Genomic DNA, 144,179 nt, shown 5'->3' with positions numbered 1-144,179 from the left:
CCAGTGAACCTAAATACTCAAATTTGTCATTTTTTAAATATTGTAGCAATCTATAAATAGGACTGATAGAAGGAGTAGTGTTCCTTCTGTAGAACCTCTTTCTCTCATGTATTTTGTCTTTGACGCTTTTATAGCTAGTTCGAACCGTCTAGCTTCGACTTTCAGTCCGATGTATTTTCTCTACTTAACCTTCAAGTTACGTGTCCATATATCAAATATAATCGGCAATGTCAAAATGCGGAACGGACATTCGGAAGATCGTGTCTCACTTGTGTCACTCTTCGCTCTTCTAATCACGCCTTTCAGACACTTGAGCGTTCATGACCTTTTGTAGCACTCTTCGATATCCGAAGGAACTCGAAAGAGTTCGTCGGATATAGCACTTCACTTTATTCATCATTAATTTATTTATTTATTTAATCCTAATATTCAGAAAATTTGTACGAATTCTACTTCGACAAGATAGAACGATGTCCGCAAATGAATAACATCATTGTTTACGCCATAGTTGATACGCTGTACAGGAAGTCGGAGAAAACACTGCTACCGAAAGCTGTGGGTCTCACATTAATATTAACTATACAGCAAAACGGGACTGGCGATCCCATCGTTGAAGATAACTTCTATGGTTGAAGCGCGTGATAATTAAAGTCCCACTCGTAGTGTGACCAGACCGATTAGTAACCCGCGACTTTCATAACTCGATAGTTGATGAAGATCGTTCCATGGCAGTTAGCGAAAAGCAAAACGAACAAATCTGAGTTGAATCGACTCGATTCTTTGAGAGTTTCAAGATTTGAATGAACAAGCGAAGAGTAAAGCTATTTTAAACAATGGACATCTTAAAAGTGCTTAGTCATCCTCAATGAGAATTCAGGGCTACGGGAAACTTTAGTTACATCCGTGATGTCGTTGTTGATAAACAGAAAGCGAAGGAAAGATCTGTGCAAATACGTCCGCCTGTAAACCATCAGGTATTCACCGCGACATCCGACGGATTTGTGATACGAACGAATCTACACTTTCGTTCGAGTTCGAATTTCACATTCTTTATTTCGTTCGGTTTGTATGATTCGATCGACTCTTGTTCGGGAACACTTGAAATTTCGAACACTAATCATCAAAGCTGTCAACACTACTTACACGTTCTATATTATTTATATTATTCATTTCTTAGTAAACGAAACCGTCACACTTGTATAAACAAATTAGAACAATTCTAAACCGAACAGAAGTAATACGTACGCAAGTCGATCGAGTAATGTTCGAAAATTTAACAACTTGAACGAATGATATTCGAGTTCATACCCAACTCGAATGGAATGCAGAATTCAAATTGCACATTCGATCGGAATATTTCGAATGGATCGATGTACAGAATAGGGGTGAATATTACCGCAGTAGTTCTTTTAACGCCTTTCCTGTGGATTGGGAACATAGAGGAAATTCTTTTTAATTGGGGAATGCGAGTGACATCCGAAACAATTTACACCACGCGAACATTTTTTGGAAGATTACCGCCGGTATCCCGTCAGGGCCTGAAGTAGTTAAAACACTTAATCCTACAATCATGGTTCGTATTGTGTTTACATCAATCTTGATGAAGTTTATTCACAGAGAACAGACATCCAAGTAGAGATTTCAATGTGTGTAAGAAATTTAACGGTTGTTTGGAAAAGTGATCATTAAGTAGCAATTCGCCTATAGAGACGCTTCCAGCACCACAGGAGTCGCTTATGGATTCTTGCGTTCGAGCTTTCATACAATGATAAATCATGCGTACAAAGTCGTAAGCAACGGTGATTTTTAACGGATTTTCACTTGTATGCTTTACACAGCTGTTTTGAAAAAGATTGTACTAGATTGGATGTCTGTTCTCTGTGATTTGAGGTAGGTTCGGGAACGTTCGGTCCTGTGACTGAATTTTTCCGCAAACAAGTGACAGGTTTCAGGTCGCCATCGTTGCTATGACCAATCGTATCAGTTTTCCCGGAAACCCGTGTTCGTGCATAATCTACCACAACTGATCTAGATCGATTGGGTTGTATGCCGCTTCAAAACCACTTATTGAGCACTAATCGAATCGCGAATATGTGATCCATAGTGGCTCGTTTAAAATCTAAGAATCTATGACAGTGATTTAACCAATGTTACTCCTTCATATTTGAGTCACCTGACAGGTAGCCGCCGTTGCCGGCCGCTTTGTTCTTTCTCACCAATCTCCTCTCCTGTCTCGGATGGATTTTAAGTGTTGTCAATTAAACATGCCCCCAGATTGATCCCCGTGTTGCTCGCCGTATCTAATGTTTCACCATTCACTGGCTCGCGGTAGTCAACAGTCACAATATAGTCCTAACCCATGACTTTCGTAGCTTGATAGTTGGTGAGGATCGTTCCACGATAAATGCAGAAGCACCGTTTAGGTAGTGAGGATTCCGAACGACTGAGCAGTACTCAAGGGTTGAATGAACATGTGAACAGTAAAGAGATTTTAAACAGTATATGTCTATTTAGCCATATTCGTTGCAAATCCTAAGTTGTGAGAAGCTTTAGCTGCAATGTAACTGATTGAAGTTACTTGAATATCAGTTGCTCATCTAAAGAAACACCAAGATTTTTTAAGCACGTCACTTTGGCTATCGGGGACCCTTTCAGAAAGTATTCGAAATTAAATGATTATTTTTTCTTCGTAAGTGTACCGATTGAACGTTTGTCAGAATTCACTTTCATACGGTTCCCTTCACCCAACCCGGCGAAGCTCAGCAACTGTCGTAGCAAATCACAACGTCATCAGCAAACGATAGACGAGAGCCCTCCGGGGTAAAGTTGACGTCGTTGAAGTACAGTAAGAATATTAAAGGCCCGAGATGGCTACCCTGCAAAATTCCGGACGATGCGACAAATTCATTGGAAACGTAATCACCGATTTTCACTGCTAAACGAAGGGAAGATCAGTGTAGTTAGCTTCTGTTTGTAAACCTTTTGACATACCAAATGCCAAATGTCGTAGGACATATATGACAATAGGGTGTTCAAACATGATGCCACGGTGAGTACCGTCAATTCAAAACGTAACGATTTCAGAATAACCTGCAGTTAAGATGTGATGCCCAGGGCCGCCGAGAAAAAATACGGGCCCGAGGAGATTGCACTAATACGGGCCCCTATACATGAGAATAAACCCTCCGTGTATTTCCAACACCGAAACGCGACTCTCGCATGAATTACACCTTCAGGCCTATCCGCAATCTGCAGTGAGGATCGTCAGGCACGATTTTTTCTCTTCGGCTTTGACTGAGCGTGCTGTTTTTGCATGTATTGGAATGACGAGTTCGGAAAAAGTTGTAGATCGGTCGCAACGATATACAAATTTGGTTATTGAATACTAAATTAAAATTACTATGAAGAATAAGAAACACTTTTAAATTTTCGAATTTCCGGGCCCTATGAAAAAGTTCGGGCCCGGGGGAATTCCCATTTTTCCTCCCCCCTCTCGACGAGTCTGGTGAAGATATACTTTACATCGTTTCGGTCTTCTTTCTGCTGGACTAGAAACGTAAAAGAAGCTTTCCATAAGTTGAGAAAAACTTCTTTTGAGAGTGATATCCGAAATACTCGACAAAGGCGAACGATTACACCAGAAGCCTTCATGTCAGCGATCTCCGTACGTCAAACGTTAAACGCAGCGAGTATTATTTGTTGCGGGCTAAAGGATTTGTTTGCAAAGGCACGAGAATTTTTTTTCCAAAAAAAATCTGGCATATTTCTTGCGTACAGGAACCGGTAAGCTTTCCAAATTTCATTATAGAAGGTAACTCGAATTCTTTCCTCTGCTCATTCATATGTTTCCAGAAAACGTTCGGATTGGATTCCGTGGTATATTTTTCAAGTAGTTAACATAGTAACACTTGCCGGTTTTCCTGCATAATTGATTAATCTGCACGTAATGATTACGCAATGGCAGGAATTGTCTCACTACGGCGGTTTGCCATGGCGGATGCCGGGACTAAAGGCTGGATCGTTTTTTGCACAAAAAGCAAGTCAATCGCGTAGCTCATTACGTTAGAGAACGTCTGTACAGCAGGGTTAACATCATCACTGTCGAGAATTTCATCCCAGTAAATTGCGTTAGGAAATCGGTCAATTTGAGGTCGTCTCCAGCCCGATCACAGGTCTGTACCGTGCCTCCTGGCCTACCTGAGTGTTCATGTGGCCGATGACACGTTTCAGACATCGCCGTGAGTCGTAGATCGTTTCTAACTGTACGTAGAATACCCTTTATTTATTGAGTTTAGTCTCGTATGAGCAGTATACGTTGATAATGCTATAATTGAACAAACGATCTATGATCTTCAATACACACATCCAGTCACTGATTCGTTTTTCTCAGATCACGCGCTGACGCATCTTGCAGTTACTGCGGACACTGAGTTAGGTTTAGCATCAAGCGGAAACGACAAAATTGTACCATTCCTTTGAGAGAAGGTAGCCGCTAGATGCACGCTTTTCCACACCTACTGCCCCGTTCAATGAAATTCCTGCAGCGCTACGATATTGAATTTGTGAATTTGAAACTCATTGTGCAGTATTCGATTGCTCCCTGGGAAACCAAGCGATCTGTAGTTCCATGTGTCTAACCGTCACCCCACATAACTGACACTTGCAACAGGTATTTAGATCTGTCTACGGCTGGGTTATCGCGTTCTTGTTCGCGCTCAACCTCTCATTCTGCTACTTTTTAGTCCTAAATTCTTCAATTATCTGAGAGTAGAAAAGGTTTTTGCCTTCCTGAAATCTCAGATTCGCTTTAAAATATATCGAATCAAAAACGAAACGTAAAACCCACAAATTAACCAAAACCCCTGAAGTGGAACATCAAAATTTACTCGAAAAAGACCTACCCAAGCTAGCAGTTTTATTTGCTTCGTTGGATGTATCCATCCAACTTTTGATTCTCAGGAACATGTTTCTGCCACGCTCCCTAAAGTGGGCTAAAATTTGCTCACTGAAAATTTCCGGCGGGTTGACGATCAGTTTCGACATCGATTGCACTAGTTTCAGTAGCACCATTTCGTTGTACATTCGAGAATTCTCCCGTCCTTGTTGGGAACCTACGAATGGAAAGTGTTTAAAATTCCGATTCCGATTGCAACAGAACCGTTCGGTTTACCTCTTTGTTTTTCATAACCAGCCTCATTGAAATACGGTTCATCTACTAAAATTAAACCCTGAATAGAAACAATGACTTGTAGTAGAGTGCTGTTCGGACCCCACATTTCGGATCCCTTGCCGGACCAGGTTCCCAGTAAGGACACACAAACTTTTCCATCTTCGTACAGATTTGGATTCAGTCGGTCCGAACAATAGCTAATATAGTGACACAAAGGCGGTGCTGTTGGATATTCCTGACCCAGTTGAATATCAAACAGAAACAAACCGTCCTCGTAGGGAGTTTTCTTCGGGCCTTCAATCATCACGCTCAGCAAATCGAGCCGATCTTCAAACGTGCGCACCCACACTCCGGGTGGCAAGGCAGTTCTCAGCAGTTTATGTTCCCGTTGGACTGCTTTGTAGAAACTTTGAGCATTGTTGGTTTGGAATACCGTCAAGTGGTACTTGTGACTGCTCGGTGCCGTTTCTAGCACTTGAAAGCTCTCGACAAAGTTGAATTCCATGCTGTTGTTCGGCATCAAGCTAGACGGTTCCTCTGACGGGCAGCTATGGTCTTGTTCCACTGTTGGTGTATTCACGACCGACGGCTGTTGGGACGGAGTGGATGAAGGCGGCCGGGAACAGTAGGGCGGTGGTGTTAGGTGTATTTCTTCGATAATTATTTCTTTGAAAGGATCAACCTGTCCGTAGCGTTGATTGATCTGAGAAAAAAAAGGAGATAAAGTTTATTGGTCGGCTGTAATCGAAGTAAATTTTGGTTCACCTCTTGTAGAGCTTTCACCAGCTGTGCCTTGATTAGTGAACAAAGCTTTGCCGAAACGTTGTTCGCTTGCGAAGGGAAACTAAACACTGAGCTGGTGTTATTCATATCATCACATATGTTCATGTACACGTTGTTGACGTTATCCAGTTCGGCATTAAGCAACGAATCATTGCCACTCTCACTTGCATTATGTTTGCAGCTTGTATTTTCGCCATCGCTTTTGGCAGAGAAATTACCGGAATCTTCTGCAGCTGCACCACCGGATCGAACCGAACTGGAACCACCGGCCATTACAGTTGTGTGATTCTCGTCAATACTGGAAATGTCCGACGAGGTGGACAGATTGTTTCCCGTTGGAAATTTTAACGATGGCGATGTATTCATAGTACTCGGATAGTGTGGGGAAAATGATTTTCTCGAAATAGTACCCCCATTGATACCCCCGTTCGAGGAAATACTATGACTGCTGGTTGATGGCAACTTCTGATCTTCGCTCGGACTTTCTGCCGTGGGAGTAGTCGTCTTCGAACTACCTTGATTGAATAGTCTATTTTTCTGATCTAGCACACGCTCAGCCGTTGTTTGATTGTTGGACTTCCGTACCCTTTCGACCAATCCCATGAAATGGTCTTCGTGGAAAAATGAAGTACTCATTAATCGGTCCAAATACCGGCACTTTTTGTATACCATCAGAAGCTTTTTCATGATTTCCTGATTTTGCAGATGGGGATTTATAATGAACAGCTCTTCCAAACGAGCCATCGCAACACGTGCTCTTTCGAGATTTGCCGCAAGTTTTGGTTTTGAAACGCGTTGCGGCGATAAGCCACCCAATTCGGACGTTTCATCCTCCGTTTCCCACGAATTGTTATCGGAATCGTTTCCCCAGAAATTATTCTCCGAATCATACTGACCAACTTCAAATATATCCTGTGGCCAGCACATGCTAACGTGGTTGTCAACCCACCAAACCTTTACCATACCGTTCGGATAGTTATCGATTACCTAGGAAGTAGTAAATTAGTACCCCATCGAACTGAATTTTCGAACCTTACCTGTCCAGCACTACAGTTGGAATCTTCACCAATGAAATTCGCTACCCTAATCACAATTGTCCCCGGTCGATATTGGAAATCGGGATGATCCTTCAAATCGTACACACTAACTTCCGACTCGCCGTTGTATGTCGGCTGTGGTTCGCTCAAACAGGTATATGTACTAAACCATTTAACTTTCGCTGTTCGGCCATGATGGTCTACATTCTGAATCACACCATAATCACGGAACGAAGGATTATGCGACATATCGGTGTTTCCTGCCAGTACAAAATCGCCGGGGAAAAACTCATGATCGTCAAGATGGTGTATGGGACACAACTCCGTTGACGGAATGTTTGTCTCGATGGTTCCATCCTGCCAGACGACTGTCGCCGAACTGTACACCACCAGTGTTTCCGTTATTACTTCATCTCCAGGCAAGGGCAGCCGATCAGAGCCACCGCTTGTCGACGAGGTTCTTTTTCTTAATTTGCGTATTTTCTTCGCTAGCAAAGGCGATTTTTTGGGGCTACTTTTCGGAGTGGCTGTACTGGAACAAGATGAGGATATGTTGCTGCAAGCTCCGTCGGAGTGGGTTGAATCGCAACCATCAACGTCCTCATCATCTTCGTCTTCCAAATCGGTTTGCCATTCGTCACTCTCGGCTAATTTGCAAGTTGCTGCTGCTGTTGTTGTTGTTGTTGTGGCGCCGCCAGTGTTAGATCGCCTCGGTGAATTGCGTCGTACTTTGTTGGATTTAGCAATCTCTTTCAAAGTTGTTGGACATAGCTTGGCTCGATCCGGGTCTATCTTATCCCGCGATCCGCTCTCACCAGTACTCGTAACGGTTATCTTATGGGTTTCATTATCACAGATCACATTTCCACTCGCTCCGTCGTTCTTGCCGACGAAACTCGCACTACCAACAACTTTCCTATACTTCGAACTCAGTTCCTTTCTCCACTGACTCTTTTTGACAAACATGTCACCTGGCTCTATTTTGAGATAATTTTTGTCGTTTATCTGTAGCATACAGGATTCAAATAAATTCAACTTTTTAAGTCGTTTCAAGTTATCGCCAGTCACATAATCCGGAGGCTGCTGGATGCCACCTTTCTTCAACTCCGCTTCCACATCTTCGCAAGACGCTTTGCACTGCCAATGTACCCAAACGCCTTCGATATCAACCGTTTGGACCGTAAACTTTCGATCAACCATTTTATGTTTTCGGTTGAGTTTCATTTCGGCCGACGTATTGAGCCATTTCGCATTCTCCAAATCACTGATCGGTCCAACCAAAGTTTGACCTGGGTAGAAAAAGGTGCCAGCAAAGTAACCACAGTGAGATCGGGTATCACTGTCTTTCAATGTACAGAAGTCAATGTCTGGACGGATTTCTACCAATGAACCGCATTGAGATCTAGAATTGGATAAATTTTAACTACTAATCAATTTCCAACAACCATTCTTTTCAGTAAGTCTGAAAATCATTATAGAATCCAGGAACAAATTTACCATGATAAACAATTTGAATTCAAGTAAAACAAGTATTCCGGAATGATTCACAGTTTCTGAAAACGACGGTTTGCAGCAGGTTCGCTATGCTTACTTGAGTACCAGCTTTTCATTGACGTTTTTGGTGCTGCCAACCCAGGAATCGAGACAAACTGCATTATCTTTCGGCATGGTCATTAGGGGACGCAGCCGATCTGAAGCCACATTTTGTATTACATACTTAGTTCCGGCAATCTGCAGAGCAAAACATTTCAAGAAAACATAAAAAAAAACAAATAGTATTTACAATTTACCTTCACATCTGCTTTTACAAAAATCTCATGGCAATATCCTCGCTGCGTATCCTTTCCCGGGACCATCTTTCGAACGACATCACCCGGCATAAGCGTCCGATCCGCCAAACCAACCTTAGTTATGTGAAAAATTGAACAAATATAGAAGTCCGTTCAAAACGCGCTTTGAATATTTGGAAACTGATTGCGTATAATAATTAAAGTTACGAATTGTACCACATTAGCCAAATCATGTGACTTGAGTATCAAAATAAAATGAACTCCAATGACTAAAATCAGCAAAGCTGCTTCTAATTGATTTATATAACAAACGAACCAAAATTTATTCAATTCTCCCACCTAAACCCGAAAAGTACCTTAACTTACCTTTCTTTGGTTCACGATCTCCTCGTGACCATCCGGGTGCCAACAGGCTCTGATTTCCCCCTTCTTCAGGGCATCCTCTTCGAATCCTTCTTCTTCGCTAACCTCGAAATTTTCCAGCACCAGACCGAACTTGACTCGGCCACGGCTGTCAATGCAAAAAATTTCGTCCTCGTAAAAGTATTGATTTTCATTACCACCTTCGTCCTGATTCTGTTGATTGAAGGACGATCCTTTTGATATTTTGTGAGACTTGTCGGAACTGTTTGTATCCATTACAAGAGATAAACATGCATTGTTTCTAAAGAATAAAATTGTTGCCTAATTGAATATTTGGTTCGAACAGAGTAACTAAAGGGATCACCGCTTACTACAATCAAAATTTCAATCTACTGTCGAACTTGCCGTAACTTGCTTTCTTGTGATTTCTGCTGACTGATTTCGGAAATTCGTTCCGTTTCATTCTGGAATGACACATTTCATTTTGTAATCTTTCTACACGACACCAGAAAAGTGTCCAATAATTACCAAATTTTAATTTAAATTTCAAATTTTTAATTTTTTCGTGTTTCGCCTTCGGTTCATCAGTGCTTAAAGCAGTTTATATTGAACCGTCATCTCCGCCTAACAGTTAAATTTGAACTGCTAAGCAGACGCAAAGTACACACAGTTTATGTGACACTTTAAGAATATTTCACTAGCTACTGTATCCTATCTTATGTAGCGTATGAAATAGTATCACATAAATTGTGTGAACTTTGCTGCTTAGCGGTTTAAATCGAACTGATAGGCGGAGATGGCGGTTCAAATTGAACTGCTTTAAGCACTGTTGAGCCGAAGGCGAAACGTGAAGAAATCGAAATGAAATACGTACTTGTTGTAAAAACTAAAAACCCAGGGGAGAGTTGCTTAACACAAACTATATTGTGCCTCTAAAAAACACGTGATATACTGTGAGCCTTAACGGCTATCCGCATTAGGCCGATCCGAACCCTCCGGCGTTTACTTTTTCTCTGCTTCGGCTATGGCTGAGCTGCACATGCACACAGCTGCATGTGCAGCTCAGCCATAGCCGAAGCAGAGAAAAAGTAAACGCCGGAGAGCTCGGATCGGTCGGATCGGCCTAATGCGGACAGGGCTTTGGTGTGCCACTCTGTGCCCCATGAAACAGCTACTAGTCAAAACTGAGCCCTTTGTGAGCCGAAACCGACGACACGACCTGCACCAGCGTTGCCATTTTAAAATCTGTGTTTCAACTTGAAAAATCTGTATTGCATATTTTTTATTATAATCTGTGAAAATCTGTGCAAAACATTTTGAAAATCTGTCTTTTTTTAAAAAAAATTCATAAAAATCAGTAGAAATCTGTGCATTTTGATAAAATCTGTGTTCTGTTTTCAGAATCTGTGTGGCAAAATAGGCGAAAAAATCTGTGGTTTTACAGAAATATCTGTGAATATGGTAACTCTGCCTGCCACTCGCTCATGAAAACTGTACCGCAAATTTAACTACCTCTCAGTAACTTGTAATGTCAGAAAAAAATCTCTTAGAAATTGTTGCAAACTGGCAACCATGACTAAACAAGTTTTGTTTATGATGTAGCGTTTACACTATTGCTGGTTGCCAGCATGCTGGTGCCAGTGTACTGCCCTCTAAGGAAAAAAACGTTCAACGGTGATCCTTCGTTGGTCTAATACGTTGGATCATTGGACCACAGTTGACCGTTTTTCCTAAGAGGGCAGTACACAGGCACCAGCATGCTGGCAACCAGCAGAAGTCTAAACGGGGCATGAATAACAGTAACCAGTTTCGTGGTTACCAGCTTCGATCAATAATTTTGATTGAATTTGAATAAATCCATCACTAACCTAAATGAGTTTCTCCAGGGAGTGTTTGTTAACTTGGCATTGATTTCCTAATGTTTAGTACGGGTTCTTTTTTATCATTACGCAGCGCGAACGTTATGGTTATCTTACAGGATGAGAGAATTTAATAAACATCGCGGCACTTTGGCGTAATTAACATTGATCTCTTCGTACTATTTGACAGCTTTATCAGAATCACCAAAGATCTGGACGAATATGACTGCTTTATCGAAAAGTGGAACATGGCAAAACAGGAACTGAAATATTTACATGTTTGTCTTACCTTGACGGTCGGTTATATACATTGAGTGCAAGAAAATTCTACGAGGCACATCATTTATTAATTGTATGTTCAATGGCTTAAAATTATGACAGCTCTGTTCAAGCTATTTTTTTAACAGAAAAATTTTGTTTCGCAATATTCTCGAATATATATGATAATAGTTGGAAAGTTTCTTCAATACATTTCAGTTGAGCTATTTGATTGTCTACCTTTGCTCTGCCTATATTCTACTTGGAATAAATGTGCATCAATTTTCTCAACAAAAGCAAAGCAAATACGCTAATGATTGTATTTTGTTTTTAATCCGGCCAAGGATGCATAAGGATTTTTGAACACCATGTTGTAAGGTAGTTGTCGAAGGTTGGTTTTCGGGTGGAGGAGGAAAATGGAAATTGGAGCATAAGTTTAAGAGGACTGAATTAAAGTTTCCGGTTGTTAGTTTTGTGTAAATATCCGCAACTGAAATACATTTTATTATGATCAATAAAGTAAGACTGAATTGAACAGAAAAACATATCAACTAACCTTCTTCAAACAGTTTGAAGCAACGGATTTTAACTTTCGAAAAAAGGATACTACAAGACTCCCACTGTTTGCTGAATTGAGTTGTTTATTTATTTCAATATGATTCCTTAGCAACAAATTCATAGCAACAAGAACAGTGTTGCTCAAGAGTATTATTTTTATCATTAGAAAAGGGTCGCTCAATTTCTGATAACTAGCGGTGAGTCGTTAACGGACACTTTTTAATGCAATGTTTCTTCGGAGTGCCAGATCGTGTCGTCGCCGCAACTGTGCAAATGTATGAAAACAAAAGTGCCAATATTGATAAATGCACCAACGCATTGTGTTAATGTGTGATTGGCACATTGTTCTAAGTGTCCTCCCCTTTCAAAAACCCCTAAATATTTAATCTTTTCCTTAGGCTGGGAACCATTTCACGCATTTTCTCCGACAGCGGCAATTAAGCCATTTGCACAATAAAGAAGGATTCTTGATGACTAAGAGCTTGCAGAGGATCAGTCAAAAAAGTAATCGAAAAATAAATGCTGTCTGTTCATTAGAGATACCAATTCAAAAATGATATTTATTCTGTTTAACCCCTTTCAAAAGTATTATTTTAGTGCGACTCTCTATTAATGTCATTAAACTTTAAGAACTTTTAGAATGTAAATAAAGGTTGATTTTTTGCTGGTATCTCTTTGGCAAAACTGTTTTCGAGAGATTACGCATGAATCGTGTCTTGTGTCATTGTCAAACTTGTTCAGTTTGATCTATAATTTAATCATGAATCGTCGTTCATGATTAAATCGACGACACGACCTGCCACTCGTTTATCGAAACTGTATCGAAAATTTAACTACACCTCAGTAACTGGTAATGTCAAAACGAAATCGTCTGAAAAATTATTGAAACTGGCAACACATGTTGATGAATTATTGATTTTGAATAATAGTTACCATAACCTTGGTTACAACATGTAGAAGACTTGAGGAATATAAACAAAACAAACAGCCTCGATTGGAATATCCTTATTCCACGGAAAAATGTAAGTTCTCCAGCATCATCACGTGTCAGAGTAGTGGATCGATTGGTTCTATCAGATAGAGGATATCGTTAATGCTGGCTGGGAGTCAAACATACGAAAAATAGCATATAAGGCCAGCCGCATGTAACCAAAATCTTTTGTATTGGGTAAATAAGTTTTAAAAAAGTAGCGAAGTTTGTAGTCATTAAATTCGTCTGTGCGAAACATTTTATCAGTTAAATCATCAAAATTCTGTATTGTAATATAAATGGTAAAGCTGAGTCAAACCGGTATATCAGTACTATTCTACAAGGAGCAAGAAATTCGTTTACAGCCGTTCAACGATATTTAAATATTTGAACTTTATTTTCAATCCATTTCAAAGTCGTACTTGACATGCAGCAGACCCTGTCAGCTTGAAGCGATCTCAATCTTCAGTTCAGCAACGCCATCGCACGGCGTCTCATTCAACATGTCATGTCAATTGTATGGGTGCGCAGCCCTGCTATTTTGGCGCGTACGAATTTGACATTTCTCTCCCCTACTTCTATGTATGAGATTCGATGCGGACTCACCTGAGGGCGACATGCTCGCAAAAAAGGATGTTGCCAATTATTTGTTCGGGAAATGTGAGAGCTGGATATCTTGTTAATATGATGTCTTTGCATGCAGGTACGAATCCACTTATATACAGAATTCATATTTGTTCTTTTTTAATGACTCTCAAGTAAAATTATTTCAATTGTTTGTCAAATCTTTGTATATTCAAATCTAAATTTGTTCCAATTCGTTCAACCTTTGTTGTTAATCAACGTACATATTGTGAAACAATATGCCATCACATTTTGGACATTCGAGTTACTCCTTCACTTCTACTCTCAGTGATTTGAAGGCCTTCGCAAATCGTAAAATTTGATGAACATGAAAATAGATAGTAACTACGGTCTCCCATAAATCGGCTGGAACCTGTTGAAGTAGTCACATGTCAAGAATGTCCGATACAAACCAACAATGACGTCCCATTTTCATTTACTTGATAGATGAATGTATCTTACAAATTTAAAATATGTTCCAGTCCATGATCAACTGTTGAACCTGGTTCTGGTGCAGGATAATTCTGTAATTCGGAGTAAATAAAACTGTTTAATACAATCTAAAAGGTTACTTTCAAACTGCTTACAGTGTTTTAAAACTCTAAACTTTTCTGGAGCACGTTCTGGAGACGATCACTGATTGGAATGTTTCGTACAAAAGTAGTCAAATTGTGTTCCTCGAACCAAGCATATTTTGAAAACATCTTACTTCGTCGTATTTAATAATATCATTTCCGCCTAGCGTTGCAAACATGGGCATCTATTTGTGGTTTAAAACTAGTCGTTGAACGAGGGCCGGCGGTTATACTCATAGGTTGAAAAAATTTTAAAATCAATATCTTTAGACGGTCAGTATCACCAAACATCTTCACCGTTTTATAAAATGTGCAATAATAAAACTCACCTGTCACGTTGAACGTCCCCAGGAGGACCAGCCCTCGACAGATGGTTTGCGGTGCCTTGTACGACTTCCGCAATCAAGCGATCTTGATTATCAATCCATCTTCTCATTTCGTTTCGTTTTTTTTTGGTAGCAATATTTTTTCTCTGCTCACCAAAAGTATTTGTCCTCAAATTTTGCATTTATCTCTAGATTTCTTTAGAATATTTTTTTAAGAATAATTTTATAGAACTGTTTGAAAATTTTCTCGAATGGTTTGTTTATTTATAAATGGTTCCTTAGTAACTAGTTCGTAGCAACTTAAACAGAGTTGCTTCAGAAAATTATTTTTATCATTATCAAGGGGTCACTGTATTTGTGGTAACTGACGGTGAATCGCTCATGAACACTATTTATTCCGATTTTTCTTCAGAGTGCCTGGTCGTGTCGTCGATTAAATGTTATCATTTTTTACGCTAGCAAAGTTGGGTGAAAATCCACTTTTTTTATCGAATGTTTGTGTTCAGCGACGAAGCTCATTTCTAGTTGAATGGATATATCAACAAAGCAAAATTGCCACATTTGGAGTGAAGACCAGCCAGAAGCAGTGCAAGAACTACCAATGCATCCACAAAAAGTCACTGTTTGGTGTGGATTATGAGCTTTGGATTTATTCTTCAGTATTGTGTCGAGATCACAATCATAACAGACACAATCTCACATCGTCCATTATGATAATACAGATGTATCCCAAAAAACGGCTAAAGAGATAACAAAATCTCAAATCAATGTCCAGTGGAAACAGAGGGTGATTAAAACTACCCAACTACCTGTCAGCTTCAGTGCATCTACGCCATCGCACAGCAACACATTGAAAGCGGTCCTTATACGTGACAATATTATTGTCAATCCATAGTATTGTCAATACCATTCATGAACTTGAGTCCGAGTTTTTCGAAAAATTCAAGCATTTGGTGCTTTAATTATTGTAAATGAATATTAAAATATTGAGAGAAGAAGTCATTGCACATATTTAACAGTTTCTCTCTGAAGAGAAAGTATTGTCGAATTGATGAGCATCATCGTGAAAATTCATGACTTTCTCGGAATGCTAGGAGCTAAAAAGCTATGAAGCGTAAATCAAAGGAAGTACGAACAAAATATTATTTCTAATGAGATATCGAAACTAAATAATGTTTCTCAATATTATGTCCTTCATGAGTTGCAAACAATTTCGTGACAGTTTCTAAATCTAAACAAAATTTCAGTAGGTTTCCATTAGATATGTCCAAATCTAAATGTTTTGGTTTATTTCGATTAGATATTTGGAACATTCCATAGTTTGACAGCTGGATAGTTATTTGATAATGACATGTATAGTGTGACGATTGTATCGGCTTCTGCTGTGACAGAATCCTTTGGAGCAGGTGTTAGTACTAGAGTCAAATACAAATTATTTGTATTTGCTAGAGTGTCTATAACATTGTCATTCCAAACGAACAGCTGTCGAAACTCTGGTTATAGGAACTCTAGCTAGAATATTCCTTGTTTATAATTTACTAATGCCAGCTCCCGAGCACCTTGCACTCATTCTGACATAGTTTTAAATAGACATTTTATTCATACTAGTTTTGTTTCTGTGTGTACTGCAAAATTTTATGACATTTTTCCGAACTACCAACCTTTACGGTTTAAACCGATGTTGAACGCTGTTGTCGCGGAACGAAAGTTGAAAGAATCCGATCTGTACGAAAAGTAAGAGCAGTAGATTAAACGTACCGAGATTTCTGCAGCATCAGAAGATTGTGGAAAAAAGCAGAGAGAAACTCAAGTTCATTTGTTTAACAGTTGCGACAAAATTGCGCTTGCCGCGTCGGTGCGTCATAACGTGCTGTCGCAAACAGGACTTCAAACCGGCGCTCTTGAATTTGCAAACTAGGTAGGAAAGCAATTCTTTTTCTCGAACCCTGAACGTCGGATTTTCCGCCAGGTATCGACGGACAAGCGCGAGTGTTCAAAGTGGCGTATGAGTGAGAATTGTCGAGAAGAAAATCGGAATACGCAGTGAGTGTTGAAGTGTGTGTGTGTTTGTTGAATGGAAGGAATACTTTCCCTCTGAAGAGAAAGAAAACTGCCTGTATTTCTGCCAGTGTTGCCAGATGGTTGTTTTTTAGTAAAAGGAGCCAAAGAATTAAAAGGGCCAATGTAGACCAGGAACATGATTCTCGGGAAAAATAACTTCTATGTGATACGCGTTTAATTTTTTCCTGATAACAGCTGACATTCTTGCTTTTCGCTGAGTCAGTCGTAACAGTAATCGAAATAGAAATGTTTTTCTTTTGTTTAGTATAAAAAAATACTTGGTATAAAATTAATACTCGATTGGTTTTCACTCGCCGGAAATTCTTCTTCAAAGTGCATATTGACATTTGCTGGGCGTAATAAAAATCAAAGGTAGCTTGGATTCGATAAAAAAATCGATGCATCGTTATTCAGAATAAAGATTATTCATATCATATTGTATTATGATAATTCAACGCTCTCTGATTCGCAAACCGTTAAACTGGGATGCAACAGTACCAATTGTGTACCTTAAACATTACGTTTTTGTATTTATTTAGTTTAAATAATGATTGCCTTTCCGAATTTGAAATATTTTATACTTTTTTCAATGGCCTTTTTCATTAGGATTTGATTAGTCGACTGATCAAGTACTAAACATTTTGCGAATTGCTGTAACTTTTTGTTAAAATTTAATTGTTCGCTAGTTTTTTTCTTCGTTGTCAAAATTAACCCTCAGATTATTTTTGACAGTTCAATATTTTTTTAGGATCTCACATAGCACAGAGAATAAAATAACAAATCTTCTGCAACTTACCGTTACAATCTTCGCATTAAAAATGAGAGTGAATCATAATTCGTATGAAGTAAATCTGTTTTATTGATTCTTTTAGGTGAGAAAAAAAGTATGTCGGTTTTTCGTACTTCATGACGTTTCGGTTTAATGATCTTCAGTCATCGTCGTCTACAACATGTATAACAAACGACAAACTTCTTGTTTTATTCTTAAGGAAAAGATTTAATAAAACAGCCAATTTTTATTAAATTGCGAGTTTTACATAAAATATAGAAGAAAACAATTGTTATATTTCTCCACAATTTTAGTTACTGTGCAGAACAATTTCAAAAAATCTTCGACCGTCCCACGACAAAAGGGCCTAACTGCAAATGACAGTTTCTCTTTGTTTACATTTTCTTTTACGATTTACCGAACAGATTTTATATTTGACGCTTTACTTCTCGCAAAACTTTCAAGCTAAAACTACAAGCTTTCGATTTATATTGGAAACCTTAGAGAATTTGCAATAATGGCTTCGTAATAATCAAAAGAGAAAGTAAACAAAGAGAGGCTCTCATCTGCAGTTAGGCCATTTTGTCGTGGGACTATCGTATTCATGTCGAAGTCAACTTTAACTATTTTAATGTAAAATTTGTTCAGTCTTTTAAACAATTCAAAATTTTTACAGTTTGATAAAGATATCAATCGTGTTTTAACATGATTATAAGCTAACAATTTTGCTGCTTACTAGATAGTAGCATAAATCAAATAAACATAGATTTCCCAGTGTAATAGTAATGTAGTTGAGCAACCCGTGACAGCAAAAGCACCGTCTGGTGGAGAATGGGTGCGTAAATGCTCCTAAAATGCATGCAAAAAGTTGCCTGCGCATTTAACACAACCACAGTAGCTAATGGAAAAAAGTACACCCGTTTGTCACTAGAGGTGCTGTTAGCGTCACCGTACAGTGAGAAATCTATGTTTATTTGATTTATGATGGTAGTTATTTTTTCTATTGATATTTTTTCCTATCAAGCGAAAAAAACTAGTCGGTTTTAATTGAAAATACTTCTGGGATGTTTTGCTCGATTTGGCCACTTTTCGTGCAGTTGAGCATTCATTGATTTTCACCGCACAAAACATGCACTTTCGGGCAATTCGCGGTCAAATATTTTGCACCCGTTTTCTTTTCCGAGCAACAAGCGTGCAAATCAATACCAACAGGAATAAACATATCTTAAAGAGTGAGATAAATTGATTAGAAGCATTGAAATTTCTAAGCGATCACATTTTTGAAATTGAAAAATTAGTTGATATCTTAAAAATAATCATGTTTTAAGGTTAAGAGAAAATCTAAATAGTTTTTATTTCGTTTAAACTAAAAGGATTAGTTCTAAATGATACCTTTTAATTTCGCCCTTTACGAAGCATCCGTAATTATAATCTCCATTCATCCCATTCTCGGCAGCACTGGTTTCTTAACATTTGGCAGCAGAAGGAATAGCTCATGATAGATAGAGTTTAATGAAAGTTTTTTTTTCACATATAAATTTACAATTTCAATTATTTCTTCATTAGCTCATGAAACCAGTCGCCAGTGTTTGACGATCCGAAAGGAGTGTGTACGCGAAAACGTTGCGTCTCTATGGATTAATAAAACGACTGTATTTTGTTTGTATGCGACTAGTGCCAGAAAAAGCGAAGGGGAGCGAATTTCGAGAGAAACAAGTTTTCATTCATCCTATTTCCGAGTGGCTGCTGCGTTTTGCAAAGCACACACACGAAAAGTGATCGAGACACGTTCAGCGGGACGAAATCGAAGGAGCCATCGGAAAATTTTTTTGCTTGTCTGTGCTACTCTGTTGAACGATACAACGTACATTAGGGAAGTGGTGAAAAACGGTACTCAGCATCCGAGAGAAGAAAAAAAAAATACAAAAAGCCGAAAAACAAGCTATAATTTTTCTTGGCACCTATCGTTGTCAGCACTTACTAGCAAGATGACCGATGAAGTTTATCCGAAAACCCTATACGTGGGCAATTTGGACCAATCAGTAACGGAAGATTTACTATGTGCACTGTTCGGCCAAATGGGTGCGGTGAAAAGTTGTAAAATTATACGCGAAGCCAGCAGTGACCCGTACGCGTTCATAGAATACACCAACCATCAGTCGGCCCAGACTGCGCTGGCCGCTATGAATAAGCGGTTGTTTCTCAAAAAGGAAATCAAAGTGAACTGGGCTACCAGCCCCGGGAACCAGCCAAAGACTGACACTAGTCAGCACTATCACATCTTCGTCGGTGATCTGAGCCCGGAAATCGAAACCGAAACGTTGCGGGAAGCGTTCGCTCCGTTTGGAGAAATATCGAACTGTCGGATTGTGCGTGACCCCCAGACGCTGAAGTCGAAAGGCTACGCGTTTGTGTCGTTTGTGAAGAAAGCCGAGGCGGAGAACGCCATACAGATGATGAACGGACAATGGTTGGGCTCGCGAAGCATCCGAACCAATTGGTCTACGCGCAAACCGCCGGCACCCCGTGAGGCTACTAAAGGTGAGTCCGTTGGTATGAATTAGTTGCATTTTGTAATACAATTAAGAAATTGGATGTAAACACAAATGTTTATGGAAATTGGTTTAATGGGTTTCGATTTATTAGCAACTGCTTACAAATTAAATGGGATTAAAGAGGTGGAGTAACATTTCTGTTGTTTGTTTTCGTCATTCTGTTTGAACAGATTTCGCCAATTCTTATCAAAGAGAATCATTGCATGGTTAGTTCTACGATCCTGTCGTTACCAAAAATATGTCCAGTTCGTGGCTTTAATATGCAAATGACTTGTAAAAGTAACGCCCCATAAATCTAACCACCAAATCAGCACTCATATACCGTTTCCAAAGTTTACCAGCTCTTTCAAGTCTTCATCGCAAATTACAACAAATCTCTTAAAACTACGAAATCAGCTTGATTGCAAGACCACCAATCGAAATTTAACATTTTTTGTATATAATTATAGCCGTTAGGCTTGGACTGTTGTCCAAATGTTTAAGTAAAATATACCACTTCTCAAATAATTCACAGAACAGCCCTTTGCGTATTATTGTTCAAGAATAAATGACAGTCTGAGGACCGTAACGAACACTATTCTTGATCGATTACCTTACATATACTAGATATACCTATATGAAGTGAGCGTATTTTTTGTTGAAAATCAACACTAATTTGAAATATAGAAAAAAATATTCAAAGTATTGATCATGTCTTTCTACACCTCCTGACCATCTTTCTGGCAATTCATGGTTAGCACACCAATAGAAACGTTCATCTTTTGAAGTCGCTCAATTTTTGTTAGTTTTGGTAGTCGAAAGGGGCCATGTCTGGTGATTACAGTGGATGCAGTTGCAGCTCCCCGCCAAGTGTTTTGATTGTATCCTGAACCGGTTTTGATTTATGTGCAGGTATATTGCCGTGTAACAAAATTATTTTAAGGTGTCTTCTGGCTCATTTTGATCGTTTTTCAATCAAAGTATGGTTTAAACTGATCATTTGCTGTCTGTAGCGTTTCGTATTAACAATTTCGCCAGTTTGATTTATTTGATTGTCTAGACTTTTTCTATATGCTTTCAGTCGTAGGTCGAACGTAACGTAGACTTGACGTAGCATATCCTTTTTACCCTACCTTAATAGCGTTACGGTGTCCCGGGCTCCTCCATTCATCCAAAACTGACTCCAATTTTCAACCATTGAGAGCAGTATATCGATGATTTTTTGCAACATCCGGAATTCCGCAGGGGAGCCATCTTGGCCCTTTGATCTTCTTGCTGTACTTTACCGACGGTAATTTTTCTCTGGAAGGACCGGGCATATCTTTTGCAGATGACCTCAAGATCTATCATGTTATTCGCAGCTCAGAGGATGCGACTTTTTTGATGTAGAACACATCTTTATTTTCTATATAGGGGCGCGTCGCATGCCAGAGGTAGGTTGTTGCTAGACAGCAAGACAAAAAGTGCCATAAAACGATTTTAAGCTTTAATTGGTATGCTCTGATCCTGTGTCATGCAAGCTCGGATGAAATTCCATGTTATGTCGTTTCGCTTGAGAACTACCCCAGGGTAAATTTTGAGTGCGTAAGAATAATTTCTAATTTATATAAGATGAACTCGATTGATAATGAGAAATAGTTTATCGCTTCAACCGAAATCGCAGAATGGTAGAGAACGCTATAAAAATCACTGCTTGCATACATAATTTGAACACAAGCTGACGAAGAGAAGCTTTAATATCAAAATTCGTATCGCAAGTATGTACAAACATATAATTGAATACATTTGTGATATTGGTGTAATTTCATCGGCTATGAAACAAACAATGTTCGGTGTTGGTTCCTAATCGAAATAAATCTAGGCAGACTTTCGTGCAATAGCAGATTCAACAGTCACTACCTTAATGGTTTACAACGATCTTTCAATTGAGTGTCATCTGAGTTCGACTTCTGTCTTTCACGGCATGAAACAAGTGCCAAATTCTTACTAGTATTAGAATTAATCATAGGACCACATTGTGTCTGTTGATTTTACAATGAACAAATAGAGCCTCTTTTTGACGTATTTATGGTCAGTCCGATACGCCTAGCTTCAGCTTTCAGTTCAATGTATATTTCCATCATCTTGTCAAGCTTACGTGTTGCTATATAAACATCGTCAGCGAAACCAAAAAGTTGTACGGACTTTCGGAAGATCTTACGATTCGTGTCGATCCTCGTTCTTCGAATTACATCTTCCAAAGCAATATTAAACAAGAGACAAGAGAGACCATCATCTTGCCATAGTCCTCTTCGAGATTCGAAGGTCCTCGAGATTGTCCCAGATACTCGGACGTAGCACATCATTCTATCCATCGTTGTGTTGACCAATCGCGTCAGATCATCCGGAAAACCGTATTAGTGCATTATCTGCCATAGCTGTTCTCGATCGATTGTGTCGTATGCCGCTTTGAAGTTGATGAATAGGGTACGTTGTATTCACGACACTTCTGGAGTACTTGTCTTATCGCGAATATGTGATCCGTAGTGTCAACAGTCAAGCTTATCACCCTCTTTGCCCATGAGACATACCATCTCGTCCTCCCAAATCTTAGAAATCATCTAGTGCAGCGCTCTAGCCAGTGCTTCTCCTCCATATTTGAGCAGCTCACTTGACAATTGGTCATTTCCCGCGGCTTTGTTGATCCTCGGCATATTTCGGTCTGTGGTGTGTGGCATCTACTAAAATCAAGTTCGTTCTGTTCCGCGCATGCATTGTTCATCGTTCGCTATTGCAGCATCCTCGCTTTTGGTGCATTCTTTTCTTCGACCAACTGCTGGCAACTACTTATGTTACCGGATCTTATATTCCTCCAGCCATCTTCAAAGGTCGAGGCGTCAACAATTTATGTATTATTGTAAAACCAACAGATACATTGTAGTCCTAATGACAATTTCAAATACTAAGTAAAAATTTAGCTTGAATTGTTTTGCGTGGAAGGTTGAAGTCAAAACCATGTGATACACGATTGAACGATCTTTGCAAGCCTATAACGGCACCGTTTATTCCATAATTGGTGCGACGTAGAGGTAGTCGAAGGAAGGCGTTGTTACGGAGAGTACGAGGATGAACATTAATCTCAAGGAGCCAAGCGGGGCAGTCATTCAAAATATCAGCTATCATCAAAGCACGCGACAATTCTCGTCGTACTTGTAGTGTGTCAAGACCAATCAGCAATCCGCGACTTTCATAGCTCGGCAGTTGATGTGGATTACTCCAAGGTAATCGTCGAAGAACAAAACGTACGAATCTACGTTGTATAGATTCTATTCTATGAGCTCCATTGAGGTACCCATTGAGGTACCCTCTTTACCAGACTACTGAGCAATATTCCAAAATAGAATGAACGAGTGTACAGTGTAGAGACTTTAGACAATAAATATCAGTGAAGTGCTCAGCCATTCTAAATATGAATTCCAAACACTGAGAAGCTTTCGCAACAATGTAGTTAATATGCTGTTCAAACGATAACTGTTCATCGAGAAAGACTCCAAGATCTTTGACGCATGTCGATATACTAATCATGAATTCTTCAAGATAATATTCGAATTTGAACGGTAACTTTTTCCTTGTGAACGTAATGATTGAGCCCTTTTCGGGATTCACTATCATATGATTGGTTTTGCACCGAAGGTTTCCAATTGCCGTTGAAGAAATGCCGCATCTTCTGAGCTGCGGATGGTATGATAGATTTTGAGATAATCAGCGAAAGAAACTCGTGGTCAATCGAGACAAAAATTTACACCATTGAAGTACAGTAAGAAAATCAAAGAGCCAAGATGACTTCCCTGTGGAATTTCAGACGTTGCGACAAATTCTTCAAAAACACAATCATCAATTTTGATAGTAAGACGTCGATTGCTGAGATATGATTGCATACATTGAATTACGTTTGCACCAAAGCCGAGTAGATTTAGTTTTACAATTGTGATGTCATAATTGAATTTATCGAAAGCGGAAGAGCAGCAGCACTAACTCCTACTGATGCGAGTATTCCTCGGCAGTACGAACGCCACCAAATTGCTTGACATTCATTCGTATTGTGCCCCGTCGATACTTTTGAGCGCATACAACCGCGACTAGATAGTAGGCCAAATCAACATTTGTCCGAGAAAAATCAGTTGTCGGTGAGAACGTGGTCGATTTGGTTTTCCATATGTTGATCAGGTGGTGGTCACCAGGTGGCTCTGTGGATATCTTTGCGAGGGAAGCAGGTCCCTCGGAAGGCTGCGAAGTTCACGCATCGTTGGCCGTTGTCGTTTATTGCCGCGTGCAGGCTCCCTAGATCGATACTTGGGTGTTCATGTTTCCGATGACGAGTTTTACATCCCGCCGTTGGCAGCTGTCGTAGGTTCGCTCCAACTGCGCGTAGAAAACTTCCTTCTCTTCATTGGGGCTCGTTTCATGTGGGTTAAGAACGTTGATGATGCTGTAATTGAAGAAGCGTCCCTTGATCTTCAATACGCACATCATGTCACTGATTTGCTGCCATCCAATCACGTGCTGGTGCATCTTTCCCTTCACTAACACTGTCTGTTCCTAACACGCTGTTTGTGCCACCACTGCTCTGATAGAAGGTAGCCGCTCGATGCTCGCTTTTCCACACCTTCTACCCCGTCCATTCAAGCCGCGAATTTGAAGCTCATCATGCAGCATTCGGTCGTATCCTGGCAAACCAAGCGATTTGCACTTCCATGTGCCGAGCTTCCAATCGCAGTTCTTTGTTGTCGCCTGGGTCGTTGTCGTTTATTCCGTCACCCCCATTCCTGACAGCATACGACTAAGGTTCCACCTATGTTTGCTATCCGAACTTTTCTATGTTTACTCGTACCCCAGCCGGCACCGCGGGAGATAGGGATAGGAGTTACTGGACAGGAGACTAAGGAACTCTAAGGTCTATATTGCCCATTATCCAGTCGTTTACCAATCAAGGTTTGACCTCAAGTAAAAGTGATATAAAATGGCTAAGTTTGCTTTAACAAGATAACACTCGTTAATGATTGAAGATGTAATTGTCGTTATTCGATTGCAGGTATCCGAAGCGGCAAGACTCCCGGATTTGAGGAAATTTACAATAACACTGGACCGACCAATACCACCGTCTACTGTGGAGGCTTCTCACCCAACACCATTTCGGACAACCTCATTCACAAGCACTTTAGTCAGTTTGGACAGATACAAGATATCAGAGTATTTAAGGACAAGGGATATGCCTTCATCAAGTTCCTCTCGAAGGAAGCGGCCGCACGGGCGATCGAAGGTACACATCACAGCGAGGTTCAAGGTCACGCTGTCAAGTGCCACTGGGGTAAAGAGAATGGCGGCGAAATGGGAAGCAATGGTATACATGCGGCGGCAGTTGCTGCCGGAATGGTTGGGATTGGAATCAACAGCATAGGCGGTAATCCGCTACAGTCTTCGAATACTGCAGCGGCCGCTGCCGCAGCAGCTGCAGCAGCAGCTCAACAACATGGTGCTAACCAACAGTTGTCGCAAGCAGCCGCTGCAGGAGCTCAGTACCCCTATTCGGCGTACGGGCAAATGGGCTACTGGTACCCGGTAAATCACCTTACCTATGATAGGAAATACATTAGATAATATGTTCCGTTTCCGCTATTTCAGGGCTACCCACAAATGCAGACACAGTACATGCAGCAAGGATACGCGTATCCATACGCATACGCTGCAGCATCTCCACAGCAGGCGGGGACTGCTGGTAAGTTTCGCAATCGCAATCCGTTGGATTATGGATTTGAATTGGCGATCATTGGTTTTCTTTTTTTTCACTTTTCTCTGCAGGATATCGCATGATGCAGCCAAACATGGCTGCTGCCGGATGGAGCATGCAACCAGTACCTGGCGTTGCCACGAACGGGGCCGCCGCAGCAGCAGCTGCTGCCGCTGCTGCTGCTTCCTCCCAACAACCAATGATGTATGCGACAATGCCACAGTTCCAGACGCAATGAGAAATAATGAAAAACTGTCCCAATAACAGCATTGTGAGTAAAGTAGTAGGAGCCACAGCAGGAACAACTGCTCAAGTCAACCACCAACAAGCCGCCCATTTTAATCTGATTACGAATCCAGCAGCAGTGGCTGCGGCGGCTAATCCGTTATCTGCTACTGCCGCTGCCAACATAAACAATAGTCTCATCACCCCGCCATCGATTATGACAAACGCAAATAATGCTATTATCCTAGCAGCTCATCACCAGCAACATCCGGCAACAATACACCAACATCACCCGTTTGCTCCGAATCACCATCCGCATCACCATCATCATCTGATAGCAGCAGCAGCAGCAGCAGCATCGGCCAATCCGACAGCAACGATGGCACCAATAGCAACCGCTGCCAAATTCTACCATCATCAACCAACGGCAACGATCGTGAACTCAATGCTAGCACCGGTATCATCTAGTTCAGCATCTTCCCACAGCATTCACAGCGGTCGGCAGCTGCCGGTGCGAACAATCACTGCAGTCGTTGGTGCAATGACAACCGTTGCAACCCTAGCATCGACTGCAGCAACGACGGTGCTATCTCCTTCATCTTCCGTGAGCGCCAATGGAATTGTTCCTCAAAGCAATGGTAGTAATAATAGTAGTAGTTGTAACAACAGTAGCAGTAACAGTATTGCAGCCGCCGTCGCTGCTATCATCAATAGTAATCTTAACTTTAGACAGAGCAACCATCGTAGCAACAGCATTTCTACTAATAAAACAGGTGTAAAAGTTCCCAGTAACAACAACAACAACAACAACAACAGTGTGCTCGGTGGTAATGACAGCAGTAGTATCGAGCATAATCATCTCAAACACAAACTTAACAGCGACAATGACATTAGTACAGCATCCGCAGAACATAGAAACGGAGAGGACGACAATTCTGTTCGAAAGAAAATGAAACTGGAAAATGGTGGCAGCGAGTATATTGGTGACACTTGCAGCAGTAATTTCGTTAAAGTGGAAGGGGCAGCCACAGCAACGACGACCATAATGACAACAACAACATCAACAGCAACAACGATGACGACCACACAAATAACAAACAACGTCGGTAATGTGGATATTGGCAAAATCAAGCAAGAAAGATGAACGCTCGCGGTTGAAAAAGTGGACGCTAGAGTATACTGTACCTCGGTTCAGTAATTTGTTTGTTATGTTACGCCTAGCCTGTTTGCGGTGAGTTTAGAGTAACTGTTCTTTTTTTAAAAATTATTTGAGCTTTTTGTTAGTCCGCTCCCATCAACCGGGAAGTGGAACTCCTCCTCTGGGTTAGTTTTGAATAGCATGGACTACGCGAGGCCCCGATTATCTTGTCTATTTTAAAGCAAAGGTTTCCTTCAACGAGGATTCTTCACAACATTAATAAATGAACTACTATAGTGTGACGACAAAATATGAACTTCGTGTTGGTGTGCTTATTTTGTTGACTGTTCGTTCATTTTATCATTTGCTGGAGAACATGGAATGAAGTTATTTGTAGGGTAATATATAAGAAAACCAACAAACAAAAGGGTAAATCATTATTACCTGTATCAAACTTTACCGAAAAATCGTCAAATAGAAAACAGAATGATGTGTATAACATATATTTTCGATCTCTTCTTGCAAACATTTGAGTTGAAAAAAAAACAAAAAAAAAGAATACTACTACCAAGCACTACTGCAGTAATCGAATCAACGAATAATTGTTCGCATGCAAAATATTTTTGTCCTGGAAGTGTTTCTCCGGTTTTGTTTTCACCAGGTTGGGGTTCCGTCCTCTATAAATTTCTTTTTTTTTTGCTGTGACTGGTTGGCGTGATAACCATAGAAAAGTACAATTTGAACTATCGCAATAACAGACGATGGGTGCATGTTGGTCGTATTTAGAAAACAAACAATAACTGGACCGCCGTGTCGGTTTCCAGTTCCACTTCATGGAGGCTGAACAATTTTTAGTGCTGCGTATATTCCATTCCATCATTCCCATTACTACTCCTTCCGTCGTAAACTAAGCTATAAAAAAAAAGTATTCCGAGATTATTGGTATCTTTTGCAATTAGAAAATTCAGTTGTTTGTACGATGCCGATTATTTGATTTTGGTCTTCATTTCGGGTTTCCTATTCTTGCCTTTTGCCCATTTCACTCAAGAATTACTGTTGAAAATTGTTACCATAGTGGTTCTCATATCGTTTTTTTTTCTTTGAAATTATTTAACCGTCATCTAAGCTGGCAATAAGTCGCTAGCAAATCCCACCTACATAGGAAGTCTCACGAAACATTGGACAACTAAGTACTGGACTATCCCAATTTTCTTCCGCTGCCAAGTGATGTGACTGGAAGTTGGGGTCATCAAAGGTTGTTGCTTAGCTGCGGTTTTTTTTTTATTTTGAATTATTGCATCTCTGTTTCGTAGGTTGTTTTTGTTTTGTACAAAATAAGTATTTCCGCTTCTATTTATGAACTGGGACCTTCCCTCCAAAGTCAAATAGTCAGATGCAAATTGAAGTGTTATTGCACAAATGTTTTCGTTTTGTTACAATTGGTTATTTATGATACCTTCATTTCGTTTTGTTTATATCCTGTTGCACTAATTGGCAAGCAAAAAAAAAAAACGTTCGCTGAGACGCATTTTCCGCCCTGATATTGAAACTGCAACTAAAAGGTAGACTAAAATAAAAACAATGGATATTCGTGTGATTCTGTAAACGCAACAAGTTGGTTCTGTTATTTTTTATTTGTAGCACACAGAGAAGAAAACTGAGTAGACAAATTTTGTGACTTCAGTATCAGGTGGTTATCGAGTCGAACCGAAAGGAACATGAACTGTAATCACCGCAGTTGCGCGGAAGTTTCGCACACAGATTTAAGCGTTAAAACAAAGTCAAATGTAAAGTGAAAAATCAGCCAACTCTGGTAATAGCAATTAGTTCGATTTGATCGTTTCTTGTACTGGTGTGATTGAGGATGCATGAGTGTTGTTTAAGCGTTCAACTGATCACCGACGTTTAAAACATTTATTACAGAAAAATAAAAATACTGGACAGATTTTTCTTTCCCGTGAGTGAGAATGTGAGTAACTTAAAAGTAATAAGTAAAACATGTAGGATTTTTAATTGTAAACAAAACCTGGTTCCGATTAAATGACTAAGCAATCGAAACCACTATTTAAGCTAATATATAAAAAACAAAACTGAGAAAATTAAGCTACACCACTAGCGAGTTGAAGAAAGAGGGGTGGTGAACGCTGTTTTGTTACCCGTCTCCGCAGGCGAGATGGGACAAATCTATTGGTTAAGTTTCGTTGATTTACATCGACCGGATATATTGCATAGTTTGGAAATGCAAAACGGTTGGTAAGCGAAACAAAAACTCCGGTCATATACCATTTTATGACAGAAAAATGATTTATACACTGAGAAAAGATGCAAGAAAAAAAAGCGAAAAGTTAGACGAAGGATTGAGAAAATATTAATCGTAATGGTAAGAATTAATTAAAATAGTTATTGATAATTACAATTTAATGATAAAATTAAATATATAATAAGAAAAGAAATGCGAATTAAAAGAATTAAGGGCGCCAGCAAATTGAATCGAAAGTGCGAAAATTGCTAGATGCTAGTATAAAATTCTTTTATTTTAAAAAGAAACCGAACATTTTTCAAACTAGGAGGAAAGAGTGAATGACAAAAGACAAACCCTGAAATGATAAACTGAGAACATCCTACGACGCTACTGTAATATTATCGGTAGTGAAAAGTTGCAGAAAAAAAGGAAGGAAACACATGTTGATGAAAGAAAAGTGGATGTAGCGAACACACTGACAAAAGAGAACAGAAAATAAACAAGTAAAGGTCAAATCAAGTGAGTGTTCGCTAGAGATGACAAAACTGTGGGGGTTGAAAATGAAGAAGAGAACTGTGTGATATAAACAAAACAAAAACAAGAAAATCAATTATAGTTATTTTAAAAATCTTAAAAAATCAATAAAAATAAGGAAAACTATAGTTGAAATCACTCACTTAATAGAACAAAAAGAACGAGGTTTAACAATTCGGTCTAATAGTCCTTGGTCTGAAAAAGAGAACTACACTTTGTTTTCCAAATTTCGGTTTTGTTCATCAATATGATTCCTTTGAAGAGCAAACCAATTCCAACATCCTTAGCCTCAAGAAAACACTGAAGTCTTAGCGATGACCCACGCGAATCTCTTTCCAGCCTATCAAGCCATTTTTTTGCATGCACAGTATTTTTTTAAATCAAAAACAGGGTTTTCATTCTTGCCATATCTGACCCAGGGTAGTTTTATTAAACAAACAATTTTCACGAAACTATGTTGGTTTCGCACAGCAACGAGGATTTGAGTTAACCTGATAAAAAAAAACCAGGTTCGAAATTGAATCGATTTTCAGTTTAGCAACGTTGAAACTGAAAGGTTCGAAACTAGCATCAACCAAACGGTTCGACAGCAGTAAGGGTGGAAACAAGGTTAGGGTTTGGCATCAAGCGAAAACGACATAAATGTTTTACAATAGTGTCACTGAAAGCAAAGACATCATATTAACAAGATATCCAGCTCTTACATTTTACGAACAAATCATTGGCAACATCCTTTTTTGTGAACATGGCGCCCTCAGGCGAGTCCGCATCGAATCTCATACATAGAAGTAGGGAAGAGAAATGTCAAATTCATGCGCGCCAAAATAGCAGCACTGCGCATCCATACTATTGACATGATATGTTGAATGTGATGCCGTGCGATGGCGTTGCTGAACTGAAGATTGATTTCGCTTCAAGCTGACAGGGTCTGCTAAAAGTACAATAACTAACACACTGATGAAAAAACGTTATGAAATTTAGACAGATGGTATCTGAAGCATGTATTTTCTTTGAAGAACAATACAATTTCTTCAATTGGCGAAGCGCAAGATACAGAGGACGGTACATGAATCAATCTGGGTGCACGCTCAGCCAACGACAGATTCCCAGCCCCTGATCTGTCGGAGATAAGGGAGGAGATCGGCAAGCTGAGGAACAACAAAGCCTCGGGCAATGACCAGTTGCCAGGCGAGCTGCTCAAACATGGAAGAGAGGCTAGCTAAGGAATTCGTAGGGCCGTACCAAGCGGGATTTACTGGAGCCCGCGCCACAACGGATCGCATATTCGCGATAAGACAAGTACTCCAGAAGTGTCGTGAATACAACGTACCCACGCATCACCTATTCATTGACTTCAAAGCGGCATACGACACAATCGATCGAGAACAGCTATGGCAGATAATGCACTAATACGGTTTCCCGGATAAACTGACGCGATTGGTCAAAACAACGATGGATAGAGTGATGTGCTACGTCCGAGTATCTGGGACGCTCTCGAGTCCCTTCGAACCTCGGAGAGGGCTACGTCAAGGTGATGGACTTTCTTGTATCTTTTCAATATTGCCCTGGAAGGTGTGATTCGAAGAGCGAGGATCGACACGAGTGGCACGATCTTCCGAAAGTCCGTACAACTTTTTGGCTTCGCTAACGATATTGATATTGTGACACGTAACATTGAGAAGATGACGGAAACCTACATCGGACTGAAAGCTGAAGCTAGACGTATCGGACTGGCCATAGTCAAAAATAGAATACATGAGAAGAAGTGGCTCTAGAGAAGAAACACTACGCCTCCCACCACGAATATTGATAGACGGTGACGATATCGAGGTGGTTGACGAGTTCGTGTATTTGGGCTCACTGGTGACCGCCGATAATGACACCAGAAGAGAAACTCATAGACGTATTTTGGCAGGGAATCGTGCGTACTCAGAAAAACCCTCCGATCAAGAAAAGTACGCCACCGCACGAAATTGACCATCTACAAAACGCTCATTAGACCGGTTGATCTCTATGGCCACGAGACCTGGACTATGTTGGCAGAGGACCAACGCGCCCTCAGTGTTTTCGAAAGAAAGGTACTGAGGACCATTTATGGCGGAGTGCTAAAATCGGACGTCTACGATGGGCTGGGCATGTCATAAGGATGTCGGACGATAGCCCAGTGAAAATGGTTCTTGAATCTAATCCGACTGGTAAGAGAAGAAGAGGAGCGCAGCGAGCACGGTGGATTGATCAAGTGGAGGGTGAACTCAGAAGCATCCGTACCTTGAGTGGCTGGCGACGAGCAGCCATGGACCGAGTTATATGGAGACGTATGCTTGATACAGCAAAGGACACCCCAGGCCTATAGCTGTTAGGTAAGGTAAGGTAAGTCAATTGCGTTCTAATATTTCTACACCACGATTTCTCCCTAGTCTCCAGAAAAAGATACAGTCTCTGCGAAAACCTCATAATGCTGCGAATCTCTCTCCAACATTTTTTTTACCTGATAATAGAAAATAGTCGCTGGGGGCTATACCTGGTGAATATGGTAGATACGGTAGCAATGGTATTCACCCTTATTCTGAATAACGACGTATTGTTTTTTCGATTGAATATGGTTCGATCGAATTCTAGCTACCTTTGATTTTGCTAGCGTTATTGGGAATACAAATGAAATACAGTCGTAAAATCGATACGACGGTATTCAGAATAAGGGCGATTGGCTTTTAAGCAAAGATGCTTGCACAGTATTTTTTCTCGTAAAAAGTGTTTTATCAACACACGAAATTTATTTTACCCCATTGTTTTTAATTGTTCAAAAGTAGTGTCATTGAAAGCACAGTAACTATTACACTAATGAAATAAATGTCATGAAATTTTGACAGATAACCACTCCCATTGTGAAAATTTGAATTCTGTAATTCGATTGAGTGATGCTTTTATATGTAAAATTCCAACTAGTTCGAAATAGAGAATGAAAAATTTCGCACTGGATCGAAATAAATCGATTCAAATGAATATCGGGGTGAATATCTGAAGGATGTCTCCATTGAACGCTAGAGAGAATTTTTCATTAGTGACGCCATCTGTCTGCCCGACCTGACGTGTTATCGTCGCGTCTGAAATAGCCATTTTCACTTAAAAATGTTTGTTCTTATTCGCTATACCCGATATATAAGTAGTGGCCCTCGTATCCGACTAAAAAAAAATTTTTTAATCAATCTTGACGTCGACCAAAGTTGATTAATCGTCTGAATCGTGTTTGATGTTGGTGTTTCCCGAAGAAAAAAAAAAGTCATTTGCATTTGATGTTATAAGTGAGCTGTTAGCAATTAGTAATCACAACCTACGCCGAATGGGGCAGGTAATTGTAACCTTCAAAATATTCGCGTGGTTCTTACTAAAAAAATAAAACCCTTTAACCCGATGTCCCAACCTAGCTTACATATGAAGGATTTCTTTCATTCGTTTGAAAATCACGTTTTGCAAGTTGTTACTTGAATTCAGTTTTTATTAATACTCATTACGTATAAATTATTTTCAAACACCTCAGAGCTGAACTGAGTTTTGGGTTCGATTTGAATACCTAACTTTGTCTTCCTCTCTATATGTGGCAATTTCAAAAGAATAAAATTCGCATGCGCTTGTACCCAAACTAAAGACGACGCACCACGGCCACTAATCAATCACACTCAAGAAGTGCACTGGGAAATATTTCGAGAAAATCTTCATCCAAATAACTCATGTAGTATTAAATCGCGTAATAACAGTGTGATGAGCGGCATTGGTTTTTTGTTACTTCGAGCAGGTTGCTCTTCTAGTAAACGACGACACCAGTAACCTACAGAGTCGATCGATCGACTTCTCCACATCTAACTGATTGTGACAGTCGCTAATTTATTTTTTCTATCTTTCAAACAAGGACCACCGCAGGGTTAGGGTACGCTCACCAACATATTACCTGCTAGGATGACGAATTCGAGTGCAATATTAAAAGTAACCTATCGATGTCGCATTACTGTAGCACTACAATACAGGAACTCAGAAATGACTAAGATAAATTGTAACGGATTAACGGTATACGTTGTATAATTTATTTAATTGGTTAAAATGCGGTCTGTTTTGTTTTTATTGGCATTAAGCTGAATTTCAGACGATCTTTTAAAATTTACTTAAAATGCCACTAAGAAGAGTATTTCTATTATACGTAAACTAAATCGCAGAAAAAAACCTGTTGCTTTTAAAATACGTTAGTTGATGACAGGATTATTATTATTATAGGATTTGCTGTTTGATTAGCTAAGCAATGTTCGTTCCTCGAGTACGTGTATTTCTTTTAGGCATAATATTTACAGTATAAATGTGAGTTTTGTTTTTGAACGTATTTGCATGCGACGTTTTAAGATGAAATTTTATTAGCTATATGGTAAGTTGTTGTTAGAACACAAACTTAATGAAATTGAAACATAACTAGACGTCCTAGTAATTAGTGATTGCCTCCGGTGATTCAACAAAATTAAGGAATGAAAATAAATCGACTAAGCTTGTCACCGACAGTTAGCTATCTAGCTCCCTTGCAATTCTGTTGAACTAATTGACAAACGAATTTAATAATCACAAACTAACCAACTAAATTTGAACAGTATCTACAGTGACTAACAATATATTCTATTTCAATTTTCAGTGGCAAAACAAGAGACACTTCTGCTTGTCGCTATTCTCCCTACAACATACAACTGCTAATTTTAAGTAGTGTTTAAACCTAAAAAGATAAACACAGAAGAGGTCCTAGATGGCACTGCACTGATCCTGCCAGTTCGCTTATAACGTTACATCGCCAAAATCCATCAACCACTTCTCGTACGCCGCCAGACTGTTGGGAGCCACCGAGCGGCGAATTCGTTTCAGTGAATTGTGAAAATCACTCTCTCGTATGCAGCGTAGTTTTGTTGGGTCCATATTTTTCACTTCCTCTACATTAAGCTCTGAAAATAAAGAGTTGTATCAGTGATTTTCAGTTGCAATCGAAGATGGTAAAACCAACCTCTGATGGGTTCCAACGCGGCATCCTTCGCTAACGCTGTCAAATCGGAACCGGAGTAACCATCAGTTAGTACTGCCAGTCGCTTCAAGTCTGCACTTCCCAAAGGACTTCCCTGTTTTTCGAGTAGTTTCTCCAGCAGTACCACACGAGTGTCCAAATCGGGCAGCATGACGTAGACCCGCTTCGGAAAGCGACGAAGAGCGGCTTCATCCAATTCCTGTGGTCGGTTGGTTGCTGCCATCACAATAATTTTATCTGTTTCGGAATTCGCGGGTAAACCATCAAATTGAACAAGAAATTCGGTTTTCAATCGGCGAGTGGCTTCATGTTCCCCAGTACTACGCTCGGATAAGAGTGAATCTACTTCATCGATGAAAATGATAGACGGTTGCATCTCTCTGGCAACTGCAAATAATGCTCGCACTAGCTTTTCGCCGTCACCTACGTATTTACTGGTTAGCGTAGAAGCTGATATGCTGAAAAACGTTGCCGAACACTCGGTCGCCACTGCTCTTGCCAACAGAGTTTTCCCATTTCCTGGAGGACCGAAAAGCAGCAAACCCTTGGCAGGTGTTCGCAGTCCGGTGAAGAGCTCCGGGCGGACGGAAGGTAATATAACCATCTCCTGAAGGGCCTGTTTTGCCACTTCCTGACCAGCAATATCCTGCCATTGCACCTTGGCACCACCTTCGACTATCTCATCCATGATGATTTGAACCAACTTCGGTTCGACCCCTTTCACATTAATCTGCTGTTGCTGCTGTTGGGCAGATTGATTGCCCGAAGGTGTCCCCAGAGGAGTTCTGGAACGCGGAGGGGTATTTTTGCCACCGCTATGACCGTAACCGTTGCTTGTTTTTCGTATCGGTGAACTGCCCGGGATCTGCGAAGAGAAATTTAATTACTTAACTGTTGACAACCCCCTGCATGGAAAGGAAGTTATGCTGTTCAACTTACCGAAAACTGGCGCCGTATGGCTGGTGGAGTGGCTGCTGGTTTCGGTACAATTTTCGGCATACCACCTGCGGTAGTACCCACGGTGCTGCCTCCATTGCCGGTCGGAGTCGTTCTCGTTCCTCCCATGCTACGGGGCAGCGTTTGCGATTTGTTCATTACGCCAAGATTGCCAGGTCGTTTGTAGCCCACCGTCAATTTTCGACCGGAAGCTGCAAATAAAAAGAAGACAACCATTAGCTCGTAGAGGCGTGTGGCGTTTAACGAAGACTAGAAAATGCAATCATTTTGTCTATAATGAGGATTCAAATTTACCATAGTTTGAAATGAAATAGATACGTTATAGGACTTTTGAATGTGGCTATTCCATTGCTGTTTAAAAGAGATGTTTCGGGATTGGTTCATGCAAGGCAAGTGTACGTGTACGCATAATCAATAGTTTTGCTTTGGATATGCAAAAAGATAAGTGTTAAAATGTGCAATACCTAGGGATGCTATCATAGACACATCGCTCGCCCGGAAAGCCTAAAATTATTCGGTAGAAAATCAACCACCAATAGAGCACCTGCCCTTTAATAGGTAAACAAAAGGCGTTTTCGTTTGAACCCAAACCAGTTTCAACTCATGTCCAATGTATGAATTTAACTAGGGTTGAGCCCGGAGCTGGATTAGTTTTACAATCCTGAGCAATGTTGGATTTTTTTTCGATATTTAACATTTTCAAGTGCATTTTCCTTATAGTCGACGATGGATGAAACTTAGCTCCTCCTAAGATACCAAGCACCAGTTGAATAATGTAAGAATTGGTTTAACATAACTTAAACATAATGGTTTACTACACAGATCGGTTATAAATCCCATTGTTTTGCATTGCCTATATAGAAAGTCTATGCAATCACTGAAACCAAACTTAGATTCAAATCAACGACACGACCTTTTTTTTCGAGCAAAAATCAGAATTAAAAGTTTTCGTTAAGGTTCTAGTTAAAATCTCAGGAAATCAGCCATTGTTGAAAAACGCTAAAACAGTATCATCCGCTTGAAAATAATCTAATCGATTAAATTCCATTCGATTATTTGGGTTATAATTCGATTACTTACGGAATGTCAGTTGACATATCGACATCCCTTTGAACGATAGGGTTGCAGGTGGTACTGTACTAACAAAGTAGGCTCAGAATTACCATAATTTTAAACGCTTGTTTCTAAGTGGATTCATACAATCAGAAAAATCCTCACTTCAATGATACGTGGAAGCGTATGTGATTTTACCCATATAACTTTTCTTGTTGCACAGAATAAACTCATGAACTACTAGTCCACGTTTCTATCACATAATCCAAACGTGACTTTTTTTCGTATATTCTATAGAAAAATTTTGTGAAATTTACAGTTCATTTAAATTATACTGTAAAATTACTTTCATCTTAAGTTTTACCAGAATTTCATTATTTTCATGTAATTGTTACTAAGTTCTCTATTAATTTTTAATAATGCATATAGGTACTAAAAACTAATTACATAATCTTTATTGTACATAACATTGCGATAAAATTTCGTTCGCACAAAGATATTCTGAAAATTTTATTTTGAAATGACATACAATTTCGTTTTTATTGAATCAAAATATCAGAAATACAGAACGCATTGTTATAAATGCATGATCTGATCATTTCCCAAAAGCTGAACTGAGCTGAGTTGAAGTAGATCGCCCGTAGTTGCACTTCGTGATTGACCGATTGAGTGGAAATGTACAAAGGAAATGAAGCTAATCATTTTCTCTGTACATACCCACTTACTCCTAACTTTTTATTAAATGATCAATAACGATGCTGGCTACGACCAAAGGCTGTGCTACTGAGGGAAAGGAAGGAATGGTAGTCCGATACACGTTGTTTCTAGAGACCGCGGGTACCACTGTATCTCCACGAGTATTAAGGGATAGGTGATTTGTTAGTAGGGAGGGTAAGAGATCCGGATATGTTTTGGTAAACAATGTGATCTCAACAAAATCTGATTTTCGATACTCATGAAAAATATAATAAGTAAGAAAAATATAAAATATCTCCAAGGAACGATCTCACCAGTATCTCTTTTCTCATGCCCGCTCTGTTGTCAGTAACGTGAGATGAAAGAATAAAACAAAAACACTCGCGAATGATATATATATATATATATATATATATATATATATATATATATATATATATATATATATATATATATATATATATATATATATATATATATATATATATATATATATATATATATATATATATATATATATATATATATATATATATATATATACAGTACAGAAAATGAAAAATGAAAAAAAAAACAATGAAAAACAAAATGGCGGCTTGGCGTGCTTTATACAAAATTCGGATTACTCCATTTTCTGGATCCCAAAATAATTCCCCGAAAAAGTCCTCTTTTTTGCCTTTCTCATATAGAAAGGTTATGCAATCACTGTGAAAACCGACTTTTGAACCGAGGCCCGGACGGCCGAGTGTCATATTCCATTCGACTCAGTTCGTCGAGTACGCAAAATATCTGTGTGGGTATGTGCGTATGTGTGTATGTAACGTTTTTTTGCACTAACTTTTCTCGGAGATGGCTGAACCGATTTTCACAAACTTAGATTCAAATGAAAGGTCTTGAGGTACCATAAAAAAATTCCTGAATATTATTTGGATCCGACTTCCGGTTCGGGAATTATGGGGAAAAATGTGCAAAAAAAAAAGAAAATATGTGTTCTAACTTTTCTCATAGATGGCGCGACCGATTTTTACAAACTTAGGTTCAAATGATAGGTCCTGTGGTCCCATGCTTAATTCCTGAATTTCATGCGGATCCGACTCCGGAAATATACGGTAAAGTGGGTTAAAAATTGTATACCATCACTGAAAATGGGGAAAAACCTTAAAAAAAAATTTAAATCGACCTCAAATCTTTTCCAATTGATAGTTTTTATCAGTAGACGGTCAAACGAACCGATTTCGGTTATTCTTTTAAGAATCGAAGAAAATTATTTTGAAGAATACCACAATATTATATATGATAGTATGATTGATATGAGAAAGGCATCATTACACCACTAGGGGGATTAAAACAGGTTTTTCTACAGTGGTGTAACTCCTTAAGGAATGCATTCAGCTAGAACTAGTAGTTCAAGAATGTTATACAAGTGCTTCCGTTAATCTACTGTTAGAATTATTTCTGATTGGTATCATTCTACGGGTTGGGATGCATGTATTGCGATTGACGACAATTTTCGATGTTCAGTTGCCTTAGAAGATTGAAGTACTGGAACACAATCTAAGGAATTTGCTTTTTGAACTGTAGAAAAGAAAAATTGAATTGTGTTTCAGTTTGAATTGTGTTTTGGTACACAGAATTCGCGGTATTACGCGGTCATGTAAATAAGTTTTTGATGGTTGATTTCGTAGAGCCATTTAGTAAACTCAATAACATTTGCTACATTTGCTTATAAACTATACTTCTGCTAGGTACTAATATTAGATCTGATGAAACTAATGAGCAATTATTTACCTTAAAATCACTGTGATAAATATCGTAGAAAAGACAGAGCATATAGATTACAAAACAGAACCTATACAGTTCATACTGTGTAGAGCGATGCGATTATTTTCTTTATGCATGATGCTAAACCATTCTATACCGATCGAAGCAGAAGAATGAAATGCGAGGTGAGAAGCAACGATCAAAACCGTTGACCGTGTTAGAGGAATCAAGAGGATGGCACGCGAAAACATAGGTCGATTCAAACCGATTTTTCAAATGCATACTTTTGAAATTCTAAAATGACGTTGCAATATATGTTTAAGTTAAATGTTTCCGAATCGATTGACAGATCCATCAACAAATGACTGAGTTAAAAGCGTTCGAAATTTTGACAGAAATTGAATAACCCGGCTTGTTTTGAATTCTACCGATTCTCTCATTTCAAAATAATGAACCATCGTGTTTAGTTTTTTGGGATCGATTTTTTAGTCCTTAGAAGAACCGGTTAGTTATATTTTTTTAAAGTTTAATATTGTTAACGGTGTGTTCTTCGAATGCGAAGAATCCACACAATATCGGTGAAATGAGACGAACGATGGACGAAATGACTTTCTTCACATCCGAACGTCAAATGATACTAGCAAACGTGCAACAGGGTGTGTTTAAAGATTGATAAACATAGTTACAGTTAAGTTAGTAACTTAAGGTGCATGAGGGGTTTGTGTTAAGCGTGCACGAAACACTGCATTAAAACAGGTACATCAGTAAAAAACTCGCTTGAAGAGCGAAACGGTACTAATTATTATTTTGAGTACGCCGGTTGGACGGAGGTAGAGAACGCATATATCAGTTTTTGGGTGAACACGCGCGTGGTGGACGTGTCGTTCAGGCAGAGACCCATCGGTGAGAAAATATAAGGAGAGACCGCGTGGGACCCTTCTTGGGCCCCGGAGTCATTGAAACCGCTTGGACCGGAGAGAGGCCGCTGTTCTGTCAACAACCTTCTCCCGGAGAAGTCCGTGTTGGTGTGTCACACGCTGGCGAAACGGAACGGAGTGCTCGAGATTGACATTTCGGGAGGCGAATCGATTTCGTGGAAGCACGACTGCACGACGGAAGAATCACAAGTGGGGTGGTCCATCGCCCTTAACCTATGCGATACTTCGGGCGGAACTTCGCGAATCACCAAGAGGAGTCCTTCCTTCATTGGGGGAGACGACGGTAGTTGAAGGAGAGAGCAGACGGTCAGGCTGGAGCAAAACCACATCGCCAGACAGTGGGATTGAACCCTCGCAGAAAGGAACAAGAAGGAAAGGTGGATTGGGGATCCCCAAGAGGTCCTCCGGCCTGCTGCGCGGCGATCTCGGAACAACTTTGGCAATGTGACGACGAAACACCGTTGATGGACTGCTTACGTTCCGCATTTGCTGAAGCGGAGATCATCGATGCAACCGAAAAGCAACCCGGATTGGTGAATCGCAAGAACGACGATCTGCTGGAAAAGGTGAGTGCACGGCTTGTTTTACTTTTACCTCTCTTTTAAATGAACCGTTATTATTAATCACCAACTTTCGATTTGGGCTGAGAGACCAATGTCCTCTCAACACAGAACAATGTGTATCCAATAACATTTTATAAATACCGAATGAGAAACAGTTTGACAGATAAATAAAAGTTGAATAAAGCAACGAAAGGAAATTTGCGACGATGTTTTCTAGTCAGTTTCCAAATCCACGGGGCTATCTACTACTAAGGTTCTCTGTGATGTGGAGTAACCACATATGAGAAAGCAACCCCTTAAAACAGTACAAACTGTACGCGTACACTATGGACGGCCGACTTAGCTCTGACTATTTCGTTCCCGGAATGCTGAATTCAACTGAATAATGCATCATTATTTAATAAAAGAGCAACGTTCTAGCATCATTTTAAAACAAAAAAATTGCATAAAAATTGGCGTAAAACAAAATAGTTCATGTTTTGCAAGCAAACATATCCACAATCAAACACTGAACAAGTCAAATATGAAAAAACCATCGTCACCTTCGTTTATTATTTGTTTCCATGAGACTACTTCAACATCGCTTGGTACTGTGCTAGTGCAAACAAAAAAAACGTAATACACAACTGCTTACCTCCCGAAACTGCAGCAGTAGCACTTCTAGTGTCGGTTGTGTTGGAACTGTCATGGAATGTAAACATGCGGTTTTCTTGCTGCTGATTTGATTTCCCCGCTGGCTGTCTGTAAGGTTTACTACCGGTTGTCGTGGGAATTTTAAACTGTGCTCGCTTGTGTGTTTCGGTAGCTCTGGAACTGTCCGGTTGACCGGTGCTCAGGGTGAATGTGTTCGATCGCTGCAGTTTGTGCGCATCGGAAATTTCTAACTTGTGTGCCTCTAGCATGCATTCTATGGGCAGGGGATGTAATAGGAGGGAAAAAAAGGGAAAACAAACAAAAAATGTAACATAAATCTAACAACGTAACATATACAGAGATAATATGACTATCGATGTGGTACTAAACTCCTAACATAATGTTGTGAACTTTTCATAAATATTGCTTCCAGGTTTGCTTGGCGTTTCAAGTTGAACTGTTAAGTTGCTATGAAGGTTCAATTCGACCAGTTATGCCTCAGAAGAGTCGAAGACGAAACAAAAATAAAAAATATTGTGTCTTCAAGGTTCTACATTCATCATTGCTTTCTGTCAAATTTCATGAAATCATCTACCAACAATCAAGACAAAAACTGTTTTCCAAGGAGTTTCTCATTTCATCTGAGATTACGCAGGGTAGACATGGTAGACTCCCGATTTTCCTTCTCAATGATGCGAAGCCATCCTTATATTTAGTTGTTTCCACGTTATACGAAATACGAAGCAAAAATAGTTGCTTTGGATAGCTATCGCGAAATAACCATCAAGAGAACGTAAGAAAGGTTCAAGTTGAACTGCTCAGTTGCACTAACGATTAAATTTGAAACAGAATTTTAGAAAAAAAAATTAGAAAAAATGTCTTAATTGTATAGCAAAACGCACGATATGATAAATATGATATGTTTTTGTCAAGTTATAGTCGAAATATAGCACTTGAATCGATTTGTATTGAAAGGTAATTTCATGTGAACGACATCTAATTATATTAACATCGACATGCTCTATTAGTTCTCTGGAAACTCGATTCTTCGAATGCAACAAAAAAGCAAAATCTTCGAATTACACGACACATTCAACACATTTCGAGACATACAACCATAGCATAGATTAAAATGAAAAACATAAACGGTGTGTAAACTGCACATAATCACTTATTGTCCTCTTTTGAATTGAAGTTCCCCACAGGTGTTGGAAGCAGTCAACCGTATTGTAGCAACCGTTCAACGGAGTCAACATTGCATGAACCAGGTATCATTCAACAAGCTACTAGTTAGCGCTAAACCGCATGAATGATAAGATAAAATAATCCTATTTTTCTCCGTACAATGTTTCGAAAGCTCTAGTGAAACTTAGAAATCGTTCATGCCATACTAATACACTCTATTCCGATAGCTGCATACGAACCTAGGAAATGAAGTCGGTCCCGAGCCATGGACAGATTCGTCTGCATTTTGTCGTGCAACCGTTGAGCTCGCTCCCAAACTTCCCCTCGGCCACCCCAGCATTCCACAGCGATTCCACGTTCCAACTCAAGGATTCCTTTCCGGTACAGCTCGATTGCGAGTTCTTTTTGACCTGAAAAATAAAAGAAAATTAACAGTTATTTTGGTTATTGTAGAGCAACAGTTGTTGATATGTAATAGTTTGAGAGTATTATATTCTGAAATTGTTATATAAATTTGTATTTTTCTCATTTACTCATACAAATATGTGGAATCCGGCAAGAAAAAAAACTTAATCAGGAATAAATCCCCTGGGTTCCCGTTTCCATGTCGTAAAAGGCGACAATTGCAGATTTTTTTTCATTCAATTATCAGATTTGTTCAACGTTTTACATCTGGTCGCTCTATCTTACCTAATTATATCTTCATCTGCTTCCATCTAGCTTCTGAGAAAACGAAACATAAAGTATAGAGGTCGGTTATGTGCCCTATGCACAAAATAGCATAACCCCTAAATGACCATCACCTGAATCGGCCAGTTTAAGTCGAAACTCGTTTACGTTCGGCACGTTGCACTTCTGTGCAAATAAAAAAAGTGATCTGTAAGCAGCAGAAACTGCCAGGTTTTAAAACAGTTCAACATAAACTGTTATGTATTGACGAGTCGAAGACGAAACATAAAGTATAGTAGTTTTATTTGTTATTTTTTTCTTCCGTGTTTTTGCTTGTCTTTCAGGATTTTATATTGAATGATAGGAATCAACTATTGCGAAAGTCCGGTTATATTACAATGTTTATAACAGAGATAACAAATCGTGTTGTGTTTATAACATCTTTGATCGGTATACAGAAGAAATAGTAGGAAAATATTTGCTGTTTGATCACCTATGAAAGTTTGATCACCTTAATCTTGATAACCGATAGGAGAGGTTACGTACAGATATAAAGTAAAGAGGCTACATTACAGATTTAAAGTAAATAAATTAAAATTTTTTTCTCGGTAGCCGGCTGCCCAGCCTGGTTTGATATGATTTGACGTACTTTATATGTTAAATAGGGCTTTTGGATGATTTCAATATATCACTATAATGAATCAACTATTTTGTCTATATCTAAGTCATGTTTTCATTTGTCCCGCAATAGCGTATTAAGTTTTTGCCCCAGTTTCCACGAATGAGAACTGTGAATCAAGACTTTCCGGAACTTCACTATCGGATATTGTTGAAAGGTTCATTCGGGAAGTCCATGAGTTTTGTGATGCAGCCGAGCATCTTGAAACCGGATTTCATGCAAAATAGACCAATTAACATCCCGCCAGCATGCTTGAAATGCAGCGGAATCAATTTTTCCGTAATTCAATGACTTTGATTCGTCAATAGACTCGATATTACATGAAACGATTTCACAATCAGCGGACAACGAAACAGCCAAAGGCGGATGGTGCAGGTCTACGCGTAGTATGTAATGGGGCAACACAACGGTCAACTACCAAGCCACTAAACAGTATCAGCACTTTTCAAGTTTGATTTTCGTTGGATACTGATAAATATTTAATCCAAGGTTCGGATAACTACTCTGTAATTAACGACAACAATGACGTAAAATTCACACGGAGAATTCGAAGATCACAAAATTTCAATATCGCAATTGTTGTTTCACGTCCTGGTTGTTTCAACTAAAATGTTGTTGATTTGACTAACATATCTATTGTTTTTTTCATTTAAAAGATAGTTTTATTCCGGCCTATATGTGTACAAGCTTTACGTGGCCGATTGAGCCGATTTTTTAAATAAAAGATTTTTTTTTGTATTGGATTTCGTTGTCACCCTTTTTCTAGGGGGAGAGAAGCTTCCATTGCCTCATCGGTGGTATTGTTCGCAATCTTGAGTTCGTTGCTATTACGCCTTGTTGTACATTGGTTGCAGTTGGTGTACTTTGTTCTATAGTGGATACTGATGATTTCGTTGAAGGGGATGCTTCATTGTTGTTGGTGGCTGTCACAGGTGTACTGGGGTTGCTTGGGGTTGGTGTGAAGGAAGCACTGTTGTCCTTTGGTGTAGTTGTCTCCTTGTTCAGTTTATCACATGGCTTTCCGTAGTGAACAGCTTTTTGACAATATTGGCATGTGGTCATCTGATTGTCTTAGGTAACAAGTGATTTGCACGGGATTCTCGTATCCTGACCGAAAGTTACATAAGAAGGTATAGGCTTCTTCAAGCGCGAAATTAAGCGAATATAAGGATCGATGACGCTTGAGGGAAGATCATCACGCACTTCTATAGCACTATCTTCCATATATACTGGAATGTTGTACTTAATGTTTTCGTGCTCCACATAATGCACATTGTTATTGTCTTTTGCGAATTGAATTGCATCCAACTTTTTTATAAAACTGGATGTAAACAACATTATTTGTCTCATTGCATTGAAGTAAATGCACACGTTTAATGTCAAGATGCATTTGCTCCTTAAGCAAACCTTCAAGTTCTCGTATCGAAGGTCGAATTTTACACTGCCTGAAGTCAACAATAATTGTATTCTTTCGTACCTTGCGGTAGCTTTTATTCGTTTGGTTCACTCATTTCGAGATCGTTCTAGTGTTCACTACACAATACTGTACTTGGTTTCTTCCGTCCCGAACGTAAGCGGATTTGTTTTATCGACTGACTTGGATGAGATGAGAAAGCGAACTGATCTGTTGATTTTGTCATAACCGATATCGATGAATTCGAATGCTATCACTTGACTGAGAACAAAGACAGCAAAACGCAAAACAAAAATCCTCTTCATTTCATCAGAAAAATTTCATGTTGAAAATTTCCAATGGCATTTGAATGTCATTTATGTCAGTTACGTAGTGGCCATTTCATGTAAGTGAAAGCATGCAGAAGAATATAAGAGCTAATTGTAGAACAAGATCCCGCGATCCCATTTCAACCAGAATATTAGCTGATTTTCTGAATTCGATTGGTTAAAATATGGTACAACTAATCGATTGTTGTTTAACTAAACTGTCATTTTTGTTTTTAAATTAGCAGAAACGATGGTTGAAACAACTAATTTAACTGTTTGAAAAAAAAATGCTGTCAATTAGTGAGGACACATACCTTTCAATTCCAACAAATATTTTAGTTGAAATAACTGGTGTTGTTATTGAAACAAAATTCTGTTAGTTGAAAAAAAATCGGTTTTATTTGTTTTAGACATTGCAAATAGTTGAATCAATTCGAACAATGTTATTGATTTGCGAAAATAATCAAAATATACTGATACACGTCATGATCTATTTGAAATAAGTTCGGTATGTTGAGATTCATGAAATAAATATCGTTGTTAAAATATAAACAGTATTTTATATTTACATGTAATATCATTACGGCTGGGAAAACTACCGATCACTGCTGATTTCAAGTGATCTTAACCAAGGAATAAATTATCATCACGAAATCAGAACTGATTTGATCTCTAAGTGATTTTGATTTTTGTATGATCATGATCATGTCGAGTCGAGATCAGTAAAGATCTAAATTCTAAAAAAATACTTCTGAATCGATCGGATATGATTGATGTAGAAAAACGTTTTTAATCAGAAAACGTGCCCGGAGGGGCGAGTAAATAAGGGAAATTATTAAATTTACCTAAAATGAGTATTGAAAGATGATGCCTTCAAACGGCTGAACTAAAGTTATGCACTGATAATTTTAGTCAATTTATATGAGCTTGGGAGCATCAACCGCTGGGAATTGGAATTTAGAGACGGCAATTCAAACGCGCCATTCAATCGCAGCGTGTTCTGTGTGTTTGAAACCCTTCGATCCTGTTACTTTTATAAATTAAATTCATGTCAAAAATGCTGGAAGTAAAACAGTCTGCTGGAAGTAAATCAATGATCGAATTTGAAGCATAAAATTTTTGCGCATACCTGAAAGATTACGAGATGATCATTCATTAACATTTTCTAATTTGTCACCAAATCTTTTTCATCTTAAACAAGGTTAACTTCATCACAACACCGCTGTTAGATGAACACTTGTTATCATAAATTTCTCAAATCGAATGAACACAATTTCACCAAACACTTTAACCATCGATGTTGTTTTCATTGACATTTTGAAGCGACGCGAACAGATTTCAACTAAAAAAGTTGTTGATTTGGAATTGCGATTATTGTTTTGCTTTCAACTGTCTCCGGCATTTGACAGCTTTCAAGACAACATATTTTTCAACTACTTGAATATATGCAAATCAAAAACCATATTGGTTGAATAAAAAAGAAATTAGTTAAATCAACTATCGCAAAAATCAAAAACTGCGATATCGCAATTTTATGATCGAAGGGTTCTCCGTGCAGCAAGCCATTCTGTAAGTGGAGGAGAAATGCCTAATGCCCTGTGAACATTTTGCTGGTGAATTCCCTCATGGGAATTTAAACTTTTTGTTGCATTTCTATACTATCTGTGAGTTTAGTGATAAAGCTATAAGCAGCTACTTGGGAAAAATTTCCTTGTTCAAGCGGTGAACAATTAGCTGCTCCCCGAAGAGACTAACAGTAAGAAAACTATTTATTGCAATAGGCATCTTAAGCTCAAATAACCAGGGTGGCAAGTGAATTAGCGATTTCAATTTCCCGGATTTTTCCCGGTTTTCCCGGTGCGCAAGACTAAAAATTCCCGGTTTTTTACATGTCCAAAAAAACATCGAGAGTTGAGAAATGAGTATTGTTCGGGTATCTCCTTGGAACTACGAATAAAACTCTCATCCACAGTTTGTCCAAATGTTTATCTTCTGAACTAACAGTACCATCCAGCCCAATCTATTCCATCTTCATTTTGTATTTTACTTCGCCAGTAACTTCGATGTAACAATAGAATTAAAACAAGAAACATATCTGGCCAACGATGATGAAAGTGATCAGTCTTGCATTTCACGAAGGAGTGAAGCATCAAAATTATTGCAATTTTCTTGAAAAATCAACACAATTTATTTAAACTTCTTCCTTTTTCCAATAATTCTCTTAAGCGCAGCCTTCACATCATATTCGACGATTATTGGTGGTGTTTTGTAGTTTTCTATAAATATCATCAGTTATTTGAAAGCCTAATGATGAAAAATTAAATTTAAAGTCTTATAATTAAAATAAAATAATTATTTTTCGAGCTATTCAATCTTTTCCAAGACTACCACTGAGTCAGTCTGTTAAAGCTATCTGGAAAATCAGTCCTTCTTAAAACTTAGGCAAGTTAGGAGTGTATTCTAGAAATGGGCAAAACCGTTTATTTCTCTAACAAACATTTTCAAAGTTCGCGAACTTCTACCAGATTCTTCAAACAAGCAAACGTATGTAAAGACTATTCACTTGAGAAGAATAGAGAGCTATCGTTCTTCAATAAAGAACTCCAGTACACTCAATCTTCGAGGAAAACTAGTTCTTTTGGACCGTACACGGACTGTCCATCTCTTCTATATGTCAATACTTTTTTAGCCTGGTATAGTATAAGGTTAAAAATTTAAAATGAATGAACTAAAGCAACAACACTCCTCCCTCAAACCCGATTACTTCTAACAACCAGTGGCGTCTCGTGACAAAATTTACGGGTTGTGCACTGCTTATATGGTATGATATCAGAACCGTTTCGACGTTGCAACTGAGACAGCAATTAGTTTTCAACTACCATAAGCATAAGCCACTGAAGCCTCTCCTGAATGTGTGCATACAAGTTCTCACAGAGCTTATTTGGCCAGTTGTGCAAACACTAGAAAAGGTCCTAAGTGCAAAGGACAGTTCCTCTTTCTTTACTCTTTTTTCGATTACTACGGTCCTATAGGCAATCCTTCTATCTTACACTTTGTATAGAATAACGACTGAAACTATCAACTTTCGATCTGCTATTGAACATTATAATTCAAAGAAAAAATAAACAAAGAGAAACTGTCATTTGCACTTGGAATCTTTTTTAATATTTGTCGAGATTTAATAGAAATCGAGCAGAAGCATCCAAATTATCCTTATTTTTCATTATAAGCATTGATTATGCTGTTATTGATGACAACTAAGAAAGCTCTTATTGATTTAAAATTGCTGAGGTGTTGGCTCCTTTTTCAATGGATTGTGCACCATTGAATCTGTGAGGAACAATAAGAAGTTTCAAAACTTGTACTGAACTTCTAGTTCAAATACAAAATGGCCTTCATCTTTTCATTTATTGTATCAGGAAAATCATGATGTTGAAAATCGTTACTATGATTAGAACTAGTAAATTTTTTCCCGGATTTGCACTAAAATTCCCGACTTTTTCCCGGTTTTTCCCGGTAAAACCAAATTCCCGACTTTTTCCCGGTTTTCCCGATTTTCCCGGTCACTTGCCACTCTGTAATAACTGAATAACTGGTTAAAACAACTGAGACATTTTTTGCTTTCATGTAAACAGGTAACTTTGATGGGATTGTGTCATTGCTCAGTTGCATAAGTGACACCTCATTGAAACGTTTCATGTATTTAGCGTTTCATTACTCGTTTTTGATGCGTGTCTTTGCTTTACTGCCAGCACGATAAATCAAAAATGACAGTTTAGCTAAAACAACAATCGTTTAGTTGTACCAAATACCAATTGAATTCAGAAAAACAGCTAACGTTTTAGTTGTTTTGCGATCGCTGGTTTTTCCGTGCACGAACATATCCGAAAGTGGTGCTTTTCTTAACCTCATATTTTACAAATGAGTTACAACTGACTTCAACTACCTTCAATGCTTCTTTTCAACTGCTAATGCAAATTAATTAGTCAGTTCAATATTGTCTAGACCTACTCATGCGTTTCGATTTATTCGATATAAAAATTTTACAATAGATTATATTTTTTTCTTCATTTTCTACTAAAACCATTACCGAGATGAAAAGGTATCACGTATATTCCTCAAACAGAGGACTATAAAAAGCATATCACACACACACACCCAAGTAGAAGAAAGCCTGAATGCTTCTTGCCCGTGAGACTTTTATGTCATTGTCCTACTTTGTCCCACTTAAATCTGATTAGTAAATCTCCCCGGTGCTCACTTTCTCTGCTGTTCATTTTTCAAGGAAAGTCCCACAAACCTGGTTTGACGCCAGTGAGTCTCGTCTTTTCGCTTGTCATACTCCACGGGAATGCATATTTCACGCACAATTTCATCTGACGTTCTGGTGTTAGTTGGCCGGCTCCATCATCGTTTTGTCGGCGGACTACTAATGCACTCTATAGCACAACAAAGCCACCATGTAATACTCGAGGGAGTTTTATTTTATGCGAATGGTACATCACATGGCGCTCTCTTGTTGCTGGTGCTAATTGGAATCTTCAACTGTTGCCTTCACATTTCAGTAGGATGGAGTGAAATTGGGACAAAGATTCAAGTTCTAAATACTTGAAACAGCATCAAATATCCTGAATATCGCAAAAAATTAGTAGCCATAATAATTTACTTCACGCCACAATGTTCGTATTTACCTTCACACTCATCCCATGGTCAAACCGTGGATGACAGAGTTACGATTATTGGATACGCTGTAATAATAACTTTTATCCTAAAAAATCCTGCTGAACATTTTAATCTAAGTAAAACATGTTGACATCAGTAAACCAGCGAAAATCAATAAGTTACTCAAACGGCGGGATATGGTGGTAAAAAGGTGAAAAACCCCCATCGTCATCGCGTCTTTTAAGCGCTTGCAGCTCTGACTGCTCTTGACCTGAAACACGAAATGCCAGTAAACATCAACGTTGTTTTTGCCTCAAGTAAAAAGGCTGTTCTTTCTTACGAACACTTTTTCTCTGTCTCTATCTCTCTCTCAGACATGTCCAATTTTTCGGATTTCCGCAGTGTGCCGCGCAGTAGTGGGTTCATATTTTTATCAGTTTGTGTACAACATTCAGCACGTACCGTTTCTGAGGTTTGCACAAAGCTCGATAATGTTAAATCGAATATTGATTGATGGCAATGCTTTCACAGGTCCTGGTCGGAGAAACCTGCACTATTCGGTGAAAGCAAATATACGTTCGAAAAAAATTCATCCGATGGTCCAAAATCACAAGGACTAACTGAGGACTTCTTGTGGTTTTTATTTCGATTTGAAACGTTTTTAATATCGTTATTAATAATAAGATATGGAATAACACTGTGGTAAAAAAACCTCTTCCTAATCACCCTAGTGGTGATAATTTGGGCCAATTTTTAACACAAATTTATTCAGATTATTCCGGTTAGCTCAGACTCAACGCGTCGGTTAATTGACATATACTAGAAGTCGGTTCAGCCATTTACGAGAAACTTGTGCGGACAGAAAAATCTTTAAAAATGTGCACACACATTTTTCAATCTCGTCGAGCTGTGTCGAATGATATCTAACACAAGGGGTTTCCGGAACTCCGATCAAAAGTCGATTTTTTCCTACAATTTCGTTACCTTTTTGTAGAGAAAGGCAATATTTCAAAATCTGCGAGAAATTTTGGCACTTTAAAAAAAACTGACATTTGTCGGTTACGTCACATATAGCTTTCAAAAAAGCCTAAGTGTATCGAAATTCGTTGTGTCTGGGATCAGAAATGACAGTCATTCGATTTTCGAACTTGAATAATGGCTCTAAGTAAATTTCAAATGAGAGTTGAAATTAGTCCAGTCATCTATGAGAAAATTGAGCGGTAAAAAAACAACGCATTCTGTCGGTTATGTCACTTATACCATTATAAAAGGTGATTTTTTAAAAGGTTTAGGATTTTGATTTTCAAAAAAAAAAAAAAAAACAAAACAGATTTGAGAAAATTTACGAAATCTATATTGGAATCGATAGAACGATCAATATAATTCAATGTTTGAATATGATTTCATGCGAATGGTGGCCGCGGATCTGCTTTAGATGGCCCATGCGCGAGGTCCAATTTTGGTACACTCTCTCCAAAATATCGGCCGGTATTTCACGAATAATGCCCATAATCCACATCAAACAGTGTCTTTTTTTTTAGATGTACATGCAATGTTTCTGATTGGTCTTCACTCCAGATGCGGCAATTTTGTTTGTTGACGTATCCTTTCAACCTGAAATAAGCTTCGTCACTGAAAACAATTTTTCTATAAAAAAAGTGGATCTTCCTTCTTTTTTGCAAGCGCCCATTCATGAATAAATTATAGACCAAACGACGATTCATGAATAAATTATAGACCAAAAAAAGTGACAGCCTATTGATTTTCAAACTTGGTCAATGGTTTAATAGTAGCAAAATTTCAAGCGATCCTTATTTTGTTAAAATCGGTTAAGCCATCTTCGAGAAAATCGAGTGGTAAAAAAATTCGTTGAAAAATGTATACACATCCATACACACATACACACAGGTATTTCCCGATCTAGGCGAGCTGAGTCAAATTATATATAAAACTTTGGGTCTCAAAGGCTCCGTTCGAAGACCGGTTTTCAGCATTTTTTTCCTTTCCAAAAAAAAAAAAATAAACAGATCTCTTGTAAACGATTTAATCGAGAAATTTTTATTCTACATCATAACTAAACAAAGTACAACATAATATGATATTTAATTGCGATACCTTATGATCAAAAAAGAATTTAATAATTTTTTTCATAAGGTATATGCATTATAAATTTACCACTAAATTGCAATTTTCTAAAGTTAATCTGAAGAATTTTACTGAAATCTCCTTTTAATACCAATTACGCTTTGAAGAAACGCTTCCGCTTGATTTTACTTGTTGCTTGGTCGAATACTTAATTGAATGTTCGTTGTAGACCGGCAATAGCACCGTTGTATTCGTAATTAGTACGGCTTAATACAAATCAACTCCATCATCTATGCAGTGTTGGTGATTGCCGATAATTTGGCACAGAGCGGCTCGATATTTTTATACATTGTATACAACATTTTCAATCTGGTAAGCTATTGCAAGATACCTTAGATAACTTGTCCGTTTGGGCTGTTCATCTTGGTATCGAATTCTCTGCGGAGAAAACAGAGTTAGTCGTCTTTTCAAGAAAGCATGATCCCGCGCAGCTTCAGCTCCATATGATGGGAAGAATGATCCAACAGGTTTTAACTTTTAAATACCTCGGGGTGTGGTTCGATTCCAAATGCACGTGGGGAGGACACATTAGGTATCTGATAACGAAATACCAACAAAGAGTAAATTTTTTTCGAACAATAACAGGATCTTGGTGGGGTGCTCATCCGCAAGATCTAATAAAATTGTATCAAACAACGATACTTTCAGTGATGGAATATGGATGCGTTTGTTTTCGTTCCGTTGTTTGCGAATTGCCTTAGGCTGCATGCATTCGACACATACAATGAGTCTTGAAGTTCTGGTGGGAGTTCTTCCATTAAAAGATCGATTTTGGGAGCTTTCATTACGCCTGCTAATAAGATGTGAGGTGCTGAATCCCATGGTAATTAATAATTTCGAACGACTAGTCGAGCTTCGATCTCAAACAAAATTCATGACAGTATATTTTAATCACATGTCACAGAAAATCAACCCTTCAAGATATATTCCTATCCGTGTCAGCATCCTAAGTGCCCCTGACTCAACTTTATTTTTCGATACATCCATGCAGCGCGAAGTGCGTGGAATCCCGGATCATCTACGCTCGACGGAAATCCCAAAAATATTTTCAAGTAAGTTCAGGCATATTGACTCTGAGAAAATGTTTTACACGGACGGATCGCGAATTGAAGAAGCGACAGGGTTTGGTATGTTCAACAATAATGTTTCGGCCTCATTTAGGCTTCAAGAACCTGCATCTGTTTGTATAGCAGAGCTAGCAGCAGTTCATTATAGTTTGAGTGAAATAGTATCGTAACATTATCTCCAAACCATTATTTCCTCTTCACAGATAGTCTGAGTGCAATTGAAGCCATTCGCTCAAACATGACTGGCAAGACTGAACCGTTTTTCCTGGGCAAAATAAAACAGTGCCTGAACGACATATTGAACAATAATTATCTAATCACTATAGTCTGGGTCCCGGCTCATTACTCCATTCCTGGCAATGAAAGAGCCGATATTTTAGCCTAACGTGGTGCTATTGAGGGTAAAATTTATGAGAGACCGATTGCTTTCAACGAATTCTATAGCTCGTCTCGCCAAAGAACACTTGCCAGCTGGCAAGCTTCTTGGGATAAAGATGATCTGGGTCGGTGGATGCACTCAATTATTCCGAAAATATCGACAAAGGCATGGTTCAGGGGACTGGATGTGAGTAGGGATTTCATTCGTGTGATGTCCAGACTCATGTCCAATCACTACACGTTAGATGCACATCTCCTTCGAATTGGGCTCTCCGAGACTAATCATTGTGCTTGCGGAGAAGGTTATCGGGATATTGATCATGTCGTTTGGACATGCGTGGAGTATGATGTCAGATCTCAACTAATAAATTCTTTGCGTACCCAAGGTAGACTATCCAATATCCCAGTTCGAGACATTCTTGCTTGTCGTGACCTTTCATACATGAAACTTATTTATCATTTCATAAAGAAAATTGGAGTTTCAATTTAATAAAGACCCCTTTTAAGACTTAGTTCTGATCCCAGCTGCGTCCATGAGTTCAACCAATAGCTAAATTAGAATAAAAATTATGTAATGATACAAACAAACTCGAAACAGTTTATGAAATTATCAACAAAATGTCTGAAAATAACAGCTTATTTTATAATTTATAGAAGTTAATCGTTTGGTTCAAATAATATCTCCAAGTAGATTTTATAATTAATGACGAGTTACCTAAAATGATATTTAAGTAATAAGAGAATATGTTTTAATAAATTCAAAACGTTGTGACTATGTTAGAATTAAATTAGGATAAGAATATTATGTAAAAGTGATTACCGATTAGGACCATAATAATAAAAAGAGAAAGTAAACAAAGAGAAACTCGTGTTTGTCTTCAATTGCTTCGGTATCCAATGAGCGTTCTGATTAGTGAAATATCGAGAGAATTTCAGGTTTGACACACCGGCTGGCTCTCAGACACTCAATACACGGTGGTTGGCAGCTGTCCAGTAACAAAAGCTATTCAATCTTTATCGCACAACGTTGCTAGTTGATAGTGACAGATATAAAAAAAATACAAAACTAAATCGACCTTCGGTTTCATATGGAATCGTTCGGATGATTCTTGGTCAAATAAACTCATTTCGGCCATACCGGTCCCCAGTTTTCGGTTTCGGTAATAATGTTCGTAAGTAATATTTATCAAAAAAGACGCCAAAAACAATGTTTTAAGTAGTTACCGTGAATTTAGAACAGTTCTAACATAAATGTTAACAGTTCGACATAATATTTCTTCTGTTGAAAACTTGAACCTTATCTAGCATCCTAAAAATGCTTATAAATTTACTCTAAATAAAAACAAATCAAACAAGTGATAAGCTCGACAACGCAACGGCTCTTCTTTCCATTATGACACGAATTTGTGTTTGTAACGATTTAACTCCCTCCATAAAAAGATGACTTTCGGAAAAAGTTGTTTCAGTTAGATAAAGGCAACAGAAATGGAAACTACTCTGCACAAGCAGATGCAATATCAAGCCTGGGAGAGTAACCTCGATATTCAGGTGTTTCGAGAATACTTGAGAATACCATCAGTGCATCCTGATGTTTGCTATGGTAAGACAATTATAAAAAAAACTGTCATTCCCTACATCGGCACTAACCTAACGCTTGTTTGCAAAAAAAAAACAACAACAACCATAAAGATGAATGCGTGGAATTCCTTCGCCGGCAGGCCGTTTCACTAGATCTAAAAGCGGAGGTGGTGGAGGTAAATCCAGGCAAACCGGTCGTTATCATTTCCTGGCAGGGTTCCGATTCGGCCGCCCCGTCAATTATGCTGAACTCTCACATGGACGTTGTACCGGTGTATCCGGAAAAGTGGACGCATCCTCCCTTCTCGGCCCATATGGATCAGGAAGGGCGAATTTACGGTCGTGGTTCGCAGGATATGAAATGTGTTGGTGTGCAATTTTTGGCCGTGGTTCGGGCTTTGAAACGCGAAGGGGTTAGGCTGAAGAGGACACTTCACTTAACTTTCGTGCCGGATGAAGAAATCGGAGGTGAACTTGGGATGCGGGATTTCGTACGAACGGATCGGTTCAAGGAACTCAACTGGGGATTCGCTATTGACGAAGGGTATGCCATCGAGGAAGACGTTTACCGACTGTTCTACGGCGAACGCTACATCAGACGTTAGTGGAAGGATGAATATGGTTGTGTTGAGAATATTGTACGAGGATGAATGCTTTTTTTTGTTTTCAGGGGCTAACTTTTACATATCTGGCACCCCGGGTCATGGCTCTTTGCTATTGGAAGATACAGCCGGTGAGAAGGCACGCAAACTATTGGACAGAATGATGGATTACCGTGAAATGGAAGAGAATAAATTGAAGAACGATCGAAAGCTAACGATAGGCGATATCACAACGGTGAATCTAACGATGATTTCGGTAGGTGAAGGCTACAATGATGGATGGAATCAAATTCCAATTTTCTTCGTCCTTTACAGGGTGGAATTCAAGGCAATGTGGTTCCACCGGAGATGATGTTGTGTTTTGATATTCGAGTTTCTAATGATATCAGTTTAGAAGCATTCGACGCTCAATTGGAAAAGTGGTGCAAAGAATCTGGCGGAGGCATTCGTATTGAACATGATGTAAAGAATCCCGTAACTGCGGTAACCAAGCTGGATGCTTCGAATCCTTTCTGGGTAGCATTCAAAGGTGCTGTAGATAAAATGAATCTGCGGGTACGTCCCCAAATCAATCCGGGAGCGACAGACGTGAGATATCTGCGTGACTTAGGAATTCCAGCAATTGGATTTTCCCCGATGAATAAAACTCCGGTGTTGCTGCATGATCATGACGAATATTTGCACGCAGAAACATTCCTTAAGGGTATCGACATTTACAAGGAAATCGTTTCAGCTGTTGCAAATGTTTGAACGGTACGAGGCTGTTTTAAACAACACAGCAATCAACATAAAAGTACTTCTATTGTTCTATTTGGCCGGCGGTAGGAAACGAGTCACTTTTCCATTTATTTCGTATCACTTTTCATGTACAATGAAATATACAGTAGTTATATATTGTCTAGTTTATGCTTTCCCGTACTGCCGACATTTTCCATCAGAAGAAATTATTTTCTTTCTGGCATCAAAAGAACCGCTGAAAGTTGCAACTTTAATGTCAGCTCAACCCGATCAACAGAGCATAACAGGATGCGCTCAAAATTATATCTGAGCTGGATATTTATGTCTCATCAAGTTATAAATATAATTCCAAATCAGAAGCGAACATTCAGATATTTTGAGGATTATGGTAAGCAGTGTTGGGAAAATCATGATCAGAAAAAAATCATTTCTTTAGCACTCGTGAAAAAATCACTTCCGAAATTTTCATTCATGAAACAAGCATTTACAAAACTCTGAACCTCTAAGTTCACATGAGATTTTTTGTGTCAGCGAAACTTGATGACGAATTTTCGCCCATAGAAATATCGCTAAAGCGGTAATCGAAAGAAAGAAGAGTCTTCGATGATATTTCGATGCAGAATTTCCTTTACACTTCAGTTCGACACCGAAGTGATTTGTGCAAGATTAAATTATTATATTTTTATCAATAAAAAAAATCTCTTCGGAATAAATTCGCCACTGAAATGCAACTGAGAAATAACGACTGCGATATTTTTGATGCACGTAAGGTGGTCAATATAATTCCAAATAGTGATTAAAGAGACGAAAGGCTGTTTTAATTCCAGCTGGTTGATTACACTGTACTACTTAACACATAGATCAATAAGTCCCGAGACTAACAATGGAAACATTTTTTTTGCAAATTTTTTTTTATTCATCAACATAATCACCTTTTAGGGTTATACAATGGTTCCAACGTTTTTCCAATTTTTCAATACCATGTTTATAAAAAAATTTATCTTTCGCTTCAAAATAAGCTTCAGTTCCAGCGATGACCTTCTCATTTGAGCCAAATCTTTTTCCCTGGAGCATTTTTTTAAGATCAGCAAAGAGCCAGTAGTTACTGGGGGCTAAATCTGGCGAGTATGGGGGGTGGGGAAGCAGATCAAAGCCCAATTCGTTCAATTTCGCCATTGTTTTCATTGTTTGGTTCATTGCTGTTTTTGTTCCATCGAAAGCAATCGCGGCACCCACTTGGAAAAAACCATTTTCATGCTCAATTTTTCATGAAGGATAGTAAATACACTTCCATATGATATCTGTGTCATCTCAGCAATCTCACGGAGCTTCACTTTACGATCTTTCATTATAATTTTTGTCACTTCACTCACATTTTCCGGTGTAACGGCTTCCACAGGTCTACCCGAGCGTTCCGCGTCATTTGTGTCGTGGTACGACCACGTTTAAACTCGACGAACCACCGACAAATCGTTGCTTTTGATGGACAAGAGTCCGGATAACATTTTTCAATCTATTGTTTCGCGTGAACGGTGTTTTTACCCATTGAAAAACAATGTTTTATCAAAACACGAAACTCGGTTTTTTCCATTTTTTAAACAAACTACAAAACGACTTTACTCCAACCTCGATAACTCAGCTGTTTCTTGTCGGATCGACTTAAAATTTTGATCCGTTTCAAGCAAAGGTTAGTACTCTAGAAAGACGTGGTTACTGGTTTACTACGAGCGCCATCTCTGCTTTAGTCTAGGGACTTATTGATCCATGTGTTATTTAGATAAAACCCTAGTAAAACGCTGTTTAGCATGAAGTAACAGGAGCGCAGCATTGTGCTTGTCTCAAACACACAGCAGGCGCAGTGTTTGAATTGGCGTAGCGATATTCTGCACTCCTGTTACTTCTACGTATGATGTTCAAGCTAAATCGGCTAATTACTAAAAATGAGTACTGAAGTTTTCTGATCGATATTTTTTTTGCCTGAAAATCACTTGGGAAAAATTGTCGCGATTTTCGAAACGTTATTTCTCAAAACTGGTAATAAGTCTAGTAGGCAGCAATTATAACAAGGGCCGTTATGTTTCACGTAAAAATGTACTACAGAATTGAAGAACTACACGGAAAGAAATCCTTTAGTGTTATTATGACTTTCTCATATAACTCATGTTTTCATAATTATTCTTAGGGATCCATCAAAAAAAATTTTTTTAATATTGTACAAGAACAAAAAAGTTGTTTCATACATTAGCATAACCTTTTCAATTTTTAACAGCTTTGACCCAAGTGAATAGAAATTCTTCGTTTTTGCCTTTCTCATATAGAAAGGATATGCAATCACTGTGAAAGCCGATTTTTAAAACGGGGCTCAAAGGGCGCATTCGACTCAGTTCATCGAGTACACAAAGTTGCTGTGTGGGTGCGTGTCTGTGTGTATGTAACAAAAATTCGGGAATAACGGGGTAAAACGTGCAAAAAAAATGCACTTGACCGCTTCACCGATTTTCTTCAACTAACCATAGCCTAACCATAGCCTGCTATTGAATTTCATATGGATTCGACTGTCGGTTCCGGAGTTATGGGGTGAAATGTTCAAAATGAGCTAGAAAAGTGCACTCGATTTTCTCAGAGACCGCTCATCCGATTTTCACAAGCTTAGGTTCAAATAAAAGGTGTTACAATTCCATATAATTCTACCAAATTTCATCCGGATGCGAATTCCGGTTCCGAAATTACAGACTGATAAGTATAAAAATTTCATTTTCAGGAGTGTGTTTTTATACATGACACGAAAAAATCGAGTAAAATATATTCAAATAGCCGTATAAATTTGTAATAAGACAGGTATGGTTAGAACATGACCAAATACGTTGACTTTGGGTCCTCGTTCCTGGTACTGAAAGTACCGAAAAAGTGCTCATGTGTTCCAAACCGAAAATCAGTGGCGTCTCGTCCTCATGTGCACCTCGTGCACTGCACAATCAAATTGTATTATATAATTTGTTAATCAATTATTTTGTAGATTTTTAGATTTTAGATACCGAATGTTAAATAATGAGAGACTTCACAGCATAATATGCACAAATTCACCCTAAGCTACTTGCGTTTGCTGGTCAATGACAGCAAAACAATCTGTTTATATCGCTTTGCTGTAGGCGTTCTGAACTCGAGCATTTTGTCTTGTGCACCGAAATTGCGTGTATTTACACTCATCTCATATACAACTAACTTAAAATTTCAATTAGTTCAAGAGTTACTGCACAGATTCAAGCAAAGAAGTAATTACTCAACTCAGCTCTAAGATTTGTTGTTTTCTCTGTCACGTTTGGCTCTGTGAGAACTTGTATGCACACCTTCAAGAGAGGCTTCAGTGACTTTTGCTTATGGCAGTTGGAAACAAATTGATGTCTCAGTTGCAACGTCCAAGCGGTTTTATTGATGAAAGTTTCTCGATTTTATTAATGAAGTTCACTCGCCATATAGAGCATCGAATTCTTCTATTGCATCGATGATACGAAATAACTTCAATAAAAACTTCGCCTCCAAAAGTACATTACTTCATTGTATTGAAAAACACAAGCGAGTATCCATTCCTGAATCTTTAATTTTCACTTACAACGAACTGTTACATATGATTTCATACCACATAAGCAGTGCACAACCCGTAAATTTTGTCACGAGACGCCACTGCCGAAAATCACTCCAATTTCTCAGAAACGGCTAAAACAATCTTCGCAAACTCAAATTCAAATGAAAAGTTTTATGTTTCCTTATGTTTAATGTAGAATTTTATCCAGATGCGGCTTCCGGTTCCGGAAATACAGGGTAGTGAGTATGAACTTGCTACCTGTCATAGAGACTCATATATAGAAAATGCAACAAAAACGAAAAAAATATCTGAATTTAGTTCAAATTAGGCTAGCTGCTGATCAAACAAACCGATATCGGCTATACCGGTTTCCAGCTCTCGGAAGTACCAGAAATATTGGACGAAAACTTAAAAAACGGAACTCTCTTCATTTTTGCTCACAAACAGCCGAGTCGATTTTCACGAACTTGGACTCAAATAAAAGGTTCGACGTCTATAAAAATAGATTGCTTTCGGCTTTTGTTCGGATCTCACTTTCGGTGCCGGAATAACAGGGTGAGATGTGTTCAAAATTTTTAATCGAAAACACAAAACCTGTTGGCTTAGGCATATGTGGCCAAAACTGTATGTTTTTCCTAGGTGTGGGATAGCTTTTCTAAGAAATTATGAAGGACTGAGATCAAAATAGCTAGCAGTTTCATACGACTCATTAACTTCTAACAAATAATAATAGCTAACAGTTTCATACTACAATACTTGAAATCTGGAATTTTAAATGAACCTTACTCGTAAATTTATTGGTGCAAACGTTGAATAATTTTGAATTCGCAAATGAACTGATTTATAGGATGAATTATCTCCACATTTTAACGAACATTTGTATTTAAGATATAGTCAAATCTTCAAATAAAGTCCGTCTGAGAAAAGTATTTCTGCAGATCTCCATATTAAAGCCTGATATTGGACAAGATACGGAAATTGTGTAAACTTCCGACATCTTATATAGTGTTTAAACTTCAAAAAATTTCATGCGAAACACAACAGTTTTTGTTTTAATAAATTTTACTTATTTGTTATTTGATATTTGCTTCTCTGTTGTTAGAATGGCATCGAAGCAAAAGTCCAAACTACTCGCATTCCAAGCAGTCAAAACTAATCAATGTGGCAACACTAATTGTTACTAATGTTATACAATAATTCGAAGAACGTTTGTCTTATAGATTTTTTTGTATTGGAAAACCCCACTTTTTGAGACATATTGCCCACCTGTTGACCATTTAAAGTTTACTGCCCACTAAAAATAAGCTAGCGCTCACAGTTGGGTAGCAGGGACCAGCTTGGGAATCACTGACTTAGAATGTAACACGCACAGAAAGGAAGTACTTCCATTGATAAAACATTCCCCGGACAATCGACGAAGTTCAGCCTATCTCGATTGTTAATAAAGAAATTTATTGTAAGCAGGAATATAATAAGCTGGAAAAATGAGAAATCCACAAACAATAAAACCGAAATGAAAGTTCCATTTCGATGATTTTTCAACACTACTTGCGTGGCTTCTGGAAGTAGATATCGGAAACTAATATGACTAATTGGTTGACCATCAACCATCAAGACTTGCTAATCAAATCTATATATTTTGCTCTGTTGTTACTAGATTGGAGCCAATCGTACTTCGTTTATTTGTTTATTTGGAGCAGGGAAAAGCCCGGTGGAGTTAGTTTCTGTCAAAGTTGTTCTTCAACAGGCATAAAACCTCCTCTTTTTTGCATCAACAGATTACAATCATCCAAATGATACATTTCACTTAAACATAGTATTTCTAAACTAACTAAAACTAATTAGATAGTAACTCTAGAAACAATTGCTCAACAACGTTTTGTGATAGATTAAAGCTAAATGAATTGGAACAGTGGTTGAATGTTCCGCACATGCTGGCAAAACGCTCGTTATACCCAAAATTAGTTCTAGCATAGGGGGTCCTAAGAAAAGAATAGTTTCTAAGATTACGGCGATGAATATCAATTTGTAAATGCTGTAAGAGCTCGGAGCAGTCTATTCTTGATTGGAGGAGATTAGCCTCAAAAGTAGCCTTGCTGACATCGCGACGGACAGATAACAAATCGAAGTAAATCAGTTTGCATCTGGCATGGTAACTTGAAAAGTTCCAAGGGTTTCTCCCAGGAAGCCGACGCAGAGCAAATCGAACAAAATTTCGTTGAATTGCTTCAATGCGTTGGATATCGTTTTGGCAGTACGGTGATCAGACAACCGAGGCGTATTCGAGGGTAGAGCGAACTAAGGCACAATATAATGCTTTCAAGCAATGTACATAATCGAATTCTTTAGTAACGCGGAAAATGAATCCTAGCAGCTTGGAGGCTTTGGAGATAGACAACTCAATGTGTTCCTTGAAATTTAACTTAGAGTCCAGGAGAACACCAAGGTCCTTCACAGACGATGTACGTTCCAGAACAAATTGTGAAATATTATAGTCGAAACTGACTATAGACTGTTTGCGACTAAAAGAGATGACGTAGCATTTGGATGTGTTCAAATTCATTCTGTTGATATTATACCAGTTAGTAAGATTATTTAACTGCCTTTGTAGGAACTCTGCGTCAGCTGTGGATTTGATGACATGTAATAATTTAAAGTCATCGGCGAACGATAGTTTCATGCGCTTGATCGAAAAATTTAGATCGTTGAGATGAAGTAAAAATATAAACGGTCCAAGGTGGCTTTCTTGAGGAACTCCAGAGATAACGGCGAATGGTAAGGTTGTACAGTCCCCTATTTTCACTATCATTTCGCGACCAGTAAGATATAAGTGAAGCCAATTCAGAAACGACCCGTTCAATCTTAGTCTATTTAACTTTGAGATTGTTATTTTATGATTAATCTTGTATTCAGAATCTACTTGTAGTCGTGATTGTAACGAACGTATGTGTTATAAAATCCAGAGCAATAATTTCAAACAGCTTAAAACCGGGCACAAAGCTGCTATTCCCCGTACTCAGCCATCTGTAGCATCTGAGGAAGTCAGATCATAACAAAAATCCAACGATAGTGTAAGCAAATATAACTTTTTCTTCGATTTTGCGAAAATCGAAATTTGCGAAATTCGGTTTAGTCATCTCCTAGTAAATTAAGTGCACATTTTTATCAAATACGCCGGTCTATCGACACAAATTCACGTACAGGCAATTTACTCATTTAACGAACTGGTTCGAATGTTATATGAAAATACAAGGAAGAAAAATACTGAAACACTTTCATTCATTACTATACTTTACTATATACTCTGCTTTGCGCTTCAAATTGAACTGCTCTGCACTGATGAGTCGAAGACGAAACGTACAGAATAGTGAAAACGGTTTTGTTCCCCTTCAAAATGGCTTTTAGCCAAATCCAAAGAAAAACCTAGCATTCATTCGTTTTTTTTCTCCAGATCCAGTAAGTAGGGTAACAGAGGTATTTTGGCCACTTCATATATTTTGGCCCACCTAACAAACTTTATGGATTTAATCGATGCTAAATAACCCATATTGGATCAATTTGAAGCCAATCACATTAAATTACCTATTGCGGAAGGAGTTTTCAAAGATATTACAACATTTGGTAGATATTTTTACAAAGTGGGTCAAAATAAAATCAATCCTAAAGTGGGCCAAAATACCTCTGTTACCCTACCTGTAAGAAATATGTATCACTCAATTTAGTCATTTCCGTCAATTCACAATATTTCTTCATCACCCAAAACAAAGAGCTTGCTCATAGTTCTAAAATAACACCATTGTTATTCATGTACAGGTAGAAATGATAGTGGCATACACTAGTTGTTATATGATGCAAAAAATGCACCCACTATCAGTGGGCTCTCATACCCTGATTCTCATGAATTCCAGGTTCGAAACCAGTTGTCTTTTTTTGGTAAGCCCAAATTACCTAAAAGTATGCAATTTCATCTTTGAATCACGAAATATCTTTCAAGATTTGCACGGTAAAACCTTTCCCCCCAATAAAATAGGTAACAACAATTGAAAAGTTGTATAAAATTTGTAACAAACTTAGATATAATATTGATATTTACATATGAGAGATTGTAGCTGAGGCTAAATTGAGTTATAATTTTAACTATTAACGAGGCCAAAGTTATGACTAATTCAGCTAGACAAAAAAAATTTCAACAGTGAAACAACCTCAGATAAAATTTTGTTCTCTTTTGTTGATCGGGTATCTATGAAGAACAGGCACCGTATGACGTGCAATGTGCTAATTTTTCAGGCAATGTCTTCTTTTTCTGGCGAGTGAAAAGCTTACCGGTACGAAATGTGCTTCACTTGAACAATAGGCATTCACGTAAATGGCTATTCAATGGGGTTGTTTTGGGGAAAAAATAACAAAGCAAACGAATTCAGTGATGTTGCCAAAAATGCGTTTTCGCTTGTGATTGGATTCTGTCAAACAAAGGCGCCGTATTTTTCGAATAATTGAAGTTCAATGAAAATAGAGTGAAATATATAAATACAACAGATTTTTATATAGTATAAAATTGCAAAATAGGTTAAGGTTCCCTTCCCCGACCCGACATTGAGTTCAATGAAAACAGTATAAAAAGGGGATAGCGTGCACAGCTTCAAAGTCACTGCCATCAATGTCCAGACGGGCGTAATTGCCGTTCCCCAGTCGGGTGCCTGTAATATTCACTCTACATATATGGTTCAATGTTGACCAGGATACTCGAAGAACCACTTTTTCCAGACGGATACGAATCAATAATACAACATTGCGTGACTGACCTAGGCAATTTTTGTCCCACAGAATAGATGCACTTGATGGCTTTTGTCTTACCGGGCTCAAGCTAAAACTCTGTTGGTGCTGTTATGTGAATAATTTTTTCCGCTAACTAATCATTATCTGAACAGAAAGACTTAAGTATTCATGAGAACAATGTATACTAGGTCCGCAATAAAGTAGTGATTTTATTATTTTTTCTTTGTCGATCAGTTGCGGAATTTTACGAACGAATTGGCATTCGGGTGAACTAAAGCATTCGTTTTCCTTTGCAATTTTGAAATAAATGTTTTCCGGCTTCATTACCGTCTATATCATTTTTACAGACGTTGAGGTCTTTGTTAGTTCAAGCAGAAGTACTTTGTAATACAATGGATACCGATGATGGTTTCATTGTTCTAGAGAAAATGACGCTGTTCTTCGACGTAGATAACGTAGGGAACAGTTTTCTAAAAATATTAACATATAGCCAGCTGATGGTCGAAGGTGACAAGTGATTTGCATGAAATTCTAGTGTTCTGACAGAAAGTCACATAAGGTGGTGCAGCATTATCTTTCATATAAACAGGTTTGTGGTATTTAATTTTCTCATGCTCCACCGGCAGCTTTACTTTAATTTGTTTTGCTCATTTCGAAATCGTCCTATCCTATATGTCTGTGTATGTGTGTGTGAAACTTTCAAAGATTTCACTCTCCGCTCAATTTTCTCGGAGATGGCTGAACCCATTTTAACAAACTTAGATTTGTTTGAAAACTACTGTTGGGTTGTGAATCAAGTGCAAATATTAATTGGTTGTAATTTCCGGTTCCGGAGATATAATACCATAAGTGACGTAACCGACAACATGCATTTTTTCTTCCGCTTAACTTTTCGGAAATGGCTGAACTGATTTTAAAGAACTTTTTTGAAAACTATTATCAGGTTGTAGACCATGTTCAAATGGCTGTCATTCCTGGTTCCGAAGACATAATGATTTTAATGAAATAACCATTGAAAACGTAAAATTTTTCTTCCGCTAAATTTTCTCGGAATGGCTAAAGCGATTTTCACAAGTTTAGGCCCGTTTAAAAGCTACTCTTGGGTTGTGAATCAAGTTCGTAAATCAATTGGCTTCTGTTTCCGGAGGTATAACGGTATAAGTAACGTAGCATTAGCATTAGCATTAGAGACCGCCCGTGTGTTGCTACTCCGTTATTGATCTGAACCAATTGAGATTGCAAAATGATTTTTTGAAGTAACATGTTTGGGAATAACACATTGTTTCACACTGTGCAAACTGTATTGAACCATGCATGCTGATCAATACCGACGCCGGCCACGTCCGAATGCAGATCTACTTGGGAGGGAAAGGATTGTTAGTTCGATGCATGTTGCTACTAAGAACCGAGGAATCCTCTGCATTCCCACATGCATCACAGGAGAGGATACTTTGTTAGTAAATGTTTTAATAATGTTATCATGTGTTTATTGCTCTGGGTAGCCGGCTACCAAGAATGTTTTAAAGTATTATCGTTTTATGTGTTACTTTGTGCTGGCAATATAATGCACGAAACAGTCAATCTCCGAAATTGACAAAACTCCGGACAGCCGGCTGTCGAGGATGCAGTCACTCGTTTATGCATCTACTTTTCGCGTTTTTTTAGTCATGCAAAAAAAAACAGACAAAAAAGTTGATTCATTGCATTGAAATATTCTAAACAGTTATTATAAAATCATTTTAAATCACCAAACAAAGGTCAACAGATTTCACACGCGTCTTGATTCTTTATTATTTCCGCTTTATTATTTTAATTATTTATTAAAATTATTAATTGGTTATATTAGTTGATCTGGGCAGCCGGCTACCGAGAAAAATATTAATTTACTGTTTGAAATATTAATATCAAGTGTTTTTTACTATGTATTCAATATACCGATATATGTTATCTCTGTTATTAACTTTGTAATATAAACGGATTTGCGCAATGGTTGATTTTTATCATTCATTTTATAATCCTGAAAGACAATCAATAACATGGAAGAAGAAATCATTCCTAATAAAACTTTTCTCCGAAGCTAGACGGAAATTGATAGGTTGAATAGAGAGATGATTTAGTAAAATAGAGAAATCAGAAATAAAACATTGAATATATCTGATAACTGAAAGGAAAAAGAAACTCCTGCAATTGTCGCCTTTTACGACATGGAAGCAGGAACCCAGTGGATCTATTCTTGGTTCATTTTTTTTCGCCGGATTCCACACGGCATCTAGGCTGGTACAGTCCGGAGAGAGCTAATAGGTACTATCAATCTCCTAGTGGACCCCAGCCCCTGTATAACGGTATAAGTAACGTAACCGACGAAACGGATATTTTGCCTACGCTCAATTTAATCAGAGCTGAACAGATTTTAGCAATCCTAGGCTCGTTTTAAGCTACTATTGGATCATAGATTAATTTCGAAAATCAAATTGCAGATACTTCCGGCTCCGAAGATATACGCCCTTATCTTGAATAACGTATTGCTTTTCCGATCGAGTCCTAGTTACCTTTGATTTTCCTAGCGTTATTAGGAATACGAATGAAATACGATCGAAAAAAAACGATACGTCGTTATTCAGAATAAGAGTGATAATCGTTAAAAGGACGTAACCGACAAATCGCGTTTTTGCTATCAGCGCTAAATTTTTCAGAAAGTTACCAATGACCAAGTTCAAATTGATATCTTTGGTTTCGATAATGTTATCGGATATACGACGTAAGTGCTTTTGCTAACTAACCGAATTAGACTGAATAAATTTGTTTAAAAAAAGCCCAAATTCGTGTCATAAGTTATCGTAATGAACACATGTTTTAATGATACTGTTTGAACGACTAGAAAAAAACATTATCACACAACTAGTTAGAAGAGGGGTTTTCTTATCATATTTTTCGGTCAATTTCTGAGTTTTTGAAAAAGCGTCTTAGTTATTTTTTAGGACGTCCAATCTATTTTTTACTTTTTTTCGAAATCATTTTTCCTCCTGTAACCATTCCCGCGTTACAACGGGTTGTAGCTCATTTCTACAATCAAAATGCAATCCTTCTTTTTCAAAACATCCGTCCTTAGTCAAATTGGTCTCTCCATTCGTGTAAAAAAATAGTTTGTCATATTGAAGATCTGTGCAAAGTTTCATCCAATTCGGAGCAGGTAGATCCCAATTTCGCCACCTTTTCTGCAACTGAAATTCTAGTGCAAACTTTAAACTGGGCCCATTTATGGATCCAGGATATGCCTTTTCAATTCCCCACCAGACGAACTAGTCTATGTTGAATAACTGCACATTGGTGTAGGCCAGGAATTGTGTATTGATCCTTTCACCATGTGCAAATGCGTTGCTGAAATATTTAAAGATAGTAAGTAGAACTTATACATACTTACTAAATATGGCTGATGGCTTTTTCTTGATTTCAGTATAAGTTACCAACATTGTTGAAGTTATCATAAAAAAGTAAAAGCAACGAATTTCTGGAAAAGTTACAAGCAGTCTACAATGCTACATTTAACATGCAACTAAACTACTAGGTGTTTCGGACGATGTTGTCCATGCCAGAAGCTGCGGCTCCAGAAGTTATAAAAAAGGACATGATTTGGTCATCATATGTTCAAAACTGCATAAGAGATCAAATTTGATTAGTAGATTGCTTCTCCTTCATAGATTATCCATTGGGGTGTATCCTTCTCCATTGAGTAAGGATAAAGACAGGCCCTGGAACCGCGACAGCATCATTCAATCTGTCTTAAGTTTCTGCTAATGCCCAGGGAATTAGAATAATCTAAGATTTCATAAGTGAAACGAAATGAAACAGATCAATGTAACTCGTCTCTCTATGGTCGGAGCTACAACAAAAAATATTCAGTTAATAACAATTAAAAGTTAAAAATGGGTCGAAAATCAAGAAATAGCCGCCATTTTGTTTTTTCTTGGTGAAAATGTTTCATTCCAGCTCCGAACATAGCCAATTCGATACATATTATTAAACTTTTCGCTTTCCGAAGATTGGTTTCTAAGAAATGATGACACCCGACAACAAATCGAACGAGTTTGAGCAGCTGTTTTCAAAGCCGCCATATTGAAAAATTAAAATGAAAAATTTTTCTTATGTTTTATATATGTTTTTATCTGTAAAAAGTATAACTTTGAGAAATATTGTTTTTGGAGAGCGTTCAATTGTTTTGCTAGGAATTTTTCTTCAACATTACTGTTGTAACAGATCGGCTGAAAAGTTCGTATCGTTTCTATGAGAGGGCGCCACTAGAATTAAATCCATACCATTTTCAGTTAGTACCAACCTTAAAAAAATACGTGTATAAATTCGACAGCTGTCTGATTATTAATTTGTGAGATATTGCATTTTGAGTGAAGCTACTTTTGTTATTGTGAAAAAAATGGAAAAAAAGGAATTTCGTGTGTTGATGAAACACTACTTTTTGATGAAAAAAAAGAGCTGCCGATACCAAAAAATGGCTTGATGAGTGTTATCCAGACTCTGCACCGGGCGAAGCAACAATTCGTAAGTGGTTTGCAAAATTTCGTACTGGTCATATGAGCACCGAAGACGATGAACGCAGTGGACGTCCAAAAGAGGCTTTTCCCGTAGAAAACGTGATAAAAATCTACAAAATGATTTTCAATGACCGTAAAGTGAAGTTGATCGAGATAGCTGACACCCTAAAGATATCAAAGGAACGTGTTGGACATATTATTCACGAATATTTGGATATGAGAAAGCTTTGTGCAAAATGGGTGCCGCGTGAGCTCACAATCGATCAAAAACAACAACGAATTGATGATTCTGAGCAGTGTTTGGAGCTGTTATATCGAAATAAAACCGATTTTTTTCGTCGATATATAACAATGGACGAAACATGGCTCCATCACTTCACTCCGGAGTCCAATCGACAGTCAGCTGAGTGAACTGCACGCGAAGAACCGAACCCAAAGCGTGGAAAGACTCAACAATCGGCCGGTAAGGTTATGGCGTCTGTATTTAGGGATTCGCATGGTATAATTTTCATCGACTACCTTGAAAAGGGAAAAACCATCAACAGTGACTATTATATAGCGTTATTAGAGCGTTTGAGAGACGAAATTTAAAAAAAACGGCCTCGTTTGAAGAAGAAAAAAGTTTTGTTTCATCAAACAATGCACCGTGTCACAGGTCGATGAAAACCATGCTGAAATTGAACGAATTGGGCTTCGAATTGCTCCCTCATCCACCGTATTCTCCAGATTTGGCCCCCAGTGACTTTTTCCTGTTCTCAGACCTCAAGAGAATGCTCGCTGGTAAAAAATTTAGAAGCAATGAAGAGGTAATCGCTGAAACTGAGGCCTATTTTGAGGCAAAGGACAAATCGTACTACAAAAATGATATCGAAAAGTTGGAAGATCGCTATAATCGCTGTATCGCCTCTGATGGCAATTATGTTGAATAATAAAAACGAATTTTGGCAAAAAAATGTGTGTTTCTATTAAACGATACGATACTTTTCAGACGAACTGTTACACTCAAATAAATGAAAACGGTGGAATGGTTTCAAACGTCAAAGTGAATATTTTACGTGAGGAATATGAATGAATAGAATCATCACATACAATTTACGTGAATTGACCTAACGTCAAACAATCTACGTGAATTTCCAGTGCGAAAAAATCGATTATGATAATGATAATTTTTTAGTGTAGAAAAATGGTTATTTTCTTCAAGTGCTCTACACTAAAAAGGTTTACAAAAAAATCATGTTTTAAAAGTTAGTCTTACGTCGGATTGGTCTCTTAATCCATGAATAAAATAAATGGTTTGTCAAATTGAAGCCTTGTGCAAAGTTTTATTTGAATCGAAGTATGTGAAGTCTGATGAACTGCTACACATTTCTGCAATTGCTCAGGACCATCTAATGGCCAGGAAGATTCTGCCAAGCATTTGGTAGGTATGAAACAAAATGCAGCCAGCATATAGTCCGAATCAGGTATCAAGCGATTATTATTTTTCTTAGTATTAAGAAATAGAAATCAAGATCAATTAGTAATTATAAATAGAGACCCTTTACTAGATAAACCTATGAGAGAACTATAATGAAACGGACCATAGAATGGCAACAAACTATAAAACAAAACGGTGCATTTTTGCTACAAATTGTACCATTCGAAACAGGCTAAATGAAATCTTGAAGTTCACGTAAAAATAAATTTTTTTTTCTCAACCAGTTAAATTGACGGTTGATGTCAAAACAATTAGTTTAACTAAATTCAGGTTCAAGTTAGCAATGTCACCTACGTAAGTCTATTTTATTTTTACTCGTGTACTCAACAAGATTTCTTTCGATTCAACAGAGAAGCTTCTATGAAAAAAAAAAAACAATTGAAGCACAAGTGCCAGTGGCCGAGTCGAGAATAACTGCTATAAAATTAGAACAACGCCGGAAAAAGCAAAACCAAATTACTATTATAGAACGTATGACATTCAGAACCAATTTCTTCGGAAAGTGACGCGTTGAAAAAAGAAACGGATTCTTTATATAATCGTGAACTCGGTTTATTTCAATTTTAGCGCCACTGACAGAAACAGCGCGATGATTTGTTTTCGGTTACGAACACCGTGTCAATAAATAGCCAAATGATAGTATTAGCTTTACGTTTGCTTAGTGATTTATGCTGAACTGCTAAGTTGAACTGATTCTAAAACCAGAACGAAAGATTGATAATTTATAAAATTCGTTAGTTGTGGGGTCATATCGTGCCGGTCAGCCGACTTGTGTTCTCGTTTCCAACATCAAACTTCACCACTTCGTACGGCAGCAACTACCAATCTTGCTACCGGTTGCGTTCCAGATTGCCTTGATTGCTTTTCCCGGTAGGTGTAGATAAAGAGGTGCGCTTTATCATCGTACAACGTAAAACATGCTCGGATGCACTTCATTAACGGTGGCTTGCATGATGTAGCGATGTAGCTATTGGGGATGTGATTGATACTGACGATAATGGACGGTTAGTTAACGCTACGGGAAGTCGGAAGTGCACACCTCTTAGAGACGCGCCACTTGCTTCTCCCTTGAGTTTTACCGGTGCCGGTAGGCTGCGGTTTTGTTTTGATGCGCTTTGTGCTTCAATTCAGACGACACGGGAAAAACCTTTTTGCCGTATCTTTCAGGGCGACAAATGGTTTTTTTTCTACTGTGTTGGAGTTCATCGATTTCTTCAGTTCTGATTAACTTGTCAGGGGTAAGCAACAACAGATATGTTGAGAAAAATTTCCTAGATCATACATTTGTATATTAATGAATTAATAAAAATATAAACATTCAGCTTCTTGATTTATTCCAACCAAAAACCGAATCGTTTTTAAAAGTGAGAGATTCCACGAATAAAACCGGTTCGCACATGCGACCTTATCGAATTCTGCCATTTTGGGCACGGACGTGATGATTTCATCCGGGCAGCATTCACCAACTGTGGGCTCGTCAAAAATTACGTCATACTATTGTTAGCAATAATTATCGCACGCACTCGGACTCGGTATTTTCTACACAACTAATTTTACAACGGTGCCCTCAGCCGAACGCAATTGTTGAATGACATATGCTAACAAGTTTCCATATAAGTAGCTCAACGAGCCGTCGTGAATTAATTAAATTCCTTTAAGCTTTCTCGTGTCAAAACTTGTTCAAGCATGTTTAGTGAAGGCTAAAGAACATTATGAGTGTTGACGGCATTCAACTAGGTTACTCAGAATATCGTTTACCAACAGACAGACAAACTGGACAAACTTACCTTCATTCTCCTCATCAATCTTCAACGCTTTCGAAATATACTCGAAAGCTCTCCTGTGGTGATGTTTTTGTTTTGCCAGGAGGGGATCGCCCGGACCAACCTGACTTCCACTGGCCGATCTGTGCACGGACATTTCTCGTCCTTCACCGTTCAGTAGGACACCACTGCTCGAGTACTGCAGTGGATGCGATTGTACTTGTTGTTGCTGTTGTTGCGGATGGTACTGCTGCAATTGCAACTGATGCTGCAGATCGTGCGGCGACTGACTAGAAGGATGGTGTTGGTTCTGGTCGTTGATTACGATTTCGAGACCACAATCCTTCTTCACTGGTTTGTAAACAATTTTGGTGGTGAAATTATAAATGTATCGAAAAACAATGAACAATTGGTAAAGCAGGGACCGCAAAATATTGAACACAAAAATAACTGGGAAAGAAATTATGTAAAGGTTTTGTTTGTGCACGGTATCACATCGTTGGGTGCCAGCTGAACCGTCGTCTATAAGGGGTGCTCCGGAACTTCCTTCGCCACCCTCGTTGTCGCTGGCTTCGTGTTGTTTACTAATGGTGCGTGATTTTTTACTCGGCGATTTGCCAGCATTGCTCAGGGAGTATTTATTGCGAACCATCTAGTTAGCAGCTGTTCCGCAGACACAGTGCGATTCCCACAGCTGCGCCGCAACTATCCGCGAATCCTGGACAATTTATCTCCTTTGTTTGACTGACAACGGCATAGGAATTCTGATGCACAAAATTTTCGTTTTGAGATACACACCAACACAGCTAGATAGCACTCGAAACAAGGAACACCAGTAAAGAGCTGTGGAGAAACTCAGGGACAATTTTTATCCTGAAGAGTGCCACCCTACCCTTCCAGCTATGCTAATCAGAACATAATTTTTCTTTCACTACAGAAAGCACAAAAAAATTCTTTAGCTATGCACTACACTACTTTTTTTTCCAACGAGGAAAATAAACTTATCACTAAGAGACCACTACACTATTGCCTTTATTTGATATTGTGGCCACATTTCACAGGCTTACATTAAGGAAACAACCCAAAAAACGCAGATTACCTAGACAACGAAAAGTGGTCTCGACTAATCTACTAGAATGAACAAATCTGACGAACCGACGTAACACGAACGGACGACTGTCGGATTACTAATGTCGAGCTTCAATCCGAAACGAAATCCTCACAGCAAACAACTATTTGTGCGAATGAGAAAGCATTACTGAGTTTTCGTTGCGTAAGGGCTATTCGCTGACAGTTGAAGCTATTTAAAAATGTTAATGCCACAGTTGATCAATACAAAAATTACACTGCCTATCATTATAATCACAAATAAAGTAATCCGCAAAATAAAATCACATTATCAGATCCGAATGAATTCCGAATCGGCGAGAAATTTTCATTCGGAATGCCAAATTAATTTTACCTACTACCGGGAATCTGTCGGAATTGAGAGTGACTGAATTGTCAATTCGTTTCGTTCTTATTCTTTGCCGATTTTGCACGTTTTCGTGCTGATTTTCAGTTTATTTTTAATTAGAAACATTATATAACTGCATATATAAATTTAAATCTTCAAGTTTTTTGGATACACAGTACTAGTGAATAACAGACCCTGTCAGTTTAGAGCGAAATCAATCTTCAGATCAGCAACGCCATCGCACAGCATCACATTCAACATATCATGTCAATTGTATGGGTGCGCAGTGCTGCTTTTGGCGCTCTCGAATTTGACATTTCTCTCCCCTACTTCTATGTACGAGATTCGATGCGGACTCACCTGAGCGCGTCATGCTCGCAAAAAAGGATGTTGCCAATGATTTGTTCGGGAATTGTGAGAGCTGGATATTTTGTTAATTTGATGTCTTTGTAAATAACCAGTTCTTCTTAGAATTCCAGCATTAACTAATGAAATTCGTTGGAAAGTAACAAAAAGGCCTACCTTAGTCAGCATCATCTATTCCTCTAGCTGGAGTGTAGTGAAAGGGCGTAAGTCGCCTAACTTTTCCACTAACACATTCATAAAATGAGCGAATATTCAATGACATTTCTAATGTTACTGCCAATCGGGTTTGACATTGTAGTGGAAGTTCTGGAGAACGATGGCCGCTCGAGAATTATTTTAACATCAGATGAAATAGAGAACATTTATTTTTCTGTTACTGTTATGACAGACCCTCCGCGACGGTCTACACACACAAAAATTATTAAATAATGAGTTATTAAGTTATCTTTGATTATTATTAGTTCAGTTTATCTTTGAAAGAAACTATGTCTTTTTCTGTAAAAATAATAAACTCCCTGCAAAGCAGAACCGATAGGTTTTAATATCACATGAACAAATGCATAATTTCCTATCAAAATCATTTACGAAGTACGAAGTTCATAACAAACGAATACAAATAATGCCAACACTCAGCTGCTTTCGTTTGAGAAAAATGAACCGATCAGTATTCACTATGGGAGAAAGTTTCACAATTCTGCATTTCCAAGGGCCTTGGAAATATTATTTTCCTTCGTTGAAATATCGAAATCTTTAATAATATAATATTGGTTCAATCATAGACTCGCATACGAACTGTGTGTAAAATTTAGCCACCAGAAAAACTTGCAGATGTCGTCGCGGTCGATTTTATTTTAGTTACTGCATTCACATGCATGTCCCGGGTCGGCGGTTCAATGCATTGCTCACTGGTCTTACGAGCCAGTTGCGGTATGGTCGAGCCCTGACCTGGAAGGATTCGTAATGTCGGTAGGATCGTAGCACTAGCCATGCAAGGGTTCTGTACACTATGAATCGGCTGCGAAGTTTGTTGAAACAGAGAATCATATTCCTCTACACGAATGTAATACCACGGCTTTGATTTGCATTCACATCACAATAAAATGTTTGCTGTAGGTTGAATCCCAAGTTTATTTTTGTTTTACCTTGATTGAATTTCTATGTGATTAAAAGGGCATGGGAAAACATGCGTGTTTCACATTTGTCGAGATTGTGTGATGTGTTTCGATCGGTGTTACTTGAAAATTTCTGTATGTGCAACAGATATTTGTTATCGTTCCGGAACGAAGTGGAATGCTTTGAAAAATCACGACGATTCGTCTAGAAAGTAGCAGCAGTGAGCTCCATTTTCCTAATAAATAGCAAATTTTAAATTCGTCCAAGTTTTTTTAGCCTGTGTATCTGTTACCTGATCTTTAATACTTTTTGAGGTCGTCAGGACCGAATGAAAATAGAGCCTCATTTCAAGACAGTTATTCCGAAAATCGCTTCACTGTTGAATCAATCCGAATTGTGAGCGGTTCTGAAGCGCAGTAATTTTTATTCCGACTTTCAGCTCTGATTCTTTTCATTTGAGGAACAGTGATAAACATCGGCGAAATAATATTAATAGTAGAGTGAGAAGCGGCCCTTACACGAGAATTATTAATGTCATTTTTAAATATTATCAAGTAATGACATTCAAAATTTGTATGGAAAATTTATCATTACTGCCCTTCAACATTCATTGAAAATGACATTTCTTTTTAGTAATGACACTTTTAATGACCGTGTAAGTGCCGCTAGACATGTTTCACACGGTACCAGATATGTAATGAATATTTGTATAATAACGCAGATATAGTCGAAAGAGAAAGTAAACAAAGAGAATCTGTCAACTCTTTTAGTACCTTTTGATATGTTTACGTCGATAATTAAGTTTCAAGTGTATTGAATAACCTCAAAATTGGGATGAAACTGATTAAGGATGGGTATTTCGTGATGAAAACATACCAATCTCTTTGATGATGCTATGCAATTGTGGTTGTAAATAAGATGTCAGAAAGCTTAATAGAAAAACTTCGATATTTTCATCTAAAAATTAATTTCCTGAACGCAATTCATCCCCTCTCAGCAGGCAGCTCTATTTTGTTGATCGTTGAGCGCATGTTGAACGACATACTGCACGAAATATTCGTTCAGTTTACTGGAACGGTTTGTTGTTGTTTTTTCTCTTGCAAAAATATTGTTAAAATTAGGTTTTACCTTCATATAGAAAGAAGATTTGTTCTTATTCTACGTGAAGTAGAAGTATTGTACAGGTACGTAGTGTTAGTTTAAAAAAAATGGCATTCGGTTCAACAGTCTGCTTCAAAATCGGAAAACAAAGGTCCCGTGTTGGCTCCCGTTGAACGATTGATTGGACGTTCCTTGGACCAATGAAGGACCACCGTTGAACGTTTTTTCCTAAGTGGGATTTCCACTGAATCAACAGCACTTTATTTTGAATAGTTTTCTAGCAACGTGTACAGTCTTAATATACTGTGATGATTTTGTTACCAACATGGTCGTTACTCGTTAGATTTGTTTTGCTGTCTTCATCTCCGAAATACTAGGTAATACCGCACGTTAGAATCATTGATAATATTCCCAAAATAACATTAAACAACTCGTTTTGACAGTTCTACTTAGTATAATAATTTTTATTGTAATTGTTATAATTGTATATAAGTCGACCTAAGAAGTCTACCAAGTGACTGCGATTCAGGTTGAGCAATAAAATCCAATACTTCGTATCATGTCGGGAAATTTATCTTCCTCAAATTCAAGCGACGATAGTGATTCTAATTCTAATGACGATGAGAAGGTAAGCAGTACTTGAATATCTGTAATGCGTTATCGTTTTTATGAATTTGTTTTCAAGCCCAAACTCGTAGATGACGATTTCAAGCAGATGTCGTTCGAGGAGCTTCTGCAGTTGAAACGTCGTTTAGGATCCAAAGTTTACAATGAAGCTGTTTTCGGTAAAACTAGTACTGAACATAGGCCAACCCGAAAACAATCCAAACAGAAGAATATGGATCTCAAGAATGACAGTGATTCTGATGGTCCTCCGGAAGAAATGAGTGCGAAAAGGAAAGTTCCTATACTGGGGTTGGTAAAACGGCATGAAAAAAAGTCTACTCAATCTAGCTTTAGAGATCCGCGATTTGCTGCTGATCAAGGTTACTTCAGTGGGCGAAAGTTTCGTGAACAGTACGGATTTATAAATGATCTTAGAACCGAAGAATTATCCAGTTTGCGGAAACAATTAGAGGAAGCATCTGGCCCCGTAGAAGTCGAACGGATAAAATTTGCTATTAGAAGAACGGAGAACCAAATTCGGGAGTTCAAAAAATTGAAAGAACAAGATAACAAACGCAAAAATGAGCGACTAGAGGCTCGGAAGGCAATAGAGCAAGGTAAACGACCGTTTTACGAGAAGAAAAGTACCAAGAAGGCTCGAGAGCTTGTTGAGAAGTTCGACCAACTTAAGGAAACTGGAAAACTTGCCAAACATATAGATAAACGAAGAAGAAAAATCACTGCTAAAGACCGGAAGAAGCTGGATTTTGAAACATAGTTGTTTTGTTGAATAAAAAGTATAAAACATACATGAATTTCTGCTAAAAGTTTCTATTTAAACGGTTTCTTTTATCTATATTACTTGAATAAGCAATCAACCCATTCGAAGCATTTTTGCTTCCCTTTTTTCTTGCAATTCTCTTCGCTGCTCCTCCACAATTTGCTTTCGCTCTTCAAGAAACTGCTGATATTCGGCGGAGTCGAGTTCGTTCACAATTTCAATTCCACATGTACGTGCCACTCCGATAAGGGCATTGCACATTTGTTGCAATGTAAGCAGGGCATTCGGTGGGTCTCTTAATTTGATTTGGGCAATTTCGTAAAGATGTTTTCGTGTGATTTTACCAGCAACCTCCCTACCCGGACACATTGCTGCTCGCTGGATGCCAGCCGCTTGTTTGAGTAGAAAAGTTGCAGGAGGAGCATGAATAGTTAATTCATAGGAACGGTCCGAAGTGACTGCCACTCGACAAGGCAATGGAATTCCTTCCTTATAATCTTTTGTACGCTCATTGAAATCTTTGCAAAATGCTGCTATGTTGATTCCTCGTTGACCCAGCATAGGTCCCAAAGGTGGACCAGCTACAGCCATGCCGGCCGGGATGTTGGTTCGCAGTTTACTACTATGATCGACTTTATCTACCACTTTTTTAAGTGTTTTTAATCTTCCTGCTGCCTTCGACATGATTGCTGTAGCAAGCAACCTAAACCCAATGTGATAAAACTGATTTGACTACTAATTTTGAAGCAACAGCTTACTATTTAGAATATTCGAAAAGTTTAATTGTGTAATGTAAATTATGTTATGCACTTTGACTATTAAGTTTTTTTACTGTCACTGTAAGTGCTAACTTCAAATTAATTTGACAACCGCAGTACTGTTTACAGTGTTTACATGTTCGCCAGGCAGAGATGCCAGATATTTTCATAGAAATATGTATTCTTTGTATAAAAAATCTGTATTAATCTGTATTCACTAATAAAATGAAATTCTTACAACAAAATGATGCTAAGATATGTTATTCCAATAGATTGTGGTTGTAAGATAGTAGATTCAATCAGTCATTACCGCGCTCACAAGAATATTCAACGACGAAGTTTCATTTTTTTTATCCACAACAATTGAATTGTAAACCCATATATTTATCTAGTTAGAAATTGGTTGCTGTCTCTGAGCGTATCTTTTTCCAATAATCTGTTCCATCTTTTCTGTTCGTTTTTCATTCATTTGGCTTCTCCATTATATGTTTCCACTAAGTCATTGCAAAAAAATGAATATCAGTTCAAATTGGTTTCAAATTATAATATAAATGGATTTCCCAGATTTCCATATCAATTTTGATTTGTCCGTTAATTGATAGACTTTTATATCGTCACTGGAATCAAATACTAAAAGATAGCTCAGACAGGAAAGTTAATTTTTTTCTTTCTTACTTTTTGTGAGATCTGTATGAATCTGTATTTAATTTAGGAAATCTGTATAAAATCTGTACTCTGTATCAAATCTGTATGAGCATGTAAAAATCTGTATAATACAGATAAATCTGTATAAATGGCATCTCTGTCGCCAGGAAACTTGGATTACACCAGGGATGCCAGATACTTTCATAGAAAATCTGAGTTACCCTGTGAGCAAATCAACAGTTAAAAGTTCTATATGCAAGATCTATAATAGAACAGAAACTGGAACAAACGTGTCCCCAGCAAGCCGTTCTAGTTTTATTTATTCGACCAGTTCTTCTGTCAAATTTAAAACTGGTCTACGATGCCGTTCTATTTTTTGTATATTTGAAACACGAGTAAAACACTGCTGGGGCTGCCAGTTTTTCTTGTTATGAAATCTAGATTTAAATTTTGTAACTGACATAAATTATGCATCTAGAACTAGAACACTCCTGAACATGCCCTGAAAACAAAATATAATTAGGTCGAAATTTTTATGATGAAATGTTATTTAGAGAATGTTATTCCAACATTTTATGGTTTTTAAATAAGAAATTCAACGAGCGTTCAATATTTATTCTACTACGAAACAATCAAATGTTCGTAATTTTGCATAAACAGTCGGAATCACTAAAATACCGTTTACGATCGAATCAATCACACTTAGGGATGTCGGAAATTTCGGATTACTCGATTATTTAGTAATCGAGTATAATTTTGAAACTAATTGATTGAAATTTATTCGATTATCTGGGTTATTATTCGATTACTCGATTATTCATTCGTTTATTACTATGGGATTTTCTTAATTATTCGATTAGCTCAATAATCGAATATTAGTTTTAAGTTAATCGATTAAATATTACTCGATTATCTGGGTTATTAATCGATTACTCGATTAATCAATCGATAATACGACATCCCTAATCACACTTTCGAACATCTTACATGCATAAGAACAACACTAATCCAACTTTAAGCCATCCGTTCTGGTACAGACTTAAGTTGTAATGAGAAATATTTGATATCATTTGTTATTTGACTTATTTTTTCGCTGATTTTGCATGATCATTCTTATTATTATTATATCATTTATTTAAACCCGGCTATAACTTATACCATGTTCACATTAGTGCTGATATCACTTGATATACCGAGATAATATGCGTATCACGTCGAAGTGTTCACATATGAACGATATGATATCGTTTGACAATCAAGTTGTCATCTTGAATGTTCTCATTGGAAATAAGACCAATAATATCACCTTTTGAAGTTAAATTAATAATCAAAATTTCGCATTTATTGATCTTCGCCTGTAATAATAATGATATGCGTTGATATCGAATTGTATTAGCATTGATTTGAAGAAGTTCACTGATATTTAAATATTTTGTGGCAAACGAGTCTTCGAGTCTTTTTTCGTAGTCGTATTTATATAACAAAAAAAGTTCACGCGTCAACCTTTTCTTTTCTAAGCTAAAAACCGAAATCGGTATTTATCTGTATGATCCGTGAATTATCGGTATTTTAGGAGAACATATTGAGGTCAAAAATTGGTATAAATACCGAGAAATCGGATGATGCGGATGATTAGTAGTTAATATCATTCTGAGATTTTTATGGGGTCATATCTCTGAAAAACAGAGCTGCCATTTATTTGTGGTGTACTGGGTTTGTTTACATATTTTGCTTGAATGTAAAGGAAAGTGATTCAGAATCAATGTTTTGTTAATGCTATTTAGAAAATAAAATGACATTTTCCAAAGGATAATTGTCACCAGTGCAGTAAAACTTCATTCAAATCAATTAAAACCGAATGTGAAACACGCTGACGATCGACGATCTACTGCAGTAAACTTCACACTCTGACACACACAACGTTCGCTGACGTGCCGCACGGTCAGCATTCAGTTCTTCAATCGATTCTCTTCAAATCAAAGCTCAGTTTAAACACCGTCAGTTGGTTTTCTTGAAATATCAAAATATCTCTTTCAATTGTGTGAGAGCGGCCTTCAAATCAGGTTCATGTAAACATTCGAATTTGTTCAAGATAATAGATGAAAGACAAACCAGATAGCTGAATACAACATACATACATACATACATAAATAGTTTCCTCCATCAGCTTTCATTTTTAATACTTTACTCCATTTATAATTCTATCATTCGAACTTGCTCAAGTCAAGATTAATTCGCGTGTTTTTTATAACGACCAATAAGCCATCTATCAACATTCACTTTGAAGAGTAATTTCGAATGACTCGGCACTCGTTGAGAGTAAGTCATAATAGTAAACGGCAGAGAAATGTTTTCTCTTTTGTCTGGTGTTAAATTTAATACTCTATCTTTCAAAGCTCGCTTGAAATTTCTTTCGAAAGTGGAAGTTGACAGGTGGCTTATTGGCCGTTCTCGAAAAAACGCGTGAATTTAATAATATTTTTAGCCGGATATTACGCACGTACTGGACGTCTAAATTTTCCGTGAAGTTGACGTTGTGTGCCTTCAAAAGAATCTTACAATTAATATTGTTGTTCCGTAATCGTTCCATGCCGGTGATAGTCGCCTGATGCCACGTGTGAATCATTCTTACATATTGTTTTGTTTTCATCAGGAAACGTATTGGTTACCCATTTTGCACTAGGGTCGCCGTTCATTTTTCACCGGGCATGGAAACCTCAATGATGTCCACTTAGAGGTGGGTACTTTTCTATATTTTAAGTGTTATTTTTTTTCTAATTTTCACATTCAAAAGCAATGGTGGTGTTCAACTTTTCTGAACATAAAACGACCTGATATTGTGTATTTATACCACTGGAATCTGAAGTCATCATCGTCATAAACCTGAATACAAGTGGATTGATTTCTAAAATGTAATGTAATATTTTCTTCGAAAAAGTTGGCGAAAATTTGGAATTAGCAATACGATGAATTCGATTCGTTCTGCGTAAACGTTTAGAGTTTTACATAGATTAAAAATAAATTTCATATAAACTTATATCAAAAGAGATATTGGATTTGAAAATGTGTTCTCTCTCGAATTAGTAAAAGATTGTACTTTCAGCAGTATTTACAGCTTTTGTTCTGTAAAGTGTGCATGGAAAAATGTTTAATATATTTGGGGTTGTTTGAATTAGTGTACTAATTGGAAAAGCTATCATATGTGTATAAAAAAATTGTAGTGTATTAGCACAGCTAACAGATATACAAGCTCGAACAAAATTTTTCAAAAACAATGTAAATTTTAAATTTGCTGTACTTTGGAAACACATCTGCCACCTACTCGACTATTCGTCGCGATCTTTCAAAACGTTCCACTACATTCCGGAGCGATAACAAAATCCTCCTGCCTGTTATATAAATATTCAAACTACAACCATTTTAACACTTATCACACGATTTCCCTAAATGTTAAGGGCAACTTTTTTCCACGTCGCATAAATTACACTAGAATTCGATCGGAATAAAAAAAGAAGAAACTTGTCATTTTAACCAACAGCAAAACAAAAATCTAGCGAGAAGTGAATCTGTCGAGATACCTTGAACTAATATCTGTTCTAGACATCGAGACTCACCGTTTAGCCATGTGCTTAATCTTGAGCACAAAATCGTTTTATACAAAATTTCAGTACACGTTGGCGATTGATACTTGGCTTCGTAGAGGTAAGTCGCAATTATTTTCAATTTTTTTAACGATTTGATCAATTGTTATTACGATAAAATTTGTAAAAACTGTAGGTTGCAAACAGGCACCATTGCACTGTGGCGCCTTTCAGTCGGCATGATTAGTTCGATGTACCGATTCTACCGAGTAATCAATCTGTCAACTATTATTCTCATGTTTGATTTTGTTTAGCAAAGGAGGCCCTTACACGCTAGTAATGTCATTACTAGCAAATAGTTCCAGTTTCAATGATGGTTTGCGCAACATAATAATGAAAGTTTCACACCAAGTAGTAATGATACTTCCTAGTAATACCATTTCTAGATTCTCATTCCCATTGAGAATAGCTAGTAAACTGAAAAGGGATATATGCTAAGCTCCCTGGCGACAGCAGTGATTATGGATAGACAAGCAGCGAAACGAAAGCGGAATCAAAACAAATAGCATACAGCACGTGGAAAAGCAAATTTTCTAGCACGCACAGAAATTCTTCGCGACACGAACCGTACCGAGCATGAGTTCTTCATGTGACTTGTTGAAGCTAATTGGGAAAGTAACGAGTATCCGAGCAGGCTGGTATTATGTTGGGTTGATCTTCGAACTAGAGCTTTTTCATTCTTTAACGTAGTTCTAAACTGACATTTTTTACAAATAACATACACCGTTCATTCTTTTTACAGGAAAAAGATCACAGTTAGTACGTTTTGATCGTTTTTTTTTCCTGATTTCCGCTTGTTCAACATGATATTTGTAAGGGAACGGGGGGCAAAGCGGGGTATGGTACCAGCTACTAAAAAAAATGGAATTTCGTATTGAAACACTCTCGAACTTTACATTTTGTTTTGTCACAAATGAAAAATTATAATGAATAATGTGGTGTTGGGACAGAACAATATATATATTGTGTATTCGCCGAATCAATATTGAATTAATGAATCGTACGTTTATTTCTTATTCAAAACTCTGAATTGTTGCGGACTATTTGCGCATTCAATAAACGTAGAAGCAATGAGTATAGAATTTGTATTAAAAGCCATTGGTTCCAGTATATTTCTGCTATATTGGGCATAAAAATACGATTTTGTGTGCCATAGAAGATTAAAAAGGAACTTTAAATGTGGATGAAATAATCTAATTGGCGTTATACTGTTGAATTCGTTCATGTATTACAATGGAGGGCTTAAACATACATTATTATAGATGCACAAAACAGGAGCCTTGCGATTCACTTACATTCACAATTCAAAGCATGTAAAAATAAGTCATATCATTAACTTCACAGTTAATTTAGCTGAAGCTTACGTCGATACAGACGTAAAATTTATTTTTACATGGTAGTAGATGTAATATTGTGTCATCACGGAAGAAATTACGGCATGCTTGAATTTACGTCAAGCGTAAATTTCATTTTTTCTAACAGTGCAAAATAACATGAAACCATATAAAACTTCATTTTATATTGCTTAGGACCTGCAAGTGCTGCGGTATATTAATCTCTTCGTTTTCTAACAGAGAAACATAAAACAATAAAAAGGAATATTCATACATGTATGCTTAAAAATTTACGCAGAACTCGCTTTGTACATTCGAGTTCCTGACTCGCAGTTTCTACCGTATTTTCAGCTTTGAAATTTTCTAAAATTGCAGCTTTGAAATTTCTAAAAGATCCTCGTGCACTTTTGGTTACTTAGATTGTAATGTGAGATATTATTTTTATCAACAATATCGTAGGATATGTTCACAAATATAATTTTTTCTACTGCTTTGCTTTTCCACGTCAATTTTGATAGTTTTACTGTTTCTTCGAATAACAGTTTAGTTGTATAATTGTACAGGCTTCTTACATTCCAGTGACGTTTGTTGTGACATTTACTTGTACTGGAATGTTTGATAATCTTGACAATTCTTTTTTTGGTTTGAGCAATAAGTACATATTTTATTTAGTTTTTTCCACGTGTCGTCTGCGGCTGAACAGTGCTCAAAGCAGTTCAATTTAAACAGCCAAGCAGTTCAAATTCTGCTGTCGTCAATCGTTTACGCCCGAGACGTCAGAAAGTATATTGAAGTGTTACAAATAAAGTGTAAACTTTGCATCTGCTCAGCGATTTTAACTGAATTGCTAGGTGAAGATGGTATTTGAATTGCTTCAAGTACTGTTGAGCCGAAGGTGGAACGTGAAGAAAACAAAACTATAATACAGTCCGAAACTCCATCAACGAGACAGCTGTCCAGTCTGCTCCCACTACTCAAGTGATTCATCCAAAAAAAAGGTAAAAACACGAAGAACTCAATTAGCCATTCAGAAGTGTCGTATTACAAGCGCTACAAAGAGCACAGCAACGTGTTTCCACACGCGATATCAAGCATCATTGTCGTGCTCCAATAAAATTATCCCGTATGTTGTTTAGCTCGTGCCAACCCTCCCAGCACCCATCATCGGCTCATCAAGCCCATTCGACATCGTTATGTTTTTAAGCATAGTATATTCGGCTCAGAACGGGGTCCTTTGACGGATCATGTCCACGGCGGGTTGCCGCATTTGTCTGTTGCCATTGCCGCTCTGTTTGTTGTCTTATCATTTAACCGAATTACCGAGCATCCTTTCGACTAAGAAGGCACAGGGTGCCACTTTGTTGCGTGTACCGACTTTCCGCTCCGGAAATGAAACTACCCACCACCATACCAGGGAACTCGCTGCAGGGGTGGCAAACAGCTGAGTGCTATAAAAAAGGAGCCATCCAATGGGAGCTTGCTCCAGTCGGCTGTGAGCGGCTGTCGTGTTCGGTCGTAGGAACTCTCTGAGTGTTGCAAACTGGAATTTAGTGCTACGGTGATTCGTGATTCCTAGTATGTACGATGGATATTCTACGAAAATAGTTATTGGTAGCATGAATGGGTAGGTGATGGTGGTTGAAGGCTACAGGTGGATTATGATTCGCCTCAGTTGTTTTTGTCAGAGATTCTGTTTGCGATTCCGAAAGATGCTTGGATACTTTAGTGCAATACATTCATAGTACAGTTCAATGGAAAATCAGTGAAAAGCTACAGGATATACAATTGTGATGGATCTATTTATGCATCGAGTGAATATTGAGGTGGTATCCAACGAATGTGTTCAAAAGTGATTATCTGCTGGGAGTTTGGAGAACGGATTAACGAAAATCTGTTTTGGATCGCAAATCGCTAGGGTCAGGCCACGTGGGATGTTAGATGTTGGCCTGTCAGCATTAGATTGTTGTTGGGGTCGTGCTGACAGCCGGTGATTATTGCATACTGGGCATTTGGCTGTGAAGCTAAGATGAAAAGGGTTGTTTCTGAATGTGATTTGTCAAAATCGAAACAATTATTAAGGACGATTGCTGGTCAGTTTAATACCTAACAAAAACTTCTCCAAAGGGTTTGGAAATGTATCAATCATTCAACATTCAATTATTCGGTCTAGGGTAAGGACCGCAATCTAGATTTTATAACTGAAACGCGGAATGGTCTCTTTGTGGCGGTTTTCGGTGACTGAAAGCAATTTCACCTTCATCATAAAAAAAAACCGGGAACAGCGCTCGTGGAAATTAATTCAACGAAGGATTATTTTTTTTCAAAGGATACTGTTGAAGATGGATTACTTTGGAGTGCTTGGAAGTCTTGTAACTTTGGTGTATAAGCGAAATATATTCGTTTTGGTTGAACTATTTCTTTTGGTATTTCAAATGCAATAGAATTGAAACAGCAAAATATGCACTGAAAGCTTTTCTATGCACATATCCCAAGTTGTTTTTTCCAAAATTATGCGGAAAGCGAAAATTGTGTTCTTTTTGCGTCATCGCTTAATCGTCGCTTTTTACAATATCAGCACTTATCACTCTGTGATTCCAAAACCGCAAAGGAATAATTGTATTTTCGTTTTAAAATATAAGTGAAACTGTACGATCACGCAGAGAAAAACATTGTAAAATTAACCAAATTTGGGTTCCACGCAACGATTTTTTTTGTTGAAATAGTGACAAAAGAAAATGATATAGAAAATATTGTTCCTTGAATCTGCAAAACATGCTAATCAATTTTACTCAGTGGGTTAGTTTGTTTCAAGCGACATTTTGATAAAAACAACAAATATTTTACTTTCGTTATTATCAATTTCTTGACAAACAATTTCACATTACATTCAATTTGAAAAATTTGTTATAAATGAACAAAGTTTAAATTGTTGCGCTTCAAATTCGCAAACTTTTTTGTTGAAATAAATTACCTTAAATTTAGCTATTTCAACTAATAGTTTTGTTTGTTGAAATCATCAATATTAGTTTGTTTTAAGGAATAAACCGTTTTGATTCAAACTAATTTAGAAATTAATATTTTATACCACTTTTATTTCGATTTATATTCGTTTTAAAATTCCTATAGAACAATTATTTTGAATTTTGGAATTTTTTTAGACATTTAGCCGTTTTGTCATTTCCGTTGCTAGACGATCGAGTTATTCACATATCACAATCAAGCTTTGGTTTTTTTTTAAATTTTTATAGTATCCAACGATCCGGTGCTCCACCAGTCCGGTCAACATAAAAATCCAGCATTAAATATTTTTTGCAAGAAAAAGTTTTGTGTAATGTTATGGAATTTTCTAAAACTTAATTATCAATACATACACTTGACTTGTAGTAGCAGACTAAATTTTACTTATGAAACGCGTACAAACATTTATCCGCGGGAGAAGAAAACGCCCCGGTTTTTTCGCGCGGGAAAAATTGCTCTTATGCATAAGAGATAAACCTGTTGCGAATTATTTAAACAGTAAACTTAGTTGCATCATTTCACGAATAAAATCTTAGATAAATTGAACCATTTTTTTCTTGATATAAAAATATAGCAGGATGTTGAATCAACAAGGACATTGCCGATTATATCAACTCAACTTTTGTTAGCATGTAATAAATAGTTAGTTTATTTTAACTCAGGCAAAACAAACACATTTTTTGTTTTGTTAGACCAAAATTTTGATTCAATTCAAACAGAGATCATTGGTTTTGTTTAAGGAAGAAATTGATTTGTAATAATAATATTCTAACTTGAAATGGTGATAAATCAAATTCAAAAATTTTCTAAATGTTGTTGCAGTAATTCTCACTAATATTTTCACTTGAAGCATCTATACTTCATCTATTACTTGTTTTATTTATGACTACTACTTTACATTTCGAATAATACTAAATCAACTAAAGATTATTGAGATGAGAATGAATATGAAAACTATTGAGCCATAGTACTCAAAGAAGAGCAAGTATGTGATGATAAAGAGCGGGAATGTGAGACGAGGGGAGAGTCATGTGAGTTTCGTGAATAAACTGAGTGATGCATAACTCGAAAAAATGGGGTTTCTGGGGGCCCATATCAGTTCTAATCGATAGGTCTCGTCTGTTGACGGCCAAACGTATCCATTCCGGTGATAACAATTACCGGCTTTCGGTTCCGGAAACACCGGAAATAATGGTAACAAATGCTAAAATGAAACGAATTCACGTTGGCTTGGCCGATTTTAACAAAGGATCAAATGAAAGGTTTTATGACTCCATACATAAATTCTAAATTTCATCCGGATTTGACTTCCGGCTCCGAAATTATAAGGTGCTGAGTGTCCAAAGTTTCAACCCGTCTTATAATGTGCACCGGTGCGTACATCAGAGTTGCCATTTTAAAATCTGTGTTTCAACTTGAAAAATCTGTGTACCATCTGTGTTGTATATTTTCGATCATAATCTGTAAAAATCTGTGAAAAACATTTTGAAAAACTGTCATTGTTATAAAATATTAATAAAAATCTGTGAATTTTGAAAAAATCTTTGTTCTGTGATACAGAATCTGTGTGGCAAAATAGGCAGAAATATCTGTGATTTTACAGAAAAATCTGTGAATATGGTAACTCTGGCGTACATGCGCTGGTACGGAAGAAGAAAGCACAACACCGTCTCTACGAACGAAGCACGCTGTATGTGGTGTTCGCTTTTATACACGAGGTAAAGAAAACGAAAACCAACACCGAAGCTCGATATTGAAAACACAAGGGAGTCCATCGACACCGAGCACACATGAGCTCGTGATTTTAATCGTTTTGAAGAAAACAGAATCACAGCACAGGTACGAATGTGTGTTACCGGTGTGTGATTTTCGTTGAATACCGGTGTGTGAAAATTAGAGATGGGCAATTCGTTCGCGAACGATTCAAAAGAACTAGTTCTTTTGAAAGAATGAATGACCCATAGTTCTTTGTTTAAGAACGGTAGTTCTGAAGAAGTTCAAACTAGTTGTGCGTTCTCCGAAGAGAACGGTGTCTCGGTTAGTTATTCAACAAGCAAACTTACTATGAAAAGAACAAACGAACGAACGGCTCTCGAGATCTAGTTCTTTTAAGAGAACTCTGCACCACTAAACGGTTCTTTGAAATGAACTGTTTTGCCCATCTTTAGTGAAAATGTTGAATAGAGGCAGAGACAAATCATAGCTATCTTTTGAAATGTGCGCCCGATAGAAAGAAACAATTTCAATAGATTCAAGTTTATTTGAAAAGATATTTGCGTCGGATATAGGATATATATAGGAATAGTACTATCTACAAATTTGTTTAAAATGACTTTCTGCATAACTTTATCGAAGTTACTTAGCCTCTATGTTGGCCCTGAGTTAAAATAATATTTTTATTTTACCTTTAGGGAGATTAATCACATAAATGAAATTTATTTAATGAAATAAACGCTTTTGAACCACTGTGCGGCGGTTTAGTGATATCAATGAAAATAGTAAATAATATTCACATACATGCTGTGATCAAAATTGAATAAAAAAACCAATAACAAAGTAGGTTTTATGTAGCTGATTCAGCTTGAATTTCATATACAAAAGCAACAGGAGTGCAGAAACAACTGGAATTAAAATCAATACTCAGAATGAAATAATCTTTTTTCATTCTTTTAGAATGCAAGTCTCATTAGCTTATAATCAAACTAATTAACCGTGACTGAACTGGTCGAACTTTTGTTCAAATAATTGTCTTATTCTCCCATTGAATGAGATTGGATTTTATGCGGATCCGAGTTCCAGGATGATGAAAGATAAAAATGCATAACCTTCATATATTGTTCGACCGAAAAAAGGTTTGGCTATTTAATAGTCCTAAAAACATACTGCAACTATGACAGTCTCTCGATTCCGGTTTCGGAAATAGTTATTCAAAATGTCCAAAGTGAAATTTGCATCGATTTCTCGTGAAATGTGAATGAGAAAGGCATAATTACAGCACTAGGTGGATAAAAACACGCTTTTCTGACTTTACTTCGAACATAGACTGTAAAACTCTGAAAAAATTAATTCGACTAATCAAAAGATACTCCTCACCGCTAATTACTGTATTTTGTTTCACCCCAAATCTTCTTCTTCTATAAATTGCATGAAAAAATGTTCCACTGATCGGTGTTTGAGCCAGTTATGATTAACCAAGACAGTTCTATAACCCCACAAATTTGTCAACAGATATTTTCAATGATCTCATGAATATCGTTTTATCGAATCGTTAGTTAAACTTACTTTCACATTCCGGAGGAATACTGATTGTGGTTAAATGAAATCGATTGATATTACGTAGAAAACCCTGAAAAGTAGATTACAAATAGATCGCAATGATACTAATTCATTTAAAAAATATGACTCGAATTATGAGTCATATTTTTTAAATGAACTCTGAACATTTTGAGTATTGGCTTGAAAAACATTACGTTTGTCACGTTTCTTCAAATAAATTTTAGCGACCTTCCGTTTGAATCTAAATTTGTGAAAATCGGTTTCGAGAAAAGTTAGTTCTAAAAAACGTTACATACACACATGCACACACAGTCATTTTGCATATTCGACGAACTGAGATGAGTGGTATATGAAACTCGACCCTCTGGGCCTCGGTTCAAAATTCGGTTTTCACAGTGAATGCATAACTTTTCTACTTTGGTCATAATTTCAAATTTCTTTATTTATTCTTCCAAATCTATTTCGTCCTCCTCAAAGTTATCGCCTTCTCCGGCCGAATACACTTGTGCCAACGTTTTTCCAATCCTCGAAACAGTTCTTAAATTTAATTTCCGTAATAGCCTCCAATGCGCGTAGCGTATCACGTTTGATGTCTTCAATTAACTCAAAACGTTTTCCCCGGAGCGGTCGTTTGAGTTTGCTGAATGGTCAGAACTCACACGGAGCTAAATCAGGCGAATACGGTGGTAGCGGAACGATATTGGTTAGTCGGAAGGAACTCGGAGTGCACCACACCTCGATGATCAAAGAAAACTGTCAACATTACCTTGGTTTTTGACTTGCTTCGATGTGACGCGCTCTCGACCCTCTTTGAACAACTATCAAAAACACTTGCTCGCGACATACAATTGTCACCGACGGCCTTTTGCAACATTCTGAACGTTTCGGCATCAGAAAATTAATTCCGCACACAAAATTTAATGGAACTTCTTTGTTGAATACTTTCACTCATTGCAAAAATTGCCGATTGAACTTTTTATACTTCAGAAAGAACACTAATGAATATTTGACGTGACACTTGGCACAGATATCACAGACAGTCATATCAACCTAGAAATAAAATATTTCGACGAATAAAGTTTCCGCATGAAATATAATTCAAAAGTCTTACTACTAAAAAACGTCGCGTTGTTGGTCCAGTGTTCCCCACTATGCGCTGTTTGTATATATGTATTTACGGATTGAACTTTGTTATTAAATTTAGCAATTAAAGTGAAGCATAAACTACGAAATTTTATGCAATGATACAATTACAATTCGTTCTTTGTTCAAAGAATCCGTATTTGTCGAGGCACCATAAATTTTTTTTTCGCGGAAAATATTCTCTCCAAGCGTTCGCCACTTTGATTTGATCACCCGCAAATTGTTAGCGACGATTGAAGTTGTTGTGGCACACGATAACTTAATTCACAATGCAAAAAAAAAAACACGAGAGCATGTTGCTGTGTCCTTTGTGGGATCCGTCTTAGGTTTGGGGCACAGTCTACAGTAAGTGTCGGTGTTTCATCGGCGATGTAGTGAATTGAAATCGCATGGGGGTAGAGGATCTAAAGAATAAGTTATTCAGTTTGTTCATCCAGCTAGCATGACGGACGGACGGACGGACGTGAGCACGTGAGGAAAAACATGTTGACGATTTCAACTAGAAAGAAGATGACTCCGAAGAGAATGTAGCTCTCGGATTCATCGGACCATCGGATGAGGTCTTCGACATGTTTTTCTTTATTAACATAATAATAAATCCCGCAGCACCAGGGGTAAAGATGGATTACTGTTATTGTGGCTAAACAATCTAAAAGTTTTTTTACCCCAAAAGCTGCTGTCTGCGGTTCGTGACCATTATACTAATGGCAGGTTATTGCAGTCTGAATAGTATAAGTTTGAGCTGGTTCGGATGCTGACCTGTGCTATTTCGAAAGGTAAAATAACGGTACAAATTCTACACTCCACCCGCGACTAACCTTCCAAATATTCACCCTTGAGACTGCCAAATTTGAAGTTGAACTTTTTTCAAACTGTTGTTCCTAGTTCATCATCTTCATCCAACGAAAAGTCTTTAATATGAGCAGAATTTAATCACAATTGTCATAGTTATTGAAAGCTTTGATTAAAAATAACGATTTGGTGCCACAGAACCCTATGCATTTTGAATTTATTACTTTTTTATTAAGTTTTGTCTTTGACTTTTCGGCCATTGCAATGTTGAAAATTATTTACAATTTTCGAATCTTTGTTCTATGATATTGATGCTCAGGACCGAAGCAAATGTACAGATCCGGTATTTTCAATGAACTGATCGAATTCGAAAGACTCACCATCATTCTTTTATTGTCTCATTGATGAATGGTTACCCTCAAAACAAATTAATTACTATCGTCTTTCTTATAAGACGAAACTCAAATATTTTCTTTAGTAAAATTTCGATATTTAACGGAATTCTACATTTTTTCATTATTGTTAGGTTGTTGAAAATCGGATTTTTTGATAGTTTTGAACATAAGAAAATGACTTTACTTATGCAAACAATTCGTGATCGTCAAATGGTCAGTGGTTACTCCCAAGTTTTGAACAAAAAAATTCTGCATCCGAATATGGTAACTTTTTCGGTGCAAAAGACGTATGAAGCAGATCGGCTACTTAGTTTATCTGACAACCACAGTCGCCATTCTGAAATGTATTTGTTTTTATCACGAAACACCTACTTTCAAACAGTTTAAAGTACGACTAAACCTATTAATCAACTTCCATCAACGTCCATACTTATTGAATCGTACACAAGTTGCGAACGTGTACCCTTGGCATCTTAGAGCTTTAGCAGTGTGCCTTTAAATATATTATTATTGAATAAAAAAAAAGTTGCGAACGTGAAAACATTCCATGAGATTGACATAACTAATCAGAATTAGAAGGACCAGTTGAATAATGCTGAGTATAGCTTTCAGGCACTTGTCATGAGTTCAGTTCGATATAGCGGTTTTAAGTCGAAAAGTGTTATAAGAAAGTTATGGTCTGGCAAGATATTTGCGGCTGCGGTAAGATTTCGCACCCATTTCGACTGCCTCGATGAACAGCAAATTATACATTAAAGAATGCTTAGAAAAAGCGACTTCTGGCCAAATCTTTGTCTTTCCATAATGCAAATTAACGATGAAATGCTATGCGGCTAAAAATGTGTTGCTTTAGTTTCAAAAACTAAGTACCCACCAAAATACCCGCAAGTTCGTCCTATTTTGGATATTGACAAAGGCACATCATAAGAAACATTTCAGAAAACCAGTAAAAATGAAATATCAATTTTTCCATCGGCACGTTAGTATAGACATTGCACTTCTATGCAAAACAAAAAAGTGTTCTGCAAGTAGCAGAAACTTTTCGTCTGCTCAGCGGTTCAATTTGAGCTGCAGAGTTTTGCATTAAGCAATTCGATTTAAAATGTTTTCTATTAGTATTATATCGAAATCTTCACCTGGAGAGTGTGTGTTCGATGCACAAAACGCTTTTCGACATGCTTCTGTTTGTCTGAAAAGCTTTTCCGTAAAGTATGCATTCATGTTATGATGAAAAGTTATAAACAATCTATTTTCGAAACAGGTGTAAACGGATTCTTTCGTTTGTTATCTTAATAACACAAAATGTTTTCTTTAGTGCAAAGGAAAGGACTACATTCAGTTGCTTCGAAAGATGCTCAGAACAACAAACCCGACCAAAATTTCGCTTGAGTATTTCAATATTAAGAGCGTTGTTTTCGACTGAAAAAGATTGCTTTGCATCATCTTCACAGTGACCCTGCTCGAATCATGCACGGCAAGGATCATGTGTCCGATGTAAGTCTGCGGAAAGATTTGACCGAATGATGCCCCAGCGCAGTGTAACTTTAATGTACCGCATGTTGCAGGATTTTTAATTTTCCGCATCATCAAGTAACATTATGTTGCGAACGAAGACTGCGTGGAATGTGTGTCGGATGGGGTAAACTGGGTGGTACATCGCCAAAAAAAAAAATAGAGGAAACGCTTGGTTATCTGACTGTGCGAACATGCAGGCAAATCTTGAAGGTTTCTATGTCAAGCTCGGCTTATATCATTTAGAAGCAATTCTGTCAACCAGTCCGTTTCCAGTCAACCACTAGCAACGACACCGTACTCAACATTTGCGGCTTTGGCTTAGCTTGTTTAGTATCACTAAAACTGTGACATGAAACGGCACTCGTTGAACTTTAACCCGAGGCGAAATGTGTTTCCTTCCCGAGCTTCATGCCGACAATATTTGGTTACGGTTGGTCTCTATGTGCCCCATGTCATATTAGTAGACACTCGGTTTCATATTTTGTATGACATTGGAATCGTCTATAAATCACCTGGTGGAGAGGACAGTGCGTTCTTCGCGATCTTTATTATCAACCACTGGAAAATCCAATATGTCCTTTTAATTAAGCTGCTCAATGTTACGAGGAAGATTAAAATAGCTATATTTATTTACGGACTGTTTTCAGTTGATACAGGCTTTTCTAGTATCCTAAGCCAATTTGAGATGTTCATGTTTCATGTCGTCTATTTTCTTGTTTTCTTCCACCTCATAAAAGTAGATAATGACGTTTTTCGTGAGTACTCGAACAAATGTTGGCGTCATTTTTGATTTCATTGAAACTCTCTGGTCATGTAGGTTAGGTTTTGTAACGAAAAGCCTTTTTTGTATTCTTTGTTTTCTGAAATTGATCTACACTTTTTTTTGGAAAGGGACAAAATTTTTTTTAGCGATGTTTTGAAAATAGATATAATCCAAAAATGTCAAATTATACATAAAAATGTGTTGTATGAATGATAATCACAAAATTAGTTTTTTTCTTTTTTGTTTTGATTATTAAGATTTCAACCTTAAGATTATTCGCCTCTTTGAATCAGAAAAATTGTCTGACCTTATGTTTGGGGTTGGGAATCGAACCCAGGCGGGCTGCATGAAAGGCATCGACTTACTTATCACGCTATACCCGTCCCTCCTAAATTAGTTTAATTTTCGAATAGAAATATTGAGAAATTGAATCCACAATGATTTGGATGAAATTTTGTATTAAGATAGGTAATTGAAGAGTTTGCGGAATCGATTGCAAATGATTGATAACTTTGAAATAACTCTTTTCCCATTGGGTACCTTGAATTAAAATTTTGAATTACACTAGTTCAATGTGTAATGTTTACATTGTGTAAGTGACAGTAGTAGTTTTGCAATCGTTGCAAAATAGAAAGTCGGAAGAACAGTAGTGGCGTGACAAAATTTTACCAAAATACCTTGGAAACCTCTCTCATTTTGCTCTCGGCAGTGAGCGGGGAATTGTACAATCTACGGTATCTCGTGTTTTGAATCAATAGAGCATCAAAATGAATCTCCGTATAGTGAAAAGAGTTACAAGCGGGTAGTTCAAGGTTTCGAGAGGAATTTAAACAGTTCTGCAACAGAGCACCCAGAGCATTACATCCAGATGTTGACAAAACCCCATTGTTTCATAAAAATGCATCTATTATGTTTGGTCAGAACTTCCTCGTACAGTTTCTTGGGCTTTTGGCATCAAGGTTTTATTTCAGCGACCTGTTGGGACATTTATAGGCACGAGATGACTGAAATCCTTCTCGCAAACGAGCTAACCGAACTGTAACTATATATCGAGCTGAACATTTTCGCCAGATCATGTCTGGAAATTCCAGGAATCTGTTATATGTATTATTCTAACAACCTTCACTCTTAGTTTCCAATCATATGTTCTACTTCTAAGATTGCGATGTTTTACCCGATCCAACGTTAATGTTTCTCGGTAACGTGTTAGGACTGTGTTTACGGTCGAGTTAGGAAATTGGAGAGTCTTTGCAATCTTTCTTCCTAACCATGTTAGATTTTCAACGGTAGTGTGCATGATTTTTTCGCGTTCAACAACGCACACAACTAGTGAATTAAAATCTTCAATCTTTGTTCCACTACCACTGTGAAAGATTTAACCAAATCATGAACCCTGCTGCCTTAATGCGAAAACATTCTTTCACATCACGATGTCGAAGGAAGAAGGAAGGTATTCAAAATCTCTTCAATGAACCAAACTTTTCCTAAATGGCAGAATAAATTAATAGCGCAACATGCCGACGGGAATCTTCCTGCCTAACCTAACTGTTTTCGATTACACCACAAAACACGCGTCTTTCGTTTTCTTTGACAGAGAGCGGATTAGCCGTCGGGTAAATCTTTCCAAGTAACTATTTTAGCGCAGTCCTTCGCTCAATCAATGCACTATTGTTTGAAACGGGAAATTAGCGTGACAAAAATATTTTCACTATTAAATATTAGTTTTTTGTAGTTGGTGTCTTCACAAAAGTTGTTTGTTATCAAATGGCGCTCCTTTTGATATAAAATATTACTAGGGTGGTCCTTATTTAGATTGAAATAAGAAATCTAACCTTCTTAATTGAGCTCAAAAATGATTTTATTGTACAATAAAGTTGTAGGAAATTTTATTTTGAGCAACTTTGCTGAAAAAAGCACCTCTCTAGCTTTTCATTTGACCGAGTTACATCAATTGTCCCGGGTAAGAGTAGGGTGGCTCCCGAAAAAACGATTTTTTTGTAAACATTGTATAACTCTTAAACACCTTAACGTATCAACATACTTCCTTCAGCAAAATAATAGTATCAAGTTAACGCTCATGCAATGAGTTAAAAGAAAAACACCCTCCCAATTTTCTCTTGAATGTTAACTTATATTATGAACTTTCAGTAGCTGCATAGGATACATTTTTATCGATCTGGCATCTAATGAATTTTGATATTTGAAGGTTGACTAGTTTTTGATGAAAAAACAATCATAACTTTTTACTGGTAGCTCATATGAAAAAGCTTTGCTTAGCAGAATTATGCGCAATATTTATTTCAACAACTCTTCTGAAGACAACTTTTCCATAGAACGTTTTACAAAAAAGTTAGAACAAAAAAATCGATTTTTCGGGAGCCACCCTACTCTTACCCGGGACAATTGATGTAACTCGGTCAAATGAAAAGCTAGAGAGGTGCTTTTTTCAGTAAAGTTGCTCAAAATAAAATTTCCTACAACTTTATTGTACAATACAATCGTTTTTGAGCTCAATCAAGAAAGTTAGATTTCAGATTTCAATCTAAATAAGGACCACCCTAGTAATATTTCATATCAAAAGGAGCGCCATTTGATAACAAACAACTTTTGTGAAGACACCAACTACAAAAAACTAATATTTAATAGTGAAAATATTTTTGTCACGCTAATTTCCCGTTTCAAACCATAGTGCAATGTGAGTGTATAATTTCTACACCTCCGGTATTGTTTTAATACGAATATCACAATTTTCATTACACACATCTTCTGTGAGACTCATTTCAAATCTTTGAAGATTATTCATTTCTTTTCACTGAAGTAAATATATTACGTTTAATCAGATTATGTTTTTTTGCATTATTTCTTTCACGAGTAATTAAGAATGATAAATGTGAATACCCGTATTTCCTTGATTCAAACAATTCGAATTGATCGACGAAGTAAATCTAGGTGCAGAAACAAGTTTTAAAAGATTTATCCTAGATACTAGCACAATTTTCCCCGATCAAATAAAATAATTAATAACGATTAAAGAAAAGAATACCAATGAATATCGCGCACCTGTATAATTGATCACCTACAGTCATTTTCCAATACGACATAAACTTGCTGATAGACACGGTTTATGTTACTTGTGCGTTCCTGTCAATTTTTCGACAAACAATTTCACAGTAAATTCAATTTGAAAAATTAGTTTTAAACTAACGAACTTTAGTTAAAGTTAATAATCGTAACGTCTTAAATTTATTAACTTTTTAGTTCAAATAAATAAATTCAATTTTAGTTATTTAAACTAACACATTTTTAATGTAGAACACATCTTTGCTTTCTATACAGGATTTGAACACTTACAGCTCAGTCAATTCTGTATCAATTAATAATATTATTTCACCACATTGGAAATATTTCTAAGTTTCGATTTGAATGTTTCAAGCCACGTATTTTCAATTATGTATGATCGAAATTTTGATTAATAACGAGCAGTGTCCTATTTTGTCAGCTGAAAATCTAAGACGCAATTCTGGCTTACTGGATTCTGGACGATGGTTTTGAAGGAGTAGCGATCTAACAGCTGGGAAGCATCGCTCTGATTGGTCAATTGATGCAAAAGTGAAGCACGCGAATCTATCAATATAAGCGAAATTATAGCAAACGTTTCAGTATCATGTGTAACACGTCAGAGGTAGGTTGTTGTTAGACAACAAATTACAAAGCGCTATAAAACGGTTTGAAGCTTTAGTTGATTTGCTTTGATCTTGTGTCATGCGAGATTGGATTAAAGGCTATGTTATGTAAATTAAGTTTACGTTTCGTCTTCGACTCATCAGTGCGTCAGCAGATTATGCTAACGCAAACCCCCGGATCAACATAATCCGCTGAGCAGACGTAAAGTTAATGCTACTTGCAAGACACTTTTTTTGTACACAAGAAGTGTAACGTCGAAACTGACGTCTCGAACGAAACAAGTTTCGGCTTACTGGCCGTACAGATTGTGATAATTTGAAGGGGAAAAAGCTTGCTTTTACCCCCAAATTTATGGTTATGTGCACCTAGCATAAATTTGGGGGTAAAAGCAAGCTTTTTCCCCTTCAAATTATCACAATCTGTACGGCCAGTAAGCCGAAACTTGTTTCGTTCGAGACGTCAGTTTAGACGTTACACTTCTTGTGTACAAAAAAAGTGTCTTGCAAGTAGCATTAACTTTACGTCTGCTCAGCGGATTATGTTGATCCGGGGGTTTGCGTTAGCATAATCTGCTGACGCACTGATGAGTCGAAGACGAAACGTAAACTTAATTTAAAATGGTTATGTGCACCTAGCATAAATTTGGGGGTAAAAGCAAGCTTTTTCCCCTTCAAATTATCTATGTTATGTAGTTTTCACCTGAGAAATTTGTAAGTATCCCAAGGTACATTTTAAGTGCTTTAATTGAACTTCTAATTGAAATAAGATGAACCTGATGATTTATCGAAATCGCGGAATGGTAGTAATGGTAGAACTTAGCGCTATAAAATAACGTGGGTATAATTGCATATATTTGGGCTATCGATGTAATTTCGTCAGATTCAAAGCAAACACGAATCAAGGCAAACAGAGTGTTCGATGTTGGTTCTTAATACACTGAGGTCTTTTTTCACGCGGGGGATACGTACCGCGTAAAAAACCGCAAAATAACGGCGTAACTTCGGGAATCCGCATAAAAAACCGCGTAGCTTCGAAAACCCTCGTAGAAAAAGCCGCGTAACAAATGCATATAAAAAAACCGCACGCAAACGTGCATTCAAAACCATGGCGAATCATCGAACTCTTTGATTGAAAATATCGATTATTAGAAATTTTGGTTGCCAATAGCTCGAACAACCCCAGGGGGCTGATTCTTGTAGCGTTTTTGTTATTATTATACATTTTTGTTTGTTTTTAAGAATGAAACAATTTCGTTTAAACTAATTTGTATGGTAATTTGTTACACTACTTATATTTCGATTTATATTCTTTCTCAAATTCGTAAAAGTCAAGGTTTTGATTGATGTTTCCAAATTTTAAGGCACTTAGCCCTTTTGTCGCGAGACAATTGAATTATTCACATACCATAATCAAGCCCTGGTATTTTAAATAGTATTCAATGATTCGGTGCTTCATAATACGCTTGAATTTTTGAAAAACCCCTAGGCAAAGTAAGAAGCAGAAAAAATTTTGTTTAAAAAACGCGCACAAATTTTATTCGCGGGAAAAAAGTTGCTCTGTTTTGTTCACGCGGGAAAAATTGTTTTGGTTCATAAGAACGTGACTAATATGATTCATTCAAACAGTAAATTTAGTTGTATCATTGTACAAATAAGATCGAACAAATAATTTTTTTAGTTCGGGTTAAAAAATTTCATCGGGTTTCGGATTTTTTTTAATCTCGAGTTCGGGTCGGGTACGGGTAGAAGTTTTTTATTTTCGATCGGGTACGAGCCGGGTTCGGGTTTATTCGGCAATATGCACATCGTTAAGGGACTAAACATAATGTGTCACCTGGATCAACTAACAATATTCTAGATAGTAATGGTCTGTATAATAAAGCTTCCGAATAAATGAGAATTCAGACATTTGGAATTTGGAACATTTGGAACCATAAGTCTAGGAACAACCTGCATTTTACCCGTTCCCGATAATATCTCAGCATTTCGACAAAGCAAGGCACATCTTATAAGCATAGGATAATCAAGTCTCATATTACAAAACAAAAAAAATTACACTGCTAGAATTTGTACAATTTGAAGCTTTATAAGTGCTTAGTGGTTTATGTGAACTGCTGAGAGGAGCGGCAGTTCAACGTGAATTGCTATGCTCTGTTGTGTCGAAAACGAAGCGTAGGAAGAAACCATCCCAAAACAGTAATGTGCTTTCAGTAGAAACCGGTTAGAATCTGGATCGTTCTTCGAGCATTGAAAGCGTGTCTTTTCCAATGAAAAGTAATCATCCTCCAAAGTTGGTATATTTACTCGAAACCATTTGAAATACTATTTTAATTAAGTTGTAAATCAATTCGAAATTATAAGTTAGAGTGATAATCTGTGGCTTAGACCATATTAATCCTGAAATACGTAACGTACGTAATTGACTTCTCAACTTTCGTTTTACTTCAGATGCTGTGATATTTCGTTTGGCTTCGTGATGTCTGAAGCTGTGATCAATTGAACAGCACTTGTACAAAATCAATATTTTAATTGAATTAAATTTTCATCCTACTCTTGAAAGCTCAGGAAATGACGTGAAATTGATGCTTGTATTATTGTGTTTGTGTGTAGAGCCCCAAAGCAGTCTGCCAAACGAAGAGCTAACGTTTGGTAAAACTGCACAGCGAATATACAACGAACAATACGTGCTTTTTACGTCGACCGTTCTACTGTCCAGAGATGCCTGACTAAATCCTTGGTGAAATGGATATATTATTTTTATATTGTCAAAGTTTCGATTTTGTTTCATGTCAACTAAAGTTTGAAAATTTAAAAGTTTATTTATGATCAATACGATTTCAACTGAATTTCTGAATTCAATTCATTACCTACAAAGCTGAATATTGAAACTGGAAGCGGGTGTAACGTGATGGAGAAAAAGAACGACTTTCATACATTATATATCGGCTCCAGCGCCGTAGCGAGGGTCTTGAGTGCCCTCGTGCAAATTTTGGTTAAGAGAAAATGAATTTCTAGAAAAAAGGTGATTATGGAAACACTTTCTATTAGATACTAATATCTAGCGTTCTAGAAATTAGTTTATCAGTAAAAAAATGTTATACAATGTTAAAAAACTGTTATCGAATACCTTCAGGACCCCTCAGAGTCTTTGTGCGACGCACCGCCAGTACATGTCTAGATACGATGCTGCTGTGCGAGGGACAATTTAGTGCAAGCGAAATGCTGCTGAAAACACCTGTCAGATTCAGCAATTGTACTGCAAACATTGTCGGAATTTAAATTCCTTTTTTCCGGTAACGGAATTGAAGCAAGCGGTTGAAAGCTACTCACAAATCGATAAACCATTTTCTTCCCCTTCCAGGAATTTTTCACTGTTCATCATCAAACAGATCCGAATTGATCGGCCTAGCTTCGCCCAATACAGCAGAGCAAAGTATCAGAAAATCGAAATGAAAAACATGGATATTTATCAAGTTTTTTCTCATGTTTGCAATTTACCGGCAAACTGGCCAACAAAATAAGTTTGGCTTCAGTGAATTTCTACGATGGAAACAGAGAGTAACGAAATTTAATTAAATCAACGGACTAACTTCGGCATAAACACCGAAGGTTGGAGAATATGGAAAATGCCTTTCGCAACGAAGGGACCACTGCAAGAAAGGTAAAAATATGTTTTGTTACTGTAATCCTGCCAAGCTTCCAAGCTGGGATTCTTCTGTTGGTTTGTTCGTTTCATTACACATGCGGTTGATTAGGTTGGCTATACTGACTGGGAGTGGAATATTGATGGGACGTGACAATACCAGTGTCAACCGGACTTGTTTTTCCGATAAAGTTTTCGCAGACCTTTCATGGTAGTCGAAAGCAGAAAGTGGAATATGATTGTATAAATAATCAACATAATTTGCTGGTGATAATACTTTGTTTGTCATATGCAGGAAACATTACAACAGGATATGTCATTTTCCTTTGTTACTCTGCTTTTTGATTGTTTTCTTACTAACTAATTTCGGCCATAATGCGTGACGTGACATGACAAGTAAGAACGGGAGTAATAAACTTACAGAATGGGTAGCATCTGCAATGTAATTTTCTAGAGCTCTGCCACGAGTTAGTTCACGATTAATTTTGGTTCACCAGCGGACGGCAGGTCAATCTAACATAAAAAATGACTTGTATTATTTGTTTTGATATAATTTTGAGCATAGTATGTCACTTGACGATTTGTCAATGGATTGATCACATTTAACTTATAGGTGTATTTAGCAACTGCATTCATGATACTTCATTTATACTGATACTTGAAGTTTGAAGCACCATACGTTGCTATCATGGTGGCAGAAATATTTTTTTAACCAAAAGTTTTTAGATTCAGTACATTCTTTAATATCGCCCTATTCACATTATGTTCTTAAAGCGTGTACTAATGCTATCTTGATCAGGCCCATACCCAGGATTTCGTTTCGGGAGGGGCCCTCAGATTAAAAAAAATGTTACTGAAGATTACTTATGTATCTAATTCTCGGTGTGTCTTTTACCGATGTTTTTAACAGACACTTTAAACTTTTCCACTGGAACTGTCATTATGGAGTATTCATATAAAATTTGTGACTGTGCTCGAGAGAAGGTTATTGTATCACATTTCTTTACGTTTACGTCATTTTTAAATGATTTTACTGCATAGAGTAGCACAGCCGATTCGTGGAGAATGGAAAACATCTTCTGAATTTTATAGGTCATATTAGTAGATAGTCATACAAATTTATTTTGGCTATACTGGTTTCTTATTCAGGTTTCGGAAGTAGTTCTCTGAAATTCCAAAACGAAACTCACATAATTTTTTTTATATAATATTCAATGTTAATGATATTTCCTTTCTCAAGATAGTCGATAAATATTACATCCCTTCCCCAAATACCGAGGTCATAACCACGACGTCAGTTAACTCACGCAACTTCACATTTCGATCATTCAAAACTATTTTTGGATTTTTTCTTTATATTTTCTGATGTTACCACATCATTTGCACGTCCACTGCGTTCTGTATCATCGGTGTCTCTAAGACCACGTTTGAAGTCAACGTTTATTGTTTCTGATGGAGCGCTTCGTAACGCTTATGCTTATAAGTTACAAAGAAAGTAATGTATGTAACGCTTCGTAACGCCTGTAACTGATGGAAACGTAACGTATGTAACGCTTCGTAATGCCTATAGCTTACTAAAAAATAACACATGTTACGCTTCGTAATGTCTATAACTTACAAAAAAGTAACGCATGTAACGCTCCGTAATGCCTATAACTTGCTAAAAAATAACGCATGTAACGCTTCGTAACGCCTATAAGTTACAAAAAGATAACGCATGTAACGCTTCGTAACGCCTATAGCTTACAAAAAATAACTCATGTAAAGCTTCGTAACGCTCATAACTTACTAAAAGTTCATAGCTTACTAAAAAGTAACGCATGTAACACTTCTTAACGCCTATCACTTACGAAAAAGTAACGCATGTAACGCTTCGCAACGCTTATAACTCACGAAAAAGTAACATGTAACGCGTCGTAATGCTTATAACTTACAAAAAGTAACGCATGGAACGCTTCGTAACGCCTGTAACTTACAAAATAGTAATACATGTAACGCTTTGTAACGCCTATAGCTCACAAAAAAGTAACGCTTCATCACACCTATAACTTACAAAAAAGTAACGCATAAGAGCTACGTATATAACACTTCGTAACACCTATAATTTCTTTAATAGTAACGCATCGTAACTCGTTTACCGTAAGAATCGAACTCTTATAATATCCACAAAATAACTCAGAGTTTTTACTTTCTAGCTTCTTTAACTTCTTTTAGGGGTTAGCCAAATTTTGTGGTAGGGCACATAATTGTTTTTAATATTTTTACGTTTCGTCTTTAACTTAACGTAACGCTTCCCATCTTACGATAACATCGAGCAAAACGCTTCGTCATATGGAACATCTGGGGACGGATACAGCATAAAATGTTTAAGCTCTATTTTGTTAACACAGTAAATTTAATGAACTAGAAACTTGCTTTATTTTGGTGACTCTCTACGATTTGTAATAAAAACATAGAGTTCTTTATTAAATAATGATAGTTCTCTGTTCTGTTCAATATAATTAAAGGCAATCGAATTCTTTGAGAAAGTGTATAAATTAATTACTTATTTTAGAGCGGTAGCAGATTTGCGAAATCTGGTTGAAGTTGATTCACGATCGTTCAAACAGTGCACAAAAGAAAATGATTTTAGGTAGAAATACATGCAAAAGGTACTCTCTATCAGAGCTATTAAAAGTAATTTTCATTGACTCGAAACATACGAAATTCACGTAAAATAAATGTCATTCTCAGTTTCTCTTGCAAATTATGAGAACGAGAGCCATGTTCAGTCAACGTTAAAAGTGAAATAGTAGTTTCAAAATTGTATTCCCGTTCCAGGCATTTTCAATAAAAATCGCACACTGTTCAGTATCAATATTCAACCGAAGCTTCGAGAATCGATAATCACAAGAAACGGCACACAGTGATGTTTACCTTTTCCAAAAAGATTCGGAAGTGTAATTACTTTGATTTATCATATTTTTGACACTTTTCAGAGCCAAACGTCATAGATTTTCATTATATCGAAGAAAAAATGAGAATTGAAATTCAACATATTCTCCCTGCCGATGTTGTTTTGGTTTTATCTTGCCGTAGGGGAACCAGTGACGATGGCATTGATACTTTCTTTTGTTGCAGTGTCCGACAAAAATGCTTCCTCTCTCTTCGATTGTTTTGAGTGCTATTATTTTCGAATGAAAAAAACGATGATGAGTCTTTATGATTGTACACTTTCATTAAAAATACTTTCAATTTGATTTTCAATTGAAATGGCGTTAAACAAAATTTTGGTAAATGCTATCTTTCTCAAAATACAGTCTATAACGAGAAAAAGTTGGTCTTACTACTAATTTCAACCTAACGGAACTTTATCGAATAGCTCAACATAATTCACAAGAAAGGACTTCTTTCAGAGAAGGGTAGTATTTAACAGTATGATAGGTTATCTATCATACTGTTAAATGCGCTATATATACGTGTATCACAAACCCGTTATTATACCGATGCTATAAAGGTTGACCCTGAACCAAAATTCCAACATTGAAGTAGAACGCTCGGGAAACAAGAGTTATTTGTCATATGTGGTACAGGCAAAAGCGAAGAATTTACCTTTTTGTTGCGAACTTTTCCCATTTTCGGCTAACTGCGGAGCTGGCTTTCTTCTGCAGCAAACGTACCGATTGCCAAATAAATCAACACAGCACCATACTCATTCATTTTGTAAAGTGGCAATTCCATACGGACAGCGATGGAGTTGAACATTACTCACAAGCTTACTGCTGACGTCGTGTTGTCCGATGAAGAAATTGTTCAACCGTGATACGGTAGTAAAATTTGGTAGAATTGGCGGAGATTTGATGGATTGGTGGAACGTGATAGCAGTTATGTCTTTGTTTTAAAGCTCTATTACTATCTTTACAGAATGACCATGGCTGAGCAGGGCTTATATTTTTCCGTTCATATCTGCGAGAAGCAGTTTATTGGATATTTATTTCCTCCACAGGATATTCCATCCCAATAAATTAGAAAAAAAGAATGGTGGGAACATTTAAATCAATACAATTCATACCGTTTATCTAACCAGTCGAGACCAAACTTTGTTTTATTATTGGGAGAAAAAATGCATTTATTTTAAAATAAAAATAATGTTTAAACCAAGTATCGTCCATCACTAGTTACTACTTTTTCCCATCTCTCAGGCAATTTTTTGAATTCCACCTCGAACATATGTTTCGTCACCAGTAATCAGAAGGAGCAATGTCAGTAAAATATGGTGAGTTCGACAAAAAGTCCAACTTGAGCGTTTCCAATTATTTTGTCCCGACTTTTGCGACATGAGGCCGAGCGTTGTCATGCAGGAGAATAACTTTATCATGTCTTTGCTTGAATTCCGACTGTTCTTCTCGTAATGTACGGCTCAAGCGCATCAATTGCAGTCTATACCGATCGCCCGTTATAGTATCGCCTGGATGTAGCAGCTCATAATACACAACGGATCAGGGTCATCTCGCCGAAAGCCATTTCGCCGAATGGGTCACTTCGCCGAATGCCATTTCACCGAATGCCATTTTGCCGAAAGCCATTTCGTCGAATCCTGAAATCGTCTTGAAATCGTATTAGAATTGATTAAAATTAAAGACAAACGAAAGATGACGCCCGTTTGTTAATTTACCATTGTACTTCTTGAATAATGATTGATTGTTGTACTCTTGAATAAAGATTGATTCATGAACCTCAGAAAGTAGTTTCCAAGAAAACTTGTTGACTATTAGCTAGTAAGCATCAAAGCAATTGCATAGGTGTATCTACCAGGCAAATGTAGGTGGTATTTTCGGTTTATTAAGTGAAAATGAAAAAATACTAATGCGGCTAAGCCACATCGTTTTAGTTCATGTGCTGTCCGACCTCGCTACCGCTCGTTCGGACCTAAATAAAGCAAAGAAACCTAGCTTCGAGTAGACCGGGCAAACGAGGCGGTTACAGGTTTGTATGCAAGAGGCCGCCGCTCCCGACGGCGGGTTGGCGGCCGACTCAGCTGGCGTCGGCTCGGCGGCTTTGTGCCGCCGAGCCATCTTGGCTTCGGTTATGTGGCTGCGCCACATCAGTTATACAGGAGACATAACATGCAGGAGATATGACCCTTACGACAAAATTACCTTTTCGGCAAAATGACCCTTTCGGCGAGATGACCCTTTCGGCAAAATGACCCTTTCGGCGAAACGACTTTCGGCGAAATGACCTATTCGGCGAAACGACTTTCGGCGAAATGGCATTTGGCGAAACGATTTTCGGCGAAATGGCTCTGGTGATATGACCCGCTCCCATACACAACACCCTTTTGGTTCCACTAGTTGCACAGCATGTCCATCGAAGCGTAAATATTCGGCTTTGGTGTTGGTGTTTAGGTCGAGGGAAACAATCAACATTATTCAAATGCTCTTATAAAATTGAAATGGATATTTGAAAATTTTAATTTTGTATTTCGAAAATCGATATTTCAAATAGTTTGGAAAACCCAAGAATCCGATTTCCGGCTTGTCTACAATCTACAAAAATGTCTTTATTGGAGTAGTTTAAAGTAATTTTAAAATCCTGGGTGAAATTTAATTTGTGTGCATTTTTCTTAAACTTGAGTGCATACATGTGTGAACTTGATGAATGTCCAAGTTTTGAAATTGTTTTCTTCGTTTTTGTTTTCTTCATATGAAAGTATATTCACAATACGGAACATGAAACCGACAGGTTAAAAACATCTACAGCTGTACCATTTTTGAACAGATTTTTGATATCATTACATACACTCTTAGAAAAAATGAAATTTACGCTTGACGTAAATTCAAGTATGCCGTAATTTCTTCGGTGATGACACAATATTACATCTACTAACATGTAAACATAAATTTTGCGTCTGTATCGATGTGAGTTTCAGCTAAAACAACTGTGAAGTTAATTATATGACTTATCTTTAAATGCTTTGTATTGTGAATGTAAGAAAATCGCGACGCTCCTTTTATATGCATCTATAAATCTTGGAAATATTACTACGCATTCTATATAGTTTATATAATTAGTCGTCGATATTTAAATTAAAAACAAAGTGTTTAATTTTAAATTTCATATATAATCACCGCAACTTTGTTAGATTTTATTGATTTGTTGATTCTTTTCGGTGAGAATTGAGAAAACTTTCATTTTTTATTTTTTGTACAGCATAACGTGTTTAATTGTTTCCTGTTTTTCAAGCCTTTATTATAGCTTTCCCTAGCAGAGACGACAATTTCTTATACAAAGGATCGCTCTGAAATTCACATAGCATAAACGCTACTATTTGAACAAAACATCTTTGCGCAACCAGCGCACATCAGACCTTCTGTGGATTTCTTTTATGCGCCGTTCGCATCACATCGGAATTTCGAATCTGCATCCGAAGAAAATGCTATCAATTTGGTTGAACATTGGAGAAATTTAGTGAATCGTTTCTTTCAAGGATCATTAAAAAAACGAATTTGGGTTGTTTCTTCTTAATATAAATAATTTAGCAGCAAAACAATCAACCATGAAACAGTCCGTAAAATGTTTAATTGTGTTAGTTTCTCTTTTACTTTTCAATGTGTGCGTTAATATTCACGCGGAGACTTTTCACACACACACCCAGAATTCGTATTAAGCCAATTCGCAATCTGTTGGTTTCGTTAACGCCTTGGAGATGGTTGTACGAGGCACTTCCACAAAGTAAATGTACTCAATTGATGTACGGTTAAACAAATGTATTGAAACAAAAATATACGCAACGAGGTAGCGAATGACGGCGTGAATGTCGCACTTGACGGGAGTGGCGATCGTTTTTTTTTCACACTAACCTCGGACACAGAGAACTAACATCCAAATAGAGATTTCACTTTGTATAAGAAATTTAACAGTCCTCTTAAAAAGCAATCACCAAGTAGCAATGCACCTGTAGAGGCGCTTCGAGCAGCCCAGTAATCCCTCTTGCGTTCGAGTTGTCATACAATGGTAATGGTCAGAGATGCCAGGTAAAAATTTCAAATATCTGCAGACAGGGTCTGTAAATCTGAAAAAAATCTGCAGTCAGTAAGTATGTCTTGCTGGCAGCAATTTCTCTATAAAGTATGACACGCAAAACTGACTTGGCGAGAAAAAAATAAAAAAAGGCGCGGAAATTTCAAAAGTCTGTAAATATAGACGAAAGTCTGCGAGAATTTCAAAAGTCTGCACAACAAAAAATGTCTGCAGCACTATATCCCAATTCTGCAGATTTACAGACAAATCTGCAGACCTGGCATCTCTGGTAATGGTAAGTTTTTCGTCTCGTTTTGTAGAGGAGAGTCAGGCTTCGTGGCAGTGTAGCTAACCTGTTGAGAAAGTGTTCACTACAGCTTTTTGGAAGTATCGGTACACTAACTTTAAGGACATGCTTCGTAAAGAGTGATTTTGTAAGAGGTACAGGATATGATTTTCAAAAATACTTAATTTGGTAAAATTGATGAAATCTTTGTTGGAATCGATAGAACGATCAATATAATTTAATATTTGATGATGATTTCATGCAGATGTTATCCGCGGCTCCGCTTCAGATGCCCATGCGTAAGGTTCAATTTTGTCACACTCTCTTTAATATATTGGCCGGTATTTAACAAATAATGCCACCAGCCCATAATTCACACCAAACAGTGACTTTTTTGGGATGGATCTTCCTTCAACTTGGCCAGTATTCATGAAAAAATCATAGACCAAACAACGATTCATGTTTAATTTTTAGACCAAACTGAATAAGTTTGAAAACGACACAAGACACGATTCACGCGTGATCTGTCAAAAACAGTGTGGCCCAAAGATACCAGCAAAAATCACCCTTTAGTACACGTCGGCAATTCAGCCTACTGGGAACTTATTTACGCGTCGTACGAGAGGCTATTATTTTAATCGGAATTCGACTTATTCTTCGCATTCGAGCAAAATGCCAGGAGACCTTTATCATCGAGTATTGGATGATCTTCCTTTATCATCGAGTACTTCCTTCAACTTGGCCAGCATTAATAAAAGAAAATCATAGACCAAACAACGATTCATGTTTAAATTTTAGACCAAACTGAATAAGTTTGAAAACGACACAAGACACGATTCACGCGTGATCTGTCAAAATTGTCGGCAATTGAACCTACTGGGAACTTATTTTACGCGCCGTATGCATCATACGAGAGCCTATTATTTTCATCGGAATTCGGCTAGTTCTTCCCATTCGAGAAAAATGTCGGGTGATCTTTATCATCGAGTACTGGATGATCTTGATCAGCATCACTCATCATCAACAAACTAAACGGTCCTTTTTATAGATCTAAAAAACTCAAAGAATATTTTTTGTAATTATAATTAGTAAACGTGAAACACAAAAAATGCTGCCAAAATGATCGAATCAAAAATTCATAGTGATTTTAGCATTAGTTGTGTAGTCCTACGTCAACAGTTCGAACAACCTCATGTGATTGTACCTTGTTGTGGAGAATTGCGGAGTTTAAGCATGACCACGATTTGTTTGTTTTGATACTTTGAAGTATTGATTTAAAATCAGTTTCAGACTATCTACCATGGCCAGCGGCCAAGAAGAGAATTGTAGCAATCAAGTCAAGGACTAATAAAAAAAATACTAAGGGTTTCTTTCCTTATTGGGAAAAGAAATCACGAGAAGAAAACTTAGCATAAATTCAAGTGTTATTGTTATGATGGTCACATAAAAACGATAATAATTTTCCGTTTTCAGATCTGACTGCAGCGTCGTGCTAAAAATAATTCTCAATGGTAACAAAACAGTGAAGTAATAGAACCGATCAATTAAAAGTATTTACATGAACTATGGATGGACAGTCGGTTGGAGTAAGCGGGTCAACGAAGAACAAAGCTGTGAACTGAGCGATGACAAAGTGACAGAGTTGGTCGTCTTCCATTTCTTTTTCACATCAAGAGTGGATCTCTGCTTCCTTACACCGGGGAGAGAGAGATAGGAAGCAAGCTACAACTACAGCAACAAATCAATTAGGCTCAATAGAATAGCGTTGTCGCAATCAGTTCGAAAATCGGTTTGATTGGCCATTTAAGCTAACAATATGTACGGTATGTTGCTGGAGAGTGTTCAGCACTTCGTGCAGGTAAGCTTAGTTATCAAAATCTCTTCCTAGTATTCTATTCTCTCAACTGAGGATGTAACTTATTTGTTAGATCAAATTTGACTCTGTTAAGTAAATAAGAATTGGTTTCTGACAAGAAGGCACTCTACAACAAAAGACCGTGAAAAGCAGTTGTATACAAACAAGTTCATCCTCATTTCCGACACCTCACTGGGAGGGTTGGTTTCCGGATGTTTGATTTCGGTTTCAAGTGGCTGCCAGCATTTCGGATTCGGAGCTACACAAGTCGCTAGGTCGTTTCCGCAATGAGTGGAGTTACAATTGTACGCCACGGTAGCTGGGAAATCGAATATCATTCATTCGGTTTATTCCAAATCAAGTTGGTTTGTGAATTATAAGCGTGTAATATATGTATGTATGTATATGTATTTGTATATGTTCGGAAATTGGCTTTCAGAGACATATATCAATGATGACATCGCGCTAACCTACAGCAAACGACGGTTTCCGAGACTGGAGGCGATAGTGAGCACGACGACCGCGTGGAAGTTCTTATTCTTGAGATAAGTTTTCCTACAGAACAAAAAAATATTAACCAAATCGGTGGTTCAGTGGTGGAGGTGATTTTTGTTTTATGGGAGAGACACACAGGGCACACTCCAGGTTTGATACAGTCGGTGGTAGATGATGTTAGCAGTCTGGGGAGAGCCCCCTTGCTTTCGAACGCTGGATCTTGTTTTCAGGCTAGCGCGAAAGTGTAAAAGGAAAATGTAGGAGGATACTCTTCTTGGAATAAAACTGCTTTAAAAATTTGTATTGCAGTTCGTTGCCAACTAAAACATTGCAGTGAATCCGTTTTTACCTTTTTTCCAGCAAAAGGTAAAATTTTCCATAAAAAACTTCTTGGTTTGAATTATCCTTAAAAGCATGAAAAAAGTGAGTTAATAGTCAAGTTGGCGATTCTAGCTAGTGGGCGCGGTTGATAATAGAGGTGGGGTGCTTCGGTCTAATATGGTTTTTTACATAATTCTACCCTACTCAAATTTGGTAGTAGGGTTACTACCGGATAGGTCAATGCTGTTACTCTATTTCATGTATCTCTTAAGTAAACTTTTTTCGTCATCTATTCGGTATTATAGAACTTATCAGTAAGGAGAAAGTTACTCGATTTCGACCAAAACTTGTAACTGCTAGTTCGAATGTGAGTCAACAATCTCGCTACCCGTTTAATGATGGAGATTTATCGGTTGATGAGAGTATATATTAGTGAATAATTTTCGTTTCATTCGATTACATTCTGAGCAGTATTTCAGTATCTGTAGTGTAGTTAAATGGCATAGTCATTCCAGGATTAAAAGAAGGTTATTGGTTTGCGAAGCTTTTTCAACTTAGGAACCACTGGAGGTAGTGGCCAAAAGACTATATAAAAAACCCGCATCGATTTCTAAGAGATGATTACCGATTACTGATTACCAAGCAGGCATTTGTTCATGTAGAAGAAATATTCTTGTACTTTATTCATTGATTTATTACGGATTATAAAATATCATTAGAATATTATACACGCATCAGAGCTAATAAAAGTCATTTTTGTTGACCAAAGATAGACGATAATGACGAGAATCAATATCACTCTCAGCTTCGCTTGCAAACTATGAGAACGAAATCCATGTCCAGTAAGGGCATGTTCAGGAGTGTTTTAGTTCTAGATGCATAATTTATGTCAGTTACAAAATTTAAATCTGAATTTTATAACAAGAAAAACTGGCAGCCCCAGCAGTGTTTTACTCGTGTTTCAAATATACAAAAAATAGAACGGCATCGTGAGACCAGTTTTAAACTTGGCAGAAGAACTGGTCGAATAAATAAAACTAGAACGGCTTGCTGGGGATACATTTGTTCCAGTTTCTGCTCTATTATAGATCTTTCATATAGAACTTCTAGTTGCTGAATTTGCTCTAAATGACATAAGCGGAATAGTTGTTTCAAAATTGTGTTCTTTCTTTCATTAGACCTTTCAGTCATTTGCGGTTTTCAGTGAAAATTCTACAGTATGCAGTGTCGATATTCAACCGAAGCTTTGAGAATCGATAATGACAGAAAAAGGTTCCACAATGACTTTTACCTGTTGAAGTTCGAATTTGTAGTAGTTTTGGTTTCCAAAGAGGTTCTGGGATGTAATTACTTCGATTTTTTATTTTATTCAATAGTATAATATATTTTTAGGCACACTGCTTAAGCTCTAAGATGGCAAGGGTATTTTCTAATCTTAATCAACGACTAACTTAAAACTAGAATAGTATCATTAGATTATGTCGTCTCGAATTTTCGAAAACCCAGCTTCCAGCTGGCGTTCGGCAGTGGTCGGTGATTTACTTCGATTTGTCATATCTTAGTCACTCTTTATGACGTAGCGTCACAGATTTTCAATACATCGATGAAAACATGAGAATTGAAATTCTGCTGATGCTCCCTGCAGACGTTAGTTTGGTTTCGTATTGTCATAGAGATAAGAGTGACGTTGGTAATTATCCTCTCTCTTTGTTTCAATGAGAAACGAGAATGCTTCGTCTCTCTTCGTTTGTTCTGGTGTCGGTCATTTACGAATGAGACAGTAAAATATTGAAAATGAGGATGTTGGAATGGTTTCTTTCATTGAGAATGCGTGACAATTTTAAGCTCTGGAACGAATACAAAACAAAAACTTTAAATAATCTTATCTCAATTGCAAATACAGTTTAATGTTCACATTTTACGTGGTGAATTTGAATACTTCTTTATTATTCTAAGCGGGTATTCTATTCAAAGGGAATTTCCGAGTGGGTTCAATTACCCATCATACCCACATTATCTGCCGGGTCTGATCACAAACCTAGAATCAAACGTCCACTCCATCGCCTGTTGGTGCTCCAAATTTTGGTTCTGAAATTACAATGTGTTGAGTGTTAAAATTTCAAATCGCCATATAAGTGCCAATGTAAAACACGGACGAACTCATTCAAATTTTTTAGAACAATATTCCAAGCGTGGGTTTGTTGATAATCTGACAAACTCAGCTTGACTATTCCAAACCTCGGTTTTCGGTTCCGGAAACCCCATCAAAGGACTTTGGAATTAAGCATACCTCGATTTCTCCGAGATGGTTACACCGATTTTATTAAACTTTAATTCAAATAAAAATATCTCATCGACTGCTATTGAATTTTATCTGGAATTGACTTTCAGTTGTTGTATTTTGAAATTTTTAACCATAATTTGAGCCAGGAAACATTAACATTGCGTGTATCACATTAACTTTAAACAAAGACATCATATTAACAAGATATCCAGCTCTCACCAGTGCGAGAGCGAATTTCTCTCGATGACATTTCTGAGATTCAAAGGTTAGCACGATGCTGCTCCTCTCTGAAGCAACAAACGGTCGCTTATTCTCGTTTCGCTATCCGATTCTATACAGCCAGTTGATAATTGCGATAGAATCATTTTACTATTGCCGCTTATTCCAACTATGTGCATATAATCTTTGTATAAGTTGTGTCTATGAAAATTTCTGTGAATGCTCCACACAAGGGTTTTGGAATATTGCAACCTAGTACGAGAATCGTCAAGTTGAATCATCGATTCGATTTTCTGCGATAATTGTCAACTTGCGATTCTCTCTTGGGAAATTCCACACAGCAACGATCACTATCAGACTATAAATTTTTTTAAGGGCGTAGAATACTCAGAATGTGAATGTTGTATACAATATAGATAACAATGTAGCAGCTTCTGTTAAATTTTCGGCAATCACCAACACTACATAGAAGTATGGGGGAGAAATGTCAAATTCGTGCGCGCCAAAATAGCAGCACTGTGCACCCATACAATTGACATGATATGTTGAATGCGATGGCGTTGCTGAACTGAAGATTGATTTCGTTCCAAGCTGACAGGGTCTGCTTTAAATTAAGCTTACGTTAGGGCATCTTCAGAAGTGTTCCAGTTCAAGATGCATAATTTATGTCAGTGTTAAAATTTTAAGCTGGTATTATAACAAAAAAATCTGGCAACCCCAGCCGCGTTTACTCATTTTTCAAATGTAGAAAAAAAATGGAACGGCTGCGTATACCATTTTTTAATTTGATGTTGTTTTTTTTAAAGGAAGAAACAAGAAGAATTCTTTGAATACACACAGAACAGTTTAGTGTATAAATTTAGAATTTGGTAGAATGTTAACCTTAGTAATAAGAAAATTTATTAAGGAAGAAACTACACAGAAAAAAATATGAATGTTACATGTGACATAAACTTTCAATCAATATAATTCATAACTACTTGATTTTTCAAACGACGCAATACTCCACACGCACAAAATTTTATTCGCTCCGACTGTATTTTGCACTCTGCTACCAATGACCACAGTATGGATTTATATGTATCAATTATTCAACCAGCACATATGTGCTTCTGTGGTTCAGTCGATTAAACGATGGGCTTTGTGATCTAATGTTTCTCGGTTCAAGTTCCGCTGTTGCTATTGATCTTTTGTTTTTTATTTCATTCGTGTTCAAGCCATGTAGTTTCAAATCACACAATTTTCATGTTCTCGAATATAAATTTGGGTGAAATACGTCGTTCCAGTTATGTGCATCTTTTAAGATGTTAAATCACAAGATTTTTTTGAACTGTGTAACATTTCATTTGTTCGTAAGCTTGGTCCAACGTTTTTCATGCCCACCGTCTTGTTAGAAAATTTAATTGCAACGGAAAAGGATTAAAAAACAATTTTGTTCGTAAACTCGGATGTTCCTCGAATTTTTCAGCATGGAAAATAGTTAATGCCATATAATAATATATAATGTTTTCATATTTTGTTAATTTATTCAGTTGAAAGAAAAAAGGAAAAATGGGCATGCGTTATAAAGTTTAACCAACAATTCAACGACTCATCACATACTAATCTAGAAATGTACGACTTTTGTATAACAATTGAAACCATATCAAAATCATTCATCAGGAAAGAACTATTTACTATCAACGTGAGCTTCGCCTTTTTTCAAAAACCGCTGAATAGGTAGTTTTTTTTATCGAAAATTCAACAACTGCTCAAAAACGATTGTACATATAGTTCCACGGCAAAAGGGCCTAACTGGAAATGACAGTTTCTCTTTGTTTACTTTTTCTTTCACGATTTAACGAATTGATTTTAGATTTGACGCTTTACTCTTCGCATGACTTTCAAGTTAAAACCACAAGCTTTCGATTTGTATTGGAAACATTCAAGAAATTTGGTTAATGGCTCCGTAATAATCAAAAGAGAAAGTAAACAAAGTCAAGGTCTCATTTGCATCTAGGCCCTTTGAACGTGGAACGTGGTTTTATATGTATCAATTATTCAATGAACAGATATGCACCCTCATTCTTGTTTACGCACGGAACGACCGAAATCAGCATTTTCGCGAAAAATTTAGTTGATTTGCTGATTTTAGTTAGTTATTTTTTGAGACAACTAAAAAAATCTTACTTTTGCTGATTTAGATTTTTTATTCACATTCCCTTAATAATAATAAAATATTTGTTGAAATGACTATTTTTTTTAGTTGAATTCACAAATTAAACGTGCTGTCATTTCTTAGCTAAGGCACATTTCATTTCCATTCAACTAATTTTTTAGTTGAATTAAAGAAATATAATGTTGTTTTCAACCAATATGAATGGTTGAATTGGCTTCTGCAATCTGCAGCTATATGGCGCCCTGTCACCGAAACGGTCACACCGTAATGACTACTAGATGGCACACTACTGCCGAAAAAATTTCAGACGCGGTTGTCTTTTCTATATTGGCAGGTATAAATACGATGTTGTATTGGAGAAAAAGACATAAACGAAACGTAAACATCGTTTTGAATTTTTTTCTTCTTAATCACTGTTTTCTTCATTCTCACTGAAAACTTTGAGCACTCGGAAAACAAAAACCGAATTCAAATAGTACACCGGACGGCGCAGCTCGGAAGGTTTGAAGATACAAAAAAAAAAATCATCACAATTAGAGTGAAACATTCGAAATTCACAATACGCGGAACAAAAAACATTATTACGCACAATCGCTTCAAGTGCGCACAAATTCTGAATAAATACGATTTCCACTAACAGTTTACGACATTTTTACATATCGGTTTAGAAATTTAAATAAAGATATATCGAACACATGCGAAAAACATCAAAACAATTTTCAAGCAGTTTCAATAAGACTGTCCTTTTTAGCTTTTTAATGGATCGTTTTGCTTTGACACTTCTCATGAGTTTCTGGCTAATAAACTTGTTAATAATACCCATTTCAGTTTGGTTTCTTTGTGCTGTCCTTCAGTAATGATGGTGATAGATAAATAGAAACAAATTTTCTGATTTTAATAACAAAATTAGTTGTCAATGAGAATTTCGTGTTGGATTGAAATATCGCTGGTTTGTGTCCAGAATATTCGCCAACTAAACACATTCTCTAAAAATAAGAGTTTTTTTCAGCAAAGTAAATTCTCAATTTTAACTAATTTTATAGTTATTTTGGAAATTTTGTTGTTAAAATCAACTAATTCAAAAGCAGTAATACGAATTAGGCGCAGAGCTAATTTCGGTCGTTCCGTGCGGCCGTATGCGATACGTTCGAAAGTATAGCAAATTAGTATTCCCGTTTACGTTCGAATCAATCACAATTTTAAACATCGTACATGCATAAAAACAACGCCCATCCAACTTTAAACTATCAGTTCTGGTACAGATTTGAGTTGTAAATAAAAATCTTTGATATCATTTGTTATTTGACTTGTTTTTTTCACTGATTTTGTATGATCATGTTTGCTTACGTCCGTATCGACCATACGACGAACACATGCTTTCGAACGAATGCGAACAAGCCATTCTTGTTTTCACTCGAACGTGTTCGTACGCGATTCCTGTGCAAAAGAAGGATCGGTAGCGCAGGTAGTTTTTTAAGGAAGATTCCAAGCATCAAGGAAGTGACGAATGCTACATAATAAATAAATATCGTACTCAGGACCAATTTTATTCAAGTCGGTAAATGAAATTTTCAAATTAAACTTCGTGCAAAGTAAAAAAAAAGCATTTGAAATAGCAGTCCGATCAGCAGTATCTGCGAAAAATATGTTGCATTTTTCTTGCAATTTTGTCATGTTTTCGATAGCCTACGTATTTATTTCATTGGTAAAATCATGCATTTAATATAAAATAAAGCATGTTTACCAATGGCGTATTTTCCATAAAATACTTAATAGATGCAAAATTAATGCGTAAAAACTTTGAACCTCGCACGGAACGACCGAAATTAGCTCTGCGCCTAATTCGTATTACTGCTTTTGAATTAGTTGATTTTAACAACAAAATTTCCAAAATAACTATAAAATTAGTTAAAATTGAGAATTTACTTTGCTGAAAAAACTCTTAGTTTTAGAGAATGTGTTTAGTTGGTGAATATCCTGGACTCAAACCAGCAATATTTCAATCCAACACGAAATTCTCATTGACAACTAATTTTGTTATTAAAATCAGAAAATTTGTTTCTATTTATCTATCACCATCATTACTGAAGGACAGCACAAAAAACCAAAACTGAAATGGGTATTATTAACAAGTTTATTAGCCAAAAACTCATGAGAAGTGTCAAAGCAAAACAATCCATTAAAAAGCTAAAAAGGATAGTCTTATTGAAACTGCTTGAACATTGTTTTGATGTTTTTCGCATGTGTTCGATATATCTTTATTTAAATTTCTAAACCGATATGTAAAAATGTCGTAAACTGTTAGTGGAAATCGTATTTATTCAGAATTTGTGCGCACTTGAAGCGATTGTGCGTAATAATGTTTTTACGCGGAACAGTGAAGTGAATTTCGAATGTTTCACTCTAATTGAGATGAAGTTTTTTTGTATCTTCAAACCTTCCGAGCTGCGCCGTCCGGTGTACTATTTGTATTCGGTTTTTGTTTTCCGAGTGCTCAAAGTTTTCAGTGAGAATGAAGAAACAGTGATTTAGAAGAAAAAAAAATTCAAAAAGATGTTTACGTTTCGTTTATGTCTTTTTCTCCAACACAACATCGTATTTATACCTGCCAATATAGAAAAGACAACCGCGTCTGAATTTTTTTCGGCAGTAGTGTGCCATCTAGTGGCTAGTAGTCATTAAGGTGTTACCGTTTCGGTGACAGGGCGCCATATAGCTGCAGATTGCAGAAGCCAATTCAACCATTCATATTGGTTGAAAACAACATTATATTTCTTTAATTCAACTAAAAAATTAGTTGACTGGATATGAAGTGTGCCTTAGCTAAGAAATGACAGTACGTTTAATTTGTGAATTCAACTAAAAAAAATAGTCATTTCAACAAATATTTTATTATTATTAAGGGAATGAGAATAAAAAATCTAAATCAGCAAAAGTAAGATTTTTTTAGTTGTCTCAAAAAATAACTAACTAAAATCAGCAAATCAACTAAATTTTTCGCGAAAATGCTGATTTCGGTCGTTCCGTGCGCATATATTCAAAGGCTCCCCACAAAAAAAAACAGCATTTTACTATACTGCTATGCTTTCTAAATGATTTATGCAAAACACAAATTTATGATTTGATTACAAATCACCTTTAGATTAGAAAAAAATTTTGTTGGAGATCGGTTAAACTTTTTTCAATGTGTTCGAATCGTTGATTCGCAACATGAAACTGACGAACGAAACCACGGCATTTCGTCTATTCGTCCGTAAACGGGAATGGGACATTTCGTTCGTACGAATGATGTTCGAACACACGTTTCGTTTGAAACTAAAATGGCATACATTCTAGCGTTTCGCATATGGTTAATCACATGAATTGGACTGATTACATCAAGGCTTAGCATTTATTTTAAGAAGTTTACTGATATTTGAATATTTTGTGGCAAACGAGTCCCGTTCGAATTCATTCGAGTGAAAACAAGAATGGCTTATTCGTATTCGTTCGAAAGTACCCGTTCGTCGTATTGCGGATACGGACGTAAACAAGAATGAGGGTGATGAGCTCTGTAACGATTCGATCGAGTAACCAATGTGCTTGTGATCTAATGTTTCTCGGTTCAAGTCGCGGTACTGCTTATGGTCTTTTGTTTTTTATTTCGTTCGAAATCAAGCCATGTAATTTTCAAATCACACAATTTTACATGTTCTTGAATAAAAATTTGTGTGAAATTTGACGCTCCGTTTATGTACATCTTATAAGATGTAAAATTACAAGATTTTTTCGAACTGTGTACTATTGATTCGGTATTTTAATCGTATTTCGCAATTCGTTCATCATCCTATGAATTGTAATAATCATTACGCGTTGTACTGTTTTTTCGGTAAAGGTACAGGAAATTTCCGAAATTGAAATTTTTCTGAGAAATACATAAAACGTCGAGATCTGGCGTCATTCGGGAGAAAGATTGAAGAAAACCCTCGATGGGACTTAGAAATTGAGATCAGACTGAAGTTTAAAATAGAAAATCACTTACCGAAGGTAAAAAATGGGTTGATATTATCTAAGAGCTGTTTTAATACGATTGGGAATAATTTTTTTATTAATTGCATTAAAAGTTGCCATTGTAAACTACAGTTGCATCTCAATTCAAAAATTTCCAGAGAGGCGATTTTTTGCAAGAACTTTTCTTGAAATAAAACTAGATCTTGACGTTTCATTCATTTCTAACACATCTGGAATTGAAAAATTGTTCCATTTCAAAAATTTCGATTACCGAGCACTCGACTGTTTTGCTGAGGTTCAGCAATAAAATTTAAGAGTGTAGGCTATTATTGTTTTTTTTTTTAATTTTTCATGCTTATCGGAAATGCAATATTCGTCCCAAACGAAACAACTGAACTGAACAAATGAATAGGCTGTCAAAAAATTAAGTACGTATGAGCCTCGAGCCAGCTCTTGGATAAAAGCTATTTGGTTCGTTGAGAAAATATTCTATCTCTTTTTGTAGCTAAAAACAAGTAATTATGAAAATTGTATTGACTATTCACCTCATTAGTTGAGTCGAGACAATATGCTATTTTATCAATATAAAATCATCAGTTGGCGTGGGTATCGGTTACGGTATATTTGCTCGAGGCTTGGCGTTAGGAAACAATAGCACAATCAAATTTGTGTGAAATATGTGTAATATAACGAAGTAATCATTCGAATCGAGCGTGCTTTGATGAATATTGGCACATATTCACCCAAACCTTTATTTAATCGAGTTAGTTAGTGAAAACAGTTTTCGTTATATGGAATCGAAAAATTTATTTAGAGTTTACTTCGTTTGTTTGTGTAGTTTTGTGTAATGAATGTGGAAAACCCAAAAACTCTGTGGTCTATTCATCAATACTCTTTCAAGAATACCCATATTTTATTTTAATAATAACAAGGGTTTTTTAAGGAATTTCAAGGTCCAAAAATATCCATATTGCAAGTGGTTTCAAGTAATATCAATTAGTCGAAAGTCGCCATCTTGGAATTCGTAACGACCTTAAACATCGTTTCTCAGAATCTACTCATCAAACCCGTTTCGAACATATCTACATTGGTAGTGGTAGTGGGTTTAAAGAAATGTCCGAAGCCGCTAAACACTTTTTCGACGTCTACTCATCAAACCCATTCTAAAAATACTCATATTGAAATTCAAGGAATATCAATAAACCATTTTGGATTCTGAATCGACGAAAAACTTTTTTTTTTGGTAATCATTCATCAGTTTCAGAAATGTAGTAATATTGTCGTAGCACGTAAATATGTGCTACGACAATATTCAAAAATTTTCAAAAACTTCTTTTTAAGAAGTAGGTTCGTAAATAAAGTTTACTGTGTAAATTTGAGTGTCTAAAGGGTGATCTCCAGTCGAGTTTTTTTTTTAAAAAGTCTGTTTCCCCATACTTAATACCATGCAAACTTTAAACCTCGGGTGCGAAAATATGGTTTAACCGATCGAGCTAAACTTTTGCATAGTTCTTTTGGGGCTTAAAAATAACACGAAATTTGTAGTGGCAGTGTACAAATGATATAGCACCTATGTAAAATCAAGGTTAAATCGGATGTGGGTAAGAGGTTTCCTTCAAATTTTGAGTATATTTTCCGTGCATTGCTATTTATTTTCAATTAAGAAAAATAGTGTCCGAGATCCACCGTTCAATTGTGAAACGTCACCACACGTTCCGGCAAGTAAAAATCGTGTGTGGTGGAACCACACTCTTTGAACCAAAAACAAAATATTAAGCAAAACCAAAATGGGTTATTTTGCTCCACGACAAAACACCATCGCACAAATCGAAAACCGTTTGCGACGCGCAGGAAAGTTTACAATGGAAAATGCTTGACATTACGGCTTACTCACCAGACTGGGACCCATCCGACTACCATCTCTTCACCTTATTGGGCTTATAAATTGCGAAAATTTCTCACCCAGTGGTTCAACATCCGAGCTACTCAATCTATTGTCAATTCTACTGACAAGCTAATCACAAATTACCAATAGGATGGTAAAATTAACAACTATAACGGTTCTCTTGCAATTAATGTACACCTGGTACTGTAGCACCTTCGTGCATTTTTCGGAGTTCCGGATGCGCTTCAACCGATATTTTCTTCGAATGAAGGAAATCAACATTTATCGCAAATGGAAATTTCTTAACTCAAAATCAGACATTTACATGCAAACAAAAGTATATAATTCAAAAACAAAATATGTTATCCATTCGATCAGTTTTTAAACCTCGAGCCATCTATTGGCTAATAGCGCAAACATAATTGCTTACCTAATTTCTATGTTTTGGTTATTCGAAACAGTGCATCGTTATCGCCTCGAGACTCAAGATTTATGCGACTTTCTAGTTTTATTTGCTTTTGCTGTCTAGAATTTCACCACCGAACTTGTTTTCTGCCTCCCCACCTGCTAAGCTCTACCACTTAACTGTACCACGGACTCTAAATTTAAAGCTCACTGTGTCATACCAGCCATAATAAAGTAAAAACAATACAATAAAAATATTCATCATTTGTGCAAACACATAAGCTAGTGCAAAATAGAACCACACAAGTGGCCATTTAGGCATCCACACCACAAAACATTTACGCATCTGGCACAATAGTTGGTGCCACAAATACAGCAGAATGTACGGTCTTATTTTGCAAGGCATGCAGAATGCAGTCCTGGTAAGTACGGGCCTTCCGGAGATTGTGAACCGTTCTGGTGCCATTTGTTCGTTTGCCCTCGTCCATTTTGTGTCTGTGTGAAGTCTGTCCAGTGAAATATGTATTCACCACAACCACAAATACTATCAGATTTTAACACCAGTAGCACTTGTTTGTGTGGTTGAACTTTGCATAAAAAAAACGAGTGGAGTCTAACTTAGGTCACGTGGTTAAAATTTCTTCTCTTTTCGTTTTCAATGCTCGCTCTGATGTGACGTATGAGTTAAGGGACAAGTTACAATCTTAGAAAATTGGTCATTGTTGCAACAGCAGTTTTCTTCGCTGTCGTTGAGCGGAAATTTAAAAGAGAAATATTATTTTTGTTTAGTACATTTTTCTAAAAAAACATTTTTCAAAAAAATTTTTTTTTTCGATATTGACAGTTATTCTAAGATTGTAAGTAAAACCTTAAGCTGACTTCAAGCATAAATGGTTAAATGGATCGTGCCACGACAAAATGGTCCAACTGTGTATGACAATTTCTCTTCGTTTACTTTTGGTTTAGCGATTTATAGAATTGATTTTATTTTTTTTTATTTAATAACATATTTTAAGGCACATTGCGTTAAGCTATAAGATGCCGAGGGCATATGTTTTAACTACTTAAACTAGATTTTTTTTTTATTTTCACATCATATGAGCTTTGGGAGATCTAGTCTTCAACGGGTGGTCGGCAGTGGCTGGCTGGATCTTGTACGCTGGAGTAAACTGGCACGACGTTGGTACGTATCACTGTTGGTCGCATCTTTTCGTTCGTGTGGGTCCGCGGAGAATTGATTTTATATTTGACGTTTATCGTTTCATATACCTCTTAAGTCAAAACCACAAGCTTACGATTAATTGTGGAAATTTTGAAGCAATGAAGACGAGCATTAGAAAAGGTCCTAAGTGCAACTGGCTCGTTTCTCTATGTTTACTTTCTCTTTAGATTATTGCGGACGTATCGGTCGTGATCCTCCCTTCAAACACTTTACGTAGAATAATGACTAAAAACCATCAACTCTCAATTTTCACTTAATATTTTTATGGATATAATTGGAATGTGCCGTAATAATTGAAAGAGAAAGTAAACAAAACGACACTGTCAGTTTAATTTGGAACCTTTACTAATATTATTCGAGACATTTCTTGATAAACATTAGAAAAGGTGCAAATGCCAGTTTCTCTTTGTTTACTTTCCCTTCAAATTATTTCGGTATATTCCTATATCTCCAACAATTTCTCAACTGCAGATCGAAAGTTGGAGAAGGATTTCTGATACGACCGTAATAATCTAAAGGGAAAGTATACAAAGAGAAACTGTCATTTGCACTTAGGGCCTCTTCTAGTGTTTGTCTTCATTTCTTTGTAACAACTGATTTAGAAAGTAAACAAAGAGAGGCCCTATTTTGCAATTCGACAGTTCCACGACAAAAGGGTCTAACTGCAAATGACAGCATCTCTTTGTTTACTTTTTCTTTTGATTATTACGGAGCTAATACTGTCACTTCTTGAAAGTTTCGAGTATAAATCGAAAGATTGTAGTTTTAACTTGAATGTTTTGCGAAGAGTAAGGCGTCAAATATGAAATCAATCCGGTAAATCGTGAAAGAAAAAGTAAACAAAGAAAAACTGTCATTTGCAGTTAGGCCCTTTCGTCGAGGGACTGTCGAATTGGGTCTTCTGCTCATTGTACGCAGGAAATAGTGGCGTATGATTAACGGCCCTTGCACGATCATTAAAAGTGTCATTACTAAAATGTAATGTAATTTTTAATGAACGTGTTAGGGTAAGTAATGATGAATTCTCCATACAAATTTGGTATGTCATTACTTTAGTTGTCATAAAAAATGACGATAATAGTTCTCGTGTAAGGGCCGCTATTAGGACGTTTAAGACAACTGTCAAAATTCACTTGAGAAAAAATGTTCCGGATTGCGTTGTAACTTGCAAAGAGTAAATCACAAGATCAGACGAAGTATAGTTTTTCACTTCGTCTATAATCCAGATAAGATGCATTTATGAGTGGATATTGATAGTTAACTAATACGTCAAAATCGAACGTTACTCGACAGATCCCGTTACTTGATGAATGCCTGAAAAATATACCACAACAGACTCTGAATGTTGACAGTGAGAAGAGAGAGAAATTATGGAATTTGTTGGTAATTCGTCCTATACTTCATGTTTGAATTCTTTGTTCAGTTTGTGGTGTGTCTTGTGTGTCTAGCGTTCCGATACTGTTTCGTAACTATACTTCTTCCGATACAGTTCTACAGTTCTTAAATAGCAAGAGAATTCAGAATGGTGCTGAAGAACAAAAACCGTTTTGACAGTTTCTTCTGTTGCCAATGAATTTTCAAAACGCTTTCATATTCCTTTTTCACGCCGCACTGTCCACACGCGAAATGCACGAAATTGTGGCGCACAGGATATTGGCTTTCAGAATGAACGGTAGTTCATTTATCTCAATATAATGATTCAAAATTGATTAAAATTAGGGTCATTTGTACATCCAAATTACTTCCACTACTGTCATTGTTTAATTGAATACGTCATAATAATGATTCATAGTTTTTCTCGTAATTTCAAGTGTCTGTAAATAATTGAATTCAGTTGATTAGGCCCCGATCGTAATCTATTTTCGTGACACAAGTAAGGAATAATCGCTAATAGCAAAGGTACCAGTCTGGGAGGGCCGCCTGAAAAAAATACCTGTCAAGAACATTTCTCATTTAGGAAACGTTAGGTGCGTGATGTGCCCTCGCTGTCATTGTTCCATACTCTCGGATGAGAGTAAGCATTTTAATCGATTCAGTACACTACGTGATATGCCATTCCAAAAGTAATTTAGTTTTATGACTTACCCTATTTGCTCAATCACCACCAGGAGTGAGCCCGGATGAGGCGGCGGGTGGGGCGAATCGAACGAGTTTAGGATGGTGTTATGCCGATATCGGATATGACAGTCATTCGAATCAACTTTTTGATGATTGCTGTTTGATGAGGTTTTAATCACTGGTGGTGGATCTAAAAAGGAACTCTTGTTAACTTCTACGCCATTTGGAAGTCATGCAATGCCAGTCGTTTGTGGTTGAAGAGCGAGAATTTTTTACTCTTGTTTCGAAAATTTTTGGTTATATAAGATATCGGTTTATTGACAGTACAAATAATTGGTAATTTGATTCTAGTAATTGCACTAGATCCACGACAACAGTTTATCTACTTGAAACTAGCATTTTCTAATTGATTCTTCGACTGTTGCTGGGGCATTAATTTGACATTGTCTTTTTCAACAGTCTTGACAAAACAATCGTAGGATAATAGCTTAAAAAAAGGATATTTCCACAAGCTGAGTATGCGAGACCAGTGCCTTATACACTGTGCTGTTAACCCGAGTACATCAATGTAACGAAGTAACCTCATTTTCGAAGAAATAATATTAATAAATATAGAAATATTATTGTGTTTTTTTCAAGACAAACATTTTATAACATCTTGCCTTACACAGAAAATAAAAAGTTACCTTCTAAGGACTGTACTCGACAAAAATGCAACAGATAAAGATGAATACCAAAAATTTATTTAGCTCGAGAAGTAGTGAAACTCTCAAATCTGTGATAATCACATATTCGCTATGTTTTTGCAAAGTTGGTTCATACATCCTCCTCTCCAAGGTTAAATACCCGCACTATAGACTTAGCGTTACCAATCAAAACGTATACAACACCTGCGCCATCTTTATCACACACTTTAATCGACTATTTTTACAATCTTTGTGATTTGGGTAAACCTTCCCTCAAGGATGGCTTTTATCGTATCAAAGAACGCTCGCTCGCAACTCTTCCACGATTGAATCAGTGCCATCAAAGAGAAACGGAAATCATCGCAACAATAAAAAACCGGCATGGTACATTTAACATAGAATAGACACCAGTGCGAGAGCGAAGAAAAGTGCAAATAACTTGACAATTTATACTCCGTCCTCAGAATTAAATTTTTGCGCCTTTCTCACCTTTTGAGCGTCCCCCTCCAACTGCTTTCTCTTTTGAAAGCCCTTTTAACCCCCCCCCCCCCCCCCCCCCCCAACGATTCCTGCGCACCTGACCTGACCAATTCTATTCTGTTTCTCGTTGAGTATTGATTGATAGTTAGGTTAATGATAACTACGTCTTAACGAATGAAATTATTATTTTGAAATTCCGACTACTACTTGCAGGTCCGACACTGCCAAGCCAATCCGGTGCAGGTGACAACTCTAAAGAAGCATAATTTTTCACTGGCTACTAATGGTTGCTGAAGTTTCACAAATCATGTATACAGACATGCCATACTTTCTTCATTAAAATTAATACTGAAGCTTTTAAAGCTAATTTTATCCTTCCTTTATTAAATGATTTCGGTTCTTTTTGCGAGTAATCACGGATTCTTTTTTGCTGCAGTCACAAAATGTTAACCCAAACATTCCTTATCCTTATCTTATTATATCATCGATCGGTAGAGAAACGATCGAAAATCGCAGTAAATTCAATTGAAATTGCGAAGGATGACCGAACACCCACTGGGTTTTAGTGTGCCGTTCAACTTTTGGCTTTTCTGCTATCCAAATCCAAAGAAAATTAGTAGGTTCTCAATGAATTTGAAATGAGAACCGTTTTAGGATAATTTATCGTACAGAAGTGAGTCTGTGGAAAGAAAGGTCAGAAAATCAGGGTGTCAGGTTGGAATTTTCGCATAATCAACTACACAACCATTATACGAGTGAGCCATGATTAGTCGTTACTGAGTCGAACTTCTACATTTTTAGGTTAGATTTAGAAAATATTCTTCTTGCATAAAAGCTTTGGCTCTTTGTCGACAGCCGATAAGTGATTATAATTTTGACCTAGACTGTGCTTACATCCTTTCAAGAAGAATTGACATTATCCGGAAAAGTTTGAACATACGTAGAATTTGACTACTATTCCAATAATTCAAGAAAACCGCTAGTATTAGGTGGGCATTACGGGAGAATTTCATAATGTAATACCAGAATTACCAGTTTAGATTACAAGGATGGATTGTTTTCATTTTCATAACGTCAATCCTAATTCGAAGCATTTGTTTGCTTTGTGAAATGATGTTCGTGTTAAAAACTTTTGTTCGTACGTCACAAGATAATCTGAAGCCAATTAAATGGTTCCTAAAATGGATAAAAAAAATGATTGATGTAACACAAATACGTAAGAAGTAGAAGTGTTGTCAAAGGGGGGGAAATTAACAACATTCTATGCGACTGAAGGGATACCGTGTTTCTGTCGAGATGCCGTTTGACACCGGTTAGTCAACTTCCCTGTCAGCCAGAGGGTGGGGAAAATTGTGTTCTTTCCGGATTGTTTCTTGAAGCAGCAGAAGTGGAAACTCTCGGAAGTTTTCTCTGACGGGCAGCTTGTGAACGATTATATATTTCATTTCCGGAAATAAGGCCACTCGATCAAGGTGAAAGTGGCTATTAATTAAAGTGAAACCATTAATAGAAACGTTATTTATCGAGGTCAGAGGCGTGTTTATGTGATTATCGTTGCGTGTCTTATCTGAAGCTTCGTTAGCAAATAATATGTATTGATGGTATTGATGGATAATAATTGTACTGTTAGTGTAAACTGATAAACGACATCTAAATTGTGGTGTCTATTGTTATTAGTTGCTAGGTTGAAACATGGAATAAGGAGTGATGGACAGTGTTTGGGAAACGTCCGAAATAGTTTAATGTTTCATAACTGTTAGCAAATAGTATTTTATAAAGGGTCGGACATGGCGTGATGGGTAAGATTATTGCTTTTCATCCAGTTAACCTGTTCTCGATTCCCACAGCATAGGGTCAGGCAGTTTTAGACGTGCATATGCCCTGGTTTCCTATATCGCGGTTGAATTTCAAATGTTGGTACTCGAAAGTATACTGATATCACTATAATCAGGTGCGTATACATGGAGCTACCTGCTATTATTTCGATTCATGGATCGACATTGTAAACGAGTTTAAAGATGACGCGGTAGAGATGACTTGGGTGAAAACCTAGTTTTAACGGATGTTTTTTCAATTTCTAAAAAGTGTCCGATTTAGTCCCGGTCTCCCCTATATTATGAAAACAACTCCCGAATTTTTTTTCTGGGTACGCGCCTGACTATAATATAAGTATGATGTGTCTTTGATCAATTTTTTACAGTTCTTCAATCATAAGAAAAATATTCAAAGATTGTTGTGAATACCACATTTACATTGTTATCGTGGTTTTAGTTTTAGTTGAATAACTAAATCTTTTAGTTTAGTCAACCCTAGCCTTCATGTGGAACAGATGGGAAAAACATTTCTATTTCGCTTTGTAATGTACCCGAACTACACTCAACTGCTCGGTGTACAGTGCGGTACTGTATTAGGGATGTCGGGTTATCGAATGATTAATCAAGTAGTCGAACAAAAATTCTGAAAATCGAGTAAATTTTAATCGATCGAATATTTCGAAAACTGCGACAAACCTTTGCGGCATGACACATACCGCTATGGGCAAAAAATAGTAAGACTTTGTGAATAATTTTGAAAATTCTTTATTTATTCTTCCAAAACTATTTCGTCAATTGACTCAAAACGATTTTCCCGGAGCGGTCGTTTGAGTTTGCTGAATAGCCAGAAGTCGTACGGAGCTAAATCAGGTGAAAACGGTGGTTGCAGAACGATATTGAACGAGGATTTAATTTTGCAGGCAAACACGTCCAGCAAATCTGTAATTTTTTTTATATATTTACCGGCATTAGAAAATAAACACCGCTAACAATTTAAAGGACTAGCGGTGACTCCTTACCACAGGAAACAATGGTGCAAGGGGATGGACATACAAAAATTTCCGCTTCGACATAAATGTGCGATGTTGGAACGTTATAAACCGGGATTGAGAATCCGTAACCATCTAATTAATGGAACTGCTAACTCAGCTTCTATGCCAATATTTGACTCCATATTGTTCTTAGGTTTCATCAGGTTGCTGGTTAATTTTATCATTATCAGGAATCAGAGCTAATTGGCTCAAGTGGCACGTTCCCACAATAATCAATGTTTTAAATAAGGTTTGATTCATTCTTTATTTTCAATTATATCTGCGAAACTTCTTTAAAAGCATCCTGAATGTTCATAAGACCTTTTGCGAATACTTTCTCAAGTCAACTTTCTGATTGAAGCTGTGTTGAAGCTCATCCATTTTTTCAAACGTAACCTTTGCTATTCAACTATTAACTTAAAATTCGCACAAAGCTTTTAAAGAATTTCAAGTTGCTAGAAACTTTACAATCATTAATGAGTTGAATTTTAGGTATTTTATTTGCGAAATAGCAATACTGAGATAAAGATTTTAACCATTTCCTCAGTTGAAAAAGTACTCATTTTGTGACAGCTAGAACTGATTCAAAATCTGGGTATTTTTGGTACTCATTAACGAGTAGTTTCATTTAACCGTGTATGCCGTGTTAAACCAAGTTGCCTTGCAAGCATGTGAACAATTGTCGAATAAGTTGAGGTTGGCAATGACGGTAAAAAAACTAACACTATCAGAGAAGTCTCAGATTTATTCGTTTTTGTAAAATGACGTCACGTTATTCGTTTTTATAAAATGACGTCACGAATGAATTCATTATGAAAAAAGTTCAAGGTTTACTGATATCAGTGGTTTACCGCATGTAAAACTACCATTTGGTCAGTGTAATAATAGAGTAAGCGCTCCAGTAGTCATCTCATATACGATCAAGTTTCGAACTGCTTTTTTTGCGGTATTGCTTCTTATAGTCGAAGCAAAGATATTGTATCCGATTATATCACAATTCCTTGATTGAAAGTCGAGTAATCGATAAAATAATATAGCTAATCTACTTATGAGATGACTATTGGTAAAATTGCCCTATTCCATGTACAATCCAAAACATATTTTTGAACGTTTGATATCTAGTATAGTTAGTTTATGGTATTCGTTTATTGAAATACCAGCTTTAGAATGGAAATAAGCAGGTTAACAAATTACTGGTAACTGACAAACGTCGTTTATCCTGCCTCGATGGACTTTTCTTTATGTCTGTCTTATGTTTAACCAAGTTGCCTTGCAACAGACCCTGTCAGCTTGGAGCGATCTCAATCTTCAATTCAGCAACGCCATCACACGGCATCACATTCAACATATCATGTAAATTATATGGGTGCGCAGTGCTGCTGTTTTGGCGCGCCCGAATTTAACATTTCTCTTCCCTACTTCTATGTACGAGATTCGATGCGGACTCGCCTGAGGGCACCATGCTCGCAAAAAAAGGATATTGCCAATGATTTGTTCGGGAAATGTGAGAGCTGGATATCTTGTTAATATGATGTCTTTGCTTGCAAGCATGTAAACAGTACTGCTACACTCAAAATAATAATCATGTTATAGTTACGTGAAAAGTTATGTGAATATTTTCCACCCTACTTTTCATGTAGGTTTTAATAGACTGGCATTTAAAAGCTGTTTAATGCATAATCCAGTAAAAGTTACGTGTTTCAGAGGTAAAATGTAATGTATTGCTCGTATGACATTTATCTATCAGTTCATATCAAATTTAGATACCAAAGAATCACTATTTTATATATTGGTTGAAGTCAAAGAGAGATTTCAGATTTTTATATCTAAAAAATGAAAAATGCCATGAAAATTAAAACATTTATTCTAGAAAATCAGCATAGAATTTTAAATAAAAATAAAAAGCAAAATGAAAATAAAAAGCAACTAATAACGTCGTGGGATCTCGAATCGGCAAACCTCCAGAAATCGTTATGTTATCACTGCCATCCAACCGAAGCCGAAGTCGAGATCCGAGTCCCATTACATGGGTCCAGTGTCTCTAGCTTCATACCGATTTTGAACTCGTTTTGCGGTGGACCAACGGCCTGTTTGAAGCATTCGGCAGGAGCGGGCACACTCCCGGACTCACGCAGGCACTCGGTTCAGTCGAACACATGGAAACTTTCATACTGGAATGAACCGATCGATGTAGTAAAAAATTGCAATTAAATAACATTTCTCGCAAATATTTACAATACTCACACTTTGAGGGCCATTGTTCGCCATTTTCAAAATCGAGTTTTTCACACTGGAAATTCACGTAGATTGTTTGGCGTTTGGTCAATTCACGTAAACCTTATGTGATGACTCTATTCATTTTAGGGGATGTTCGAATAACATTCATTTTCGTCACGTAAAAAATTCAATTTGACATTTGAAACCATTTTACATGATTTTTCAAGTGAATCGAACGTGAATTTTTATTTGAGTGTATTAGTAGTATTGTCAAACAAATTCAGGTTAGCAGTGACGGTAAAAAAACCTAACTCTGATTAGGTTATTTATCATGACGTCACAAGTGAACTTAGGTTCATCTTTTAAAGTTCAGTAGAACTGTTTACATATATTTTGCTTCATTTTGAATCAAGCTGCCTTTCTAGGGTGTAAACAGCCCCACTGAAATGTAAAAGAAAAAAAAATTGCTGTGACATCAAAAACCTTAATTTTAAATGCTTGTAACTCGGTTATTTGTTGATAGATTTGTATTATTAAACTACCTAGCTTTGAAAACGTTCAACTCAATAGAAAACATTTAACACGAAACAATATCATTGCAAATACAAGAAGTGTCCACTGTACTTTTCATCGCCAGATGGACAAAAATATTGTCAATAAATTCAAATTTCTCAATAACAATATTAAAAGCTCCGAATGCTTGATTTTTTTTCTGACAAATGTAGAATGACATTACCTTGGTTTGACAATAAGATCGTGTTGTTCTAAATCATTGAATTCCGATAAGATATATGGTATGATGTTAAAAAGTATTGTCACATAAAACTAATCGTTTTGTTTTTTAACAACCGAGATTTTTCTGCGTGTACGATGTAATATGGTTTACACACTTAAAATATTTTGCGGAATTGCTGTTTTTATGTTTCACGCAAAAGGAGCAAATTGATCTTGATCGATTTTCCCACGTTTTCTGTCGTTAACTTCTAGAATTGATCAATTGTGCTCGTTTTATCACTCGAATTGTATTAAGGCCCAACTTTCGGCTTTCCGTACAGTTTTTCGACTCAGATTGTTGAAAAACTATTCGGAAAAATGAATGTTTATAAGGGCCATTGCAAGATATTACATCTTATTCAAAAATTATTTTATCTTATATTAAAATGGTTTCTCTAAAACTTTCTAATGTTCTTCTTTGTTAACAATTCATATACAATCTTGGAGCCTAGAGATCTCACACCAAATAGGGACGATTAAGCTGAAACCGATGATATGCGTGTTGAAATATCATGAGTGTACAAATGCTTACCGCTCTCGAGTAGCGGAACCAATTGAACAAATAATAATGTTTTTCCTCCCATCGGACCCACCCCACTCGAGAGAAAACGGCTCGCAAGTATCAAGTTTAGCACTGAAAGCCAATTATCTCGAAATTCATCGTCGCACGCCTTTCATCCGCAAAACAACCGCTTATTTTGTTTGTACCGTCCAGTACTTCACCCTCAACTTCACGTTTGTGCGTGCTGCGGAGATTTAAAAAAACATGAGAAACGCAATCAAAAATCGCTTTTATACATCTTTTTTCCCTTTCTTGTCCTTTTTGATTTCCTAACGATATTATTTCGGTTCGACCAGCTCGAATATGGCGAGCATATCTGGAGACAAGCATTACTAACGACCGGTTGCAAGCTAACCGTGTTCAACACGTACCAGGTGAGTTATAATGCAATGGAGCTTTTTTAGTGTGCAATTTTTGCATATTCGCTAGGCGTATCCGAATACTGTGTTGTTCACTCACCTCATTCTTCACTGACAGCAATACCCGGACAGTCTTATCCCGGACCTGGCGGCGGCGTTGTCGGCAATTACCGGAAAGAGTATCGACGAGTTCATGGTCTTTTTCGGACGGTGCTTCGTGAGGTTCTTCAGTAATTTTGGATATGACGAACTGATAAAGGCTACGGGTCGTTATTTTTGTGACTTTTTACACTCGGTGGACAACATTCACCTGCAGATGCGTTTCACCTACCGAAAGATGAAGAGTCCCTCGATGCAGCTGACCGAGATGGACGAGAACGGTGCGGTACTGGTATACCGTAGCACACGTTCTGGTTTCTCCAAGTATCTACGCGGTCAGCTGATGGAGATTGCGAAGCAGCTGTACAACATGGATCTTATCATCAAGGTGCTGGAGAGCCAAAATGATGTCCCGGGTGGGACGACGGGCCCGATTTCCATCCAGGGTGGCTTGAAAACCGTCATCGTGAAGTACCGGCTAGATTTCGATAACCGGGAGTATGTAAGTATTGTAGCACGTAACAACTTTAATTACTGGAAAGGCATTGAGTAAGTTTACTTCATATAGTAAATTAGCAGTAAATTAAAGCAATCAAGTCAAGTAGGGAATAAGCAAACTGTTCTTATTAGTTAATCTTCAACACTATCAGAATTGTCTTGAGTTGTTGTAAAATGTTAGGTCATAGTAATATTAATGTCCACTACCGATCTTAGCTTAGCCACCATTCTACAATTTGCTAGATTAGAGTTACCGATGTCAGTTCCAGTTTCTGCTGAATGGCTCTGATCGGAACAAAAAAAATAGTATCCCATAACATTACACTAATTTCTTATCATATTTTTCAATTACCGGACATCAACGACATACAGATGCAGAAACGTATCCACATTGAGGCGCACCCGTCGCAGTTGCAGCTGGCACCGGTGAACAGCAGCTTGCTGTTGGATTTGTTTCCATTTGCCTTGATTTTGAACGAACAGATGCAGATCACGGCTGCTGGGGAGAAACTCATCGAGTCTTGGATGTTGAACAACGTGAGCTGTTCCCCAACGGAATTGATGGGTTCCAAGGTTACGGATTACTTCAAACTACGGCGTCCGACGGGAATTACTTTTACCTGGGAGAATGTAAACGGGGGTTTTTGGGTTTACGAAAATTTCTGAGTGTGATCGTTGATTTTCTGTTCTAGATGAAGCGGCTGCAAACGGTCAATTTCGAGATTCAACTGCTGAAAGGTCCCTCCATGAATGGGACGGAGGAAGCTGCGGCTCTAGCGGATTCGACTCCGCAAGAATTCGAGGATCCTACGAAGCTGATGTCCGTTGCGCGACGTGGATCTCAGGGTTTGAAAAGTATTCTATTGAAAGGTGAAATGCGGTATATCAAGGACATAAATTCGCTGGTTTTTCTGTGTAGTCCGTTGTATGTCACCTAATCAGTTTTGTACACAGTGAAATGTGTTTTCGCTAATCAACGAATTTATATTTACAGGATTAACAATCTGGAGGAGCTACGCGAAGTGGGACTCTACCTGAATGATCTCAACACCCATGGCCTTAGTAGAGAGATGGTTTTCACTGGATTTTCGCACAACTCCCGGCTAGATCTAATGTGTGAACGTGAGGAAAAGCGAGCTGAAGAGCTGGAAACATCGTTGGCCTTGGCCGATTCGTGGAAACGACAAGGCGACGAACTGTTGTACTCGATGATCCCTCGCTCGATAGCCGAACGGCTGCGAGATGGTCTGAATCCTCTAGAGACCTGTCAAAGCTTTGAGGAAGTGACTGTTTTGTTTGCAGAAGTTTCGGAATCGCTTACGTCCGATGACTCTATCAAGTATGCCATGACGACGGTGAACACGCTGAACGCGGCATTCAGTGCGTTCGACGAGTTAATACAGTCGCCGATGGCGTACAAGGTGGAGACAGTGGGCAAGGTGTACATGGCGGTTAGTGGAGCGCCAGATGTGAATCCTTGCCACGTACAACACACGGCCGATCTAGCGTTGGGAATGCTGCAAAGCATTCACGACCTAAACCTGCCGGGAGTTGGTGTGAAAATCGGGTTTCATTCGGGTCCAATTGTAGCGGGAATAGTTGGGCTGAAAGTGCCACGATACTGTTTATTCGGTGATACGGTTAACACTGCTTCTAGGATGGAAAGCAGCAGTGATATCAACACGATTCAGGTTTCTGGATACACAGCAAAGAAGCTGCAAAAGTATGGATACAAACTAACGTTCCGCGGAAAGGTTACGGTGAAGGTGAGGGCCAATCCGGTTATGTTTTAACATTCATAACGAATTGAAATCATTTTAGGGTAAAGGAGAAATGGAAACGTTCTGGTTGAACTCTGCTCCCAGGGATTCCGCGGTCAGCAAAAGGATGACGAAAAAATCATGAAAAATCAGCCAGTTCCTAAAGCCCAATTAGACAACTTTCAACGTGCCTTCACATATGCAATTACACATTATAGGTCTCAATTTGCAAACTCACAAAGACTAACACTAATGTTCTCATAGTGGTGCGATAAATCTGTATTGATCAGAAGAATATATGTTTATAACTGTTCTATAGAATATAGCACGATTCAACTTTATTTTCAACACCAAACTTCCTCTAGCAACCGCATCCAATTCCGTAGTGAATAATGAAATCTATAAAGTTCTGAACGTTTGTGAAAACGGCTGGTTGGTTTGTTTCCCCACAGCCTTTGCCGGGAACCTGTACGGTAATACCGATTAGTGTCATCTGGATTTGATTGATTCTGGAGGGAGCCATAAGACCGGCGCCATCGTCACCCTGTTCATAGAAAATAGAAATAATAAATAATTGGTTGGCGATATTTGCCCTATGGTAATAAATTCTTACCTCGCAAGTAGACACTAGAGTTTCCTTCGAGGCTGGCTTCACGATTCCGCCGCAAAGATTATTATTCGAAAGGTTACCGTTGGCCATCTTGCATTCATAATTCGTATAGAGTGGAATCGTAACTTCCTGTGGCACTGGAGATTGATGACCGCCTAAAGTGTTGGAGCCCCAACCAACGACTATAGCTTTCGTTCCCCCATAGGAATCGAACGAAGTAGGTAAGCATATTGGAACAAATGTTTTGGACAAAGGAACCAGACCGTCAACCAACACTATTCCGATATTGTTGTCGTATGGATTGTTTGAATCGAACTGAGGATGGGGAATGACTTTAGCAATTTTTTTCTCCAGCCGTTCTTCCGTAGTCGACAGCAGATCGTAAACATTGAACAACGCTGAAGCTTGCGAGAAAAGTGGCATGTTATTGACGGTCGTAGCCGTCGTGAGAATGGCTCGGTCATTGATTAGTGTTCCTTGACCGGCATCGGAGTTGAAGTATATGAAACGAGCGTTCCATGGGTATTTATTGGGTGGTTGAACGCTATTTCCACCGACTACTCGAAATCGACGCGAGGCAGCGGTGTTCACTACTCCACAAACTTCTTCACAAGACGGACAGCTCAATGTTGGTCTTGCATTGATGTCTTGCGACTGAAGATTGCTGTTTGATCCAATCCAACTCCCTATCACAGGTATATTGTTGAGCGAATTCCAATTCAGAGCTCCGCTAGTTGGGAATAATTGAGCACCGAAATTCTGTACCTGACTCGTGAAGCTCCCTACATCATTGGATATGTTAGGGTTTTTGGAATTTATTTCATCATTTTGGTCTGTTTCATGTTTTTTGTTAAGATTATTTATTAATTGACTTGCTGATTGAGGTGCTGTGTATGTGCCAAGTTGTTGGAATAAGCCGTGAATACCTTCGTCATCCTGCTTGGGGCTATTAAAATTGCTAGGTATTTCTGCTCTTAATTGCGATGTTGGATCAGCTTCGTTGTTGTTATCAGCTTCTTCATTTAGTCTAACGAAATTTGAGGCGTTCGATAATGTAATTAAGTTTAAAAGTTGGGAAGCAATAGCGGGGCCGTTATTAGAGTTATTGCCTCTATTAGCAAGTAGTGAACCGACCTGCTGGAATGCTCCCAAAAACGTGGTATTCTGGGATGTCTGCGATGTTGTTCCGTTGGTAATTGGTGTGTCTCCCAGTGTGGGAATTGTTAAGCCAGATGTGCTTGGGAATTGACTAGCTAATCCTTGAAGATTACCTGAAGCGTTGGTAAATCCACCTGATATTTGAGTTCCTAGATTTTGTAGCTGGGTGGAAACACCACTTAATCCAGCAGATGCAGAGCTACTGTTCGTATTATTGTTGGCAAACGGGTTGGTAAACAGAGATCCCAGTTGTTGAATACCACCAATGACGCTCGTATCCTGCAAAGCTTGCGACGATGTCTCGTTGGTTATCGCAAAGGAGTTCGAAAAATTTGAAATATTGATTGGGTTCAAAATGTCAGGAGAAATAGTTGAACCGATATTTGTGTTGTTATTTTCATCCCCAGGCGATGAAACCAATTGCACCAAAGTATTGAAGAAACTGGTATTTTGAGGTGACTGTGACGTTACCTCGTTTGCAACTGCGGTATCCCCCAGTGTAGGAATAGATATACTAGATAAATTAGTGAATTGACCTGCCAAACCTTGGAAGCCGCTTGACACGTTTGAGAATCCACTTGTTATTTGAGTACCTATATTTTGAACCTGCGTAGGAAACGCACCAATTCCTGTAGATACCGAGCTGCTGTTTGTGTTGTTACTGCCAAGAGGGTTGGTAATCAATGATCCCAGTTGCTGTAAGCTTCCTATAATGCTTGTATCCTGCGAGACTCCCGATGCTAGATTGTTGTCAACAGGAACATCACCAAAAGTGGGGATAGCTATCCCAGTAGCGTTCGTTATTTGAGTGCTAACATTTTGAAATCCACCAACAAATTGGGATCCTAGATTCTGTATCTGAGAACTGATTCCATCTGTTGTGCCAGTATTATTACTGTCAGCGCTGTTACTTGATCCGATGAAGGCGCTTGAAACATTCGTTACCCCTCCAGCTATCTGGGATCCCACAGTCTGAAATTGGGAAACTATTCCACCCGGGCTTGTTGATCCAGAGCTTCCGTTGGAGTTATTACTTCCGAAAGGGTTGGTAATTAATGATCCGATTTGCTGAAATGCTCCGACAAAACCAGTGTCCTGTGACGAACCGATGGGAATATCACCTTGTGTAGTAGCATTAATGAGTTGATTGTCTGTACCTTCACCATCAGTAGTAGTGGTGAGACTATTGTTGACAGAAATGAGGTTTAATAAACCTCCTAAAGTACTCGCAGAAGTGTCATTGGAAGAATTGGTGGGAAGCAAACTCAATAGAAGTGATGCTGGGCTGACGGTAATGGAATTAATAGCGGCATTCGTTGGACTTGTCCCATCCGTGGAACTTGAAGCATCCGTGGTAGAAGGTACACTAGTCGTACTTGTGGCTGGTTGTATAAATGATAAAATTTCCTGTAGAGCTGGAGGTGGTACTGGCAGAACAATCTCTCCACCTCTGCCAATTAAGTTGCCAGGCGAATACAGAGTATCGGTATTAGCTTTTGAATCATCATCGGCTAATCTAGTTTCACCTATTTTCTTTTCGGACGAGGTATGATGAGGTTGAAAATCTGATGAATGTTCATCGGGTTTGTCATGATCGTTAGATATTTCATCTGTCGAAACATTCCCCGGTAGTTTGATATCTGTATTTTCAGATTGCTGATGTATGGGCATATTAGTCGAATTAGGAATCGATTGATCTAATTCTGGAGGAGACGATTTAATGGTCGCAGATTTTCGTAGTTGTGATTTGAGATTGGCTAGCTTGACCCTTGTTCGTATGCGTCCGTTTTCTAGTCGATCCTGTAGAGAACATCAAACTATACAATCGTTTCACGCATCTAAATCCATCAGACTTACAACGGAATTAACTGCACTGCTTTCAACAACTAACGTCCCCAGTAAAACCATCACGAACACTAAGAACTGCACTCGGAGACTCATTTTTCCGGAGATGACAGCGGAACAACTCCGTTCTGTATCGCGGCCACTTTACAAGTGATCATCGCGCTCAGAAAAGTTCTTAAAAAGCTTCACTGCTTCTTCCTTTTTCGAGGTTCTAAAAATATCCGGTATGGTTAATGACGCGAGTGGGATGCAGGATGGTTGACATGAAAGTGGCGTGTGCAGGCGCTCTCAGCCGAATCTGCAACTGCAGTCGGAAAATTGGTAATCGAAAATTAACGATACCGGTTTTGCAAGCCTTTTCGAATCTGCTCTTTGCGATCATTCTTCCCTTTTGTTTAACGGTTTATTTAATGTTTGTGTCCTGTGGTCCGTTTTGATCGAATTTTTGATTCGTTTGAAAGCAGGGTTCATCGGCCTTTGACAGCGAAGATGGCACGTGTGGGTAATAATGGATGGTAAGTTTCCATAGAAACTATGTGGTTGTGGTTTTTCGGCTGCAGGCTTGAAATGGAATGCAATGAACATGCAGCATATTTGATGTTTTAAAGCTTTTAACACTTTCATTAAGATAGACTCGAGTGGAAAGTGTTGAGTATATGTGTTTATTATATAAACATCATTGTTAAGACGGATTTTGAATACGCACATAATATCTCAAAAGATGGTTCAGTTGTGAAGTTTTAAACAATTCTATGAATTAGAAATAAAATTATTACAAGTAGTATAATAGTTACGATACAGAGAAGGTAAGAAAAACATCTCTCTTGTGGAAATCTACTCAACCGTCTCTGAGAAAATGAAGAGAGTTCCGTTTTTTGAGTTTTTGACAATTATTTCCGGGACTTCCGGGGAACTGGGAACTAGAATCTGGTATAGCTGAAATCGGCATGTTGGACCAGTAACTAACACAATCTAAAAATTGGAACAATTTTTAGCCAAATTTAGAATAATTTTTCTTTGTTTTGCATTATCGCTCTAAATTTGGGGTGCAATTTCATACGCACTTAACTCTGAATATCCGGAACCGGAAGTCGGATACGGACAAAATTCTACACTTACTTCTAGGAACAGAATACCTTTCATTTGAATCTAAGTGTGTGAAACTTGGTTCAGCCGTTTATGAGAAAGTTTAGTAATTTCCGGTTTAGAGTACACGATCACTTTTTTCGGTACTTCCGGAACCTGGTGCAAATATCAAGTATACATAAAATTAATGTATTTTGTTATCAACTAACCAAACCTGCTCAGTACGGCAAGGTGAAAGTATTTTGCTCGATTTTTCAGTATCATGTATAAAAACATGCTTTTGAAAATAATTTTTTTTCCTTATTAGTCTGCAATTCCGGAACTGGAAGTCGTATCCGGATGAAATTTGATAGAGTTCTATGGGTGTGAAAATGGATTGAGCATTCTATTGAGGAAATCGAGTGTTTTTTCATAGTTTTTTTACACATTTTACCACGTTACTCCGGTTCGGACGTTGGATCAGGATGAAATTCAATAGCTGGCTATGGGACTATAGGGCCTTTCATTTCAATCTGAGTACAAGAAAAAAGTACGGTTTCTAAGGTTTTTTGCCTTTGGCCTTTTGGCCTTTGAATGGCCTTTGGGTGATTCCATTTATTTTCTATATGAGAAAAGCAAAAATGGATTGAAAGATGAAACGATAACATTTAAAAGCATCAGAGTCATTTTGCCGACAGTCATTTCGCACAGTAATTTTGTTGAATGCCATTTCATCGAATTGGTTTCAATTAAAGAAATATTAAAACTGTTTGTGTTCCAATCCGTTTCGTTGATTCAGAATTATATATCTGGAATTTAGCTTATTTGAAATAATGGATAAAAATCATTCCTCCAAATTTTTTTTTCAGAAAAAGTACTCCCTTGATTGAACTTCCGAGATTGATCCTCAGAAAGATTCTGAGAGTGATCCTCAGAATAAAATTTCATGTTCAGTAATTCTTTGGTAATTTATAGCTCAGAAGTTCAACACGATTTGCGACATAACGGATAAAAACATTCTCTAGAGTTCTCATTCGAACCAAAAATTTAATTGCCAAAATGAATTCTTGAAAAAGTTTAAAAATTCGTCGCTTCAAGAATATAAAATATAGAGTATAAAGAATACAATGAATTTTACCAGGCATTCCTTGAAATCCATTCGATATTTTGAATTGGAAACATGAAATGAATATGCAACCCAAAAATAAACACTCTTCCTTGAATCCCTGATGCGAAACATTTCTAGGATCAATGTCAATATTTTGTTATGTGAATGCGAATGTTATCTAATGTTGAATGATTTAATCTCTCTGTTAGGTGAACTACGCACATTCTTGTGAAAATAATTACTAACGGAGACATACAAAAACACATAGAGAAAACTTCGCTTGAAACATTAATGAGAATCATGCAATTCAATCATAAAGTTATGACTCAAAATGCATATCGCGACATTATTTCGGATAAACAAACTATTTCCGGCTTTACTATTACTCAAATTCCTTCATTATAAATTAAGATTTTAATTAAAATAACCAGCACAATCGCTATGTCTAAGTTCAGTATATTGGCATGATTTTCATCTACTTACAGGTTGGGCCATTTAAAGTGGAAGCATTGGGCAACCCAATAACTTTTGACAGAATTGTCAGATCGACCAATGACGAACCGCGTCGGAAGCGTTGTTCCAAGCCAATTTTACCATGAAACAGTACACACCAAAAGAACGCGCCGAAATTGTTCAGCGTTACATTCAAAATAACTTCTCAATTGTGAAAACCAAACGTGCGTTTCGTTTGAAAAATTAAGCAAAAAGTGCTCCGTCCGTATCCGTGTCACTCTTTAAGACCAAAAAGATAGAGTTTGGTGTGGTGTTTGGAGCAACGAAAACTGTTAATGACAATCGTTATCGAACCATGATAAATGATTTTGTGATGCCCATTGTTCGTGAAAATGGTTTGAATGGCTACTGGTTTCAACAGGACGGTGCAACATGCCATACAGTTTGACTAACAATCGATTTGTTACGACGGCCCCCGAGATCACCCGATTAGACGCCACCAGCCTTTTTTTTGTATGGCTATTCGAAATCCAAGGTGACGACGTGAAATTGCCGCCATATTGACCAATGTATCGGGCCAAAACGATGGAAAACGCCGAAAAAAAGGTACATTTTGTACTTTAGGCCATTCACGCGATGTCATTTTCAA

General features: G+C 37.4%; 9 protein-coding genes across 19 annotated transcripts in view; 5 read left to right on the top strand and 4 right to left on the bottom strand.

Moving 5' to 3' along the window:
* Positions 1-9,773, bottom strand: part of LOC131439511 ((E3-independent) E2 ubiquitin-conjugating enzyme) — an 11,943-nt gene extending 2,170 nt beyond the window's left edge. Inside the window, exons 1-9 of one of the 2 annotated variants that reach the window (XM_058610646.1) lie at positions 9,672-9,773; positions 9,515-9,607; positions 9,147-9,444; positions 8,781-8,894; positions 8,582-8,721; positions 6,991-8,392; positions 5,936-6,940; positions 5,171-5,873; positions 4,902-5,111 (exon numbers count right to left, since the gene is read on the bottom strand). In XM_058610646.1, coding sequence (XP_058466629.1) covers positions 4,902-5,111; positions 5,171-5,873; positions 5,936-6,940; positions 6,991-8,392; positions 8,582-8,721; positions 8,781-8,894; positions 9,147-9,419 — 3,847 coding nt within the window. In that variant the 5' untranslated portion in view covers positions 9,420-9,444; positions 9,515-9,607; positions 9,672-9,773. Of the gene's footprint in view, positions 1-4,901; positions 5,112-5,170; positions 5,874-5,935; positions 6,941-6,990; positions 8,393-8,581; positions 8,722-8,780; positions 8,895-9,146; positions 9,608-9,671 lie in introns of both variants that reach the window. The other variant, XM_058610638.1, reaches the window with a different exon arrangement.
* A 6,215-nt stretch (positions 9,774-15,988) lies between these two features.
* On the top strand, positions 15,989-25,682 carry LOC131439507 (nucleolysin TIAR). 2 transcript variants are annotated; one of them, XM_058610613.1, is made up of 5 exons: positions 15,989-16,231; positions 18,710-19,684; positions 24,749-25,275; positions 25,339-25,432; positions 25,516-25,682. In XM_058610613.1, exons 2-5 carry the CDS (start codon positions 19,132-19,134, stop codon positions 25,680-25,682), a joined length of 1,341 nt encoding a protein of 446 aa, XP_058466596.1. In that variant the 5' UTR covers positions 15,989-16,231; positions 18,710-19,131. The 2 variants fall into 2 exon arrangements, with proteins under 2 accessions (XP_058466596.1, XP_058466606.1); XM_058610623.1 differs by having other exon boundaries at positions 16,226-16,356.
* Positions 25,683-25,688: 6 nt separating this feature from the next.
* On the top strand, positions 25,689-26,813 carry LOC131425896 (GATA zinc finger domain-containing protein 15-like). Its single transcript, XM_058588169.1, has one exon. It carries the CDS (start codon positions 25,689-25,691, stop codon positions 26,811-26,813), a length of 1,125 nt encoding a protein of 374 aa, XP_058444152.1.
* Positions 26,814-33,063: 6,250 nt separating this feature from the next.
* LOC131439487 (spastin) lies at positions 33,064-74,012 on the bottom strand. 3 transcript variants are annotated; one of them, XM_058610576.1, is made up of 7 exons: positions 73,902-74,003; positions 72,827-73,645; positions 42,656-42,826; positions 41,233-41,505; positions 35,570-35,778; positions 34,613-35,495; positions 33,064-34,553 (listed from the first exon to the last, which is right to left on the bottom strand). In XM_058610576.1, exons 2-7 carry the CDS (start codon positions 73,452-73,454, stop codon positions 34,390-34,392), a joined length of 2,328 nt encoding a protein of 775 aa, XP_058466559.1. In that variant the 5' UTR covers positions 73,455-73,645; positions 73,902-74,003; the 3' UTR covers positions 33,064-34,389. The 3 variants fall into 3 exon arrangements, with proteins under 3 accessions (XP_058466559.1, XP_058466550.1, XP_058466569.1); XM_058610567.1 differs by having other exon boundaries at positions 72,827-74,012; XM_058610586.1 differs by lacking the exon at positions 41,233-41,505 and having other exon boundaries at positions 72,827-74,012.
* On the top strand, positions 55,156-56,824 carry LOC131439501 (aminoacylase-1-like). The gene is made up of 4 exons (XM_058610600.1): positions 55,156-55,338; positions 55,428-55,916; positions 55,987-56,174; positions 56,234-56,824. The coding sequence occupies exons 1-4, from the start codon at positions 55,224-55,226 to the stop codon at positions 56,666-56,668; spliced, it is 1,227 nt and encodes a 408-aa protein (XP_058466583.1). The 5' UTR covers positions 55,156-55,223; the 3' UTR covers positions 56,669-56,824.
* A 3,136-nt stretch (positions 74,013-77,148) lies between the features above and the next one.
* On the top strand, positions 77,149-78,284 carry LOC131439473 (ribosomal RNA processing protein 36 homolog). 3 transcript variants are annotated; one of them, XM_058610530.1, is made up of 3 exons: positions 77,149-77,215; positions 77,332-77,466; positions 77,524-78,284. In XM_058610530.1, exons 2-3 carry the CDS (start codon positions 77,398-77,400, stop codon positions 78,220-78,222), a joined length of 768 nt encoding a protein of 255 aa, XP_058466513.1. In that variant the 5' UTR covers positions 77,149-77,215; positions 77,332-77,397; the 3' UTR covers positions 78,223-78,284. The 3 variants fall into 3 exon arrangements, with proteins under 3 accessions (XP_058466513.1, XP_058466502.1, XP_058466522.1); XM_058610519.1 differs by having other exon boundaries at positions 77,157-77,215; positions 77,282-77,466; XM_058610539.1 differs by having other exon boundaries at positions 77,169-77,466; positions 77,537-78,284.
* On the bottom strand, positions 78,258-79,070 carry LOC131439484 (large ribosomal subunit protein uL11m). Its single transcript, XM_058610553.1, has one exon. The coding sequence runs from the start codon at positions 78,907-78,909 to the stop codon at positions 78,319-78,321; it is 591 nt and encodes a 196-aa protein (XP_058466536.1). The 5' UTR covers positions 78,910-79,070; the 3' UTR covers positions 78,258-78,318.
* A 7,025-nt stretch (positions 79,071-86,095) lies between these two features.
* Positions 86,096-137,619, top strand: LOC131439449 (soluble guanylate cyclase 89Db-like). Of its 5 annotated transcripts, XM_058610466.1 has the most exons (9): positions 86,098-86,227; positions 102,550-102,849; positions 111,593-111,977; positions 134,872-134,949; positions 135,053-135,535; positions 135,904-136,161; positions 136,224-136,456; positions 136,526-137,297; positions 137,353-137,619. In XM_058610466.1, exons 3-9 carry the CDS (start codon positions 111,936-111,938, stop codon positions 137,434-137,436), a joined length of 1,950 nt encoding a protein of 649 aa, XP_058466449.1. In that variant the 5' UTR covers positions 86,098-86,227; positions 102,550-102,849; positions 111,593-111,935; the 3' UTR covers positions 137,437-137,619. The 5 variants fall into 5 exon arrangements, with proteins under 5 accessions (XP_058466479.1, XP_058466449.1, XP_058466438.1 ...); XM_058610496.1 differs by lacking the exon at positions 102,550-102,849 and having other exon boundaries at positions 86,096-86,178; XM_058610455.1 differs by lacking the exon at positions 102,550-102,849.
* LOC131439441 (uncharacterized) lies at positions 137,547-141,075 on the bottom strand. The gene is made up of 3 exons (XM_058610443.1): positions 140,917-141,075; positions 137,905-140,859; positions 137,547-137,835 (listed from the first exon to the last, which is right to left on the bottom strand). Exons 1-3 carry the CDS (start codon positions 140,998-141,000, stop codon positions 137,653-137,655), a joined length of 3,222 nt encoding a protein of 1,073 aa, XP_058466426.1. The 5' UTR covers positions 141,001-141,075; the 3' UTR covers positions 137,547-137,652.
* Positions 141,076-144,179: the final 3,104 nt, after the last annotated feature.

This window comes from Malaya genurostris, chromosome 1, assembly GCF_030247185.1.
Source record: "Malaya genurostris strain Urasoe2022 chromosome 1, Malgen_1.1, whole genome shotgun sequence".
Lineage (NCBI taxonomy): Eukaryota > Metazoa > Arthropoda > Insecta > Diptera > Culicidae > Malaya > Malaya genurostris.
Note: the sequence above shows the minus strand (reverse complement) of the source record. Positions and strands in the feature narration are given on the sequence as shown.

Coding starts and splice junctions, on each gene's coding strand:
- LOC131439507 (XM_058610613.1), top strand. CDS start 19,132: ATGACCGATGAAGTTTATCCGAAAACCCTATACGTGGGCAATTTGGAC. Junction 19,685..24,748: donor ACCCCGTGAGGCTACTAAAG/GTGAGTCCGTTG, acceptor ATTCGATTGCAG/GTATCCGAAGCGGCAAGACT. Junction 25,276..25,338: donor AAATGGGCTACTGGTACCCG/GTAAATCACCTT, acceptor CCGCTATTTCAG/GGCTACCCACAAATGCAGAC.
- LOC131425896 (XM_058588169.1), top strand. CDS start 25,689: ATGAAAAACTGTCCCAATAACAGCATTGTGAGTAAAGTAGTAGGAGCC.
- LOC131439501 (XM_058610600.1), top strand. CDS start 55,224: ATGGAAACTACTCTGCACAAGCAGATGCAATATCAAGCCTGGGAGAGT. Junction 55,917..55,986: donor CGGCGAACGCTACATCAGAC/GTTAGTGGAAGG, acceptor TTTTGTTTTCAG/GGGCTAACTTTTACATATCT. Junction 56,175..56,233: donor TGAATCTAACGATGATTTCG/GTAGGTGAAGGC, acceptor CGTCCTTTACAG/GGTGGAATTCAAGGCAATGT.
- LOC131439487 (XM_058610567.1), bottom strand. CDS start 73,454: ATGGTTCGCAATAAATACTCCCTGAGCAATGCTGGCAAATCGCCGAGT. Junction 41,506..42,655: donor GGACCGACTTCATTTCCTAG/GTTCGTATGCAG, acceptor CCCTGCCCATAG/AATGCATGCTAGAGGCACAC. Junction 34,554..34,612: donor CGCGTTGGAACCCATCAGAG/GTTGGTTTTACC, acceptor CTTTATTTTCAG/AGCTTAATGTAGAGGAAGTG.
- LOC131439473 (XM_058610530.1), top strand. CDS start 77,398: ATGTCGGGAAATTTATCTTCCTCAAATTCAAGCGACGATAGTGATTCT. Junction 77,467..77,523: donor ATTCTAATGACGATGAGAAG/GTAAGCAGTACT, acceptor TTTGTTTTCAAG/CCCAAACTCGTAGATGACGA.
- LOC131439484 (XM_058610553.1), bottom strand. CDS start 78,909: ATGTCGAAGGCAGCAGGAAGATTAAAAACACTTAAAAAAGTGGTAGAT.
- LOC131439449 (XM_058610496.1), top strand. CDS start 111,936: ATGTACGGTATGTTGCTGGAGAGTGTTCAGCACTTCGTGCAG. Junction 134,950..135,052: donor CCGTGTTCAACACGTACCAG/GTGAGTTATAAT, acceptor CTTCACTGACAG/CAATACCCGGACAGTCTTAT. Junction 136,162..136,223: donor TTACTTTTACCTGGGAGAAT/GTAAACGGGGGT, acceptor TTTCTGTTCTAG/ATGAAGCGGCTGCAAACGGT.
- LOC131439441 (XM_058610443.1), bottom strand. CDS start 141,000: ATGAGTCTCCGAGTGCAGTTCTTAGTGTTCGTGATGGTTTTACTGGGG. Junction 140,860..140,916: donor GCAGTGCAGTTAATTCCGTT/GTAAGTCTGATG, acceptor TGTTCTCTACAG/GATCGACTAGAAAACGGACG. Junction 137,836..137,904: donor CTCTAGTGTCTACTTGCGAG/GTAAGAATTTAT, acceptor TTCTATGAACAG/GGTGACGATGGCGCCGGTCT.